The sequence below is a fragment of the Miscanthus floridulus genome, chromosome 17, assembly GCF_019320115.1.
Source record: "Miscanthus floridulus cultivar M001 chromosome 17, ASM1932011v1, whole genome shotgun sequence".
Lineage (NCBI taxonomy): Eukaryota > Viridiplantae > Streptophyta > Magnoliopsida > Poales > Poaceae > Miscanthus > Miscanthus floridulus.
Window position 1 is genome coordinate 60121544 of NC_089596.1, and position 144179 is coordinate 60265722.

At 44.7% G+C, this 144179-nt stretch overlaps 1 protein-coding gene, 1 non-coding gene and 2 pseudogenes across 3 annotated transcripts; 2 read left to right on the forward strand and 2 right to left on the reverse strand.

The window, feature by feature from the left end:
* Positions 1–22506: 22506 nt before the first annotated feature.
* On the forward strand, positions 22507–22643 carry LOC136519266 (small nucleolar RNA Z247). Its single transcript, XR_010774820.1, has one exon. It is a non-coding gene; the product is annotated as a small nucleolar RNA Z247 (small nucleolar RNA).
* A 21233-nt stretch (positions 22644–43876) lies between these two features.
* On the reverse strand, positions 43877–65222 carry LOC136519068 (sm-like protein LSM8). Of its 2 annotated transcripts, none has more exons than XM_066512736.1 (5): positions 65031–65222; positions 64907–64947; positions 64735–64809; positions 44639–44691; positions 43877–44202 (listed from the first exon to the last, which is right to left on the reverse strand). In XM_066512736.1, the coding sequence occupies exons 1-5, from the start codon at positions 65068–65070 to the stop codon at positions 44094–44096; spliced, it is 318 nt and encodes a 105-aa protein (XP_066368833.1). In that variant the 5' UTR covers positions 65071–65222; the 3' UTR covers positions 43877–44093. The 2 variants fall into 2 exon arrangements, with proteins under 2 accessions (XP_066368833.1, XP_066368832.1); XM_066512735.1 differs by having other exon boundaries at positions 43877–44205.
* A 46165-nt stretch (positions 65223–111387) lies between these two features.
* Positions 111388–114750, forward strand: LOC136516716 (uncharacterized; annotated as a pseudogene).
* A 403-nt stretch (positions 114751–115153) lies between these two features.
* LOC136516717 (probable protein phosphatase 2C 48) lies at positions 115154–118249 on the reverse strand (annotated as a pseudogene).
* Between the last annotated feature and the right edge of the window lie 25930 nt (positions 118250–144179).

Consider the following 144179-nt stretch of genomic DNA (forward strand, 5'->3'; position numbering starts at 1 on the left):
GTGTTTGCAACATTCAAATCATTTGTCAAAGGCATTCACAATGAGTTTGAAACAACCATCAAGAGAGTTAGAAGTGACAATGGCAGTGAGTTCAAGAACACTAGAATTGATGAGTTATGTGATGAATTTGGAATTAGACATCAATTCTCAGCCAAGTACACACCTCAATCAAATGGACTTGTTGAGAGGAAGAATAGAACACTCATTGATATGGCAAGGTCTATGCTTAGTAAGTACAATGTAAGTCAATCATTTTGGGCCAAAGCTATCAACATGGCTTGCTATTGTAGCAACCGCCTCTATTGTCACCGATTGAAAGAAAAGACACCATATGAGCTCTTGAATGGTAGAAAGCCCAACATTGCATATTTTCGGGTCTTTGGTTGCAAATGCTATATCTTGAAGAAAGGCACAAGATTGGGCAAGTTTGACAAGAAATGTGATGAAGGATTCCTACTTGGCTACTCCACCACAAGCAAAGCATATAGAGTTTGGAATTTGGATAATGGTACTCTTGAGGAAGTTCATGATGTTGAATTTGATGAAACCAAGGGTTCTCAAGTAGAGGATGAAAACTTGGAAGATGTTAGAGGCATTCAACTTTCAAATGCCATGAAGAACATGGATGTTGGTGAATTGAGGCCTAGGCAAATGAATGATGATGAAGATGATCAAGTGCAAGTGCTCTCCAACTCAAATGTGCAAGATGATACAAATCAAGTTAGTGCAAGTGGATCTCATGACAATGAACAAGATCAAGTGGCTAGTACATCATCTCAACCCAATGATCAAGCAAGTGCAAGCAATCAAGTACCAATCCTCCAACCAACCAATGTTGCAAGAGATCATCCATTGGACACTATCATTGGTGATATTTCAAGAGGTGTACAAACAAGATCAAGATTGGCATCATTTTGTGAACACTTCTCATTTGTGTCATCCATTGAACCAAAGAAGATAGATGAAGCTTTGAAGGATGTTGATTGGGTGAATGCTATGCATGAAGAATTGAATAACTTCACAAGAAATCAAGTATGGGAGTTGGTAGAAAGACCAAAGGGACACAATGTGATTGGAACCAAATGGGTCTTTAGAAACAAGCAAGATCAAGATGGGATAGTTGTAAGGAACAAAGCAAGATTGGTAGCACAAGGCTATACACAAGTTGAAGGTCTTGACTTTGGAGAAACATATGCCCCGGTTGCTAGATTAGAAGCAATAAGAATCTTGCTAGCCTATGCTTGTGCTCACAACATCAAGCTCTATCAAATGGATGTCAAGAGTGCATTTCTCAATGGTTATATCAATGAAGAAGTATATGTTGAGCAACCTCCCGGTTTTGAAGATGATAAGAAACCCAACCATGTGTACAAGTTGAAGAAGGCATTGTATGGCTTGAAGCAAGCACCTAGAGCATGGTATGAGAGATTGAGGGACTTCCTCCTCTCTAAAGGGTTCACAATGGGTAAGGTTGACACCACTCTATTCATCAAGAAGATTGGAAAAGATCTATTTGTTTTGCAAATCTATGTTGATGACATCATATTTGGATCAACAAATCAAGAATTTTGTGATGAGTTTGGAAAGATGATGGCTAATGAGTTTGAGATGTCCATGATTGGAGAGTTGAGTTACTTCCTTGGTCTTCAAATCAAGCAATTAAAGAATGGTACATTTGTGAGTCAAGGCAAGTACATCAAGGACATGATAAAGAAGTTTGGCATGATTGATAGCAAAGTCATTAGCACACCAATGGGAACCAATGGCAACTTGGATAGTGATGCAAGTAGAAATATGGTGGATCAAAAGTTGTATCGGTCTATGATTGGAAGCCTACTCTATGTGACCGCATCAAGGCCAGATGTCATGTTTAGTGTATGCATGTGTGCAAGATTTCAAGCCTCACCAAGAGAAAGTCATTTGAAGGCTACAAAGAGGATATTGAGGTACTTGAAGCATACACCAAATGTTGGTTTGTGGTATCCCAAAGGAGCAAAGTTTGAGCTAGTTGGTTACTCCAACTCGGATTATGCGGGATGCAAGGTTGAAAGGAAGAGCACCTCGGGCACATGTCAATTGTTGGGAAGATCACTTGTTTCATGGTCATCAAAGAAGCAAAATAGTGTTGCATTATCAACCGCCGAAGCCGAATACATATCCGCCAGTAGTTGTTGTGCACAAGTACTTTGGATGAAGGCCACTTTGAGTGATTTTGGAATCAAGTTCAAGAAAGTGCCATTGCTATGTGACAATGAGAGTGCAATCAAGTTGACAAACAATCTGGTTCAACATACAAGAACAAAGCACATTGATGTCCGCCACCATTTCATAAGAGATCACCAACAAAAAGGGGACATTTGCATTGAGAGTGTAGGCACCGAAGATCAACTTGCCGATATATTCACCAAGCCATTGGATGAGAAAAGGTTTTGCAAGCTAAGGAATGAGTTGAACATATTGGATTTCTCAAATATGTGTTGATGCACCCCCACTCATATGACATGCCTCTCCTTCGAGCAATCCAAGGTAAAAGTTGATTGGCATGGCATACATCCTTGCTAAGGACATGTTTTAGTGCATCTAGTCATTTTTAATCTTATTAGGACCTTTCAAGTGGTTCTATTTTATTAGGCTCATTCATGAAAATCAAATGATTTTGATGTCTATATGGTATCACTATTGCTTCTATGCTTGACTTAATCTAGTGATGGCATATGACATGTTTATGGGCTTGTAAACCTAGTGTTTAATCTAGAATATGAACTATAAGTGTTTAACTCAACATGGTACAAGATAACCCTTATTTGGAGGTGTGAAGAAGCTTGTCCTTGGATCAAACCGAGTTAAATATCTTTGGGAAATAATCTAGATTGGACCAAATTTGGTAAAATGATCCTCACCCCATTGATTGACATTGATAATCTCGACCCTACAAGTAATACTATCTATATTTAGAACCTTTGTGGTCATTGATGACAAAGGGGGAGAGAAACAAAGATAAGGGAAAGAAACATATGATATCTTGATATATGACATAGGGGGAGAGATATGACAAGATATATGACATAGGGGGAGAGATATGACAAAGGAAAGGGATCAACTAAAATTTTGAGAACACAAGTAGGGGGAGCAAGCTCATGAACTTGTATGGTGCATTTGAATGTGCATTTCATATGTTTGCTTGCATGGCACAAGTATTAAATTTACACATCGATGCTTGTGTGATGTATGATTAGTTGTAAGATTGAATGATAAAATGAAATCACTAGATAACCTTCATTTCAAGTATTGTTTCCAAGTGGTATTGAGCTAACCATGGTGCTAAGGATGGTATATTGGTGCACTCCGATTGGTATCACGCTTCAAAGGTCCATCTCTTATACCTTAGCATCATATGGTAGACATTGACTCCTACATTTCCTATCTAAGCATATGTGCAAGCTACAATCCAAACTCTTAGCACATATGTAGAGGGAGCAATTGCTACCATTTGGGGTTCATGAAACTTGTCCATATCCTTTTACACATGGTAAATATGCTTGGGCAAGCAACATGGATTCAATTGAATTTCAATTCACATCTTTATATAAGGGTTGTCATCAATTACCAAAAAGGGGGAGATTGAAAGCTCCAGTTTGGTTTTGGTGAATTGATGAAACCCTAAGTGCTAACCTAGTTTATCAAGTGATCATGAGATAGGTAGCACACTCCAAGTGGTGAAGCAAATGAAGATCATAACATGATGATGATATCATAATGATGATCAAGTGCTTGTACTTGGAAAGAAGAAAGAGAAAAACAAAAGGCTCAAGGCAAAGGTATAATCCATAGGAGCTATTTTGTTTTGGTGATCAAGACACTTAGAGAGTGTGATCACATTTAGGTTTGATAGCCATACTATTAAGAGGGGTGAAACTCGTATCAGAATGCGGTTATCAAAGTGCCACTAGATGCTCTAACTCATTGCATATGCATTTAGGATCTAGTGGAGTGCTAACACCCTTGAAAATGTTTGTGAAAATATGCTAACACATGTGCACAAGGTGATACACTTGGTGGTTGGCACATTTGAGCAAGGGTGAAGAAGTTAGAGGTGAAATGGAGTTGGTCGCAATGACGCTGGCGTCGGTCAACTGACCGAACGCTGGGTCACTCTACGACCGGACGCTGAAGGGCTGCGTCCGGTCATGTTGTCGGTCGGCACAGTGCTTAGGGTTAAGCACCAGACACTGGGCTGTGTCCGGTCAAGCTTGACCGGACGCGTCCGGTCGGCAAAATCATGTTTTGGACCCTTACTGTAAACGACCGGACGCTAAGGGTCCAGCGTCCGGTCAGCTCTGTCGGAGCATTCGGTCAACTTGTCGACCGTTGAGATCAAACGTCCACTGTTGAATGCAGGAGACACGTGGACACCATCGGGCGACCGGACGCTGAGGAGCAGCGTCCGGTCAGTTGGACCGGAGCGTCCGGTCGGCCCGAGTTATGCCTAGTGAAGGGGTATAACAGCTCTATTCTGTGGGGGCTTCTATTTAAGCCCCATGGCCGGCTGTAGCTCACCATCTTTGGCCATTTTCATTGACATAGCAACCTTGTGAGCTAAGCCAAAGTCCTCCCACTCATCTACATCATTGATTCATCATCATAGTGAGATTGGGAGTGAATCCAAGTGCATTGCTTGAGTGTTTGCATCTAGAGGCACTTGGTGTTCGTGTTTCGCTGTGGATTTCGCTTGTTACTCTTGGTGGTTGCCGCCACCTAGACGGCTTGGAGCAGCGAGGATCGTTGAGCGGAGGGTGGTGATTGTCTCCGGCTCCGATCGTGGTGATTGTGAGGGGTTCTTGACCTTTTCCCGGCGGAGAGCCAAAAGGTACTCTAGTGGATTGCTCGTGGCTTGTGTGATCCTCATCTTGTGTTGGTTGTGCGGCACCCTATTGAGGGTTTGGCGTGTGAAGCCAATTAGCGCGTGAACCTCCAAGTGAGTGAATCGCCACAACGAGGACTAGCTTGCCGGCAAGCAAGTGAACCTCGGTAAAAATCATTGTGTTCATCATTGATTCCGAGGTGATTGGTCTTCATTGTTATTCATCCACGTGATTGATTGGATCATTCATCTACACGGCAGTATAATCTTCTTGATCACTCTCTTTACATTATCGCAAACTAGTTGATAAGCTCTTTAGTGTAACTAGTTGTGAGAGCTTGCTTGCTTGGTTGGTGTGGCTCTTTAGTTAGCCTTTGAGAGCACAGTAACATAGAGTTGTGTCATACCTCTTGAGTGAATTGACACTATCTAACTAGAATTGTGGTAGGTGGCTTGCATTTTGAATAGGCTAGCGCAACACTTGCTTCGCCTCATAATTGTCTAACCATTTTGTTAAGTGTTGTTGTAGAAATTTTATTAGGCTATTCACCCCCCTCTATCCATTAGGACCTTTCAACGCTGAGGTCTGACGTTCGGTTGATTCGACCGGTGCGTCCGGTCACCCCGAGTTTTGTCCAGTGAAGGGGTAATGGCTAGTTTAGCCCATGGGACTATAAATAGAAGGTGGTCTCGGCCATGGCTGGTGTTGAGCACCTCGGGGGACTTTGTGTCCATGCTTAAGAGTGCTTGGGAGCCCTCCATCTCACATATGCTTGATAGTGATCATTCGATTGTATGAGAGAGTGATTCTAGTGCGATTGCATCGTGAGATTGCATCGAGTGGCACTAGGTGATTGAGTTGCAAGCCGGTGGTCCTTGTTACTCTTGGAGGTTGCCACCTCCTAGATGGCTTGGTGGTGGTCTTTGTGGAAGCCCGCAAGAAGCTTGTGCAGGTGCTCCGGAGAAGAGCTTTGTGAGGGGTATTGTGCTCGCCCCACCGGAGCCGCAAAGAGCAACTCTAGTAAAGCGTGTCATTGAGCTACCCTCACTTTTGGGGTAGGTTCTTGCGGTGCCCGACGTGTGGGCTTGGAGGGTGATGCCAATTAGCCGCCGAACCACCAAGTGAGCGGACAACACAACGAGGACTAGCGTGTTGGCAAGCACGTGAACCTCAGAAGAAAAATCACCGTGTCAACTTTATTCTTCCCTGTTGGTTTGCATCCTCGTTACATAAGCTTGTAATTACTTTTATATACATTGTGCTTGTGTAGTTGCTCTTGTAATTAGTTTGCTTGTATAGCTCACTAGTTAGCTTCTTGCTTGTGTAGCATAGAAGTAGCTCCCTTGCGTAACTAATTTGGTTTGTGTAACCTTGTTAGTCACTTTGCTTAGTTTATGTAGCTAAGTATTTACGCTCTCTAATTTGGCATTGGTTGCCTTGTTATTGAGCATTGCTAGTGAGCTTAGTTGGCTTTGTGCTTTTGCTTACTAGCATGTGTAGGAGCTCCCTGTTGGTTAAAGTACTAGTGGCATAGGTTTGTATGACCTTGCTTCTAGAATTGGTTAGGTGAGCTCTAGCTAGCCCTGACACCTTTGTTGCTTAATTAGGATCTTTGCAAGGTGCTAGAAAACATAGATAGAGGGGTATAGTCTTGGCTTAGACCGATAATTTTAATTCCGCACTTATTTTGGTTAGCCGACGCGATTAAGTTTTAGAAACAACTATTCACCCCCCTCTAGTCCACCATCTCAACCCTACACCCCTGCGATCCCCGCCCGCTCCCCCTCTCTTGCTCACTCATTGGCCGCACGGAAGGAAAGGGAAAATATCATCACGCGACGATCCCGGTTGGGTTCGGTTTGCGTGCGTACGTATTTATCTCAATTCATACGTGTTAAAGTGGATTTAACTGGAATTACATTAAATTCTATTCCACTCCAACACACGTGAACACATGCATCCAAATGAGGCCTTACACTATTCCCACACCCTCGTCTTTTTTTCTTTATCGGATCGGAAATGAGACTTTTACCTATGTGCTATTATAAAAGTTAGTAATTACCTATAAGTCACTAAAAAGTTTGAGTGGTTACAGGTAACACCGGTCTAAATTTTCCCCTCCACACTATTCCATCCATCTTCTGTTGTGTTCTCGTCGTTTATCAGCTCTGACATATGGGCCCGGTCAGTGAAGATGTTCAAAATACCCCTCTCCTACTTCTTCAGCCTGTCCTTCCTGCTTCCTCGAACGCGATGCGTGCACAAGGCCTCGTCGGCTCCATTCAGCAAATCTAAACCGATGTACTTGGTGGGCGTTGTTGCCACGCCTGTGCCCATGCCAGTTAGGGCCACGCCCGTGCACGCACATGCTGGTTGGGGCCACGCCTGCCCACGCCCTAGCCGCCTAGCCGGCCGCCATTGCGCTCGTTCCCACTCCCACTTTGACCCGGCCGCTCTGGGATTCATATGTTAGCGGCATGGCTCGTCTGGGGGCTCCAGCGAGGACAACGGCGTGGTTGCTCGACGTCGCACCGGAGCCAGCCAAGCCATGTGCTCTTTTGTGCCACCTCCATGGCCGTCGGCTTCTTCTTCTCCCGCCTCATCATCTACCTCCTCTTCCTGCCCACCCCACCCCTCACCCCACCACGTAGCACATCTCGCTCGTGTTCCCCACCCCAACGAGCTCCTCAAGGCGCACCGCATCCTCGACATTGTCCAGAACACGCAGTGCAGCACCAAGCGTGGCACAGGGACCCTGCAAGGCCCGTCATTGCTATCACCACGATCACCACCTCCGCTGCTCCAGGTGCCATCACTGATGTCTCTGGCCCACACCCTCCACCTCATCGACGTCGTGGGCTGTTCGATGGAGTGTCAGCCGAAACTCTCTCCGGCGGTCAGAATTCTTCTGATGAACTCGCTTACGAATGCTAAGATGCAAATAAGACTCAGAGTTTTTGGTGCTGCACAAACCGTGATAGCTTTTCTCAATACATTAGCCAACTATTTATATACAACGCTGATGCTAATTCTGGAAAGTAAAAGAAAGGAAAGGAGTGGCCAAGCTAATCTTGCCTGTCCGCTATGTAGCATGATGCCATGCATGACCCTATTAACATGTGCCATCCCACATGTAAGATCAACAAGCCTTGATACAACGACACGCTCGGGAGGAACTTTCCAAGCCGAGCTTAACGCTATCCTATCAGAAAGGAAATAAGCAGGAACTCAGGATTACATGCCTTGCTTACATTTCACCCCCTAAGCCTAAAGTTCCTCGTGATCTTGACAACGCCCAACTTTATACGTAGTTCACAGAAACGATCTCGTGGGAGCAGCTTTGTCAGAATGTCGGCGATCTGCTCCTCAGTGCGGACGTGCTTAATGTCCATCTTCCCATCTCCAACACACCCCCGAATGAAATGAAATCTCACATCTATGTGTTTATTTCAGTCGTCGAAAACATGATTCTTACTGAGGGCTATAGCCGATTGGCTATCCATCTTTAGCAGGAAAGCTGTGCACTGCTCACTCTTTAGCTCTGCAAGCAACTACGCCAGCCATATACCTTGATAGGCCGCCGTCGTCCCTGCAATGTACTCTGCTTCGCAGGACGGTAATGCGACAACCTTTTGCTTCTAGGACTGCCAAGTCATGGGGCAGGAGCTAAGAAAGAACAGCACGCCAGTGGTGCTCTTCCTTATATCAATGTCGCTGTCCATGTTGTCATTGCTGTACCCGTGCAGCTTCAGCTCCTTACCGCCATGCTTGTAGTAATAGCCGTAGTCAATCGTGCCCGAGATGTAGCGTAGAATCCGCTTCACCGTGTTGAGGTGCTCGGTGGTGGGATTATCCATAAACCTGCTGACGTAGCTAACGGCGAAAGCAATGTCCGGCCTAGTATGCACCAAGTACCAGAGGCAACCGACAAGACCTCGGTACTCAGTGGCATCAATTGGCGCAGCTGTACTATCCTTTGATAGCTTTAGGGTGGGCTCCATAGGAGTATGGCATGGATTGCAGCTCACCATGCCCGCACACTCTAGGATCTTGCGCGCGTACGCCGCCTGAGACAGCTTGATGCCGTCGCCACCCTGACGCACCTCAATGCCAAGATAAAAACAGAGTAAGCCTAGATCACTCATCTTGAACCTAGCGCTCATCTCTCGCTTGAACTTCATGATCTCGCTGGCATCGTTCCCGGTGATGATGAGGTCATCGACATAGACCCCCACCAGCAGACGAGAAGCGTCTTTGCCACGAGCATAGACAGCATGCTCCGACACGCTGCATGGCTGAAGCCGAGCACCACCACTGTCTCATCGAGCTTTATATTCCATGCACGTGGTGCCTGACAAAGTCTGTAGAGCGCCTTGTCCTAGGTGCAACACCTTGTCCTCATGGCCATCGATGATGAAGCCAGGAGGCAGCCTGACATAGACCTCCTCGACTAGCTCGCCGTTGAGGAACGCGGACTTGACGTCCATGTGGTGCACCGGCCACCCCTCCTGGGCGGCGAGTGCCAGTAGCAGCCGCACTGATTCGATGCGAGCTATGGGCACGAAGACCTCATCGAAGTCCACGCCTGGCTGCTGGACGTACCCCTTCATGACAAGCCATGCCTTGTGCTTGATCACCTCACCGGCGGCGTTCTTCTTCACCTTGTACACCCACTTCAACCCGATCAGCCGGTGACCGGGTGGAAGGAGCACCAGACGCCATGTCTGGTTGCTCTCGATGGGTCCCATCTCCTCGATCATGGCATGACGCCAGGACTCATGCTTCTCAGCCTCAGTGAAGGTGTCTGTCTCCTCCTCGATCTGCAGATGGAGCTCAGCAGCTACCTGACATGCAATGAGGCCAGGCGGTGATGCTGCTCCAAGGATGTTGTCGATGGTGCGGTACCTCGGCTCGATGTCATCATCGTTATCAGCTGTCCAAGTACTCCTCCATGTTTGGAGGTGGCGAACGAAACTCAGGCTAGGGCAGCCAAGTTGTTGCTAGTGCTGGAGTCACGGGAGGAGGAGTCGGTGCAGTGGGCGACATCACCGGTGTGCCTGCCACGGGTGTGCCAGGGATCGCTGTAGGGGCTGGTGTCGCCTAGGGGCTCTGGTGCGCCTGCAGTGGTGTCGACATCGACGCAGCCCAATACCCTAGCTCCATCGCGTGGTACTCCACGATGAGGTCTGCAGCGACCTCCAAGTCAACCGCGTCCTGGACACGATGGCACGATGCGTCGCTGGGTCATAGAAGCGCCACGCCTTGGCGCCTGGCTCGTAGCCGATGAAGACAACTGGAGTGCCATGGTCGTCGAGCTTCTTCATGTGTGGCTTTGTCGCCTTGACGTACGCCACGCACCCGAATGTGCGCAGAAAGCTGACACCTGGCCTGCGACCATGCCAAGCCTCATACGGCGTCATGCCGTCGATGGCCTTGGTGGGCGCCCGGTTTAGTAGGAAGACGGCGGTGGCTACCGCCTCGCCCCAGAACATCGCTGGCATGTTCCGGCTCTTCAATAGACTGCGCGCCATGGTGATGATAGTCTGGTTCCTCCGATCGACGACGCTGTTATGCTGCGGCGTGTATGGCGCCATGTGCTGCCGCTCGACGCCATGCTCGGCGCAGTACTCCTCGAACGCAACAAAGGTGAACTCACCCCGTTGTCAGTGCACAGAACACGCAAACGCCGACCTATCTCCACCTCCACCTTTGCCTGGAATTTCTTGACGGTGGCGAGGGTGTCGCTCTTGGCAGCGAGCAGCGCCACCCACATGTACCTGTTCTTGTCATCAACCAGGAGAAGAAAATATTGCTTACCACCGAGTGTGGCCAGCGTGATTAGGCCGCACAGGTCGCCATGGACCAGGTCCAGCAACCCCTCTGCCCGCCGCTTCGCCTGTGACGGGAATGGTCTCCTCTTCAGCTTGGTGGTAATGCAATCAGCGCAAAGCTGGTGGACGTGCTCAATGTGGGGCAGCCCATGCACCATGCCCCGCTGCTCGAGCTTGCGTAGGGCGTCGAAGTGTAAATGACCGTAGCACTCATGCCACAGCCACGCGCTATCGCTAGCATGTGCAGCCAGGCAGAGTGGTCGCCCAATCTTGTAGCATAGTAGGTACAGCCGATTCGCCGAGCGCTGGACTCGCACGATCAACCGACCCTTGTCATCGTGGATCCAAAGGACACCGTCCTTGGTGTGGATGTCGCAGCCGCCTTCGTCGAGCTAGCCAAGGCTGATGATGTTGGTGGTCAGCCTCGGGATGAAGTACACCCCCGTGAGCGGGAGGTATTCGCCAGTCTTGCCCTCGAACAACACAGTGCCGGATCCCTCGATCGTGACCTCTGAGCCGTCGCCGAACTTGATGGTGCCGCTGGATCACCATGTCCACCAAGATGAAGAGGAGACTGTTCCCAGTCAGGCGAAGCGGCGGGCGGAGAGAGTTCCGGCTGACACGGAGCAGTTCGACGAGACACAGATTATGACCACCAGTGGGCTGCCGTGCCCGGCATCCTTGGCGAGGAAGACATCACCAGCGAGTCCTTCCTCTTATATGAAGCTTGTCTAGGAGGAGCGCTCTGCACTCAGTCAGAAACTGGAGGTTGCTGAAACTGATTCAGGCAAGAAATGGAGGCCAGGCTATGAAATGAAATGTTTGTGAATAAATTATGTCAGTAAAGCTAAGCGATTTGGTTATGGATATTCTAATCACGATTCAAAATAGAAGCTAAGCGAAGAGGATGAGGTTTCAGTAGCAACAACAATCTACAGAACATGATCTTTCGAAAACAATCTACAGAACATCAGTCAAAACTGAGTGTGTACTATCTATATTGGTGAATAACTGAAACTGCAGTTCTGAAATTGCAGCCCTCGTAGCCAATCGAATGGCCGAGACTGAAACTGAATGTACCAGGTGACTTGTGTTGGAGGGCTTTGTCAGCATAGCCAGGGGAGCGGAACCTGATCCAGCCACCAGCCAAGCGGACAACGTTGCACCTGAACGCGTCGCGGTCTCCTCCAACCAGAGCGTACCAGAACTAAGGAGGAGCGACCGAGCCCTGGCACGCCAACTGTGCAATTCGGTGGACACGAGTGGACGTGAATCCTAGGCATGACACAAGCTGCGCCTGTGTGATTCACGCCGATGGCCAAGGCCTTGTATAAATACCGAGAGAGAGATAGAGGAAAGAGGGGACAGACATTTTAGAACCAAATCAATACTAAGATTCCTCCTCCAGCTATCTGTCGTGTTTCCCCCTCTTGCTCCCTTTCTTCTTCCCCAATCCTTCCCCCTCCATCTCTGATGCTAACATTTGATATCCAGAGCTTTTCGATTCTCTTCCGCGTTTCCTATCCCCTACTCTGATTCGTAATTTGCCGTGGTTGGTTGATCTCAATGTGCCACAGTGAGTTGCTGTAGCGCAATTGAGTTCCTGAAATTCCCCAAATCCACGAGTCGAGCCGAGAATAGGCGTCCTGGATCGCTCACCACTGCCACCACCACCAAAGCCTCCGATCCGATTCCACTACACTCGCCGAGCCCCGCAGAGTGAAATAATGAACCCCGACACGCAACTTTTGCTGAAGGAGATCGAGAAGCTCTCCGTCGAGCAGGCCACCATCCAGAAGCAACTCTCCGACCAGAAGGACCTTCTCGAGCGCTGGTTCATTGAGGTTGATGAGAGCTTGGACAAGCGCTTCAAGGACGCCGACGCTGTGGTGGAACAGAGGATCATCGACTCCGAGCTTCACCACGACGCACGCCTCAGCACCATCGAGATGGCCGCATCTGACCTCAACTCATGGCGCCAAGAGCATGAAGGCATCATCGACAACCTCTATCTTCGCATCGGCAAGCTCGACAAGTACTGGAACTGGTTGATGATTGAGTCCGCCACCGCTCACATCGAGCCGGCCATCTTCACCGAGCCACCGGTCAAGTCAGAGCAGCACGCCGCATCTGCATCTGCTGGCTACAAGGCTGCTCAGCCCAACGAGCACGGCGTCGATCCTCACCACCGGGAGAATGAGTTTGGGGTTGTCACGACCTATACTCATTCCCCGGTCACGGGTATGGACTATTCCTCTACAAATTCCCGTGCATATGACTTAGTGTTATCCCGTAACCGCCCACTCGAGCACCACCATAACCCCACCGGCAAGCTCCCAAAACTGACCTTCCCAACCTTTGATGGCACCGATCTTAAACTTTGGATTACATGCGCTGAGGATTACTTTGAGATGTACTCGGTTGATCCTTCTGTTTGGATCCAATGCTCTCGTATGCAGTTCCTTGGCCCTGCAAAGCGCTGGATTCAGTCTGTGACTGAACAGCTGAAGACCATGAAATGGTCTGATTTCTATCAAGCATTGCATACCCGCTTTGATAGCGATCAGCATGAGTTTCTTCTTCGCAAAATGAACCGCATCCGCCAAACATCTTCTGTCCAGGATTATGTTGATCATTTCTCTGAGCTAGTTGACCACCTCAAAGCATATGATGCCAATACCAATGCTCTGCGTTACATCACTCGTTTCCTAGATGGCTTACATTCTGAAATTCGTTGTCATTCTTGTTCAACGCCTCGATTCTCTGGATACTGCGTATACTTTGGCGTTGTTGCAGGAAGAGGCTGTAGAGTCATCAAGGAAACATGACTTCAACCCGTGGAATTAGAAAGCTGGCTATCCCCTTCCTCCCAAACAAGATCGTGTGCAAGCTGGGACGGCGGACAAGTCTGCTTTCAATCAGAGACTGCTGGACAAAAAGCTGGCTGATCTCAAGGCTTACCGGCGTGCCCGTGGCTTGTGTGATCACTATGAAGAGAAGTGGAATCGTGACCACAAGTGTGCACAACAAGTGGGACTCCATGTACTGGACGAGCTCTATGCTCTTTTCTCTGACAACACGGTAGACTATCAGACAACAGATGGCGATGATGGGCCAGAGCCAGAAGAAACTTGTTGGTGTCTATCCATTGACACTGTAGCCCAATCTGGGGTAAAGACATTGCAATTCCAAGGCATGTTTCAGCAGCAGCCGGTCTTGATCCTACTGGACTCAGGTAGCTCCACATCATTCATCAGTCAGTAGTTACTGTCTCAACTGTCAGTCAACCCAGTTCAGTGCCCTTCACTAGCTGTTAAAGTAGCCAACGGTGAGCTTATGTAGTGTTCTGCTCAATTGTCCGCAGCAGTATGGAGTATTCAGCATTATTAGTTTACTCATGATTTGAAGGTTTTGCCCATCAAACACTATGACATAATCCTTGGCATGGATTGGTTGCAACTTTTTAGTCCAACGAAGGTGGATTGGTTGCATCGCTGGTTGGTCATCCCTTACAAGGGTACAACTGTTAGGTTACAGGGCAATCTACCATTGGGAGTTACTATGGATGATGAATTGTTAGTTCAGATTTTCAGTGTCACTCAGCAAGCCACTATTGCCAAGGTTCAGTTACCTCAGGCCATCAGTACTTTACTGGACGAGTTTCCTTTAATGGTTTGTCCACCTGACCGAACTGCCGCCTAAGAGGGATTGTGACCATGCGATACCATTGATTGAAGGTGCTAGGCCTAGTCATAGTGCGACCATACCGTTACCACTAGCCCTCAAGGATGAGATTGAATCTCAGGTTGAATCTATGCTGCAACAGGGAATCATCCAACCTAGCACTTCGCCATTCAACTCGCTTGTGTTGCTGGTACATAAAAAGGATGGCTCCATGGAGATTTTGTGTGGACTATCGCTACCTCAATGCCCTCACTGTCAAGACTACATTCCCTATTCCAATGTTTGAACAACTGATGGATGAGCTAGCGGGTGCTCGGTATTTCTCCACTCTGGACCTCCTGTCAGGCTATCACCATATACGGTTACGAAAAGGTGAAGAGCATAAGACTGTGTTCTCCACTCATGTGGGTCATTATGAATTCAAGGTCATTGCCTTTGGACTTTTTGGTGTGCCCGGCACTTTCCAAGGCGCCATGAACAATACTCTAAAACCTTGCCTTCCGTCGGATGTGCTATTGTCTTCTTTGATGTTATACTCATTTATAGCAAGTCCTTTGAGGATCATATCGACCATCTGCGTTTGGTATTTTCTTTGCTAGCCAAAGACCAGTGGTGCATCAAATTATCCAAGTGCAAGTTCGCGCAAACTGAGATCTCTTATTTGGGTCATGTCATCAGTGCCAAAGATGTGGCTATAGATCCAGCTAAAATTGAGGACATGGTATCCTGGCCAACACTGACTATAGTCAAGGAACTTCGTAGCTTTCTCAGGCTTTGCAGGACTTCTACCACCGTTTTATTCGCCATTATGCTGTAATCTCAAAGCCACTAACATCATTGTTGAAGAAACACTCTCTGTTCGTTTGGTCTACTGAACATGAGACGACATTCCAAACCCTGAAGAAGTGTTTGTGCTCAGCTCCCATTCTAGCACTGCCTGATTTCAAGCACCAGTTCTACATTGAGACTAATGCTTCTCACTATGGGGTTGGTGCTGTGCTCCTTCAGGAGGGGCATCCACTCGCTTTCCTTAGTCGAGCTCTTGGCCCCAAGAATCAAGGTTTGTCAGCCTACGAGAAAGAGTACATGGCTAATCATCATTGCTGTTGATCAGTGGTGCTCATACTTAGCTTGGTGAGTTTATCATCTTTACCGATCACAAGAGCCTCATCCATTTGAGTGATCAGTGCCTTCACACTGCATGGCAACAAAAAGTTTTCACTAAACTATTGGGGTTGCAATACCGCATCGTCTATAAACCGGGCACTGACAATCGAGTTGCAGATGCACTATCTCGCCTTGGCCACCCAGAGGAGCTGTCCGTGGTGTCAGCTCCTAGTGCCTTCCTGGCTCGACGCCATCATCCATAGTTATACCTCTGATGCTTGGGCTCAGGAACTATTGACTAAGTTAGCTGTTTCTGAAAACTCTGAACCTCACTTCTCTATGCATCAAGGGCTACTTCAGTACAAGGGACGCATTTGGGTTGGGACTGATGTGATTCTCCAACACACGATTATTGAGGCTTTCCATTCTTCGCCAGTGGGTGGCCACTCGGGATTTCCTGCAACCTACCGTCGTATCAAGCCACTCTTTGCCTGGACGGGTCTGAAATCCTCAGTTCACCAGTTTGTTGCTGCATGTCCTACTTGTCAGTAGGCCAAGCCCGATCGCGCCAGGTACCCGGGTCTCCTTCAGCCTTTACCGGTTCTCACTATGGCCGTAGGCAAAGCATTTCGATGGACTTTGTGGATGGACTTCCACCATCTGGGGGCAAGAATTGCATTCTGGTGATTGTGGACCGCTTTTCCATGTACGCACACTTCATCCCAATGGCTTACCCATTTACTGCTCTTACAATGGCTAAGACATTTATCGCCAATGTGTACCGCCTCCATGGCCTGCCATTGTCCATTGTTTCTAACCGAGACAAGGTGTTCACGAGTCAGCTATGGCAAGAGCTCTTCCGTTTGGCTGGTGCCACTCTCAAGATGTCTTCAGCTTACCATCCACAAATGGACAGGCAAACGGAGCGCGTGAATCAATGCATGGAAACATTCTTGCGTTGCTTTGTCAGTGCCTGTCCAGCTAAGTGGCTCCATTGGATTTATCTAGCCGAGTATTGGTACAATACTACATGGCATTCTTCGCTGAGCTATTCACCATTCTATGTTCTCTATGGTCATCATCCTCATCATTTCGGGATCTCTAAAGACAGTGCAGTTAACTTTGTTCCTCTCGATGATTGGATGAAGGAAAAGTCCCTGATGAACACGCTCATTCAGCAACACATCGCTCGGGCTCAGAAGCGAATGAAGACACAAGCTGACAAATCTCGCTCTGAACGCCAATTCATAGTCGGCGACTAGGTGTACCTCAAGTTGCAGCCATACGTCCAAACTTCCTTAGCTCCGCGCGCTAATCAAAGGCTAGCATTCAAATTCTTTTGCCCGTTTCAGGTCATACGCCGTGTGGGCGACGTCGCGTACACGCTCAAGCTTCCGGAGGATTCAACTATCCACCCCAGTCTTCCATGTGTCCCAGCTCAAGACGGCGGTGCCTACATCTCACTCGGTGGCTGATCTCCCCAACACTCTTGATGGGCTACAGATTCCAGTGAAGGTCCTTGCAAGCTGCGCGTCCACGCCACTGACTACGACGTCGTACAACAGGTGCTCGTGCAATGGTCAAATCTCCCCGCATTCACTAGCCACCTGGGAAGACACTGAAGCTCTACAACAGCGGTTTCCACGCACCCCTGCTTGGGGACAAGCAGGTCTTCGTCGGGGAGGGGATGTCAGCATCGCCAGGGGAGCGGAACCTGATCCAGCCACCAGCCAAGCGAACAACGTTGCACCTGAACGCGTCGCGGTCTCCTCCAACCAGAGCGTACCAGAACTAAGGATGAGCGACAGAGCCCGACGCGCCAACGTGCGATTCGGTGGACACGAGTGGGCGTGAATCCTAGGCAAGACACAACTGCGCCTGTGTGATTCACGCCAAGGCCAAGGCCTTCTATAAATACCGAGAGAGAGGAAAAAGGGGACAGACATTTCAGAACCAAATCAATACTAAGATTCCTCCTCCAGCTATCTGTGGTGTTTCCCCTCTTGCTCCCTTTCTTCTTCCCCAATCCTTCCCCTCCGATCTATGATGCTAAGGCCCCATTCGCGTGCCCTTAAACCCGGCTTGATCCGCTTCTTTTTTCATCCAGAACAGTGTTTTCCTCTCACAAATTCCTCCAGATTCATCCGGATTCCTTCAAATTCCTCCAAGCGAACGGGGCCTAGCAGGCTTCAAGAACTTGTGATTGCGGAAGGCTCCTGTGATCGCGGTGTTTGGTACCCACCATACTCATGAAGTCATGCTCGGCTCATCAGCTGCCTGAGGGCGTGAGACCGAATGACCAACGGCCTACGAGCCGAGTTTTGAGCCATAGATGTTGAGAGCAATATGTCATATGCTTGATGTACCAGCCAAGCCAGCTCTTTTTTTCTCCGTTCCCTTATCCTTAGCGCTAAAGTAAAAATAAAATGCAAGAGAGTTTGTATTTGCAAATGAAAATGAATATGGATCTAAAAAAAATTATATAATCAATCAATAAATAATAATTTGAATAATATAAAAAATATCCTTCGCCTCTTATGGTATTCGTTTATAATCTTGTTGACCCTACTCGCTTACTCCTATTTTCCTGCTTTCTTTTTCGACAGAATGAATTCTATTCTAACTTTCTTGAAAGAATGGGGTTCTCTCTGGGGGGGCTCCGAGCAGACGAGCAAGTGCCCATGGTTTTTCGGTGAGAACTCCCAACACCGAGCGGCAGCGACGAGGTGTCAAGGTGTCAGGGTTAGTGGCACCAGAAGGGCCCACCAGAAGAACGACAAATTTTTGCATGGCGTCCAGGCCTGGGGCTATTTTAGACTTTTTCCATTCCATTTGGACACTGATAGAGATAAAAGCGGACGGGTTAGTGTGGAGGGAAAAAAAAGTTCGGATCAGTGTCATTTACGACCACTCAAACTTTTTAATAGCTTGTATATAATTACGAACTTTTATAATGACACCCAGCTAAAACCCTCGTCGGAAATCTGCATGATCCTAAATTACCGCTGATACCTCCCCTTTGCGATTGTCTCTTGACTTCCATCGATCATGTTGATTTCCTTTACCTCCCCTTTCCGATTACTATCTCTTTTCTTCCATCGATCACGGGAGTACGGGACAGTCCTCGACCTCACCCATCGCACTCTCTCTCGCGTCGTGGTCGCCCATCGACCTCCGCACCGCCCTGAGCCAGATGGAAGAGGAGGACGCCGCAACGCCACGTGACCCGGCGCAGCCTGACCGGGTCGAAGCGTGCGACACCGCGAGGCACGAGCGCGAGTCTGCCGTCCGCGACAACGAGCGGAGCTTGAAGACGGGCGGCAGCGAGGGGCGACGTGCGCTTCTGTGCCTTGGCGGCTTGGCCCTTAGGGCAACGGACCAGGGGCAGTGGGTACAAGCATCGGCACACGCCGCACGGGCGCTTGGCGTGTTGCTCTACCGCTCTCGGCTCTTCAATCCAAGACGGGCAGCCGGCCATGAGGGCGCGGCCGTGCGGGTTGCCGGTCGCCGGCGCAGCGTCGCGGCGGCTCCCATCCCTCGCGCTCCCAGTGGCCATGAGGCTGGTGGTGAGTCATGGGGAGCGGTTGGAGTTGCTGGACAACGGGACCAGGGATGGAGGTCCACTGACGTCAAGCAAAGCCATATGCGGGTGGCCGTGTACGGGCAATGGCCGGCGCCATCAATCCCCAAGACGATAAAAAGGAAAAAAAAAAAAACTGTACAAGAAGTTACAAGAGAGCAGTCATGCGAAAGCTTGCCTGACCTCTCCACCCCCGAGCAACTAACGACAGAGAAAACACTGAACTAGACACCGAGTACATTAAAAACAAAAAACTACCACCCGACTGGGAAAGCCTAGAACTAGGCACCACAACAACTGAGGGAAATCTACTTAAGGACCATAGATCTTCAATTAGCTTGAGGCCCTTGAGGCATCGGTGCCATTGCCAGACAATACTGTGTGATGTCATCTTTGCAAATAGAAGCCACTTGTCTTGGGCTGAGAGATTTCTGTTGGAAGATCCTTCTATTTCTCTCTTTCCATATATTCTACCAGAAGTATATTAAAATTCCGTCCACCTCCCTTCTCTGAGTTTTGTCAAATTTCCGACGACATTTCCACCAATAACTATATATTGACCCTGTAGTGCTAACTGAATCCAAAACCGACAAGTTGAACCACTGCTTTAAAATGCTCAAAGCCTCCTTTGTGAGTGGACAATCCTTGAATAGATGAACTGGCGTTTCCTGATCATTATCACAAAGCTTGCAATCCGTATCGTCGGTCCATTCACGTTTGAACAGGTTATTCGCTGTTAGTACTTTCTTATGCATCAACGTCCATGCAAAAAAAACGACATTTTTGCTCCGCTTTAGCCTTCCAAATCGGAGTTATTTTGATCCTACTGAAGACTCCGACAAACTTCACCTGATAAGCACTTCGTGTGGTATATACACCATTTGCTGCTCATCTCCAAGTGATATCATCGTTGGCTGTATCATTCAGGTGAACTCAATCCCCGAGTCTATACTGATGTTTGTTCAGGTATGAACTATGTGATTAGTGTAACCAATGTCTTAATAAGAGTCAAGTTAAGCTGATCCTTGATTTGGCCACAGCAGGAACGAGGCCGCTGGCCGCCGCCAACTAGCAGCTATATGTAGTGATGGGCGAGGTCGAGGAGTGGCATCAGGTGACTAGCAGTCACGGTGATTTTTGAAGCACTCAAACTTTTTCCGGTGATCAGGTAATTTCACCGTGCACTGTTTCATTTTCAAACTCAGTTTGATTTTAGGCTGGAAGGTTTTTGTTTCATTTTGGCTTAGCTGTATTAAATTTTCTTTCTCAATACTTTTAGGCTTTCAGGTTAGGAAGAAATAAAATGCTCACATCTTTATAGGCTTTTGTGATTGACACTGAGAAACTATCATCTCGAATGTTCATGAAATTCGAAAATAGTGGATGATCTCTTTGTTTTTATAAGTACAGATTGGATGCCGTCTTTGTAATTTGGCATTAACCATTGGATGCCCACTCTTCTACCAGAATGCAACAAGTGAAACAATCTCTAAGAATGTTCAAATCAGTGGTAAATTCTTAGGACACAAATGTGCAATGTATTTATTTTCAAGTTTTTTTTTTTGGCTGTGGGTTTTTAATTAAGTGCCTCTGTCTTGTAGGATGGTGTGAATTCAAGTGTCAATTACCAAAGGTTTGTTCTGAGTATCTCATAGGTCTATTTTATTATCTTCAATTGTGGGTTTTCCATGTTCAGAGATGAGAGAACCATTTACACAGAGTGCAGTGATGCCATCTCATATTTTCATGCCATGCAACATGTGTCCTTTGTTGGCTGCAGGGGAGGAAAATAAGAAAAACTGATGGAAGGAAGAGGATAACGGATGAATCAGCATCTTCTAGACATAAACACGTTGCATCAAGTACATTGTAGCGCATAATTTTGGAGGTGAAGAAGGAACTAAGCCAGGAGATTGAGAGATTCCAACAACCACTGAATGGAATAGGTAGCCAAGTTTCCCTTCTGCATTTTTCTTTTGCTATATGGATTGCTCTGAATTAAATTAATTTGTGAGCTACCGTAAAGGGAAAAGGATGAGATGCCTGCTGCGTGTCCAACACTAACGTCAGCGTTTCGGTGTCTCGACTGAATCAAGGTAATGCAGATCTGATGGCAAGGGAAATTCAGTCCCTCAGTACATCTCAGATATCGTAGATAATGAAGCTGATAAACAAATTCTCAGTTCGTTTCCTACTTGCTTCCCTTCTCGATCAAGTCTGTTCATTTGTTACTTTACTTCTTAATTTGAGTTAAATACACTGACGGGCCTTAAACTTATAGTGTTGTGCCACTTAGGTCCACAAACTCTCAAAATCGAAATTCATCCCCCTGAACTCGTTAAATGGTGCACCACATGTCCATACCCCTACGGGAGGAGGTCCATACCCCTTCGGGAGGCGCTGACTAGGCTATTTTTTTTTTAAAAAACACCCCATTATAGTCATGTTCTACCCGCACCATCCATCTCATAGGTCGCGCTCGCCGTTCGTGGCTGCCATGCGCGTAGTTTGATCGTTTCGTTGCGCCTCCGCTGGTAGGTCGCGCTCGCCATTCGCAGTCGCACCGGAGACCGCTCTACTGCCCCCTTCTAGACGCAGAGACTACGCCGCGCATGTTTAGGCATGCACACCACGACTTCCGGCAAGGCGGTCGCTGCGTCCAATGACGACGTCAACATGTGGTACCACCGGGAGCCACCCTTGCGATTGCGAGTGTTAAGAATATCCAATAGGATCACATGACCGCAATATCTGGTTGATTGATATCTCCTGATTAATGTAATCTTGTGATGTAATCTAGAGTTACCAAAGTAGTTAGCTTCTTCTTGTTGTACAAGTTGTACCGCCACGCCAGGGGCTCTTCCTGGCTATATTAACACGAAGCCGTGAGCCTGAGAGGACATCACGTTCCAACCATTTTCCCATGGTATCAGAGCTAGGTTAGTCCACAATATTCTCGATGGCTTCCTCTTCCGCGCTTCAACAATCGTTCTCTCTGATCGGTTGTCCCGTCACTGAGAAGCTGGGCAAAGGGAATTTTCCCCTATGGAGCGCCCAAGTGCTGTCTGCTCTTCGTGGTGCGCTGATAGCGCACTATCTCGAGCCCGACATTGTGGTGCCGGCGAAGCAGATCCCCAAGGCGGCCGATAAGCCGACTGAGCTCATCCCCAACCCTGAGTATGAAACTTGGGTTGTGAAGGACTAGCAGATCGTTAACTATCTGCTCTCCAATATCTCCAAGGAGATCCAGGTGCAAGTCTCCAATTGCGCCACATTGGCCGAGATCTAGAAAGTGATCTCAGAGATGATGGCTTCCCAGTCTCGGGGCCATATCATCAACACGCGCATGGCGTTGGCCACAGCGCAGAAGGGCTCGTCTACAATCATCGACTACTTCAACAAGATGAAATCTCTTGCTGACGACATGGCGGCCGTCGGCAAACGTCTTGAAGATGAAGAGATCATCTCCTATGTACTAGCCAGACTTGACATGGATTTTAATCCGATTGTCTCGGTTGTCGCGGCGCGCATGGAGTCGCTATCTTTGGGCGAGCTCTACACCCAGCTAGTGAGCTGGGAACAACGGATGGATCTCCTGCACGGTGGATCCGGTTCATCTGCTAACACGACTACATGTGGAGGCCGTGGCGGTTTCAACCGCGGCGGTGGTGGCCGAGGACGCAGGCGCGGCCGCAACCGTGGCAACAACAACAACAGCAGGCGCCCCCGGCAGAACTACAACGGCGATAAACCCATCTGCCAGCTCTACGGCAAGGAGGACCACACCGGACTCCGCTGCTTCAAGTGTTTTGACGCTTCCTTCACCGGCCCACTAGAGCAATCCCGATCTGCCTCCTCTACGTCATATGGGATCGACACCAACTGGTACACCGACACTGGTGCTACCGACCACATCACGGGAGAGCTGGAGAAGCTCACCGTGAGGGACAAGTACTATGGAAACGACAAGGTTCATGCTGCTAATGGCGCAGGTATGAGAATCAATCAAATTGGTCGAAGTTTTGTTCGTACCCCAAATCAAAATCTCATCCTAAACAATGTTCTTTATGTTCCTGAAGCTAACAAAAGCCTTGCATCTGTTCATCGTCTTACATCCGATAACCATGCTTTTATTGAATATCATCCCAACTATTTTTTGATTAAGGACCAAGCGATGAAAAAACCATCCTTAGAGGGGAATGTGAAGGCGGCCTCTACCCGTTGAAGTCTAGGCCGTCATCGAATAACGGGCGTTTGGTGCTATCAAGTCTCCTTTGTCTAGGTGGCATAGTCGTCTCGGCCACCCTTCTTTTTGCAGTCGTTCAGTAAGTCCTTAGCAAAAATAGTATTCCCTTTGTTGCCGATTTGAATAAAGAAACTATTTGCGATGCTTGCCAAAAGGGCAAAAGTCATCAGCTACCCTATCCTAATCCACGAGTATCTCATTGAGTCCCTTAGAACTTATGTTTTCTGATGTATGGGGTCCTGCGCCCACTTCTGTTGGCAAAAACAGTTATTACGTTAGCTTCATTGATGATTTCAGCAAGTTTACATGGATTTATTTGCTTCGTCATAAATCTGAAGTTTTTCAAAAATTTCATGAATTCCAAGCTATGGTTGAACGCCAAATTGATAGAAAAATTCTCGCTATGCAAACTGACTGGGGAGGGGAATATCAAAAGCTGAATGCCTTCTTTCAGCGCATTGGCATCTTGCATCATGTCTCATGCCCTTATGCACATCAACAAAATGGCTCCGCTGAACGCTAACATCGTCATATTGTTGAAGTAGGTCTCTCGCTTTTAGCCCATGCTTCTATGCCCTTAAAATTTTGGGATGAAGCTTTCATCACTGTCATCTATCTTATTAATCGTCTCCCTAGTAAAATTATCAATAACCAAACTCCTCTTGAACGCCTGTTTCATCAAACACCAGACTACTCCTCTCTTCGTACTTTTGGCTGTGCATGCTGGCCGAATCTACGGCCTTATAACGCTCGCAAGTTGCAATTTCGCTCCAAACGCTGTGTCTTCCTATGATACAGTAACATACACAAGGGGTTCAAGTGTCTGGATGTCAATGAAGGGCGTGTCTATATTTTCCGAGACGTGGTCTTCGATGAACACGTCTTCCCCTTCGCCAAACTCCACCCAAACGCCGGTGCTCGATTACGATATGAAATTCTCCTCCTTCCTCCAACTTTGACAAATCCTTCACATGATTTTGGGGACGACAATTCTTCAGATCATTTTGATAATGATTCCCTGCATACTAACCCTATGTCTAAGCGTGCAGCACATGAAAAAAATTCGGTGTCAAACGAACTAAATCTGGCTGGAAACGGGCGCCATTTCATGCTCCCCGAGCAATTTCCCGTTTTGGCAGGAACAAGCGGTGATCCCTAGGCTGATTCACCTGCACCTTCCACTGCGGAGCCGACAAGATCGGTCTTGGATCCAGCGGCGTCAGCTCCTGCGCTCGTGACGAACGCGTCTGCTCCACCGGCATCCTCTCTGCGTGCGCCACCTGTCTCTAACTCGTCTCGCCTGGCTCCACGGATGGGGGGACATGATATTTCGACCGGTGGTGGAGAATCTCCCTTGGGTCCGCCGCTCGTCGGATCTTCTGCGCTAGCCACAGATGAACCCACTGGATCTTCGCTCATCGGATCTTCTGCGCCAGCCATAGATCAACCAACCGGATCTTCTACATCGCTTACAGCACCGGCTCTCCAGCGACCCACCACACGTCTACAACAAGGTATACGCAAACCAAAAATTTACACTGATGGAACTTTTCGATATGGTCAGTTAGCAGCCACCACTGAAGGTCCTATTGATTTGCAACATGCCTTAGTCGATAATAATTGGAAGCATGCTATGGATGTTGAATTTTATGCATTGATCAGGAATAAAACTTAGCATCTAGTTCCACCTCAAAAAGGTAAAAATGTGATAGATTGCAAGTGGGTCTATAAAATCAAAAGAAGATCAGATGGGAAAATTGACAGATATAAGGCACGCCTAGTAGCAAAGGGATTCAAACAATGATATGGCATTGATTATGAGGATACTTTTAGTCCTGTTGTGAAAGCAGCCACAATTCGTCTTGTGCTCTCTCTAGCTATGTCTAAGGATTGGTATTTGAGGCAACTCGATGTTCAGAACGCTTTCTTGTATGGTTTACTTGAAGAAGATGTTTACATGAAACGACCGCCAGGTTATGAAGATAAGACCAAACCACATCATTTATGCAAACTTGACAGATCCCTGTATGGTTTAAAACAAGCACCATGGGCCTGTTATTCTAGATTATGTGGTAAACTTCAGAGTCTAGGCTTTGTTCCCTCCAAAGCTGACACATCATTATTCTTTTATCGGAAAGGAAATCATGTCATCTTTATGCTTGTATATGTTGATGATATAATTGTGGCCAGTTCATCATAGGAAGCAGTGGATGCTCTTCTCCGAGATTTAGAGAAGGACTTTGCAATCAAAGATCTCGGGAACCTTCACTATTTTTTGGCATACAGGTTCAAAGAAAGAAAAGTGAATTGCTTTTGACATAGGAACAATATGCTTCTAATATCCTCAAGGGAGTTAATATGCAGCTGTGTAAACTCGTCAAAACACCCCTTAATACTACCGAAAAGCTTTCAGTCACTAGTGGCACTCGGTTAGGAGTGGAGGACTCAACCAGATACAGGAGCATTGTTGGAGCTCTCCAGTATCTCACCCTCACACGACCAGATCTGTCTTTTTCAGTTAACAAAGTTTGTCAATTCCTTCACTCGCCGACGACCGTTCATTGGGAAGTCGTGAAGAGAATATTGAGATATGTACAAGGAACAATCGGCCTAGAGTTAAAAATTAGAAAATCTAACTCTATGCTTGTAAGTGCTTTTTCAGATGCTGATTGGGCTGGTTGCCCTGATGACAGACGATCTACAGGCGGCTTTGCTGTATTTCTAGGTTGCAACCTAGTGTCATGGTGCGCAAGAAAACAGCCTATGGTTTCAAGATCAAGTACAGAAGCTGAATATAAGTCTTTGGCCAACGCTACTGCAGAGGTAATGTGGGTACAAAAATTACTTGATGAGTTAGGTATTCCACATCCTTTGGTAGCATGTTTATGGTGTGATAATCTTGGCGCAAAGTACCTATCGGCTAACCCTGTATTTCATGCACGCACCAAGCATATAGAGATCGATTTTCATTTTATACGCGAACAAGTTGCAGCAAAGCGCCTGGACATCAGATTCATCAACACTATGGATCAGATCGCCGATGGCTTCACTAAGCCTCTTCCAGAGAAGCAAATGGTCATGTTCAGAGACAATCTCAACCTCGTTGATAAGTTATGATTGAGGGGGGATGTTAAGAATATCCAATAGGATCACATGACCGCAATATCTGGTTGATTGATATCTCCTGAAGATTGGTTGTGCGCTCAGGCTTGGATTGCGGGTGAAGGCAAGTATCACGGCTTCGGTTAGATAGGATAGGTATCTCCTGATTGATGTAATCTTGTGATCTAATCTAGAGTTACCAAAGTAGTTAGCTTCTTCTTGTTGTACAAGTTGTACCGCCATGTCAGGGGCTCTTCCTGGCTATATTAACACAAAGCCGTGAGCCTGAGAGGGCATCACGTTCCAACCATTTTCACAGCGAGGTGTAGCTGCGCTGCCTACCGCGGCACGTAGCTTGGCCACGCGCCGTGTGCGGCACGACGGTCTGCTCACTGCTTCATGCCTGTATGTGTGCAAAACATCTAAAGATAATATAGTCGATCAACAGAATGGGAGTTGCCGTTGTTGCCTATCCACACGATCAGAAAGGTACATTGGCGCCTGGCGTAGAGAAGAACGTCGCCGCCACCATGCACTTCGTCGCTGAGGCCATGGGCGGCGCCTTCTCCTTCGTCGGGAACCAGGCGGCGATCCAGGACACAGTGCAGGAGGCACGCGTCGCCGTCGCGTGCCTACACTGGGACGTCCGTGCTGAGTCCAAAGAAGTCAAGTCCGGTGCCTATGGCAGCCACTGGGCGCCGATGGCCGTGCCACCCTCCGTCGATGTCGGCGAGCTCTACGTCGGCGACGAAAGGCTGTCTCGAGCCTGTCGTGCTCGTTCCCGTTGGCCGCGCTCGTCCTCAACCTGTTTTGCACCCCGCTGGTCGACGTGGTCCGCGAGCTCGCTGTGCCGGCGTACGTGTAATTCACCTACAACGCTGCAGTGCTCTCGTTCTTCCTGCGCCTGTCGAGTAGGGTGGACGGCCATTTTTGGAGATGGACGGCACGCGAGCTCCGTGGGCACGCGAGCGCCGGGAGCGTGCTGCTGTACCAGGGTGTCTGTAACCTTCGGGACGGCGTCGTGTCCACATAGGCGTGGCTGGCCGGACACCCCGGCAGGGCCAGTCCGATCCCGTTTTCTCGCACTGCCGTGAGGAAAGCGCGCCGGGGACCGCGCTGGTGGAAGGCTGGCCGCGAGGGAAGCGCAGCGGGGACCGCACTGGTGGACGGCCGACCACGAGGGAAGCAACTACGAGGAAGCCTCGCGGGTGGACGGCCAACCGCCGACATCGCGCACGAGGGAGACGACAGCTGCGGACGTCGCCGCACGCGAGTGGGACTGAGGTAAGACGTGACTATAGCAGGGTGCTTTCTGTAAAAAAATTTAGCCTAGTCAGCGTCTCCCGAAGGGTTATGAACTTCTAGTGCACCACTTAACAAGTTTAGGGGGGTCGAATTTCGATTTTGAGAGTTCGTAGACCTAAGTGGCACAACGCCACAAGTTTAATGGCCGCCAGTGTATTTAACTCTTTTAATTTTGTTTGACAATTGTAGTTCCTATCTTATCCAACTACATGTTTCAGTTTGGTGATAAACTGAAATTAACTGAATGACAGCCATTGATCTTGTGATGCTCAGTTGCTCACTGCTTGTAAGTTGTAACTCTCCATTTGTTAAAAAAATTTCTCATGTTCTGTGAATTGCAGATTGTGCCTATTCCTACATGGCGGAGCAAGTCTCCTTATCATTGCTAAACTGGCGTGCTAACAAGTGTCAAATGATGGGACTGTATATATTGGATTCCCGTACTGAATCACTTAGGGACCAAAATCATTAACTCTCCATTTGTATACCCCTCACTCCGATATGTAACTTATTCTTGGCGACTCTCCATTTGTACAGAAGGAATCTCAACTAGGAGCCTAGACTTTGCACATGAAAAAAAAGTTGATTGAGCCATTCAGCAATCAGTGCCAATTTATCGGTTCCTCCATAGTTAAATATCTCAGGTGGTGTTGCAAGTTCATTCTATTCTACAAAACAAAATATTGTCAAATCATGGACTAATTAGACTTATAAAATTCATCTCGTAAATTAGTCGTAATTTATGTAATTAGTTATTTTTAGTCTATATTTAATAATCTATTTATGTGTTTAAACATTCAATGAGATAGGAACTAAACTTCAAGAGAGAAACTAAACAAGGCCTAAATCATCTGATCAATGCTCCACGAAGGAGACCAGGTACAGCAGCGCCTGCGATGAGGACGTCGTTCGATCGCTCAGTGCGCGCCCGCCCTGAGCTTTTCTTTTTACCTCCCGCGATGGGTTGGAGCACTGATTTGGTTTCGGCGTTGCAGGCTAGCCGATGTAGGTCGGTCATGGAGCTCGAGGGGACGCGATGATCTTGCCGATGATGGTGATCAACAATGTGCAATATCGAGGTATGGACGTACGACCCCTCCAATTTTATCACAAGATGAGATCATGCTGTGTTGTTTTTCTCTGAAGAATTCGTCATTCCAGGCATTGGAAAGCACTGCGGTTCTCAAAGCGATCTGTGCTGGGTTCAAGTATTCCACTGAACCTCATGTCTGCCTGACACAACATTATACTTGAGCAATTCCTTCCTTCAGTTCAGTACTCGTCTCCGATCGCTAAGCTGACCTCTGCAATTTTTTCAGACATGGAAACTGACGAGTGCCTTGACAACAACGACGGCTGCTGGCAAGGAACTGCGAAGGAGTGCAAAAGCATGGGGCCATAAAGCTTAAGCACACGGTCGGACGGTGACCTACGCACGGACGAGCGGCCCGCGGCGACTAGCCCGTACAAAACGGGAGAGAGGGAAGGGAGGAAGGAAGAAGATGGGGGCAATTTGATCTAGAAATTGTGATAAATGCATCCAAGTTGTAAGTAGAGATATATTTTGGAACATAAATGACATATTTTCCAGTTGCAACGCACATGGCCACTTCAATAAAATTTTACACATATTCCACATATTTTTTAGAATACAGAGGGATATATGCTCAAAGCAAAATAGCAATGCCCTGTTTTGCTTAGGACCTCTTGCTAGGTGGACACTATTTCTTCTTGATAACCTAACCTTAATGTGCCAAAAATATATATGTTCTTACATGTTCAAAATTGTTTGGTCAATAAGTTAATGATAGACGTAGTACGAGGTTGCTGTTCCTACTTCAGGACAGGGAAGTGTCACACGAAAAAAAACAATCCCCGTTCGCTGGTCTGAAACTTGGCTGAAACTAGTTGAAAAATACTATCCGGCTGAATTGTTGTGAGAGAAAAACACGATTCCGGCTGAAAAAAGAAGCTGAACAAGCCGAATATGGGATAAGTCGAAGATGGATGTTATCTGTTCTATTTTTCTGGCTGCATGATCGTCGGCAATGCATTTAAAAACTCACTTCAAATTTGACTGGAATGGGGGAGAGTCCCTGGAGGTGCTATACCAACCTTACCTAGAGCACCCTGATATGTTTTGAAGTTTACTCCAGAAAATTTTATCTGAATTTTAGAGTTCTTAATACAGTTGGTGTAAATTTTCGATGATATCCTTTTTGTCAATTTACCTATATACCCGAACATGTGTACATGATGTTATGAGAGGTGGTGGAACTTATTCATGGATTTATTGGCACACGAAGAAAATAGATATTAGAGATTTCTTTCTGCCAATATAAAACATTATCTTAGCCGCATCATGGAAAATGTCTATACAGTAGAGTTTGTGAGCCTGCGACGCCGCACTCTCCGTACTGCGTTCATTTCACAAACTTTGCTTTTTAGATTAAATGTCACTTTAACATCGGTATTTAATTTCATAGTATTGTTATCTTATCTTGCGATCCGTGTGCTTTCAGTACAAAAGTTTAGCTGTCCCGTAGCAATGTACGGGCACACTACTTAGTAGTTAAAAAAAGAGTAAAATGCACAATTCGGGCCCGTTTGACAAAGCTTCTTCACCGGCTTCAGGAGCTATTTGGAGCTGTTTCTGTTTTGTGACAAATGAGATAAAACAAAACGGCTTTATCTAGAAAGCCCCTTAAATCGTGCTCTCACAGAGGTTTGAAGTGGGATAGAGCCAAAAATAGTAGCTTCACTCGGCTTCACCACCTCATCCTGCATGGCGTTACGTGAGAGCATGTTTTAATGAACTCTATATGTGAAGCTATTTTGTTATCAAAACGGCTCCAACTCCACCGATGGAGCTATTCATGGAGCTAAATACCAAAAAAATGGTTTCACTAGTGAAGTGGAGTTGTGTCAAACGGGGCCTTAGTATATAAACTTGGCATGTAGGTGCGCTTAGGTACATCATCTCTTAAATGTACATATGAATTTAATAACTTGACGGGTGTCTGCACCACTGCTCACGAACATGCATGAGAGGCGTGGGAGGCTATGGTAATTATCAAATAGCCCCTTAGTCCTTAATTTCATCATTATTTAATCCTGGTTGAATCTGCGTGAGTTTTTAGAGTTGCCTGTGAACACAATTGTTGAAAAAATAGAAGCTATACAAGAATTTGCTTAGCATAAATATCTAGCTAAATGTAACGTTGTTGGCTAGCCTCTGGTGACTAATCTCATCAGGAACTTCACCAACTCATCCCCTTGATCCTCCACTTCCTCTGCCACCTCTTCCTCTTGCGTTGCCTTCCCTCTGCCTACATTGGAAGGAAAGCCTGATTCATGGTTCTCTCGACCAGGCATTCTACCGCCTTTTCTCCCTCTGCTGCCTCTAGTTGTGGCCCTTCCAACTCTAGTTGCAGTTGTATGCATCATGGGAGGTGGTATGTCCTCTCTATGGGCAGCAACAAATGCGGATTCATCTGGTAATGACACATTTTCCACCTCTTCCAAATTCACTTTCTTGCCTTTATATTGCACCATGCCGTCCTCCACATCAGAGTCAACATTGTCCTCAAATAAGTCATCATCATCTTGCCCAAACTCATTGTCACCGTCCACAAAATTTCTATCACTGAAGCATTATCATAAGAATCAAACCCATTGCAATCTGCATTATTAGTCAAACTCTTTAGCACATCGTCATAAAATTTGGTTAAATTATTATCTTCATTATTATCAATGGATACTACATTCTTGGAGCTGATAAGTGGGAGAGGATGATCACTCATGCCATAAACATCGACATCATCCATTTGCTGCCTTTGCTTCGCAATAAAGTTTGAGTGATCAATATAAATTCTCAAATTTTTCTCCCACTGAGTCCTCAAAAAAATTTCTCAACGGCTACTTTCTCAGTGGGGCTTATAAATACAACCCCCAACTGGCCATTTGTGAAGGTGTGGAGCTGAGGAAACATACCAAGGGTGTTGATACACCATTTTAGTGATCTCCACTTGCATAGTGCTTAGTGATTCATCAGGTGATTAGCGTAGGTGCTTTGCGAAGTGCTTAGGTTGATTAGACCACCGCTTATGCGCTTGCTCTAGGTTTAGGCCTAGTGTTTAGTGAGGTTTGCATACCTCTTACCACTCGGTGCTTGCGAGCACCATCGTTGTACATCGGAGGGGTTTGAAGTCTTGCGAGATCACACCAACCGCGTTTGTGGTGTGGCCGCCACCGTGTACCGGAGGGAACAAGGCCCGAGGCGTTTTGGCCGGAAACTTGATAGTGAAGACGACGGGGAGCATCCGGGAGAGGCTTGCCGAAAGGCACGTCGGAGACCCACTTGCGCGTGGGGAAGGCCCGAGGCTATCCACGGAGTTACCTGACCGGGAGCTTGGCCCTTGCGAGGGATTCCTTGCGAGGGGCTCCAACGAGGACTAGGGGGAAGCTTGCGCGCTTCTCGATACCTCGGTAAAAATACCAGAGTCGTCGACGGGAGTTTGCATATCTCTACCTTGCTCTTTATCTTCCGCATTTACATTGATTACTTTACTAAGTTTGTGGTAGAGATAGCAACACACTAGCAAAACTATAGTTGCACATCTAGATAGTTTATCAGTTGCATAGGTTTTGCTGGGGTTAGAAAAAGAGGCCATAGTTTTAGAAGTTAGAATTATAAGTTGCCTAATTCACCCCCCCTCTTAGGCGTCACGGTCCCTTCAATTGGTATCAGAGCCAGGTTGGCTCATATTTGGACCTTTGGCTTAACCGCCATTGAGCCGACGCTATTGTAGAGTGGTTGGGATGGATACCGCTAGGCCTCCACAATTTGATGGCACTAACTTCCTCTACTATAAAGCTAGAATGGCTTGCCACCTTGAGGCGGTTGATTTAGGTGTATGGAGAGTCACTCATGACGGGATGAAACCCATTAAGAATCCCGAAAAGCCCACAAAGAGTGACGAAAAAGAAATACATTTTAATGCTAGAGCTAAGAATTGCTTATTTGAATCATTTAGCATGGATGTGTTTAACCAAGTGTTCACCTTAAATACGGCACATGAAATTTGGTTAAAACTCCAAGAGCTCCATGACGGCACAAGTAATGTCCGTGAGCAAAAACATTATCTAGCTAAGCAAAATTATGATTCCTTTGCTATGAATGATGATGAGCTTGTTCGTGATATGTATTCTCGATTGAATCTAATTATCAATGAGCTCCATTCAATAGGATTATTAAAGCTAGATGATGCGGACATCGTGAGGAAGATCATCTCCGTTCTACCACAAAAGAAATATGCAAGCATCATCACCATCCTTCACAACATGGAGAACTTAAGCACCATGACCCCGGACATTGTCATTGGCAAGCTAGTGGCATTTGAAATGTCACAAAAGATGGGTCAAGGAGAATCATCTTCATCAAGCAAAGGCAAAGCTCTTGCTTGTAGCGAGAAGAAAAAGATGAAGGGCAAGAAAGTTGAGTCAAGCTCAAGCTCAAGCTCCTCAAGTGAAGAAGAAGAAGATGATGATGATGATGATGATGAACAAGAATCAAGTGATGATGATCAATCTTCATCCTCCACCTCCAACCTTGATGAAGAATCAATCAAACTTATCAAAATGGTGGAGAAGATGATCATAAGGCTCAGTGTCAAGGGTGCGCCCATCCAAATTCAAGACCTCGTTTTCACTAATCAAAGAAACGAGCAAAGAAAGAGAGGATGCTATGGATGCGGCGAGTTGGGGCACTTTGTGGAAGTTTGTCCAAACAAGCCCACACCCAAGACAAAGAAGAAGGCATGCAAGAACCAAGCCCTCACATCAATAAGATCATGGGATGATTCTTCAAGTGAAGAAGAACCCCATCACAAGAGGCGAGGCCACAAGCACTCATCATCAAGCTCTTCTCGTGTGTGCCTTATGGCACGAGGTTACGAAAGCTCTTCCTCTAGTGAGAGTGATAGTGATGATGATATGCCTTCTTATCATGAACTTGTGCAAGAAAATCTTAATTATGCTAAAGCTTGCACTAGTCAACACAAGAAGCTCAAAAGTTTAAAAGAAAAGCTAGATAGTTCACAAAAAGCATACAAAACCTTGCTTGAACAATATGAGAACTTTGCTAATCTCAATGTTGAACTATCTACTAAAATTGAGAAACTTGAGACTAGTGCAACAACAAATGCATGCACAATCAATGATGAGCAACTCTTAAAGAAAAATAAAAAATTAAAAGAAAAGTTAGCTAGCTCACAAGAAGCATATAATAGTTTGCTTGCTAAAATGGAAACCATGTGCTAACATTGTGATGAGCTAACTAATAAAGTTGCTAATCTTGAAGCCGTTAGCACAACCCCCACCAAGGCATCTAAAAAGAAAAGCTCTATCTTTAACATGTCTAAAAAGGATGCCTCTATTTCTTGTAATGATTTATGTTTAGACTCACCTTTGTGCAACCAAGTTTGTGTTGAGAAAGTTGTTGTAGATACATGCACACAAGAGGTTTCAAAGGAGAATGAGCAACTCAAGCAAGAAGTAGCTCGCCTCACCAAGAACTTGACTCAAGTGAAAGGCAAGGCGAAGCAAACCCAACTTCATCAAGATAACACCGTCAAGGGAGTGAAGAAGCTTGATGAAGGACAAACCGTGGTTTGTTACGTGTGCCACAAGGAAGGTCACAAGTCCTATGAGTGCAAGGTGAAGAATGGGGGAGGAGCAAAGAAGAAAGAGAAAAAGCAAACAAGCAAGCTCTCCAACACCTACACCAACAAGGTGGACAAGAAGGCCTCCACACCTTATCTCTTGAAGAAGAAGAAAAATGACAAGGTGGTGGCCATCAAGGTGAACAAGCAAGCCAACAATGGGGTCAAACGCTTTTGGGTGCCAAAGGAAATCATTTCAAACATGAAGAGCACCAAGAAGGTTTGGATCCCTAAAGGGAAGTGAGAAGTCCGTCGGACTTCGGGGAATTTGGAGACTTGGCAAAGTTTGGGTGCATTTCATGGGGTGCATCATGATGGACAAAGTTATTGCCAAGTAGGTTAGTGAATACTATGGACCCAAATTCCCCTTCCCATGTTAGGTAACTAGATGTCATTACTTTCAATTAGTATTCATTTCAATTGGTATTTTTTAATTGATATACTCTTAAAGCATCTAGTTATCTTTCATGCCTATGTTTGCTTTTACATGCTTAAATCTTTTGTCATGTATTCAATAGGTATATCATATGGTAGGCTTGCTCGGTTTCATTATCAACCCTTGGAGCAAACCTACATGGTTTAAAATTGTTTAGGAGCACGGCACATAACTTGTTTTACATTTATTTATCTAATATGTGCCAAAGTCCAAATTGTAGATAATCTCTCCCAAATATCATCTTTCAAGTGGTATTTTGATACATAAAACAATGTGCACAAATTTTACAAGTATTCAACACTTGTGTGCACAAATTTAGGGGGAGCTTAATCTACAAGTTGGATGCTTTGAGACTAACACCTTTTCAAGCTTATCTTGTGTGTAGTAGTCTCATTGCAAGGAAAATGGAGTTCCCAGAGGAAAGCATTATACTTCAATTGGTAGAAATCAAATTGATTTTCACATGTGGTATTTCTAAACCGATATCACCATGTTGATCTCACTTTGATATTTATTTGCTTTCTCCATGCATTATATAGATTAACCTCTCTTGTGCAATAAATTGCTAATTATGCATATGCTTTGCTATTTATCATATGTATGCATAGATTTAGGGGGAGCTTAGTCTATATAATGTGATAGTCAAGTTTTGTGACCTATTCCTTGCTAATCAAATCCTTCTTTTGGTTCACAAAGTTTGACCCTCCCTTGTGCTACTAATGTATTCCTTTTTGGGTGTTTGATGCCAAAAAGGGGGAGAATTTGAAGGACCAAAGACAAGCATTTAGTTACAAGTAGTAATGGTCCGAGAAAGGGAGGAAAGTGAATTATGGGTTAGTCTAAGTAATGGGAGAATTTTTTTTAGAAAGCTAGGCTTTAATCCATAATAGCACATGGGGACATTTGCAAGGGCAAGACAAGCTTTTAAGTAAAGTTTTAATTGGTATCTGTCAATTAGTATCATATAACCTTGCCCTTTGCATTGCATCCTAGCAAGTAGGCAGTTTTTAACTTCCAAATTCTTATTATTTGCTTGCTTTGGTCGTGTTGGCATCAATCACCAAAAAGGGGGAGATTGTAAGGAAAATGGACCCTTGGCCCATTTACTTTGGATTTTGGTGTTTGATGACCAACACAACCAAATTAGACTAATGAATTTGCAAGTGTTTGTTTTGTAAGTTCAATAGGGTGCAAGACGTAACTTAGACGAAGGCGATGTGATGATCCGATGATCAACACCTCATGAAAGACCTTAGAAGCACAAGAGAAGACCCAAGATATCAAGCAAAGTCCAAGCATGAAGATTGGAACTAAGCCGTATGCAAGATCATGAAGAAACGAGGCCACTGAGGTGACCGGACGCTGGACAAGTGACCGGACGCTGGGCAGAGGACTCGACAGACAGGCGACCGGACACTGGACCAGACGCTGGTGGCAACCGACCGGACGCAGGACAACAGCGTCCGATCGAGTACAGTAAGGTTCCAGAACGGCAAATCTGTGACCGAACGCTGGCCAGCGTCCGATCAGTATATTGCCGGCTCAACGGTCGGGACGACCGGACATGACCAGTCAGGACGATTCAGCGTCCGGTCAGTAGCAGTTTTGCGGGAATTCGACCCCAACGGCTACTTTATTAGTGGGGCTTATAAATACAACCCCCAACCGGCCATTTATGAAGGTGTGGAGCTGAGGAAACATACCAAGGGTGTTGATACACCATTTTAGTGATCTCCACTTGCATAGTGCTTAGTGATTCATCAGGTTATTAGTGTAGGTGCTTTGCGAAGTGCTTAGGTTGATTAGACCACCGCTTATGCGCTTGCTCTAGGTTTAGGCCTAGTGTTTAGTGAGGTTTGCATACCTCTTACCACTCGGTGCTTGCGAGCACCATCGTTGTACATCAGAGGGGTTTGAAGTCTTGCGAGATCACACCAATCACGTTTGTGGTGTGGCCACCACCATGTACCGGAGGGAACAAGGCCCACGGCGTTTTGGCCAGAAGCTTGATAGTGAAGACGGCGGGGAGCATCCGGGAGAGGCTTGCCGGAAGGCACGTCGAAGACCCACTTGCGCGTGGGGAAGGCCCGAGGCTATCCACGGAGTTACCCGACCGGGAGCTTGGCCCTTGCGAGAGATTCCTTGCGAGGGGCTCCAACGAGGACTAGGGGGAAGCTTGCGCGCTTCTCGATACCTCGGTAAAAATACCGGAGTCGTCAACGGGAGTTTGCATATCTCTACCTTGCTCTTTAGCTTCCGTATTTACATTGATTACTTTACTAAGTTTGTAGTAGAGATAGCAACACACTAGCAAAACCATAGTTGCACATCTAGATAGTTTATCAGTTGCATAGGTTTTGCTAGGGTTAGAAAAAGAGGCCATAGTTTTAGAAGTTAGAATTATAAGTTGCCTAATTCGCCCCCCCTCTTAGGCATCACGGTCCCTTCAGGATGGTAGCCAACGGATGTGTTTGGATTACCGTTCACTTAATGAGGTTACTATCAAGAATAAATACCCTTTGTCTAGAATTGATGATTTATTTGATCAGTTGAGAGGAGCCTATGTGTTCTCCAAGATTGATCTCCGCTCAGGTTATCATCAGCTTAAGATTCAAAACTCAAGCATACCCAAGACAACATTCATTACACGGTATGGCTTGTATGAGTATACCGTTATATCTTTTGGATTGACCAATGCACCTGCATACTTTATGTATCTGATGAATAAGGTGTTTATTGAGTTTCTTGATAAATTTGTGGTGGTATTCATTGATGACATACTGATATTCTCCAAGACCGAAGAAGAACATGCTGAGCATATAAGGTTGGTCTTGCAAAAGCTTAGAGAACATAAGTTGTACGCTAAGCGGAGCAAGTGTGAGTTTTGGTTGAAGGAGGTCTCTTTTCTAGGTCATGTTGTCTCCAATGGTGGAATAGAAGTGGATCCAGGCAAAGTACAAGATGTGTTGAATTGGAAACCACCAATCAATGTAAGTGAGATTCATAGCTTTTTGGGATTGGCTGGATACTACAGGAGATTCATTGAAGGTTTTTCCAAGCTTGCTAAGCCTATGACAGCTCTGTTGGAAAAGAATGCTAAATTTATATGGTCTGATAAATGCGAGGCAAACTTTGATGAGCTAAAGAAGAGATTGACTACAGCTCCAGTGTTGATTTTGCTAGATTTAAGAAAGAACTTCTCCATATATTGTGATGCATCTCATTTGGGCCTTGGATGTGTTCTTATGCAAGAAGGAAGAGTGGTGGCATATGCATCTAGACAATTGAGGAAGCATGAGTTGAATTACCCTACTCATGACTTGGAATTGGCAGCTGTGGTACATGCTTTGAAAATCTAGAGACATTACCTAATTGGGCATAAGAGTGATATCTATACAGATCACAAGAGTTTGAAGTATATCTTTACCTAGTCAGATCTGAATCTGAGACAACGTCATTGGTTAGAATTGATCAAAGACTATGATTTGGAAGTGCATTATCATCCGGGAAAGGCAAATGTTGTGGCTGATGCACTTAGCAGGAAGAGTTATGCCAATGGACTTGGGATGACATTGATGCCAGCAGAGTTGTGTGCTGAAATGGAGCATCTCAACTTGAGTTTTGTCACTAATGCAATGGAATTAGTGATAGAGCCTACATTGGAGCAAGAGATATGCAAAGGTCAATTGGAGGATGAAAAACTAAAAGAGATAGCGGAGAATGTAGTGCTTGGAAAGGCACCAGGATTCAGGATAGATGAGAATGGTACTCTTTGGTTCGGAAAAAGGATATGTGTACCTGAAGTGAAGGCTATCCGTGATGCAATTCTGCAAGAGGCCCATGAGTCTGCTTATTCTATACATCCTAGAAGTACGAAGATGTATTTGGATCTCAAAGAGAAGTATTGGTGGTATGGTTTGAAGAGAGATGTGGCAGAGTATGTGGCTTTGTGTGACACTTGTCAAAGAGTGAAAGCTGAGCATTAAAGACCTGCAGGGTTGCTACAACCAATGAAGATTCCTGAATGAAAATGGGAAGAAGTTGGTATGGATTTTATCATAGGTTTGCCCCGCACTCAAAGAGGTTATGATTCAATATGGGTAATAGTGGATCGACTCACCAAGGTTGCTCACTTTCTACCAGTTAAGACTACCTATACAGGTGCAAGGCTAGCAGAGTTGTACATGGAAAGGATAGTGTGCTTACATGGTGTTCCCAAGAAAATTGTGTCTGATAGAGGCACTCAGTTTACATCGCAATTCTGGCAGAAAGTACATAGATCTTTGGGGACAAAGTTGAATTTCAGTTCTACTTACCACCCACAAACTGATGGACAGACTGAAAGGATCAACCAGATTTTGGAAGATATGTTGAGAGCTTGTGCACTGCAGTATGGTACTAGTTGGGATACGAGTCTACCATATGCGGATTTCTCGTACAACAACAGTTACCAGAAGAGTCTCAAGATGACACCTTTTGAGGCGCTGTATGGACATAAATGTAGAACGCCTTTGTTCTGGAATCAGACTGGTGAAACTCAAGTGTTTTGGACCCGATGTCCTTAGAGACGCAGAAGAACAAGTGAGAATGATTAGAGACAACTTGAGAGTGGCTCAGTCCCAATAGAAGAGTTACGCTGATACTCGCAGAAGAGAGCTGACCTTCGAAGTTGGAGATTATGTGTACCTAAAGGTGTCACCAATGAGAAGTGTGAAAAGATTCAATATGAAGGGAAAGTTGGCACCGAGGTATATTGGACCTTTCAAGATCCTAGAGAGACGTGGAGAAGTAGCCTATCAGTTGGAACTGTCTGAGAGTTTGTCAGGTGTGCACGATGTGTTTCATGTTTCTCAATTAAAGAAGTGTTTGCGAGTACCAGGAGAGCAAATTCCTTTAGAAGAACTTACTATTAAGGAAGATCTCACATATGAAGAGTATCCGATAAAGATCTTACAGACGGCAGAAAGAGTTACAAGGAGCCAAGTTATAAAAATGTGCAAGGTACAGTGGAATCGGTATACAGAGGATGAGGCTACTTGGGAAAGAGAAGAGGAATTGCGAAAGTCTTATCCACAACTGTTTGAGTAAGCAATCATCTGAATCTCGAGGACAAGATTCATCTTAAGGGGGGTAGAATTGTAACATCCAAAAATTTGCATTATTTCCAAAATAGTTAAATTTGCTTTATTTGTGCAATTATGTGAGCATTCAAATGTAGGAAATAATATTTTTGGTGAAATTAAAATCAATAATAAGGAATAGATACAAGTTGATGCATACATGTTGCTGCACATTTGTTTTTGTAATGATTAGTTTTGACTAAAATTTGAATTGAATTCAAATTCAACTTGAAAATGAGTTTGGAAAATTTATTTGGAAAAAAGGAAAAGGAATTTCTTTCTTTTCTCTCTCCCTTCCTCACTTTTGGCCCACAGGCCCTTTCTCCCACCGGCCCGCGCGCCTCCCTCCTTTCCTCTCCTCCTGCCTTCCTTCTTGGGCCGGCCCAGCCGAGCCGCGCTGCATTTCTTAACCGTAGCCCGTGCCTCAGCCACTGACGACCCGGCCCCGCACGTCAGCGCCTTCCCCCACCTCCCGCAACCACAGCGCCGGTCAAGGTCGTAACCGCCGCCGTGCCCATGCGCATCGTGGGAGCATCTCCCCGCGCCTGGCCTCTACAAAAGGAAGCTCAAACCCTTCGCCGTGCTCCCTCTGTTGCCCCCGCTCCTTTTTCGCATTCGCCGAGCACAGCGGAAGCCGAAAACCGCCGCACTGATGAGCCGAGGTCTGCCGTCCGCCCCTCCACGCGAACAGCCGTCCTCGAGCCGCCGTCGACTCCGTTTTTCCCCGCTGTGAGAACCCCCTTGCTCCCCTCTTTCTTTCCGTACTGCTATTTGCGAGTTTCATGGCCCGTAGACCCCAATCCACGAGCACCGACGTGCTTCACGCTGCCGGCCATGGCCGCCCCCGCGCCAACCGCGTCCTCTAGCCCCGTTCTTGGCCTAGCCGAGGTCGCGTGAAACCCCTCCATCCCCCGGTGGTCTCGGATGCACAAACCGAGGCCTCTAGGCCTTGTTTCCCGTGCGCCGGCGAGGTTCTTGTCGTCGGCCATGGTGCCCCGCCGGCGGAGCCACTATTCCGGCCACCACTGCCTTCTCTCTCTCCCTCTCATTTCTAATCTGAGCCGATCGTTCTTGATCCAACGGCATAGATCACCCCGTACCCCTTCGCGTGGTAGTTTTGCTAAGGAGTCCCTAAGCTTTTCTAAATCCTAACCCGCAGTCCAAAACACATTTCCTGAGTACATTTTCTCCTTTTGAAAACGTAAAATATACTGTCTTAGTCCAAAATACGTTTTCAGTATTTACAGAAATGCCACTGGATTTGTTTTGCTCATAAAACTTTGTTTTAGCTCCGAATCGACCCGTTCAAATTGCGTTAGATTCATAATAAAGTTCTCTACATGTTAGTACCACTGTTAACCATGTTTGCAACTTTTAAATTTCATGGTTAGGTTTAATTAAATAAGTTGCTATAGGAAACCCCATTTAATTCATAACTTTCACGTTTTAGCTCCGATTTTCGTGAACTTCGCGTTGACGTGATCGTAGCGAGATATAGATTCTTTTCATAAACATTTTATCTTGTTTTCTATACTACTGGTGTACTGGTCTAATTAAAGAATTCTTTGCTTTGCATGAATACCTTTGGAATGTTGTATGTTGTCGTGTTGGTCACGTTCAGACGGTGAGGAGAATGTTGGTGACCAAGAGTTCTTTGATGACCAGTAGGACTAGCAGGAGTTTGCTAACCAAGGCAAGTATAGCATGGGACCTATCTTGATGTCCTATTCACCACTTATTAATTACTCATTTGCATGTGTCTAATTTTGATACCCGTAAGGACATCCTAGTGTTTGATTATCCTGTTCCTTGTTCTCCTATGGGTTATATGCATATGGGTAGTTTGCTAGCACTCAATATAACTATACATGAGTTACATAATGAACAGTGATTCTATGGAAAGAAAAGGTAAAAGTTGCTTTTAAACAACTGAATTATAGGGCGAAGGAGCAAATGACTTTTGATCATGATGCTCTCGGCCCTCCATAAGGACTTATCTATCGGCAAAAGCTGGGACTGACAGTGCAACCGTGAGGGTCACATGGCTCTGACTTTAGCTCAGTAATAGGACCTTTTCTATCTTGTTAGAGGTTACCTTTATGGTGCAAAAGGGGCTTGCCACGTTGGGTATAGGGCTGCCTCTGTTCCTATGTGTATAGCCACGATGGATATGTGCCATAGGAAAAGGGGTTCCTACATCTGCCTGCCGAGGAAACCTAGCAGCCCTAACTTGTTAGAGAAACCTACGAAATGGCTTCATAGTGTACCCTGCCCGCTCACCTTGGCAGTGATATGGGAGTAATTAACCCGGGCATATGGGAATCACGACTCGCGGTGAATGTGCACAACCTCTGCAGAGGGTTACAAACTGTTATAACAGCCGTGCTCACGGTCACGAACGGCCTGAAAAACTCACAGAATAACTGGTTAATTATTGTGCTCATTTATGATGTTCTATGATGATAATATGATACAATTGATTCTGATATATGATCACGTGGGTTTAATTGGGCTTAAGCATAACTTGATAATAACTGATGATAAAATCTTGACTTACTAAAAGTGCTAACTGCAGTAAACCAGAGTCAACCTTTTTGAGCTTTCATAACCCCATGTTATCTTGTTAAGTATGGGAAGTACTTACGCTTGTTTACTTTCTATAATTGTATAAAAATCCCAGATGGATAACAGATGTCAACGAGTATGAGAAGTTTCCTGAGGACTATTAAGCTTGTGGTCAACCAGTTGACCATCCCTGTGATGGAGCTACCACGAGAGGGTTATCTTTTATTTTCCGCTGTGTTGTATAAGACTATGTGATGGTATTAATCGTGATGTAAGAAACGCCGTGACGATACTTTATGTAATTTGTCGACTTATGTGTGTGACTGATCCCTGGGCACACATGAGCTTTATGCATTCAATTTTATCCTTAAAATTGGGTGTGACATATATTTTCTGAAGGATGCGCGCGTATTTATCCGTGAATTGGATTGCTTTTCCCAAGTGCGGAAAGATTGGGAGTTAAGATAGGGAGTTGTTGCAGAGCAGTTCTTTTCAATCTTGCCAGAAAATCTAGATTGGGAGTGGGTTTTGAAAACTCTTGGAGATGCTCTTACCTCCGGCATGAGCGACTTCGTCCTTTTATACTCATGCCACATGCCGGCACAATAGCGAGATAGGTCAAGCCAGTTACATGGCCTCTATGCCGAACGTAGTACTGATGGGTCCTAGATATTGTGTTCGTGACATCTGTAACACCCCTGGTGTAAGTAAAGTCCATTAACACTAAATAAACCAACAATTGGTTAAGCTTAGTAGTATAATAAGAAAGAACTAAAAAATACGCAGGAACAAAAACACAATTGTTAAACAATAAATGCGTGTTAGGTCAACTCTATCTTAAGTGCCACATTTTAAAACCCTAAGTGAAATAAGAGAAACCTGATGATAAACCTAGAGCCATATTACATACACCTTGAAAGACAAACATATAATAGTCATGAATATAAAAATGACACACATGAAATGAAGTACTTTCAATCTACTTAGGTTAAAGGAAATAATTCGTTCTACAAATGAGTCTTATGTTAACCTCTAGTTGAACATTATAATTGACTTAAGTCAACATAAGATAACATTCTAACAACCTACTAGGCTGTAGCGCGCTAATGCTTGCTTGTAAGAAGTGTTTGTGAATTCTAGTCGTATGTGACCTTTAATCCTAATAGTATAAAATCAACACAAGTTAACTTACCACTTAGGTTAATGCTTTCTATATCGTAGACAAACCTTAGACAACCTATTCCCACGGGATCCGAACTCCAAGCAATTGCAATCTTTTTTTTAATGAAAAAAGAAATAAAAATAGGCAACTGCAATCTTACAGAATGTGTAGGCAAGCAACCCAACAGCCGACATATATTCATTGATTCACAATACGCAAGATACATGTTCACAATACTCATCAGTCCCCTCTTCATGGTGATGATGCTACATCCTGCATTCAACAATAACTCATCTTCATGGTGATGATGCTACATCCTGCATTCAACAATAACTCATCCAATCCACAGAGTACCCAAGACACGAGTGCATCTAATCTCGCCGCAGCGGACCTAAGTGGATAACAGGCTTCAGTGGGTGCGCCCTTAGCTTCGACATATCCAATCTTGAATCCAGCTCTTCGTCGACCTCGCCCACAACGCTTCTGCACATATCGAATGAGGTCAAGAGAAAAAGAATGGGACAAACGACTGTAAGTTCTGCTTCAGTTTGGTAGAATACTAATAATTCTGAAAACAAGTGCACGCAGTACTAAGGCCCCGTTTAGATCCAAAAATTTTTGGATTTTGGCTCACTGTAGCATTTCGTTTGTATTTGGTAATTAGTGTCTAATTATAGACTAATTAGGTTTAAAAGTTTCGTCTCGCGATTTCTCGACCAACTGTGTAATTAGTTTTTTTTTTCGTCTACATTTAGTACTCCATGCATGTGCCGCAAGATTCGATGTGACGGTTACTGCGCAAAAATTTTTGGATTCTAAACCGGCCCTAACTGAAAACGAGTGCATTATTGACCCCCCACAAAAAAAAACTTCACAAGTAACAAAAGCCTCAAATGACAAGGAGGAAATATCTTACATGTTGTCACCCCTGATAATGTACAGACCAAGTACAAGTTGTTGGACTCCCTCCTGCAAGTGCAATCATGTTTCTCATAAGGCTCAAGAATCCAAATTTACTGCTAAATTCTCATGCGCAGCAGAAATTAGAGAATATAATGAGAGACACACATGCAGTATGCAAGTGCACGAGAGGAATTGTGCAACCAAGGTGTTTCATTTCAACACAGTTGTGCAATCGATCAATAATAAAAGATAACTGGCTCACAGCACTATGACAACCTAAGACAGAACCGTCACATATCAACAGAGATTGATATGCCATGATTATGCACGGCTGAACAGAGAGGCATCTACAAAACATTCTTCTAAAAACAAATGACAGGAGAGGCTTCATTAGAAGGGGGAAGAAAGGTTGTGCCATGGAAAATGTTCTGAACCAACCATTTCTACGAGAGCAATTCGTCAGAATCGCCCCCTGTCGACGAAATATGGTCGGCAATCTACGTAGGGGTATGCCCAAGGTAGTAGATTATCGGCAGACAGGTGCGCAAGCTACGAACGAGATGATGACGCAAGACAGACACGAGGTTTTATCCAGGTTCGGCCGCCGTGAAGGCGTAATACCTAAGTCCTGCGTCTGATTGTATTGCTGTATGTAAATAAGATGATTTTTGAGAGGGGTCCCCTGCCCGCCTTATATAGTCTGGGGGCAGGGTTACAGATCTGGAAACTAATCATAACCAGTTACAATTGCCATAGGTGGCCAGATAAGGATTCCTATTCTAACTGACCAGGATCTTGCTTGATCTCCAAGTCTACATTGATTCCTTGCGCGGGACTCCAAGCAGATCGGCTGGGCCGCGCGTCGTCTTCTAGTGGGCCGGAGCCCCTGGTCCGGGCCGGCCCAAACCTAGCCGTAAGGGTATAGGGGTTAATACCCCCACAGCTAGTTCTTGAGCACCATGTATTATGTTGCGACACGCCGTTTGATCTTCTTCGGCTAATGTGGTCTGTCTTCATGTCATCTCCAACTGGTTAAAACATTGACCAAGCAAATATGCCAGTATTCTGGTCAGCACAGAGAGCAGTAGACCACGATTATAGCCGAAGATTCCGGTTGTCCGAAGAATGCATGGTGCTCTAAAGAAAAAAGAAAAAGATTTCTTTCCTGATCAAGTGTGCCCACTTGTATTTCTGATAAGAAATGAAAGTGACCCTTGTACAGTAGTAGTTATGGCCAACAGTCAGAGCGTAGGGGTCAATAAAATAAGCACATTCACCGCAAGGTGAAGTGTGCCCACTTAGTCCCCGAGCCTGGTAGTAGGTGACATAGGCACGTGGTGCCAGGGTCTAAAAAGAATTCCCAGTTAAGTTGAGAATCCAATCGTCGTACAAGCGATACGAGCTGCACCGGCAGGTGCATCGTACCGATGTAGTCCCCGAGCTTGCTGGAAGGCGAGGTATCAGCCTTGTAGCAAGGTCTAAGTGAGAAAAAATAAATGCCTCTCAACTGTATGTGAGTACAAATCACATGTAGCCGAGGAGAGCGGTCCCCGAGCAATGGTCGGAGAGTGGTCGGGGCAGTCCCCGAGCGCAGCATGGGGAAAACGACGAATCCCTGAGAATAACCGTAGTCGGGACAATCCCCGAACACAAAGGTAATCGGGACAGTCCCCGAGCACGAGGGAGGTCGAGACAGTCCCGAGCACGAGAGTGGTTGGAACAGTCCCCGAGCACGATGGTGGTCGGGATAGTCCTCGAGCACGAGGGTGGTCGCGACAGTCCCCAAGCACAAAAAGTGTGGCAAAAAATCATATGCCACTTTTACTATTATTTTATGTATTTATTTATTTATTTGTTCTGACAAGTCCGGTCTTACACGTCTAGTCAAAAAAGTAGATGGGTATAGCACGTCATACTGTCTTTTTGTCTTGTCAAGCAAACAGTTGCGTGGCACCTGTCAGTAGGTGCGTCAGCGTGGGCCCTTCCACACTGGCAACAAAGAGGCGCATATATTGGCGTAGATCTCGACGCTGAGTAATACTGCAAACGTGAAAACAACAGTCTGCGGCGCGTGCGCACGTCCCCCAAGAATCCCAGGCAGACAAAACGGCATAACTCTTGGGTTAAATACGGTATATGATAGGTCAGTTACTATTTATTGAACCCCATTGCCATTCGCCACCATAGCTTTCGACTTCCTCTCGCCAACCAACCCTAACACATCCAAAATCGCCACCAATCAATCCGCCGCCGCTTCAACTGCCGCCTCTGCTAATTCCCCGCTGCTGTTGAAGATCAGAACACTCCCCGTTCACCAGCAAGGCCGGAGTCAGAGGCAGAAAACAAAAGGAAATGGCAAAAAGTGATGCGCAGAAGAAAACATGGGTCATGGCGAAGGAATGGTGGAAGTTGAAAAGCAACGAGCAGGCCATTGAAGACCTCATCACCATGGGGGTACTCCACAACAAGGAGCTCGTAGGATGGTGTGCGCCGGAGGGCGAGAGGTACCCCGGTCCACAACCAGGTGAGATCATGGTGTTCGAGGATTTCTTTAAACAGGGATTTGGAGTTTCGGTGCATCCGTTTCTTTAGGGGCTCTGTCTTTACTACAAGATTGGGATTTGCAATCTGCATCCCAACTCGATCCTCCTTGTCGCCACTTTTATTCATCTGTGCGAAGTGTATGGCGGCTTCCAGCCCCATTTCGATTTTTTCTGCCATCTTTTCTGTCTACGGAAGAAAGGAAGCGGTGGTTCGAAGATAGCCAGGGGTGTATACCTCAACCTCCATGACGGCATGAAAGCCCAGTACCTGCACTGCCCATGGAACACGTCACTCGACGACTGGTACAAAAAATGGTTCTACATCCGCGAAGAGCCGAACACGATCACGCTGTGCGACGCAGGCTACATTCCAGAGAAGAAGACGAGCTGGCCGGAGAAGCCCGAGCATCTAGGACAGATCCCAGAAATATTTGGAATGATCCCGTGGAAAAAACTGGATGGTCCGAGCGTAGTCAGGAGTTTCATCAGCCGACGGGTCTAGCCCTACCAGAGGAGGGTACATCCTGGCTATGAGTATCAAGGGAGCGCAGACCCGACGAGGACGAGGCAGAGGGCGCTTGACAAAATCGAAGTCAAAGCTAGAATTGGCGAGCTATTTAACTTAGCCGATCCAAATTATGCCAGATTGAGCGACATCGAGCATGCTTTCAAGCTTGCCCGACCTCCCCCAAAGGTAACTCGTCTTACCGTGTACCTATGGTCTTATATTGTGGTAGGGTAAGTGGAAACTTACTGTGTTCACTCCCTTTTGTTACCCAGGTTAATGGTCGGGATAGAGCGACAGTGTTTGTGTCGCCACCCCCTGGAGTAGAGTGGCCACAAGGAGCTGATCCCACCACCCAGACCAGTGTCGAGATCGAGGACGAGGACGTCGACTGGGCGGAGCTCGGAGCTAGAGTGGAGGCAGCGGCCAAAGCTGCTGGTAAGCGGCCGGCTACCCCCAAACAGTCGAAGAAGAGATTAGTAACCACCCTGCTCACCGGGGGAGCGCTAAATATCAATGAGCCCAAGGAGGACCCGGAGGAGAACCCGGCCAGCAATCGTCGGCAGGCGGTTTTTGCTTGACCGGACGATGACGTAGAGAAGGGAGAAGATGCAGACACCTTTCAACTTGTCCATCGAAAAAGGAGGAAGCAACTAGAGTCAATGGAGCAAGGTGGGTCCTCCGCGCCTATGGGACCCACATCGCCGACGGTGGTGAAGGATGTAGCCGGGTCAACCTCGAGAGTACCTGGGCAAGGAACGCGACCGGTGATGGGAGCGACAACTCAACCGAGCACGCCACCGACCACTGCAACGCGAAGGACAAGTGGCAGAGGGGTCGAGCACCAAGGCCCAGCGATAGTGCTGGATGTAGAGGGAGACCAAGAGTTATCCGCACAGCACGTGGAGCAAGTACGGCCGAAGAGACGTGCCTTCTCCACATCATTCTGTGCTTCCAACATGTAAGTATTTGTAACCTTGATATAAGTTAGCAATTTGTATTTAATATGATTGCTTTCTGAACTTATCCCGGATGTACTAGCTCGGCGTCCATAGAGAGTCCAGACCAGCTAGCCGGAAGTGGCGTGGCGCCGCCAATAAGTATAGAGCAGACTGCCCAGCAGCCGACCACCGAGGAAGCCATAGTAGAAGATCCGTCGAGGCCTCAGCAAGCGAGCAGTCAGACAACAGTCCCCGAGCAGGTGGTCGAGGGACCAGCCGAGCCAGGCACGAGTGCTCCGAGCGCTAAACCTACTGAGGGCAACACCTCAGTGTCGAGGGTAACAGAGCAGACCGAGGAGCAGCGGCCAGAGGTGAGAGCATAGATCACATTTACCAACGCTGTAGCTCATGGGAAGGCTGTGGTGATCACAGATGCTGCTGACGCCGAGCTAGCACCAGGACCCAAAGAAGAGCCCGAAGAGGACGAGGTGGAGGAGGTCCTGGGCCATCCGCAAGACAAGCGACAACATGTTTATGTGTCGCGTTGGTGGAACGACCAATGGGTTATCCATGACGAAATCCCAGAGGTCGAAGAAACCAAGAAAGTTGAACGGGCGGCGAAGCGGCTTGTTATGGAAGTGCAGGTAAGTTTCGCTTCACCCCCTGGTCTTGCAGTCTAGTCGTAGTTGTCTTACTTAGCTATCTGCACACAGGACTTAATGAAGACCGCAAGGTACCGCAAGAAATGCTTCGACCATATCGAGGGGATCGTTGCAAACAACAAGGAGCTGACGGCGGAGGTGGACCGCTTGCGCCAGTGACTTGAAGCCGCTGATCATGAAAAGACGGTGCAAGATTCCTAGAACCAGAACCTGGTCATCCAACTTAGTAAGAAAGATCAGGAAAGAACAAGTAAGTAGCCATTTTATCATACCGACTACTGACAAGTGCTGTTGCGTTGTTGGTAGTAACAACTGTAGTGCAGGCTTAGAAGCTGAAGTGATCCGTCTCTGAGAGGAGAACAGTCGTGTGGTCGGAGAGCGTGATCACCTAAACGAGGACAACAGAAAACTGGCGCAAGACCAGTCGCAGCTCCGGGACCACACGACCAAGATGACAGAGGAGCTGAAAGGTAAGTTGTCCAACCACCTTTGCTCATTTTTGTAGCCTATTGTAGTTTGGCGCGGTTTAACGTCTTAACAGCATGTGCGGTTTGCAGTTATAAAAATCAATGCAAAGAATCATCTGGAGGCCATGATGAAAGACCATGACGGCTAGAAGGCGCAATGCCAAGAGATCACCAAGGACCGTGACACCTAGAAAAGCTGGTGCCAGGAGGTGGCAAAGGGCATTTTGTCGGTCCTTAACCTCATCGATCCGGCGCTAGCAGAAGATGTGCCAAGGACGCCGTAGCTAGGATTGATCGAGAGATGCCAAAGGGCATGGGGATGGTTCCAGGGGTTCGCAAAGGAGGCAGGAGAGTACGTAGGCGCACATGTGCTAAGCATGGTACGTGCACACTACCCCCTGATCGATCTCAAGCGCCTGGAGGCTGGATACCCGAAGGAGGTAGATCTAGACAAGGCCGAGGAGCTACGAATGACCCAGCTGGACTTGTCCGCGAAAATAATTGGCGATATTAACCTGTGTGGAGGTGCGACACCACCCATACAAGGAATGCCGTCAACAAGTCAGCTGGGAGCGCCGTCATCTTCAAGCCAACCGGCGAAGCCTGCGGTCTCGACCAGCCAGGCATTAGTGGGGCCATCTTCTTTAGCTCGATTAATGCCAGAGTCCCTGAGACCCGAGCACGATGTCAGGCCCAGCGAGCAGCAGGCGCCGCGTGCCTCGACCAGCCAATAGTGTAGGCTATAGCTGTAGAAGAAGATGTAGTTGGGTTATTGTAAACTTGGACCTTTTCAGGCAAGCTTGTAATAACGTACTTGTATATCAACATAAGATTGTTTGTTTTGTAGAAAACATGTTTAAGCTCGGATATCGTGTTGATGTAACTAAGTTAGAATGTGTTGGCATTCTGTTTAGTTGTACCAGTTTAGTCGACACGTCATCCTGAAAGGTTTGTATGGCCCTGGTTTGTCTTGCGGTCGGAGTGTGAGGTGCGTAGCTTGTGCACACGTAGAAACACACAAGTCAAACCAGAGAGCACCTGCCGATCACCTGTAGCGTAGAGAGCGGATCCCATGCACACGTTGGGAGGAACCGGAGACAGGGCTTGCTCCGAGAACCCGAGAAGGAATGGTGGTCGGTTTTAACTGGTAGAGTTAGAATAACAATAGACTTTGAAGTGACACATTAGAGTGGTCGGAGAAATCATAATAGCTTTATTGAAATAAATCAAAAGTACAAGAGGGGTGCATATCTTAGTAGCTAAGCATAGAAACGCCTAAGCTTGTCGATGTGCCAGGAATTGGGTACGTCTGTGCCGTCTAGGCGAGCTAACCTGTAAGATGTAGGGCATGTAACCTCCTTGATCATGAAGGGTCCTTCCCATGGGGTTGCGAGTTTGTGGACACCAGCCTGATTCGTCTTCCACTTCAGGACCAGGTCCCCGACCACGAAGAACCGCTCCTTGACCTTCTTGTTGTAGTACCTCCGCAAAACAACAAGGTATTTGGTTGTATGTACACAAGAATCGAGCCGCTTCTCTTCTACACTATTCACTTCTAGCTCCCGTACTTCATTGGCCTTGTCTTTGTCAAAGTTCTCTACCCGTGCTGATCTGAAGGCTATATCTGCTTGGAGCACTGCCTCAGCGCCATAAACCATAAAGTATGGTGATACGCCAGTATTGCGACTGGGCTGGGTTCTGAGACCCCAGACCACGGCCGGTAACTCTTTGAGCCATCTTTCAGGAGCTTTGTCATTCTCTCTATACATCCTCTTCTTAAGTGCGTCTAGGATCATACCATTTGCCCGCTCAACCTGTCCATTAGCTCTAGGGTGTGCCATCGAGACGTATTTTACTACTATGCTCCTTTCATCGCAGAAGTCCCAAAAAGCGTTCCTGGTGAACTGAGCACCTAGATCAATGATGATGCTATTGGGTATGCCAAAGCGGTGGATGACCTGGTCGAGGAACGCGATAGCCTTTTCTGAAGATGCCTTGACCAGGGGCATGTACTCTATCCACTTGGAGAATTTGTCGATCAGCACAAAGACGCGTGTAAATTTTCCAGGGGCCGGTTTGAAAGGCACGATCATATCTAGTCCCCAGCATGTGAAGGGCCAAGAGGCTAGTATAGTCTAAATCTCATGTGCTGGTATGCGGATTCTCTTGGCGAAAAACTAACAAGCTTCATAATGGCGGACTAGCTTCTCTGCATCGGCTACGGCTGACGGCCAATAGAACCCAGCTCGGAAAGCCTTGCCGACTAGCGTTCTCGAGGCCGTGTGGTTGCCGCAGGAGCCAGAGTGGATTTTGTCTAGGAGATGTTCACCATCCTCCTAGGTTATACACTTCATCAAGATTTCCTCCTTCGCGTTCTTGCGCCACAATTTGCCATCGACGAGCAGATACTGCTTACTGCGACGCATCAGGCATTCGTTTTCTGTCTGATCGGTGTAACCGCTACCATCTGTTAGGTACTTGATGAAAGGTACTCTCCAGTCGGGCTTCTTAGTGGTCGGAGGTTGTTTGGTGGTGTTTGATGCCAGAACCATAGCCACCAATGGCTGGTCTAGAGGCTTGTCGACCACGGGATCTTCTTGTTTGATGGAGGGCGTGAACAGGTCTTGAACAAATACGCCATGTGGGACTTTGGCTCGGGATGATCCTAACTTTGACAGCGCATCTGCTGCTTAATTTTGTCCCGGACCACATGTGTGTACTCGATGCCATAGAACTTGCCTTCCAACTTTCTGATCGCTTTGCAGTATGCGTCCATCTTTTCGCTGGTCATATCCTAGTTCTGGTTGAGTTAGTTGATGACCAGAGCCGAGTCTCCGTAGACATAGAGACGCTTGACACCAAGCTCGACCGCAATGCATAGACCGTGTAGGCATGCTTCGTACTCGGCGGCGTTATTAGACGCCGGGAAATAAATCCCGAGGACATATCGGAGCTGCTCCTTGGATGGTGATACGAAAGGACTCCTGCTCCTACGCCGTCGATGTTGAGAGAGCCATTGAAGTACATCTTCCAATACTCAGCGGGCCCCTGAGAGGCAGGTGTGCTTAAGTCTGTCCACTCGATGATGAAATCGACAAGTGCTTGAGACTTGATTGTAGTACGGCTTGCAAATTCCAAGGAGAAAGGGCATAGCTCCATTGCCCATTTGATGATGCGACCATTTGCATCCTTGTTGCTAATGATGTCTCCTAGAGGGTACTCGGTCATGACCACCACACGATATCCATCGAAGTAGTGTTTCAACTTTCGGGATGTAATTAGTATGGCATAGATTAGTTTCTTAATCTATGGGTACCTGGTCTTGGATTCACTGAGCACCTCACTGATGAAATAAATTGGTCACTGTACCTTGTAGACGTGGTCAGGCTTGTTGCGCTCGACCACCATGGCAGTGGAGACCACTTGATTAGTTTCCGCAATGTAAAGCAGGAGGGTTTCGTCTTCTCTGGGAGCAGTGAGGACCGGAGGTGATGTAAGGAATTGTTTCAGCTGTGTAAAGGTAGCGTCTACTTCCTCCGACCACTCAAACTTCTCGGATGCTTTGAGCAGCTGGAAAAATGGTAGTCCTTTTTCGCCTAATCTAGATATGAAACGACTGAGGGCAGCCATGCATCCGGTAAGCTTCTGAACATCCTTCACCTTTTTGGGCGACTTCATGTCCAAGACAGCTTTTACTTTTCTAGGTTAGGGCGTATGCCGTCGTGACTGATGACGTTGCCGAGCAGTATACCAGATGGAACACCAAAGATGCACTTCTTTGAGTTTAATTTCCATTGGAATGTGTTAAGGGCTGCAAAGGTACGTTCTAGGTTGTCGACAAGGGTGTATGCTTCCTTGGTTTTAACAACTACATCGTCAACATAAGCCTCGATGAGGTCGTCTTTTATCTTGTCTTTAAGGCATGCCTGTATGGCGCGTTGGTAGGTAGCTCCAGCGTTCTTCAGCCCAAATGACATGGTCGTGTAGCAGTAGGCACCGAAGGGCGTGATGAAGGATGCCTTGATCTGGTCGTCCTTTTTGAGAGCGATCTGGTAATAACCAGAGTAGCAATCAAGAAAGGAAAGCAGCTCGCAACTGGCAGTTGAATCTACGACCTCGTCAATGCGAGGTAAGCCGAAGAGGTCTTTAGGGCAGTGTTTGTTGAGATCAGTGTAATCAACGCACATTCTCCATTCCTTATTCTTTTTGCGTACAAGAATCGGGTTGGCTAACCACTCTGGATGATACACTTCTTTGATAAATCCGGCTGCTAAAAGCCATGTAACTTCTACCCTAATAGCCTCCTTTTTGTCGTGAGCAAACCGTCGTAGCTTCTACTTGATGGGTTTGGCCTTGCCATCGACATTTAAGGAGTGCTCGATCAAGTTCCGAGGTACACCGAGCATGTTAGCGGGTTTCCATGCGAACACACTCACGTTGCTCCTCAAGAACCTAACGAGCGCGTCTTCCTATTTAGGATCCAGGTTGGCCCTAATAAGGGCCATTTTGCTAGGATCACCGTCGACCAGCTAGATCTCTTTGTGCTCTTTGGACTTGATGTTCTTGCATGGGGCCTCGAGCTCTAGGATCTCTAGGTGGTCGGCTGGGGTCTGCTTGGCGTCGAGCATGGTGTCGGCCATGCGAATAGAGAGGTCGTGAGCCTCTACTATTTTGAAGCTGTCATCCTCGCAGGTGTAAGCTACGTATATGTTGCCCCTGAGAGTTAGGACCCCCTTCTCAGTAGGCATCTTGAGCACCAAATACCTGTAGTGAGGTATGGCCATGAACTTGGTGAGCGCTGGTCGGCCAAGGATAGCATGGTAGGTGCCTTTGAAGTCAGCGACCATGAAGTTGACGTAGTCGGTGCGGAAGTGGTCTGGGGTACCAAATTGCACAGGTAGCGTGATCTGCCCGAGAGGTGTGGAGCTCTGTCTGGGGAGAACACCCCAGAAATGTGCCTCGTATGGCTTGAGATCAGCCTGGGTTATCTTCAGGGCTGGCAAACTGTTCTTGAACAGTATATCGATGGAACTGCCGCCATCAATCAGCACTCTATCGAACTGAACCTTGTTGATACAAGGATCAAGAACCAGAGGAAAATGCCCTGGCTTGGGTATTGTAGCCCATTAGTCCTTTCTGCTGAAGGAGATCTCGCGGTGAGACCAAGGAGGGAGCCACGGATCGGCGATGAGGTTGTCGGCATTGGCCACGTTCAAGCAAGCACGGGCGAGCAGCTTGCGCTCTCGTTTGGTCTCGATAGACACTCTGCCCCCAATGATGGTGTGGACGCGGTCGGTTGGCTTGACGTACTTGTGACGGGGATCTGTGTCTTCATCGTCGTTGTCCTCGTTACGCTGCTCCCCTGCATCGTTAGGCTTGTCGGATTTATCTGGAGCCTGTTGGCACGTGTAGATGGATTTGAGAACACAGCAATTCTCCATGGTATGGTTTAACTTGGGATGGAGCTGGCAGGGTCCTTTCAATGCTTTGGCGTAGTCTTCTTCGTAGTTGTGACGTCCGCCACCTTTTTAACGATGTTGACTTTGCCGTCATCTTCCCAAGCATGCTTGCCCCTGTAATCATCACGGTGATTACACCGCTGATTACGCTGGTCGTGGTGGTCGCGAAAATCGTTGCGCTGGTTGCGGCGATCAAAATTGTCGTTCCGACCACGGTTGCCGCGGTGGTCGTCGCGGTGTGGGGGGTGGTCGGAGCGTGGAACCCTTGCTGCTTCTTCGATGATTATCTTTTTAGCATCATCGGCGTCCACATATTTTTTAGCAGTAGCTAGGAGCGCTGTGACCGATTCAGGTCTTTTGCGGAGGAGCTTGTCCCTTAGGGCATCATGGAAGCGGAGACCAGTGATGAAAGCTTCGATTGCCTCATTATCGGAGATTGATGGAACCTTGATGCGCATCTCCGAGAAGCGTCGGACGTACTCGCACAGTGGCTCATCTTTGCGATCTCGAATCCGCTGCAGATGATATTTGTTGCCGGGTTGTTCGCAAGTAGCAATGAAGTTGTCGATGAATGCTTGCTTGAGCTCTTGCCAAGAATCAAAGTAGTTTGCCAGCAAGCTGACCAGCCATTGGTGGCCTGCATGGCCGACGGCGACTGGGAAGTAATTAGACATGACGTGCTCGTCAGCCATGGCTGATCTGCATGCGGTTTCGTAGAGCATGACCCATAACTCGGGGTTCTCCTTGCCGTCGTACTTCTAGAGTTTTTCGAGCTTGAAGTTTTTTGGCCATACGACTTGGCGAAGGTGAGGAGTAAACTGCTTCAAACCCGGAGGGCCGTGGGTAGTATCATATTCCATACGGCGATAGCTTTCGTGGGATGCACGATCATTGGCTCTTTGGTTAATGCGATCACGCAGATTGCGTTCTCCAAGGGAATGGCGGAGATCATTATTGCCATCACGGCGATCCCGATTGCCACCCTGGTTGACCCCGCGACCGCGGTTATCACGACGATTGTCGTGGTTGTCTCATCGATTATCGTCCCGGTTGTTGTGGCGGTTGTTGTCCCGACCACCATCATGACCACCGTTTCTGCCTTGACGGTTGTCTGGTGGGTCGTTGTTACACGAGCCACGTTGGTTGGGTGGCTGTGAGCGACTTGAGTACTGGCGAATGCGGCTTGATTTGACTGAGACGGACGAAGCCCAGGCTTGGTTTGCAATCTCTGTGGTCTGGGCTATAGCAGCCGTCATGTAGGCTTGTACATCATCACGAATTGCCTGGATTTCCGGGGTATTGGGTAGTCATTGCATTGTCGCCATAGCAACAGCTACGTTGGCGCTTGGAGTCCTGAAGACCTGCTTTTCCCCTACCCTATCAAAGGCATTGTTGAGATCGCGTGGCTGGAACCTTATGCGTCGTGCCTCCTCTTCTGCCTCGGCTTTGGCTTGTCTGCAATTAAACCGGTCAATATTGCGTGCTTCGCGTGCTAGCCTTTCTTGTTCTGTTTCGCCAACTGCCGGTGGTTCGTCATTACTGATGACATTGATCAAGTCTCCTCACCTTGGTGGGAAAGATGGGAATCGTGGGAACCCCGGGGAGTGGTCTGGGATATCCAGATCGTCTTCAACTTCTTCATTGTCCCGATGCTGAAACTCAGTGTGGACGGAGCCAATAGATGCGATGCCAGCCGGGGAGCTTGAGCCGCCCTCTTGAACTGTGTGGACCGATCCTTCTTGATACTCCTCAATCCGAACCATGTTGACGAAGTTGCGTGGCTTTGGCCGAGGTCGATGTATAAAACACAGATCCGAGCAGCGTTGTATATTGTACGCGTAGTTGGAAGCAGTGTTTCGCAGGCCGTAGGGCTGAGCCTCATAATTCTCCATCAAGGCTTCGCACTCGGAGAGCCGGAGACCCGTTGCGGGGGCTGGTCGGTGACGAACGGAGCGCCCTTCAGGAGTAGACGTGACCACGAGATCCGTACCGAGTCGTGCAGGACGACTGGCCCGAGCTGGTCGGGTAGATCTGTTATGGGTAGTGGTTACCTGCTCGGTAGGTTGATTTTGAATCGAATCTACTAGAGCTAGGGTTTTAGCAAGCTTGGTGCCGACCTGATCGATGGAGTCGAGCAGGTCGGTGTTGTCGATCTGCCTCCCGTTGTAGCGAGGAAGCGAACGACGGGTTGTCGGCGTGGCTGAAGACGATGCTGGTGTGGCCGGAGCTAGATCCAACGTGGTCGGAGCCGTAGCTGATGCTGGTGAAGCAGTGGTCGACGCAGATTGGATCTACGCCTCCTCCGTGGTCATGGCGATGAAGTTGTCGGAGCCAGTGGTCCAGGTGATCTGGCCGATGGTGAACGTGAGGCCGTTCAGCGTAGCCATGAAACCAGGGATGATGACCATCTTGTTCGTCTGGGGAGTAGTACGCACACCCCCTACCTAGCGCGCCGACAATCCGTCGTTCGCTTCCTCGCTACAAAGGGAGGCAGATCGACAACACCGACCTGCTCGACTCCATCGATCAGGTCGGCACCAAGCTTGCTGAAACCCTAGCTCTGGTAGATTCGATTCAAAATCAACCTACCGAGCAGTCTACCTAGGGGTATGCCCAAGGTAGTAGATTATCGACAGACAGGTGCGCAAGCTACGAACGAGATGATGATGCAAGACAGACACGAGGTTTTATCCAGGTTCGGCCGCCGTGAAGGCATAATACCTATGTCCTGCGTCTGATTGTATTGCTGTATGTAAATGAGATGATTTTTGAGAGGGGTCCCCTGCCCGCCTTATATAGTCTGGGGGGCAGGGTTACAGATCTGAAAACTAATCCTAACCAGTTACAATTGCCATAGGTGGCCGGATAAGGATTCATATTCTAACCGACCAGGATCTTGCTTGATCTCCAAGTCTGCCTTAATTCCTTGCGCGGGACTCCAAGCAGATCGACTGGGCTGCGTGTCGTCTTCTAGTGGGCCGGAGCCCTTGGTCCGGGCCGGCCCAAACCTAGCCGTAAGGGTATAGGAGTTAATACCCCCACACCCCCAACCCTCCCACCCGCACACACAAAAAAAACAGTTTGATGAGAATAAGCTATAGAGATGTCAAAGGTAATTATTTGAATCATGATTCGTGAACCAGTGCCGCATATAATTTGTTAAATCATCAGTAGGTATAAAGAATCATTCTTAAGCACTTATGTTCAATCACAACAGTTTGATGAGAATACATCTTTAAACACACTTAAGTTCAATCACAACACATCAATTAATCCTTGAAACTAGGATGGCAGTACACGATATTCGTCAATATATCAAAGATCAAGTATTCAAACGCCGGACGGCACATGGCTCACTGTAAAGTGTAGACTCATTCTGCAGGAAATCAGTGTCCAACCTTAAGGTACCAAATATTTCTTGGCTTTTACATTTTTGGGAGCAAATTTCCAAGGATCATGAAATAAACCAGTTTACAGTACCACAAAAGAGAACGACAGGATTGACAAAGTGGGTACAAAAAGGAGACCAATGCAAAGCTTCACCCAATGGAAGAATTTCAAGACCAAGACAGACAAATTCTGTAACGAACAATATGTACTGAACGAGTCATACTTGTAAGCCCATCAATCCTGACAAAGGGTTCAATTCATACAGGAAACAGCAGAACAGAGCACTTGAAAGCAGAGCATCAGTGCCACTTAGAACACTAGGGGTAAATATGATTGAATACCTGATTGGGGTAAACTGGTACTCAGCGCGAACTTGAAAAGTTGCTCTAAATGGCTCACAGATAATCAGAATTATCGAAGGACAGATTGTAAAAAAATACTCACTCCATCCAAAATTATAAGTTATTTCAACTTTCCAGGAGAGTCAAAACATATATAATAAAATAATAATATTTATGATACCAAATAAGTATCATTAGATTCTTCATTAATTATATTTTCATAGTATACCTATTTGATGTCATAAATCTTTGTAATTCTCTCTATAGTTTTGGTCAAATTTGAGATGGTTTGACCCTCCAAGAAAGTTGGAATGACATAATTTTGAATGGAGGAAGTATATATGAGGCAATGATTAAATAACATCTAGGAGCTGTTGGATATATTATGGGCTTGGCCCGTATAATATTTAATAAATCAAATAAAACTCTATGGTACGTAACATTAAGTGTTGTATGGTTTAATACCGTATGGAATTTTGACCGAACGTTTACTTAGCTTATATGGTTGAAAATTATCCATCTTAATTGAGAAGCTGAGAAAAGGACAAAGGGGTGCCACACACGCGCATGCCGCCGCCGCCGGCCGGGCTGTGCCGAGGCAGGCAGGCGGGCGGGCGTGGCCAGTCTTTTGCCACTTAAATCCACATAATCACGGGAGTTTCTCTCCTTGATGGTGGAGGCGAATTGATTGCGCTAGTTATCGTCCCTTCCGCTTTCCGTCTCCTGGGATTCTCCGCTCCCTTTCTCTCTTCCCATCGCAGTCATATATCTGCAGTCCTCCGTTAGTCTTTTCTGGGTCCGCAACCGCATCTCAGCAGCCCTCTGGCTTCCCCGTCCCATACCTATGCGCGCACGGAGTAGTGGGAGAGCAGGTGCCTCCGGAATCCTCGTCCGCCTCAGAACCTTGCACGGGGTGAGCGGCGATTAGGTTTTTGGGCAGCGATCCACGACTGCTCGTCCACGTACGTCTTCTTCCTGGTGGTGATCGCTCTCGGAACCTGTCTTCTTCCCGGTGATTGCTTGCGGAACAGCAAGGCGTCTTCTTCCTAGTGACCTTTCGTGGGACTACACTGCGAACATCTTCCTGCATCGACTGCGGTCCACGATTTCAAGCAACGCACTATGTCGACTAGTGCGAATGGAGCCTCCGATGCCCTCGACATGGGACCATCCGCTGGGTACATTCTAATCTCTGTGATTACTGTACTTTGTACTTTTACTGTATCTATCTGTATGTCATGTATGCATGCTGTAGTGTTCATTAGAAATATACGCATACACATATATGCCGTCACGAACTTGCTGATGTTATATTTCTGGATTAAATTAATCATGAAAATGCCTAAATTTCTAACATTCCAAAAACCTAATATTAGGCAATTTTCTGTCAGTGGTTTTGCTGCTGCTTTGAAGCCAAATAATTTTGATAGCAAGAATTTTATGATATGGCGTGCCAAGATGGTATTGTGGTTGACTGTGATGAACTACTATCACACCACACAGGGGAAGCCTGAACAGTTTACTCCTAAGGAGGAGCAAGAGTTCTTGGCTGTCGATAACCTGTTTTGAGGCGTCGTGATTAGTGCACTTCATCCTAAGTATGAGAAAAACTACATATCTTGCACATCAGGCAAAGAGTTATGGGATGCTCTTGAGGCAAAGTTTAGAGTTTCTGATGCTGGTAGTGAGTTGTACCTTATAGAACAGCTGTATGACTATAAAATGGTTGAAAACCGTTCTATAGTCGAACAGGCTCATGAGATACAGGCGCTAGCAAAAGAACTAGAACATTTCCCATGTTTGTTGCCTGACAAGTTTGTGGCCGGCGGTATAATCGCTAAGCTGCCACCTTCTTGGAGGGATTTTGCTACTTCTCTAAAACATAAGAGACAAGAGTTTAGCGTGGCTGAACTTATTGGATCTCTTGATGTTGAGGAGAGGGTGAGAGCAAAGGACAACCGTGGAAAAGAAGTTGAGTCTTCCGCTGCCAATATGGTGTAGAAGAAAAACTCATTTACATCCCGTAATAAAAAGAAGAACATGCAAGAGAACAACAATACAAAGCCTAAGCAGACTGCTCAGTTTAAGAAGAAAAATAACAAGAAAGGTGGAGGTTGCTTTGTTTGCGGGAGTGATGAGCATTGGGTAAATGCGTGCCTAGACCACAAATATAAGCAAGAAACGAAATCAGCAAACGTGGTGATTAGCGAGACTGGAGGAGTAAAATCTGGGTATGGTAATTCTTTACCTTTTGTTCTTTTAGTTTGTCTTTCATCTGAGTGGTGGATGGACAGCGGTGCTAATATTCATGTGTGTGCTAATGTTTCTTTGTTTACTTCCTTTCAGGCCGGCAGAACTGGAGCCTTACTGATGGGAAATGGTTCACATGCGCGTGTTCTTGGTGCTGGTACGGTCGTTCTGAAGTTTACTTCGGGAAAGACGGTGCTATTAAAGAACGTGCAACATGTTCCCTCCATCAAGAAGAATCTTGTTAGCGGTTTTCAAATGTGTCGCGATGGCTTTAAAATTGTGCTTGAGTCCAATAAGTGTGTTGTGTCGAGACAAGGAACATTTATTGGAAAATGTTATGATTGCGGAGGCTTGTTCCGCTTATCTTTGCTTGATGATGTGTGTAATAAAGTGGTGAACAATGTTAATGTTTCGGATGAGTCGAATATATGGCATTCACGACTTTGTCACGTTAATTTTAGCTGTCTCACATGGCTTGCAAATCTGAATTTAATCTCGAAATTTAACTTAGTCAAAGATTCTAGGTGCCAGGTGTGTACAATCGAAGCAACTGCGCAAGCCTCACAAGGCTGCTGAGGCGAGGAACTTGGCACCATTAGAACTCGTTCATTCTGATTTATGCGAAATGAATGGCGAATTGACTAAAGGCGGTAGACGATACTTCATGACATTTATAGATGATTGTACTAGATTTTGCTACATGTATTTATTGAAAACTAAAGATGAAGCGTTGTATTATTTTAAAGTCTATAAAGCTGAGGTAGAAAATCAACTTGAGAAGAAAATCAAGCGTTTGTGGTTTGACCGCGGGGGAGAATATTTCTCAAATGAATTTTCTGAGTTTTGCGTGGTGCATGGAATTATTCAATGGAGGACGTCACCATACTCACCACAGTCCAATGGGATGGCAGAGAGAAAGAACCGCACTCTAACTGATTTGGTTAATGCCACGTTAGAGACTATGGGACTATCTAAGGAATGGTGGGGTGAGGCTATATTGACAACGTGGCATGTCCTGAATAGAGTGCCCACAAAGAACAAAGAAATTACACCATTCGAGGAATAGGAGAAGAAGAGATTAAATCTCTCTGACCTACGAACTTGAGGTTGTTTGGCTAAGGTGAATATGCCAATAAATAAAAAGCAAAAGCTTGGACCAAAGACTGTTGATTATGTTTTTCTTGGTTATGCTATTCACAGCGTGGGTTATAGATTTTGAATTATAAATTCTAGTGTTCCTGAGATGGCTATTGATACAATCATGTAATCTAGAGACGCTACATTTTTTGAGAAAGAGTTTCCCATAAAAAATGCACCTAACACGACTGGTCATGAATTTATAATTCCCCATGAGAATAAAAATTTTACTCCGATAGAACAAATTGAGGAACCCTATATGCAAAATCCTGAGGAGGATGACACTATAGTCACTAGAAAAAGTAAGAGACAGATGACTGCAAAGTCTTTTGGTGATGACTATATTGTATACCTTGTGGATGACACACCAACGACCATTGAAGATGCATATTCCTCTCCTGATGCTGACTTATGGAAGGAAGCAGTACAGAGTGAGATGGATTCTATTATGTCTAATATAATTTGGGAAATTGTTGATCGTCCCTATGGGTGTAAGCCTATAGGGTGCAAATGGGTGTTCAAGAAAAAGCTTAGGCCTAATGGTACTATCGAAAGGTACAAGGCAAGGCTTGTGGCCAAGGGTCATACTCAAAAATAATGTGAGGATTTCTTTGATACTTATTCATCGGTTGCCCGATTGACTATAATTCGAGTTTTGCTTTCCCTGGCAGCCTCTTATGGTCTTATTGTTCATCTAATGGATGTTAAGACAGCTTTCCTAAACTGAGAGTTAGAGGAGGAGATCTATATGGATCAGTCGGATGGGTTTGTAGCAAATGGTCAAGAAGGCAAGTTGTGTAAATTATTAAAGTCTTTATATGACCTAAAACAAGCTCCTAAGTAGTGGCATGAGAAGTTCAACAGAACTTTAACATCTACTGGTTTTGTTGTGAATGAAGCTGACAAATGTGTGTACTATCGGTATAATGGGGGTGAAGGAGTTATTCTGTGCTTATATGTTGATGACATACTGATCTTTGGATCCAGCCTCAAAGTGATTGAGGAGGTGAAGGAATTTTTATCTAATAATTTTGAGATAAAAGATTTGGGAGAGGCTAATGTTATTCTTAATATCAAGCTTCTGAGAGAAGGTGATGGTGGGGTAACTCTGTTACAATCCCACTATGTGGAAAAGGTGTTGAGTAGCTTTGGGTTTAGTGACTATGCACCCGCTCCTACACCTTATGACCCGAGTGTGCTATTGAGAAAAAATCGGAGAATAGCAAGGGATCAGTTGAGATATTCCCAGATCATTGGTTCGCTCATGTATCTTGCTAGTGCAACAAGGCCTGACATCTCATTTGTTGTGTGCAAGCTGAGCCAGGTCGTGGTCGCAGGCCGGGCCTGGCTGGCCGTGGCGAGGAGAGGCGAGGCGAGGCAGGCAGGCGGCGGGCGGTGAGCGAGCGGGCCGGCGTGGCCAGTCTTTTGCCACTTAAATTCATGTAATCATGGGAGTTTCTCACCTTGATGGTGGAGACGAATTGATTGCGCCAGTTACCATTCCTTCCGCTTTTCGTCTCCTGGGATTCTCCGTTGCCTTTCTCCCTTTCCGTCGCAGCCATATATCCGTAGTCCTCCGTCAGTCTTTTCCGGGTCCGCAACCGCTCCCGAGAGAAACCACATCTCAGTAGCCCTCTGGCTTCTTCGTCCCGTACCTCTGCGCGCACGGAGTAGCGGGAGAGCAGGTGCCTCCGGAACCCTCGTCCGCCTAAAAACCTTGCACGGGGTGAGTGGCGATTAGGTTTTTGGGGAGCGATCTGCGACTGCTCATCCACGTATGTCTTCTTCCTGGTGGTGATCGCTCTTGGAACCTGTCTTCTTCCCGGTGATTGCTTGTAGAACAGAAATGCGTCTTCTTTCTGGTGACCGTTCGTGGGACTGCACCGCGAACATCTTCCTGCATCGACTGCGGTCCACAACTTCGAGCAACGCACTATGTCGAGTAGTGCGAATAGAGCCTCCGATGCCCTCGACATGGGACCCTCCGCTGGGTACATTCTAATCTCTGTGATTACTGTACTTTATAGTTTTACTGTATCCATCTGTATGTCATGTATGAATGCTATAGTGTTCATTAGAGATATACACATGCACATATATGCCGTCACAAGACTGCTGATGTTATATTTCTAGATTAAATTAATCATGAAAATGCCTAAATTTCTAACCAGAGCACAACATAACTTGTCAGACTATTCAACGATAGGAATAGGGATTTGTGGCATCGTACATGAGCGCTAAAGGTGACTTTTGTGTTGAGATGGCATCCAATTAAACCAAGTATTCTGGTGGTTTGGTATTAGCTGTGCATTGCAGGGCATTGGGTTTCAATTTTACACGGAAACAACTGATTTGGTATATTGTGAATGAAAATAAAAGGTCAAAATCGATTGGGGAAGCAAGCCAAAACTAACCTTTCTAGAGTAGACCCTCTCGTGGGACTCATCGCGGATAATGTTGGTGGCCTGATCGAATCCCCTGAGTGTACCCTGCAGCAACAAGATGAATTAACTAGTCACAGGCACCATATGGCATGGCAGCAAGAGACTGAGATAATTAACTCGTCGTAGGATAATGCTTGCTTACCACGATGTTGCGGCCATCGTTGGTGATGACGGAGATGACCTCTGCAGAAGCAGGAGGAGAGCATCAGACAGAAGAAGATCGGAAAGTGAAGAAATCTTATGGCTGGTCGATTTAGGGTACTCACGGTCGACGAGCGGCTCGAGTGCCAGACCGCCGGACGCCATCTGTGCCCTGCCGAGAGAGGGAGAGACCGCCGAAGGCGCAGGCGCCGCCTACTAGCCCCCAATCTTGGCTCTGGCGCTGCCTACCGGCCATTGATAGAGGATCCCGCAGCTGCCATGGAAGTTCTGGCTTGGCTCTCTCGATCTCTCACTCCTTGCCTTGGCTCCTTGGTGCACTAGCTAGTGGAGAGAGGGATGGCAAGGGAAGGCGGCGAGCGATGGTGTGGGAGACGGAACCGCTGCGTCGTGGCACCAGCGGAGAACGCGACAGCGGGGAGACCGCAACTCTCCGAGCGCGTGCGGGTGCGGGCGTGCGGCGGCTGGGGTCGGGATTCGGGAACGAGAAAAAATGAGGGAAGGGATTGAGGAGCTTCTGGACTACTCCCTCCGTCCCTCGATAGAGGACGTTCTGGGATCGAACTCAGAGCCCAAGGAAAAAAGGCAAAAGACCACAGCATCCGTACAAGTAATCATTACTTATGCTGACATATTGAAACACATGCACCACTTTTGCATTAAAAAATAATACAGACAAAGCTAAAGCCTTGCACGGGCATTTTTTTAACCCGACACAAAACGCACTGCACAGCCGGCTAACACACTTAGGCCCGTTCACGTGCCCTTAAATCCGACTTGATCCGCTTCTTTTTTCATCCGAAAACAGTGTTTTTCTCTCACAAATTCCTCCAGATTCCTCCAGAATTTCTCCAAGCGAATGGAGCCTTAGCGCCATAAATACAATTCATACTTTTTTACATAGACATGCGAAAACAAAAAATTAAAGCACGCGCCATTTTTATACATCTTCCTCCATGCCAATAAAGCCAGCTAGCTTATCTTTCTTTTTCATTTCAAACATTTCATCAGGCGTTCACGTGGCCAAGCTCCTAGTGGATTTGAACGCACCACCAGAGTACGGAGGAGAGACGTTGCCCGATCTCAACAGCGATCCTGCTGAAGCTCAAGATGATGATGATCCGTTCCAAGATGTAGTGGGTCAAACCGGTGAACAAGCATTTCATGGAGGTTAGCACATACATCTCTCTCTCTCTATCTATCTAATCTATCTCTCTCCCTCCCTCTCCCTGTCTCTCCCTCTCTCTCTCCCCCCCTTCTCCCTCTCTCTCCCCCATTTCATATCTCTCTCCTAAGATCAGTTTGTACTCGTTCAATTTTTCCTAGAATAAGTGTGTACTTTCTCCTAAAACTTGTTATTGTAGCAGGTCAACACGTTGGGCATCCATTTGATCTGAGTGATCATAAACATGAGAGAACAAGGAAACCTGCTGACAGATGAGTATTTCTAGTAGTACCACAAAAATCTGCATGACAAAAGTGTCATCATCTATGTACTAACAATACATACAAACATTACAAATTTTGGCACAGGCAATGACAGAGCTTCACAAGATGAACAAGATGCCTTACCTGCCCTCTTTGATGATGCAGCGGTTCACAATGTTTGCCATCCCTTTGATTTGAATCATCCTCAACAGGATAGTGAACAAGAAAACCCTGTGATTATTTCCAATCAGTGACTCAAGCATAGACGTATGTCTGCTGAAAAAGCAGATTTAATGCATTTGTGCACATCCTAGGCAAAATTATTTTTTGTCAATCAACTTGAGCAATGAAAGTAGAACTACCAGCAGAGATTGCCAACATTACAAAATAATTAATTGTGTGCATATCTGCAGCATGTGTGAGCCCAAAAAAATATTCAGTAGTGCAGCACATTTATTAGCTCCAAGTCCAAAACAATTTGTATTGATCGGTTATATTTTTCTGTAGATGATGGCATAGCCTTGCATGTAGAACAAGATGCCTTGGAGGATCTCATAGAGGAGTTTGGCATGTACACTGAAAATGTTGACATCGCCTTTGATGAAGAGGAGTTGCCGGACTCAGATGGTGAAGACGATCAGCAAACACATGATGAGGAAGAGAATGACCAAGCACGTACATGACGATGAAGAGGATGAGCAAGCACATGATGATGTAGATGATGACCAAGCACATCATGATCAGGCCTGACTTAGGAAGAAGGATATAACAGATAGACAAAGACGAGACATATTTGAAGATTTGCTTCGGAGCAGTAAGAATGGAAAATTAAAAAGAAACAGTACAACTATTATTGCAGCGAAGTACAATGTCCGTATACGTACCATACGACGTGTATGGTCTATGGAAGAGAGCAAAAAAAATTTGGGCACAGGGCATACCAGTAAATGTCAATGGTTTAAAACCTAAGAACTGTGACCGTAAAAAAATCAAGTGGACCTCTCTACAGTTCTAGATATTCCCCTAAACAGAAGGGGACTATAAGGTCACTTGCAAATGCTCTAGGTGTCAATAAAAGCACTCTGCATAAGTCGTTCAAACAAGGATTGCTACGATGACACTCCAACTCACTGAAGCCCTATTTGAAGGAAGCAAATAAAAAGTCTAGGCTACAGTGGTGTGTCTCTATGCTAGAACCAAGTACACTGCCAAATAATCCCAAGTTCAAAGAAATCAAAAATATTATCCACACAGATGAGAAGTGGTTCAATGGGACAAGAAAGAATAACACTCTATACATGCATCCAGACGAAGAAGACCCACATAGGACAATGCAAAACAAGAATGCCATTCACAAAGTCATGTTTTATTCTAGAGTTACATAGCCTATGTTTGATGTTGAAGGTAGATGTTATTTTGATGGCAAATTAGGCGTATGACCTTTTGTCCATGAGGTAGCAATCTTGGTCATGTTTATTCTTGTTTCACTACATAAGAATCACTATTATGTTATTTCTCATAAGAATCTTTCTACTTTTAGGAACCAACACAAAGAAGAAGTGGCAATAGGCCTAGGGGCACACCTATCATGAAGACAATGAAGGTTGACAGACAAACAATGAGATCTTATATGATCACAAAAGTTCTTGAAGCTATACGCATTCGTTGGCCTCGAGAAGATGCCCACGAGACAATTTGGATAAAGCAGGACAATGCTCCATCACATGTATGCGCCGATGATCCAGAGTTTGCTGCAACAGTTGCCCAAACTGGCCTTGATATACGCATAATGAATCAACCTGCTAATTCACCTGATATGAATTGCCTAGACCTTGGTTTCTTTGCTTCTCTTCAGTCGTTGATGGATAGAACGACATCTAGAAACATGGATGAACTCATCGCGAATATGATCAATGAATATGAAAACTACAACCCCGTTCTTTTGAATAGGGTATTCCTCACGCTACAAGGATGCATGATTGAAGTTATGAAAGATAATGGAGGGAATATGTACAAGATCCCCCACATGAATAAGGAGCGGCTCTAGGCATAAGGCATGCTTCCCAAATCTCTTAGTTGTGATAGGGAGATAGTTCAGAAGGTAATTGAGTTGTTGAGCAACTAATGGAATTGTTTCTCTCGCTTTTGAGTTGTTCGGCAACTAGGGTGTTGGTTGTCTAGCTTTTGACTTGTGCAACAACTAAGGGTGTTGGTTGTGTAGCTTTTGGCTTGTGCAACAACTAAGGGTGTTGTTGTCTAGCAGTTGATTATATGTTTATCTAGCAGTTGTATATATGTTTATCCAGCAGTTGTACATATAAACAACGCTTATGGCATGGAAATCAAAAGTACTTTGTGCTACATATTTATTAAAGTACTACCATGTTCCCATTTATACTTACTGAAACAGCAGTACCATTTCATGAAACACTAGTCAGAACTACTACATTATCCACAACTACAGCATGTACCTACCCCATACATAGAACTACTACATTATCCACAACTACAACATGCACCTATTCCATACATATACAAGGAAGGGCATGATCAAAAGAAGTGAGCCCAACCATTCAACATATAAGCAACAAAAGCAGGTCTACTACCATGTTCGTCCATGGTCTTAGTTCTCCTTACCTCTATAACACCCTTGGTGTTACACCCTAAATCATTTCCTAAAACATGTTATGATCATCATGCTTATGTGTTAGTGCATGTGATAAAGTGTGTAGATCGATTTCTTGTAACCTAAAATGACTAATAAAAATGTTAAACGAAAGTTGATCCAATAGTTCATGTATATCAAGTAGGGTTTAAAACTATTTTTTATTGAATAAAAATGTTATAGAACATATATGTGGAGCTTAAATAAAGTTTGGAATTTGAACTTTGTAGATGACAGTGAAATACTTGCTGTTGAAAAACGATATTACTAACTAATATTTCTACTAGCCTAGAAATTGCAAATTGAAATCAAGTTCAGCTCAAAAACGTAAAAAAATTCTATGTTTGTCAATAGCTAGACATTGCTATGTTTAGCAAATTATTTTGAGAGATTGAGTTAAGGGGTGTGTAGTGTTATAGCTCGATTTGGTAGTCTCATATGCCATCTTGAGCATAGTTAAGATGGTTTAGGTCCAGAAGCAACTGTTTAGTTTTAATAGGTGCTTTAAAATTCGTGCACAACATGGTCTCGAGCTGGTTGGCCGCGTGGGTGCGGTCACCATGCTCGGGCACTCAGCGTCGCCATGCTGGTTACCCTACACACACGTGCACTGCCGCGCATGGCCGGCCACGGCTGCTCTGGCCTGGCCACCGCTGGCTCCTGGCGCACGAAGCCACTGCTGCTGCTTGCACAGCCGAGCGGTGCTGCCGCACTACCGACTGCCCCGCGCCGTGATGCAGCCGGTGCTGTCGCCTCACCGTCATGTTCATACCTTCCTCTACATCTCTGTGCCACTATCGGCCTAGTGCAATGTCACCTCTACCGCGCGCATGTGGTCGGGCTCGCCGTCGCCTTGTCATCAATGGCACTGCGGCGTGCGGGCAACGCCGGTTGTGAATGCGTACGCCTATCTGCCAGTGCCTACGTGTGGGCCTCCACGATCACGTTGACTGCATCTCGCCAAGGTGAGGACAAGCCGAGCCCACCTGCCATGCCCTGTCTCTCTCTTTTTCTCTCTTTCTCCCTCTGCTGCCGTCGTCGAGCCACGCCATCAAATTACCCTGCGAACGATCACCTCCATTCAATTCAGCGCAACCACGGCTTCACCATCACGTCCTCTCGCTGTATGATCCACTCAACTTCGAAGCAAGCACGGTCAAGCTCCAATTTTGGAGTTTCCCCACCGCTGTGCCGATAAGGCCGTGTCCGGCCGTGGATGTGGGCAATCCTCCTACCGTCTATCCTGAACCAATTCACCTGCACCACTAGCATCACCTTGACTCCCTCTTCATCTTGCGTGCCTTAGCCAAACCGCTACTGCCTCCCTGTCATCGCTGACGCGACTGTGCTGCCCTGGTGCGCCGCCGCACGGCTTGATCGCACATGGCCAGCGCTTCTCCATCATCCTCCGCCCCAACCGTCACCTCGGCCTGGTCTATGGTAGTGTCCTGATGCTCACGCACTAACCAATTAGGCTTGTAGCTACCCTAGTCCACCAGAACAGTGGTGCCGCCATCGTGGATGGCTGCACGCCACTGTAGCCTTCCCCTGCCCATCGTGTCACCCTGCACCGCCGCTTAGCGTAGCCGCTTGGGTTAAAGATGGTGGTTGACCCATTAGGTGGGCCCGCATAGGTCCCAGGTGGTCGGCGTAGGGGCCTAGTGCCGTCGCTCGCCGCGCCGCCGTGCACTGAGTTGTCGGGGGTACACATGGGGGAATTCCAGGAAAGCCAAGGGGTTAAGTGAGAAGGTTTGAGAGAGGGGCAAATAGCGTTAGGACTTAGTTGTGATTCGAGAGAAGTGCGAGGCCTATTTTTCAAAAACGCTAGCATGCGTCGGATTTTCCCCGCCGTGGGCCGTCTTGCGCTGCAGACTGGCCTCGCGTGGGCCGCACCGCGGGCTGCCGCGCGCTCGTGCACGCATGCTGCGTCCCGTGGGCCATGCGGGTGAATTCATTTTTCTTTTTCATAAGAAATTAGAAATAGTTTTCTAATTTAATTTTTGAGCTGATCTTTGGTAAATTATATAAAATTATGTAGGTGTCCAAAAATTATGAAACAAATTTTGTTAGGTTTCTAAAATTGTGCTCTATCTGTTAGTGTATTTAGTTCATATATATACATGTTTATACTAGGAGCTATTAAATCATTTGAGAGTGCTCAATATTATTAGGTTAAATATTGTAGGAAAATTTTGTGGTAAATTGGTGATAGCATTAGTCCTGACATTTTTATGGTAGTTTCATTGTATTATTATGTGCTCACTGTAATTTTTGTAGCCTTAGAATATACTAAACATTAGGGCAGTTAAATGCTCTTTGTTTCAAATATACATTAAATCATTAGTAGAAATAAAAATATATCCTTAATTTGTAAAGCTAGGTGTTTGTTAGGTGAATCCAACACCTTGCTTGATGAAAATAACAGTTAGCTTAGTATCTTAGTCATTAGAGCTAGCTTAGTGGCTTAGTATGCGTATTCTTATTTTAAGAGTTGTTGTTGCATAAATACTAAGTACTGCATCATCATCGCATACATGTAGAGAACGAGTTGGTGGAGATAGTGACCACCGGCGATCGCGAGTTTGAGGAGATCATCGAGGAGTACAAGGAGGAGATTCTCGTGTAGGAGGAGGTCTTGAAGCCACCACTAACTAACTCAGCTGACATCGCGCCTGCCCAAGGCAAGCTCCGGTGCATAACCCCTTATTTTTTATAATAACTATTTATATATGTTATGTGCATTTACGTTACAGGAATTTTATGGAAGCCACATGCATAAATATATCTGTCCTAAGAGTCTTACTAGTGCAGGATCGATTAGCTCCTATGCTTAGGTTTTCGGTAGCATGAGTAACATGTCGTTACTCACAATAGATGATTATTATAATTACTCTCATGATAAAATGATGAAAAGAAAAATGGAGACATGGTAGGGATATGGTATGGGTATTGGTGGGTGTAACAGGTTGTTGTCCTACGGTCAATGAGGCTTAGCTTGGTTACACTGTTTTCCCTGTTCATGTCGATTAAGGACTATCCGTTGCTATGGATATTAGTCAGGTCACAGACTTATTATCCTGAGCACATACTTGCTTATGGAAGCGAGAAGGCTCATTATGCTCTTGTCGTGGGTTCTAGCTCTTTCCGGACTGACTGACTAGAGGTGGGGAAATGTGGAGGTCTGAGCACCATACTGAGACTAGGTCCCATGTGTGGGGGCTTGAAGTCCAAGTTTAGACGGGGACCTAGACCCTGTGACAGGTGTGGAATGGGTTGGCCTTGTTTGTGCCTATGGTACAAATGGGACGTGTGTTTCGGGGTACCCAGCTAGGATACATTGGTTCTCAAATCGATGTTTTTGTGAGACGGTATGACTTGGCTATGGTCTAGCACCATAGTAAGAACTGGAAGATAAAAGATGGTGAAATGGTTCTGATTGCTTAACCCTTGCTTGAAAGTAGAACAGGTGCTTACCTAGAATGGTTAGCTAATGAAGTAATCATGACTGTTAATAAAACTTAATTGTAAGGATGAACTATTAGTAATGCTTTTCACAAACAAAAAGAAGACAACAAACCCATATTGCCTATCATACTCCTTGGAGTCAGAAAACTATTCACACTAGTCGGGTAAGTCTTGCGAGTACATTGTGTACTCAGGGTTTATTTTACCCCTATTGTAGGTGCAGATTGAGGAGTAGCTCTTGTGTGGAGGATTCTTCTAGTGGGTATAGATGGATCCTTATATCATTTCTGCTAGATGTTTATTTTCATTCCTCTGTTTAATTATCGCACTCTGAACTCTGGTATTGTAATAAATAATTTTCAAGAATTCTTGATGTATGAAATGGACTAAGTATTGTAAGCTCATACTCATTATTGGATTTTGGATGTAAAACGTGGATTGTTTCGAGTTCTCCCTTGAGGTGTGCTCAACGGAACTGTCCGATGTAGCTCACTTTCGAGGTGCTTAGTGTCTAGTGGAAGACAAGTGCCTCTGAAAGCATGTTATTTTGGGCGGTTCTACCACAACCTCTTGCCTCGAACACACTGATTGGGGTAGCTTCATCATCTGTGTATACATCAGAGAAGCTGGCCTTATGCTCCTTATCCTCCTTGTCATGATCCTTTTCCTCGCTGCATCCAATGTGCTTTGTGCTTGTGTTTTCCTCGCTGGTTCCAATATGCGTTGTGCAATCCTGATCACTCGCCAAAATCTGGAGCCATTCATGTAACATGGTACTACATAGGAGGTATATTCAAATGATCAAGTTACAATGGTAATCCCAAAGTAGTAATGCTAGCGCTTAGATGCCTTACACTTACCCTAAACGACCATGAGTTTTAGTGACACCCTGCTTGCCAATGTGCTTTACCTTAGGAACATCTTGTGGTTCTGTTTTAGGCACAAACTCATCGTCCTCGGCAATTAAGGATGAAACATGATGGGGGCCTTCGTCATCCGAATCAGGGATCAACTCGAATCGATCTGCACCCCCTTCCTAAGTGTCCTGAGCAAAATCCTAATCTTCTATGGTGACACGGTTTAGCTTCTTGTCCCACCAAGTTCTGTGGCGACGATCCTAGCCTCGCATCCGTTTGACAGAACGCAACGCACCGGTCGATTTGAAACCCAAGGTGCGCTGCATCCGCAATCATTGGAGGGACCAACTAGTCCGTTGTGGCCCCATACCACTACTGCCTACCATGGACGAAGCGCCTTGAAACCCTATTCCAAAATCGGATAAGTATATGAACTCAAATTGTCTGAATACCCAGTTAGCCAATTAATTCTAGCTTGTGAACATTAGCAGAGAAATGAACTAAATGCAAAAATACATGAAAAGTGAACATATCAGAATGGATAAACCTCACCTTAGGCCTAGGCCCCTATCATGCACCATGGCATGGGAAGCAGCAGCAGGAAGCCTTGACCGTCGTCTGCCTGTCCAGCAATCCAGTGCCAGCCTTGGCGCGGACACGGTGCAGCCCACTAGTGATCGATCGAGCAGATGGGGCGACCTTGAGGCCTGGCCGCCGCGCCTTCATGCAATCCCAGTCCTCCTCGGCTCTAGTCGGCGCCTTTGCCTATGCGCTGGCGGATGTTGCGATCTGGGGTGGGTGATGGGTGTCATATAGAGGGGGCCACCGCAGCAACTGCCCGCTGCTACCTAGTGCCACACCTAGGCTCTGGCCCGCTTTGCCCCGTGCGCTAGTGAAGGCTGCGAGGTGGAATCGCCAGTCGTCGATGGCCCCGCCTCCGAGCCTAGCTGTCTGAAAGCTTTAGTTTGGTTTTGGTGAATTGATGAAACCCTAAGTGCTAACCTAGTTTATCAAAAGTGATTATGAGATGGGTAGCACTAGTCCAAGTGGTGGAGCAAATGAAGATCATGACATGATGATGGTGATGCCATGGTAATGATCAAGTGCTTGGACTTGAAAAGAAGAAAGAGAAAAACAAAAGGCTCAAGGCAAAGGTATAAATGGTAGGAGCCATTTTGTTTCGGTGATCAAGACACTTAGTGAGTGTGATCACATTTAGGTTCGATAGCCATACTATTAAGAGGGGTGAAACTCGTATCGAAATGCGGTTATCAAAGTGCCACTAGATGCTCTAATTCATTGCATATGCATTTAGGATCTAGTAGAGTGCTAACACCCTTGAAAATGTTTGTGAAATTATGCTAACACACATGTGCACAAGGTGATACACTTGGTGGTTGGCATATTTGAGCAAGGGTTAGAAACTTCACTGGTGGAGTGTCCGCCCATAGAGTGTGGACAGTCCGATGGTGCCACCGACGCCCTATATAGAAAAGACGGAGGTCACTATAAGTGACCGGACGCTGGTCTCGGTTGGACCAGCATGTCCGGTCAGTGGCAGCAGAGGGCGCGCTGTTTCGGTCTCATCACCGGACGCTAGTGCAAAAACTGACCGGACGCTCAGGGCCTGAGTCTAGTCAGTCTGATGTATGATGACGTTGAGTGACCAGACGCTGGGTGTGTCCGGTCGAGCATGACCGAACAGGTCCAGTCATGATTTCTCGCTTCTGGATGCTTACTGGAAACGACCGGACACTGAGGTCCAGCATCCGATCACTTTGAAGCAGCGTGTCTGGTCATTACTTAACCGTTGGGATTGGGTGCTCAGTATTTAAAGAGAAGGGACATGTGGCGTGCATCGCACGATCGGACGCTAGGGTCCTGCGTCCGGTCGATATGACCGGAGTGTCTGGTCGCCCCGTGTTCAGTGCAGTGAGTAGCCTAACGGCTCTATTTTGTGGGGGCTTCTATTTAAGCCCCATGGCCGGCTCAAGCTCACTCTCTTGGCCATTTGCATTGACATAGCAACCTTGAGCTTAACCAAAGCCCTCCCACTCATCTTCATCATCGATTCATCATCTTTGTGAGATTAGGAGAGAATCCAAGTGCATTGCTTGAGTGATTGCATCTAGAGGCACTTGGTGTTCGTGTTTTTGCTACAGGATTCGCTTGTTGCTCTTGGTGGTTGCCACCACCTAGATGGCTTGGAGCAGCAGAGGAGGATTGGCATGAGTTGGTGATTGTTCATGGCCATCTCTGGTGATTGTGAGGGGATTTGTATCTTCCCTGATGGAGTGCCGAAAGGTAACTCTAGTGGATTGTTCATGTCATTGAGTTACCTCACTTGTGGGTAGGTTCTTGCGGTGTCCAATTGTGTGGATGAGGTTCGTGCAACACTTCTTAGCCGCCGAACCACCAAGTGTTGGTCGACACAACAGGAATGTAGCGTGTTGGCAAGCACGTGAACCTCAGGAGAAAATTGGTTGTCTCTTGCCCTTTGGTATTCTCCCGGTGATTGATAAAGTATTCATCTCGTGATTGGTTCACTCCTCTACGCGGCGGTATTATCACCTCACTTACTCATTTACATTCCCTCAAACTAGCTATATCAAGCTCTTTAGTGTAACAATTGTGAGAGCTCTTAGTGTGTAGTGACCTAGTGGATTATGTGCCTAGTGATCATAACAACTAGAATTATTGGATAGGTGGCTTGCAACCCTTGTAGAGCTAGAGCAAGTTTGCATTTCGCTATTTGTTATACTAATCAAATTGCTCTAGTTGATTTGTAGATTTTAAATAGGCTATTCACCCCCTCTAGCCATATTAGGACCTTTCAAGTGGTATCAGAGCCATGGTCACCATTTGATTAAAGGCTTAACAACCTCGGTGTCAAATTATGGCTCAAGTTGTGTTCAACCATGTGGGGGGCAAACCACCATTCTTTGATGGCACATGATATGATTATTGGAAGAGAAAGATGAGGATGTATCTTGGTTCAATCAATGATCAAGTATGGGAGGCGACCAAGAATGACTATGCTATCATTGATCCCGACAATCCCACCAACCAAGACAAGACCAACAAGCAATGCAATACAATGGCTCTTAACACCATATACAATGCCATTGATTCCAAGGTGTTTGAGCAAATCAAGGATTGTGAAAGAGCTAATGAGGTGTGGAGGAGATTGGAGGAAACATATGAGGGCACATCGGCGGTGAAAAGTGCCAAGTTGTACATCCTCGAGGATAAGTTGACAAGCTTCAAGATGAAGGATGATGAGAGCATTCTGGAAATGTTCCATTGGTTGCAAGTGATTGTAAATGACTTGAAGGCTTTGGGAGAGAAGATCAAGGATGATGATGTATCTCATCGGTTCTTGATGTGCCTACCTCCAAGATTTGAGATGTTGAGATTGCTTATCATAAGAGGAGGATTGAAGGAGATTACCCCTAACCAAGTACTAGGTGATGTCATGACACAAGAGACATACCATGTGGAAACAGATGGGGTTGACAAGGATGACAAGAAGGAAGAAGGAAGAAGAAGACAAGAAGAAGAAGAGTGTAGCATTCAAGGCTAGCTCATCATCCAAGAACAAGGGCAAGTCCAAGAAAGTATCAAGTGATGATGAGGATCTTAGTGACATTGATGATGAGGCCAGGGCTCTATTTGTGCGCAAGATGGGCAAATTCATAAAGAAGAAGGGGTATGGTGCAAGAAAGAGAAGAGATCACACCAAAAGCAAAGAATATGTGAGAAGATGCTATAATTGCAAGAGCCCGATCATGTTGTAGCAGATTATCCCTACAATAGTGACAATGATGAGGATGAGAAGAAGAAGCACAAGAAGGACAAGAAAGAAAAGAAGGAGAAGAAGGAGAAAAAGATGACCTTCTAAAAGAAGAAGGGTGGATGCTATGTGGTCACTTGGGATAGTGATGGCTCTTCGGATAGTGATGACTCTAGTGATGATGGCAAGAAATCTATCAAGAAAGTACTAGCAAGCATCGCCATCAACAACAAGCCCTCCATCTTCGACACTTCATCAACATGCCTCATGGCAAAAGCCTACCAAGGTAAAATATGATGTGAGTGATGATGATGAATGTGAAAGTGATGCTTGTAGGACTGATGATGATGAAGAAGAGTACTCCAAGGAGGAGCTCATGGACATGTGTGAGCAAGTGCACACTTGCTTTGAGATGAAGAGAAAGGAGTGCAAAGAATTGAACAAGAAAGTCAAATTTCTTGAGCAATCTCTTGATGAGCTCAATGCCACTCATGAGAGGCTAATGGAAGCCCATGAGAAGCTTGGCAAAGCTCACTCTAAGCTTGAAAAAGCTCACTCCTCTCTCATCGAGCAAGTCAAGAAGGAGGAGGCCAAGAAGGAGCAAGCGATCATGTCTTGTGATGTAGGACTAACATGTGATCTTATTGATGAAACTTTTTATAAGCTCATTGTAGTTGCTCCCACTAACACTTCTTGTAGCACTACTACTTCTACTTCACCTTTGAGTGATGGTCTCACTTGTGATGCCTCACTAATGGTGGAAAATGAGACTCTCAAGAAGGAGGTGAATGAGCTCACTCGTGCCTTAGGCAATGCCTATGGTGGAGATGCCTGCTTGCTAAAGTGCTTGGGTAGCCAAAGGTTTTCTCTCAACAAAGAGGGATTAGGCTATACCCCCAAGAAAGGCAAGGTGACCTTTGTCACTTCCAAAGTTAGCTTTGTAAAGGACAATGGCCGGTTTTGCAATAGATGCAAGCAAGTTGAGCATATAGAGCAATATTGCAAGACTAACAAGAACAAGCTACCTAATATATCCTCAATTAAATTTGATTCTTGTTACATGCTTGTTAAGGGTGCTAATGGTGTAAAGGCTAAATTCATTGGTACACCAATTGTGGGCCCAAAGAAGAAGGTCATTTGGGTACCAAAGACTTTGGTAACTAACCTTCAAGGACCCAAGCAAGTTTGGATACCTAAAAAGAATTGATCTTCTTTTGTAGATCAATTATAAAGCTGGAGAAAGGCATTGGGTGCTTGATAGTGGGTGCACACAACACATGACCGGTGATCCAAGAATGTTCAATTCAATCAATGAAAACAAGAGCAATGGGATTGATAGTATCACATGTGGTGACAATGGCAAAGGCAAGGTCAAAGGGCTTATTAAGATTGGAATATCCAATGACTTGAGTATCTCCAATGTGTTACTAGTAGAGAGCTTGAACTTCAATCTATTATCGGTAGCTCAATTGTGTGATCTTGGTTTCAAGTGCATATTTGGTGTGGATGATGTAGAGATCATAAGTGTAGATGGCTCTAACATGATTTTCAAAGGATTTAGATATGAGAATCTATACTTGGTTGATTTCAATGCTAGAGAAGCTCAATTGACAACTTGTTTGATCAGTAAGTCTAGCATGGGATGGTTATGGCATAGAAGGCTTGGTCATGTTGGAATGAAACAATTGAACAAGTTGATTAAGCATGACTTAGTTAGAGGCTTGAAAGATGTCACATTTAAGAAGGATAAGCTATGTAGTGCATGTCAAGCCGGAAAGCAAGTTGGTAACACACATCCTAAGAAGAGTACGATGAGCACATCCAAAGCATTTGAGTTGATACACATGGACTTGTTTGGACCAACCACATACACTAGCATTGGTGGAAACAAATATGGATTTGTGATTGTGGATGATTTCACTAGATACACATGGGTGTTCTTTCTTGTTGACAAGAGTGATGTGTTTGCAACATTCAAATCATTTGTCAAGAGCATTCACAATGAGTTTGAAACAACTATCAAGAAAGTTAGAAGTGACAATGGTAGTGAATTCAAGAACACTAGAATTGATGAGTTGTGTGATGAATTTAGAACTAGACATCAATTCTCGGCCAAGTACACTCCACAATCAAATGGCTTAGTTGAAAGAAAGAATAGAACTTTGATTGATATGGCAAGATCAATGTTGAGTGAGTACAATGTGAGTCATTCATTTTGGGCCAAAGCAATCAACATGGCTTGCTATTATAGCAACCGACTCTATTGTCACCCCATGATGGAGAAGACACCTTATGAGCTATTGAATGGAAGAAAGCCCAACATAGCATACTTTTGGGTTTTCGGTTGTAAATGCTACATATTGAAGAAAGGCACTAGATTGAGCAAGTTTGAAAAGAAATGTGATGAAGGCTTCTTGCTTGGTTACTCCACTACTAGCGAGGCATATAGAGTTTGGAATTTGGCTAGTGGTACTTTTGAGGAGGTTCATGATGTGGAATTTGATGAAACAAATGGTTCCCAAGAGGAAGATGAGAATCTAGATGATGTAAGAGGCACTCAATTGGTCAATGCAATGAAGAACATGGACATTGGTGATATAAGGCCTAGAGAGGTGATTGATGTTGAAGATGACAAGAATCAAGTGCTCTCTAACTCAAATGTGCAAGCTAGTGGTTCTCATGATCAAGTTCAAGCAAGAACAAGTGATGACAAAGTGCAAGATCAACAAGTGGCTAGTTCATCATCTCAACCAAGTGATCAATCAAATGCAAGCAATCAAGTGCAAGTGCTTCAACCAACCAATGTTGCAAGAGATCATCCATTGGACACTATAATTTATGATATTTCAAGAGGTGTGCAAACTAGATCAAGATTGGCTTCATTTTGTGAGCACTTTTCATTTGTGTTATCCATTAAACCTAAGAAGATAGATGAAGCTTTGAAGGATATTGATTGGGTCAATGCTATGCATGAAGAGCTAAACAACTTCACAAGAAACCAAGTATGGGAGTTAGTTGAGAGGCCTAAGGATCATAATGTGATTGGAACCAAGTGGGTCTTTCGGAACAAGCAAGATCAAGATGGGATAGTAATAAGGAACAAAGCAAGATTAGTGGCTCAAGGTTACACTCAAGTTGAAGGTCTTGACTTTGGAGAAAGATATGCCCCGGTTGCAAGATTGGAAGCAATTAGGATCTTGTTAGCCTATGCGTGTGCCCACAACATCAAGTTGTACCAAATGGATGTGAAGAGTGCATTTCTCATTGGGTACATCAATGAGCTTGTGTATGTTGAGCAACCTCCTGGTTTTGAAGATGAAAAGAAACCCAACCATGTTTACAAGTTGAGAAAGGCTTTGTATGGATTGAAACAAGCTCCAAGAGCATGGTATGAGAGATTGAGGGTTTTCCTACTCTCTAAGGGATTCAAAATGGGAAAGATTGACACAACTCTTTTCACCAAGAATCTTGGAAATGACTTGTTTGTAATGCAAATATATGTTGATGATATCATATTTGGGTCAACAAATCAAGATTTTTGTGAAGAGTTTTGCAAGATGATGTCAAGTGAGTTTGAGATATCCATGATTGGAGAGCTTAGTTACTTCCTTGGTCTTCAAATCAAGCAAATGAAGAATAGCACATTTGTGAGTCAAGGCAAGTACATCAAGGACATGCTCAAGAAGTTTGAAATGGATGATGCTAAAGCTATTAGTACACCAATGGGAACAAGTGGAAGCATGGATAGTGATGCTAGTGGCAACATGGTGGATCAAAAGATGTATCGGTCTATGATTGGAAGCCTACTCTATGTGACCGCATCAAGGCTGGATGTGATGTTTAGTGTATGTATGTGTGCTAGATTTCAAGCCTCACCAAGAGAAAGTCATTTGAAGGCAACAAAGAGAATATTGAGGTACTTAAAACATACACAAAATGTTGGATTGTGGTATCCCAAAGGAGCAAGACTTGAGTTGATTGGATATTCGGACTCCGATTATACGGGATGCAAAGTTCAGAGAAAGAGCACATCGGGCACATGTCAACTATTGGGAAGATCACTTGTGTCTTGGTCATCAAAGAAGCAAAATAGTGTAACACTTTCAATCGCCAAAGCAGAGTACATTTTGGCCGGTAGTTGTTATGCTCAATTACTTTGGATAAAAGCTACTTTGAGTGATTTTGGAATCAAATTCAAGCAAGTGCCATTGCTATGTGACAATGAAAGTGTTGTAAAGCTCACCAACAACCCGGTTCAACATTCAAGAACAAAGCATATTGATGTCCGCCATCATTTCATAAGAGATCATCAACAAAAGGGGATATTTGCATTGAGAGTGTGGGCACCGAAGATCAACTTGCCGATATCTTCACCAAGCCACTTGATGAGAAGAGGTTTTGCAAGCTAAGGAATGAATTGAACATACTTGATTTCTCAAATATGTGTTGATGCACCACCATTATATGACATGCCTCTCCTTCGAGCAAAGCAAGGTAAAGTTGATTGACATATCATCCATCTATTGCTAAGGACTTGTTTAGTGCATCTAGTCATTCCTATCATGTCCTAGGCTCATTCATAAAAATCAAATGAATTTGATGCTTGTATGGTACCACTATTGCTTGTATGTTTTAAATGATCTAGTGGTAGCATATGACATGTTTGTGGGCTTGTAAACCTAGTGTTTGATCTAGAAAATAAGCTATAAGTGTTTAACTCAACATGGTACAAGATAACCCTTATTTAGAGGTGTGAAGAAGCTTGTCCTTGGATCAAACCGAGTTAAATATCTTTTGCAAGTGATCTAGATTGAACCAAATTAGGAAAATGATCCTCATTTCACATGATTTCACCCCAACCTATCTATAATTTGAGCTCACCTTTTGTGCTAATTGTTGACAAAGGGGGAGAGAAATTCACAAAGATAGTAAGATAGGAGGAGCAAACAAATGAAAACAAATAAAATGACATTGTAAGGGGATCAATAAAAAATGCACACAAGTAGGGGGAGCAAGCTCATAGACTTGTATGTTGTATTTGAATGTGCATTTCATATATTTGCTTGCATGGCACAAGTTTTAAATTTCAATATCCATGCTTGTGTGGTGTATGCTAGTTATAGGCTTGAATGATGAAATAAGAAACTAGCATGCATAGGCTAGAGTGACTAGACTTATGTTCATTCTATGGAAACTAGACCCTTGCTTGTAATGTTGATCTCATGGGGTATTCTAGTTTTTATGTATGTCTAGTTACCAATAGTGCTAAGGATGGTATATTGGTGCACTTCGATTGGTATCACGCTTCAAAGGTCCATCTCTTATACCTTAGCATCATTTGGTAGACATTGTCTCCTATATTTCCCATCTAAGCATATGTGCAAGCTTCAATCCAAACTCTTAGCACATATGTAGGGGGAGCAATCGCTACCATATGGGATTCATAAAACTTGTCCATATTCTTTTACACATGGTAAATATGTTTGGACAAGCAACATGGATTCAATTGAATTTCAATTCATATCTTTGTGAAAGGGTTGTCATCAATTACCAAAAAGGGGGAGATTGAAAGCTCTAGTTTGGTTTTGGTGAATTGATGAAACCCTAAGTGCTAACCTAGTTTATCAAAAGTGATTATGAGATAGGTAGCACTAGTCCAAGTGGTGGAGCAAATGAAGATCATGACATGATGATGGTGATGCCATGGTAATGATCAAGTGCTTGGACTTGAAAAGAAGAAAGAGAAAAACAAAAGGCTCAAGGCAAAGGTATAAATGGTAGGAGCCATTTTGTTTCGGTGATCAAGACACTTAGTGAGTGTGATCACATTTAGGTTCGATAGCCGTACTATTAAGAGGGGTGAAACTCATATCGAAATGTGGTTATCAAAGTGCCACTAGATGCTCTAATTCATTGCATATGCATTTAGGATCTAGTGGAGTGCTAACACCCTTGGAAATGTCTATGAAATTATGCTAACACACATGTGCACAAGGTGATACACTTGGTGGTTGGCACATTTGAGCAAGGGTTAGAAACTTCACCGGCGTAGTGTCTGCCCATAGAGTGCGAACAGTCCGATGGTGCCACCAGCGCCCTATATAGAAAAGACGGAGGTCACTATAAGTGACCGGACGCTGGTCTCAGTTGGATCGGCGTGTCCAGTCAGTGGCAGCAGAGGGCGCTGAAAGCATCTAGGCCCCTAGTTGGGTTTCGGTGATTAATGACAATACATGATTACTATGACTAACATGTGTTTTGCAGAGGCAATTAAGTTAGGTCATGGTAATGGAGATCGATTGGGCTATCATGGTAGTCATGCCCCTACGATGGAAATCATTTTGATTTTCAAAGGATGGATGACAAGGTTAAGGATGGACTAGTTCTAAGTGTCATTTGGAGTTGAAGAGACACTTAGAGTAGTTTAGGACTTTGTTTTTCCTTTGGCCATACTATTAAGGGGGTATGGACGGGTAGCTTGACCTAGGTGAGTCTAGTGAGTTAGGTGTGGTGCACACTTGCTAAATCTAGCACTAGGTAGCTCCAAAATAGCCCTTAGATCCAATGGAGCAAACTTTATTCACGTAAGTTCGAAAGTTGGAAGTGAATGAAGGGTCAAATACTGACCGAATGCTGGCTCCAGTGTGATCGGACACTGGCTCAGGGTTTGGTCAGTTCATTTGACCAAGGTGTTTTTGTCTGGTGCGATCGGACGCTGAGAGGTCAAGTGTCCGGACGCTGAGGGCCAGTGTCCGATCGACTCCAGTAAGGTTCCAGAGAGGGAAAATCACGACCAGACGTGTCTGGTAAGTGCTGACCGGACGCTGGCCAGCGTCTGGTCACACTGTAACACTGGAGTTCAGGGTGAACTGACCGACGCGTCTGGTCAACATGACCAGAGCATCCGGTCACCCCGCAGAGGCACATAATGGTTCGTTTTTCAGCCCATGTTATAAATACTTCCTCCATTCATGTGTGGGGGTACTTTTGCTCATTCCAACAACTGAGAAACACCTTTGAGAGTGCCAAGAAGAGCAAGGTCCTAGTGAGGTGATTGAGATTTGAGAATCCCAAAGAGAGCCCTCAATTGTGAGATCAAGAGTAGCAAAGTGTGGATCCACCCTTCTCATTAGGCTTGTCGTGGTCAAGTGAGAGTTCGTGCTTGTTACTCTTGGTGATCACCATCACCTAGATGGCTTGGTGGTGATTGGGAGATTGGTGATCATCCGACGGTGCTTGTGGATGCCCCAACTCAAGTTGTGAGCGGTTGTGGGTGATTCACCGCGACGGAGTGTCGAAGAATCAACCTATAGAGAGCACTTGATCCTTGCGTAGATCAAGGGGGAGCTACACCCTTGCGTGGGTGCTCCAACGAGGACTAGTGGGGAGTGGCGACTCTCCGATACCTCGGCAAAACATCACCGCGTTCCTCCTTCTCTCTTTACTTTGAGCATTTACTTTGAGCAATTCAATTCTTGTCATTTACATTCCTAGAATTGCAATGCTAGAGTTGGATAGGAACTTAGGTTGCTAAACTTTTGTGCGTTAGATCAATAGAAACACTTTCTAGGCACAAGGGGCTAATTGGGCTAACCGTAGAGTTTAATTATTGCAAAGAAATTTAGAATTAGCCCAATTCACCCCCCTCTTAGGCATCTTAATCCTTTCAATTGGTATCAGAGCCTCATTCTCAAGTATTTAGGCTTAACCACCTAGAGAAATATGTCTCACAGGGATGGACATCCTCCTATCTTTGAGGGGCATGATTTTTCATATTGGAAAATTTGCATGGAGGTGTACTTAGAAGCTCTAGATGTTGGAATACTTAGAGCCGCCTCACAAGGCTTCCCAAAACCTTGGGATGCTACTAACCTATAAGGCGATGAGGTGAATTACGAGAAATGGAATGCAAAGGCTCGAAACACCATCTTTAGAGGTCTTTGCAAAGATGTGTTCAACCGAGTGAGGAACCACAAAGACGCCCATGCACTATGGTCGGACGTTTGTGCGCTCCATGAGGGAACAAAGAGTGAGCGTGAGGAACGCTATCATCTTGTCATGAAAAAGCTTAACTCTTTTGAGATGCTTCCTAAAGAATGTGCTAATGAAATGTATTCACGTTTGAATGTTCTTGTAGAGGAAGTCAATGGGCTTGGACTCACTCAAATGCAACCATCCGATGTTGTAAGAAAGATCTTGAGTGTCCTCTCCATTGGCAAATATGGGCATATTGTGACCGTGCTACATCAAGGTGATCTTTCCACCACTACACCAACACAAATCTTGGGAAAGATTAATGCTCATGAGATGTACATGCACATCACACCTCAAGATGGCTCATCCTCTAACAAGAAGAAAGAAAAGGACTTAGCATTCAAAGCTAGTCAAGAGAAGGGCAAAGCAAGGCTTGAGTATGAGAGCTCAAGTGATGATGAAGTTGATGATGCAAGCCTTGCTCTCATGGTGAGAAAAAACCGCCAAGATGCTAAAGAAGCTCAACAAGAGTGGCATCAAGTTTGATGGCAAAAAGAAGAAGTTCTTCACTAGCTCTAGAAGGATGCCAATCTCCGAGATGGATTGCTACAATTGTGGAGAACTTGGTCATCTAGCTCACCAATGCACAAAGCCCAAGAAAGACAAGTTCAAGAATAAGAACAAGGGCAAGAAAGATGACTCAAGTGATGAAGATGATAAGAAGAAAGACAAGCCATATAAGAAGAGAGATGGCAAGAAGGACTTCCACAAGAAGAAGAAGAGTGGAAAGGCATACATCGTTGGTGATTGGCTCACGGACATTGATTTATCTAGTGGCTCATCCGATGATGATAGTGACAACGAGAAGGTGGCCGCCATTGTTATTGACTCTTCATCATCTTCACCGCCACCATCGCCATCATCCTCTACACACCTATGCCTTATGGCCAAGGGTGAACACAAGGTATCAAATGATGATGAGAGTAGTGGTGATGAACATGCCAGTAATGATGATAGCGATAGTGATGATGATGAATATGAATCACCTTCTTATGATGATCTTGTTAAATTGCTAAATAAATACTCCAAGATCATTATAAAGACTAGAGCTAAGAATGACAAGCTAGAAGCTAAAAATGATTCTCTTTTAGCTAAATGTGATATAGCCGAAAAGGCTAGTGTTGAGCTTAGAGAAGGAAATGAAGCTATGTCATCCAAACTCAAAGAGCTCAAATCTTCTAAGAAAGAGCTTAAAGATAAACATGATAAACTTGAGAGGATGCATAAAGAGCTCATCACTAGCCATAATATGCTAAAAGATGAATATACTACTCTTAAGATTAATCATGATAATCTAGTTATTGCTTAAGAATATTTATTCAATGAGCCACATGATGCTACTAACAATGGTGTTAAGATTGATATAGCTACATCATGTGATGATTTGATCATTGAGAGCATTGAGCAAAGTTCTAGTAGCAAGGGCAAGCAAGTGGTTGAGGCCGATGATTATGATGAGTTTGTCAAGCTCAAGAATGACAATGAAAAGCTCAAGAAAGATCTTGAAGAACTCAAAACCACCAAGTCTGTTGTGCTAGGAACTCTTGATCATGATGGTGAGTTGATGCTTGAGAATGAGAAGCTCAAAGAAGAAAATAAGAAGCTCAAGGAAGAGAAAAACAATGATGCTCTTAAGGAAGAAAACAAGAAGCTCAAGTTGGAGAAAGAGCATCTCAAGATTGGATTGAGCAAGTTCACTAGAGGCAAGTACCTTCAAAGTGAGCTACTAATGAACACCATCATGAAGATGGATAGAAGTTGCATTGGGTACATGCCAAACAAAGAGAAGAAGGCTCAAGCTCAACAACAATAAAAGCCAAAGCCAAAGAAGTGTTTTGAGTGTGGACAAGAAGGCCACTTTGCTCATGAGTGCCAAACTCCACCACCACAACCCTTTCCCAAGCATGCTAGACCTTTTGCCTTCAATGCTCACTACATGCTTAGAAAGGACTCTAGTGGAAAGATGAAAGTCATGTTCTTAGGAACTCCCAATAAGAATAGGCCTAAGAAAATTTGGGTTGCTAAGTCACTTGTTGAGAAGATGAAGGGCCCTCAACAAGTTTGGGTTCCTAAAGCTTGATCTCTTGTGTGTAGGTGAACTACAAGACCGGTGGAAGTCATTGGGTTATTAATAGTGGTTGCACACAACATATGACCGGTGATCCTCGTATGTTCACCTCACTAGATGAAGAAGTAGATGGACAAGAAAGAATCACATTTGGAGATAACTCAAAGGGCAAGGTTAAAAGATTGGGCAAAGTGGCAATATCAAATGATCATTCAATCTCAAATGTGCTATATGTTGCTTCATTGAGCTTCAACTTGCTATCCGTTGGACAATTGTGTGATCTAGGCTTCCAATGCTTGTTCACCGAGAAGGAAGTTGTTGTATCTAAGAAGGATGATGATCAAGTGATATTCAAAGGATTTAGATACAACAACCTATATCTAGTGGATTTCACCTCCGAAGATGCAAATTTGAAAACTTGCCTGATGACAACATGACACCCATGCATATGACCATGTTTGGCACATGGTATGGAGGGTTAGGAGGCCAGCAAGGGTGTCCAAGTCAAGAAGGAGGCCCGAGGCTAATTCGGTTCGAGTCTCTGAAGTGGAGGCCCAAAGCAACTAAAGTTCGAGCCCGTCTCGGAGTCCAGGAGCAGCACGTACTAAAAATGATGCCCAGGTCATATACAGTGTCCGTTTTGGGCGTTCTTTATATGGATGGAAAGATAATTTCATGGAGCTTCCAATGGCACCAGTCCCACCATAAAATTCGATCGGAGTCAACGGTAATCATAGAAACAAGTGGACGTCCAGAATCTGTCAAGGTGTTGCTCCACCGTCGACGACAACTTAATTTAGAGGTGAGCTCGTTCTTAAGTGATCATTTTTATACTTTTGAGAATAGATTGCTACCTAAAAATGTTATATTAATTAGGAACATTGGAGAGTGTCATGAGGGACTTAGAGGAAGAGGTGGAGGTGATGATGACCAGCAAGGACGTCCAACAAAAATCGGAGGCCCGGTCCAACATGATTTCGAGTCTGCCTCGGCCTCCAGGACCAGTCTGCCTTAAACTGGTCACCCAGGACGCATCCGGACTCCGTTTTCGACGATCCACATATGGTTGGAAAGATAATTTGATAAGGAAGCCAATCCATGTGGTCTCATGTCAAAAGCCCTTGAGAATCAATGGTAATCATCGAAACAAGTCAGCATCTAGAATCTGCCAGGGTGCTGCGACACCGTCTTTTGGTCCGTTGGACCGTGTATCGTGTTTGGGCCCATTAGGGGGCACGTCCAGGGTAGGCGATGACCCTAAGATCTTTATAATCATACGCCACCACCATCATTAGGTTTTGGGTTTTGCTTAGATTAATCTGTCAAGAACAGTTTCGCCGTTCATCGGTTTGTGAGACCCAACTTCGTGAGATTAATCATTCATCTGCAATTTGGTTGCTTTCTTTCTTGTTCTTGCTTGTGTTCTTCATTGCGTAGGCAGGGATTAGCCTTCTTAGCGAGGTCAACCGGATCCATGTCTTGGTTGATAACCAGAGGAGTTGTGGTGCTAAGATTGCAGGGTTCGATCTTTCGATCTGAAGCCGGATCGGTGTGTCATTCTCCGCCACAACGATAGTTACCTCTACCTGACGGAAGATCGGGATCCCCGTTTCCATGAAGTGGTAATCAGAGCTTCAGGTATTACCGTTAGGTTTATCATTACCCTAGTTTTGTTTTGTCTTTGTCCTATAAATCCTGAAAATTGCCCCACAAAAATATTTGTGTTAATCTTTGTTTTCTCCTTATCCTATCACCCGTTGTGCCGTTGCAATATTTTAATTTCAGTTTGCTTTATTGAATGGTCGTCCCTTGCGTGTCATCGTTTCGCCGTGTTTAGGTCTCGTTCATATTTGGTTCCTGGTTCACGCTTTGAGTTTGCTGGTCAGCGTATTTTTTTTGCAAAAGAAGTTTACTTGGTTAGAGAGTTCTATAATATTTTTGACTCTACGTTGTAGTTTCCAATCTACTAATGCACTAATTAAAAACAAGGAGGCATTTTTAGAAAAAGCATAGCAGGGAGCCTGCCTCATGTTTGCCAGTAACTCTACATTCAATGCTGGAAGCTTTGGACTGCCTATAACCTTGTGTTTGAGCAGCGTAGTTCAACCTGTCCTGTTGCATAAAATCTTCTAGTTGTTCCTCGCCTGTAGAGTGCAGTTTGTTGTCAGGTTGAGTTGTAATATATTGCTGCAGTTTGGGTTCTCTGGTTGAAAAAAAAAGAATAAAAGGCAAAGGTGCAAAAAAAGCCGCACCCTAAAAAAAGAGGAAAAAAAGAGCAAGAAAAAAAAGAAAGTGAAAAAAAAACAATTTAGAAGTGCTTGCATCCTTTGAGTTTTTGTGCCAAGCTCTACTGTTGCTTTCTTGAACTAGGTCCTGGACGAGTTTAGGCCGACAACATAGACTAGCTTGGGACTACTTTTCAATCTTGCAATTTCTGAATTAAATTATTGCTATTCTTTGCTACCATATTTTAAGCCTCCCAAGCTCCACATATATACTTCAGATCAGTACAGATAAAGGCCCTTGCAATCTTGGTACCACTGCCTCACAGGTATCACGAACCAGCCACCGGTTGTACCGTCCGCTGCTTGCGTTGGTAAGAACTTTGTAAGAGCTTGGTAAGACGCTTCCACTTGCTGTGAAAAGTTACACCACTGCAACCACATAGTCATTTGATAGGGATAATACTTTTGTGTTGTCTTTTGTTGTCTTCTAACAATGACAGGTTGTTCGTATCCACCGACTTATGATGGTATAGGTGTTGATGAGTACATGGAATGGGAAATTGCCATAGATAACATATTTGCTACTCGCTTTATGTGTCCAAGGAGGTAGGTAAAAAATGCAGCTAGTGTTTTGCGACATTATGCTTTATCTTGGTGGGAGTCTTTAGATCCTTCTAATAAACCTCAAACATGAAATGATATGAAACTCCTTATGCGAGAAACCTTTGTTAATCCACCTCCTATTTTGACTTCATATGATGAGGTGCACCATTTAGAGGAAGAGTCTGTTGTTATTCCTCTTGCTATGACTAACCTTCTGCAGGATAATGTACATAAGCGAGAGGATGACATGGAGGAAAATGAGGGTCTCACAACCTCATATGCAAATTTAGAACCATCACTTCACAATGCACCTATTACTCCTACTGAGAACACAGGTAATGCCCATGGTGCTACACTCACAAAAGGTGAAAATTGTCTTAATGTACTAATTTTTTTCACAAACCATGCTATCATAGAGCAATTGTTAGTGGAATCCTCTCTTGATTTCTCTTTATCCCATGATAATTTGCTTGATGTTCCTTCTGATAAAGATGAATTGGTTGATGATACTTTAGTTTTACATGTTTTGGAACCAGTCACTTGTGCTAAAAATAAACATGTTATTCATATTTCTACTAAAACTGATGAGCTCAAACTGTTGTTTTCTTTACATACTTTGGGTTACATTGAATTTGATGTTCTGTGTAACCTAGATTGTTTGGAGGAGAGCCTTTTTAAATATGCTAATTTGCCTTGGGATTCTAAACACACATATCATGTTATTGGCAAATATAACATCAAGGGACAATATTTGATACATCGAGTATACATTCGTAGTAATATGAATTTTCCTTTTGTTGTACAAGATTATGAACGTTTAGAGGGCAGCCATAATAATACAAACATTTTCTCATGTTCCTCAAAGAAACAAGTTCACTTCCAAGAAGGAGAGCATTGTTGGTTGCTACCTATGTCTACTAGACCATCTATTCCTGCATTGTCTTTGGTTAGTTCTAATCTTTTGCAGGATAGTGTTGACATACATCGTGTGCATTCGGATCATGGAGTCTACATGCTTGCTGAAATTTTTATGCGAGATGACATGCTAGAAACTTGGAAACATGGTCACGTTCCTTCTCACAATTATTTCAGTTCCCTTTGTCTTCGCAACCCCGTTCTCCTTTATGTTCTGCAGGATCAGTTTCACGCACAATCGACGCCGAGGATGGCTTTTCGTCAAGAAGGGGAGGATGATGAGGACATGACAACCATGCATATGACCATGTTTGGCACATGGTATGGAGCGTTAGGAGGCCTGCAAGGGTGTCCAAGTCAAGAAGGAGGCCTGAGGCTAATTCGGTTCGAGTCTCCGAAGTGAAGGCCCAAAGCAACTAAAGTTCGAGCCCGTCTCGGAGTCCAGGAGCAGCACATACTAAAAACGATGCCCAGGTCGCATACAGTGTCAGTTTTGGGCGTTCTTTATATGGATGGAAAGATAATTTCATGGAGCTTCCAATGGCACCAGTCCCACCTTAAAATTCGATCGGAGTCAACGGGAATCGTAGAAACAAGTGGACGTCCAGAATCTGTCAGGGTGTTGCTCCACCGTCGGCGATAACTTAATTTAGAGGTGAGCCCGTTCTTAAGTGATCCTTTTTATACTTTTGAGAATAGATTGCTACCTAAAGATGTTATATTAATTAGGAACATTGGAGAGTGTCATGAGGGACTTAGAGGAAGAGGTGGAGGCGATGATGACCAGCAAGGACGTCCAACAAAAACCAAAGGCCCGGTCCAACATGATTTCAAGTCTGCCTCGGCCTCCAGGACCAGTCTACCTTAAACTGGTCACCCAAGAAGCATCCAGACTCCGTTTTCGACGATCCACATATTGTTGGAGAGCTAATTTGATAAGGAAGCCAATCCAAGTGGTCTCATGTCAAAAGCACTTGAGAATCCCTAATGGGCCCTTGAGAATCAAATCCAAGTGGTCGTCGCCTACCCTGGACGCGCCCCCTAATGGGCCCAAACACGATACACGGTCCAACGGACCAAAAGACGGTGTCGTAGCATCCTGGTAGATTCTGGACACTGACTTGTTTTGACGATTACCATTGATTCTCATGGGCTTTTGACATGAGACCACTTGGATTGGCTTCCTTATCAAATTAGATTTCCAACCATATGTGGATCGTCGAAAACGGAGTTCGGATGTGTCCTAGGTGACCAGTTTAAGGCAGACTAGTCCTAGAGGCTGAGGCAGACTCGAAATCATGTTGGACCAGGCCTCCGGTTTTTGTTGGACGTCCTTGCATGTCATCATCGCCTCCACCTCTTCCTCTAAGTACCTCATGACACTCTCCAATGTTCCTAATTAATATAACATCTTTAGGTAGCAATCTATTCTCAAAAGTATAAAAAGGATCACTTAAGAATGAGCTCACCTCTAAATTAGGTTGTCACCGACGGTGGAGCAACACCCTGATAGATTCTGGATGTCCACTTGTTTCTATGATTCCTATTGACTCTGATCAAATTTTAAGGTGGGACTGGTGCCATTGAAAGCTCCATGAAATTATCTTTCCATCCATATAAAGAACGCCCAAAACAGACACTGTATGCGACCTAGGCATCATTTTTAGTACGTGCTGCTCCTAGACTCCGAGACGGGCTCGAACTTTAGTTGCTTTGGGCCTCCACTTCGGAGACTCGAACCGAATTAGCCTCGGGCCTCCTTCTTGACTTGGACACCCTTGCTGGCCTCCTAACCCTCCATACCATGTGCCAAACATGGTCATATGCATGGGTGTCATGTCCTCATCATTGCCTATTCACCAAAACAACACTTGGGTGGCTATGGCATAGAAGACATGTTAGGATGAGCTCACTCAAGAAGCTAATGAAGAATGATTTGGTGAGAGGGTTGAAGGACATGAAGTTTGAGAAGAACAAGCTTTGTAGTGCATGTCAAGCTGGCAAGCAAGTTGCAAATACTCATCTAACCAAAGCTTTCATGTCAACCACAAGAGTGCTAGAACTTCTTCACATGGATTTATTTGGACCAACAACATACAAGAGTTTGGGAGGAAATCTTTATTGTCTTATGATTGTTGATGACTATTCAAGATATACATGGGTATTCTTTCTTCATGACAAATCCGAAGTTGCATCATGCTTGAAGAAGTTTGCCAAGAGAGCACAAAATGAATTTGAAGTGAAGCTCAAGAAGATAAGAAGTGACAATGGGAAGGAATTTGACAACACAAACATAGAAGCCTATTGTGATGAAGTTGGAATCAAACATGAGGTCTCCGCAACATATACTCCTCAACAAAATGGTGTAGTTGAGAGGAAGAACCGGACGTTGATCACTCTTGCAAGAACAATGCTTGATGAGTACAATACCCCCAAAGCTCTATGGGCGGAAGCTATCAACACCGCATGCTATGCATCCAACCTCCTATGCCTTCAAAAGTTCCTTGGCAAGACACCTTATGAGTTGCTCAATGGGAAGAAGCCGGACGTCTCCTTCTTTAGGGTGTTTGGTTGCAAATGCTACATCTACAAGAAGCGGCAACACCTAGGGAAGTTTCAAAGACGTTGTGATATTAGTTTTCTTGTTGGTTACTCATCAAAGTCCAAAGCATATAGAGTATTTAATCATGCCACCAGCTTGGTTGAAGAAACATATGATGTGGAATTTGATGAATCTAATGGCTCCCAAGGAGCACATGAGAACCTTGATGATGTAGGTGATGAACCATTGAGGGAGGCTATGAAAAACATTCCGGTTGGAGACATCAAGCCTAAAGATGATGAAGATGATGTACAAGTGATTGATCCACCTTCTTCATCAAGTGTGCCACAAGATGATGATAAAGATGAGAGAGTAGAAAATGAAGACACCCATGTCTCCCATGATCAAATGGTGGTACAAGCACAAGATGTTGATGCTCCACAACCTCCTCCTCAAGTGGTCAATAGAAGAAATACACCTCTACTACAAGATCATCCACAAGATCTCATCATAGGGAGTCCATCAAAGGGTGTAATGCCTCGCTCATAAAAACTTGCTTCATTTATTGCTCATCACTCTTTTATCTCTTGCTATGAGCCTACCAAGGTAGAAGAAGCTCTTCAATATCCGGATTGGATAAATGCCATGCATGAAGAGTTGAACAATTTCACCCGCAATGAAGTTTGGACTCTTGAAGAGCGACCAAAAGGAGCAAGAGTCATTGGAACAAAGTGGGTGTTCCACAACAAGCAAGATGATCAAGGCGTAGTTGTGAGGAATAAGGCAAGACTAGTTGCAAAGGGGTTCTCTCAAGTTGAAGGATTGGAATTTGGAGAGACCTTTGCACCAGTTGCAAGACTAGAAGCCATTTGTATCCTCGTTGCATATGCATCACATCATGAAATGAAACTATATCAAATGGATATGAAAAGTGCATTTTTAAATGGCTTTATTAATTAACTAGTCTATGTTGATCAACCTCCTAGGTTTGAAGACCCTAGATATCCTAATCATGTTTATAGGTTGTCCAAGGCATTATATGGGCTTAAGCAAGCCCCAAAAGCTTGGTATGAGCGCCTTTGGGACTTCCTCATTGAGAAGGGCTTCACCATCGGGAAGGTCGACACCATACTATTCACCAAGAAGCTTGATGGGCACATCTTCATTTGTCAAGTGTATGTTGATGATATCATCTTTGGATCATCAAATGAAGATTCTTGCAAAAAGTTTGGTGATTTGATGTCAAAGGAGTTCGAGATGTTAATGATTGGAGAGCTTACATTCTTTCTTGGTTTTCAAGTCAAACAAATGAGAGAAGGGATCTTCATCTCTTAAGAGAAATATACAAATAATCTTCTCAAGAGATTCAAGATGGATGAATGTAAGCCAATCAAAACACCAATGCCAACTAATGGACATCTCGACCTAGATGAGGGAGGTAACATGGTTGATCAAACTATCTACCGCTCTATGATTGGTAGCTTATTATATTTAACCGCATCTAGGCCCGACATCATGTTTAGTGTGTGTATGTGTGCAAGATTTCAAGCTAATCCTAAGGAAACTCATTTAATTGCCGTAAAAAGAATCCTTAGGTATCTTAAGCACACACCAAGCATTGGCCTTTGGTATCCCAAAGGAGCTATATTTGAGTTAGTTGGCTATTCCGATTCGGATTATGCCGGTTGCAAAGTTGATAGAAAAAGCACATCCGGAGGGTGCCATTTGCTTGGTAGATCACTTGTGTCTTGGTCCTCCAAGAAGCAAAATAGTGTGGCTTTGTCCACCGCCGAAGCGGAATACATTACCGTGGGTGCTTGTTGTGCACAAATACTTTACATGAAACAAACTTTGCTAGACTATGGTGTAGTTCTAGATAAAGTACCTCTTTCGTGCGACAATGAAAGTGTGGTAAAACTTGCAAATAATCTGGTTCAACACTCTCGCACCAAGCACATAGATATCCGCCATCACTTTCTTAGAGATCATGTTGCTAAAAATGATATATCATTAGAAGGTGTAAGGACCGAGGATCAATTGGCGGATATCTTCACTAAACCGCTAGATGAGGCAACATTTTGTAGATTGCGGAATGAGCTCAATGTTCTTGATTTTAGCAACTTTACTAAAAGATGAGCTTGTGTTGTCCCTTGCATTGCATTGTAATATACAACATGTTTAATTTTTGATAATGCATATAGGGCTTAACTAACATGGTTAAGATAACCGCCATAAAGCGTGTGAAGAAGCTTAACCTTGGATCAAACTTGACAAGCAACTAGATTTACTTTCAAGTATTGCATTGCATATGCATGAATGTTGTTTTATCGTTTATCTTCAATTACCCTCTTATTGCCTATTTTCTTAAAAAGAATTATAGCCTAAGGCAAAATATTTTCAAAAAAATTGAGGGTTTGAGAGAGGTCACTCACATTAGTCCCAATTTGTGTTTATTTGGATCTTATTGGAGTTGGGACTTGATTGGAAACAGGCAGCACGAAGGACTTTGAAGATTCGCTGGAAAAGGAGTGACCAGAAGCAGCACCGGACTCTGGAGTCCAGCGTCCGGTCAGTTCACAGGAGGTGAACTGCTGCTGAGAAGGAGTGATCGGACGCTGAAACAGTGTTCTCCCAGCGTTCGGTCAGATGGTGATCCTGCGTCCAGTCGATCGAAGACGATGATGGCTGCTTGCACCGAACTCTGGCTGCGTCCGGTCGGTGTCCACCGGACGTGTCCGGTCGTGATTTCAGGGGTTTTGGACCTTACTAGAATCGACCGGACGCTGGGTGGCAGCGTCCGGTCGCTGCCACCAGAGCGTTTGGTCAATAGGAATCGTGTGTGATTCAATTTCTTACCTGTTTCCTTTTCTACCACGGTTGGGGACCCATATAACTATGCCGCGTAACCTGCCCCACATCCATCGTCGCTCTGCTCCTGTGCCCTAGCCTTCGCAGCACCACCGCGACCTCCAGAGCTCGAGCGCCGCCGCATGCCCCACACGCCGGACTTCTTCCGTGCCACCGTGCTCGCCTCCGCCTCCGCTGTCCTGTGTAGTCGCGCCTCTGCGCCTCCGTGCCGCCGCTCGCCACCGCGCGCTGCCACCCATGCTAGGTCGCACCCACATGTTCAGCCGCCCCAGCGCTGCCGCTGTGCCATGCCAGCACCGCTGCACAGTCGCAGAGCCGCCCGCGCGTCCGCAGGTCTCTAGCGCCACTGAGCAAGCCCTATGGCCTTGCACCGCCAAGTCCCTACCCTAACGCCGTCGGTGCCCTAGCCACTGCTCACTGCGCCTCTTCATCGTAGTGCATCGTCAATCCTCGCCACTGCAAAATCCTAGCCGTTCCGGTGGTTCCCCGATTCATTCCTTGTTCGTCGTTCGTCAGGTAGCAAGCCCCCATTTCAATTTCGTACCTAATTGCTTGCTTTCATAGGGTTTCATATCTCTAGATGAATAATTAAGATTATCTATATATCCTCTATTCTATCGTGCAGTGAGTCGGTGCTGTTGAGGTCCTTTTGCAGTTGTCAGTCAACTTGGGGCCAAGCTCGCGAGTACGGATCGAGGCCAAGCCTCGGAAGTGACAGTTGACAGTTGTTTCTTGTCAGCAGTAGTTGCTCTTTTTAGATCAAACCGATGGTTCACATCAAGAATGTTGGAGGTGGTCCCGGTGATGAGGATCTAAGGCGTCCACCTCGCTTGCCTACAGATCCAAAAGGCAAGGCGATGAAGAAACTTGCAACAAAGAAGAGGAAGTATCTAGATGCAGACACAGCTAGAGCAGCCACAGTTGCAGAGGCCATAGAGCATGCCAAGAGAGGAGGTGCTCGCAGTGGTGTAGTTATTACAGATCAGCTCTCTCCATCTACGAGGGCAACACTAGAGCAGGTTGAGCGCCGTCATGGTGGTCCGGCTGGGACTGTCATGGTTGCAGGACAACGAGTTGTCTTGGATGAGAGTCAGCCGTAGGGGGAGTCACAGCAGGAGCCATAGGCAACAGAGCAGACTCAGGAGGGACAGCAGGCCTAGGAGACAGAGCAGGCACCTCAGCCACAACTTCACCGCTCTAGTCGTACCCATGTTCTAGTCACACCGAGGGTAGATACACAGCGGAGGGGTTCTTGTCCACTGCCTAGACCACAGGGTCCGCCTCGAGTGTCTCATCTAGATCTGAGGGCCGCCACGGCCAAGCAGGTGTAGCAGCTCAGATTTGTGAGTAGTGGTTTCTGCCGAGGCAAGATGAGCGTGCATCAGAGGGCTTCTACACACCACTGCAGGAGGACTTCTACAATGCATATCTAAACAGTGGAGCTATTTTCAAATCTCAGAGGGTGTGCAACATAGAGTCTATTGTTGCAGCAGCTGGAGAGCACATTCGCCCCTACCTTTCTTATCTGCCAGGGCTGACATATTTACTTGGACGGACAGGATTGTATGTTCCATCTTGGGTCTGTCAGTTCTATGCTTCTCTCTAGATTGACACGCAACACGGATTCATACACTTTGCATTCAGTGGCAGAGATTACAGGATGACGAGCACTAGGGTTAGAGAGATACTCAGGCTTTAGGAGCAGCCCGTCTGGCTACATGAGGTTTGCTATGGACAGATAATGCCCCCTAGACGTCCTCATGGCAGGATGGTGCCCCCTACTGATCTAGTCTGCCGCTGCTTCACAGAGCCATTCGGCGAGGGGTCTAGCAGGACACCCAGTGATCTTACTCCCACTGCTAGAGTGCTTGATGCCATTATGAGGAGGACACTGGTTCCGAGGATGGGGTATCGTGAGGGCTTGACTCACATATAGTTGTGGCTACAGAACTGTCTGATGCAGCAGACAGTGTTTGATATTTGGGATCTCCTTCTATCAGAGATGGAGGACACTATTGCTAAGGGGTTCAGAGGTCACCGACAGTTGCCCTATGCCCACTGGATCACATTTCTTATTCACAGGGCAGCTACAGTGAGGCCGCCTGAGATGCTAGCTGAGTACAGTGGTGCTACGACAGAGTTCCCTGCATATAACCTGACTTAGATGATCCACCATAGTACACCGACTGCACCTAGCCAGCCACGTCATCGTCTAGATGTGCCAGAGACAGCAACCTAGTAGGATGATACTATCAGGGGCATAGCAGCTATTGAGGAGGAGCAGTTAGATGCTCAGTAGGAGGGGGTGGTCGAGAGTGACCCCAATGATAGCTCAGATGAGGACTACCATGATATTCCTCATATGCCTCCACACCGACATGATCATGAGGCCGGTAGCTCTAGTTCAGCTCCATCTGCACCGCAGACTGACCCCGCTCCACTTGCCATACTTGAGCGGATGAGGCAGGATCAGGCTCGCTAGGCTCAGGAGACCGCCGCTACGTTTGCACAGTTCCAGGCTCGATACGATGAGTTTCAACGGCAGCAGTAGGCCATGCATCAGCAGCAGCTCCTCATGCAGTAGCAGCTCCTTGGATTTATGCAGCATGTAGTGATAGCTATTGGGGTTCCACCACCACAGCCTTCACCCTAGGTTGGTAAGCCTGCCACCATTTCTATGACTCCAGCGTTATAGCCTAGTGGGCTTCAGAGTCAGGGATAGCCACCAACACAGTTTGCTTCATCTATAGAGTAGGTGTTCTAGTGGTTTGCTTCACCCATGTTAGCCCCGCAGTTCACATCTCTCCAGATGGGCTTCACACCGGCTCAGACTTCCTTGATGCTAGTGCTAGAGACTACAGTGTCCAGGAGCCTTGGTGCATCCTTCAGTGAGTTGACAGGGCAGCCTATTGCACCATATTTGCATGTCCCAGGTCCTTCTATAGTTGCACCTATTACCAGGACTACAGAGATGCTCCCTTCCTCAGTGGCATCATCAGAGCTAGCTGCTCCAGTCATACCTACACAGTCTACAGTAGCTCCTATTGTTGATCTGACCCAGACCGCTTCAGCATCGCTTCCAGCTATAGAGGGTCAGACAGCTCAGAGCTCTGGTTCAGATGATGATGGCACTCGGTTCTAGCTTGCTCCTCGTACCTTAGCACTAGACTCGTCCACTGTAGCCCTGCTGACCGACCCTTAGGTTTTGGTGTTTGACGCCAAAGGGGGAGAGGGATCGAGTATGCTAGACTTAGGGGGAGCAACTTAGGGGGAGCTTAGTTTACTTAAACTATCTATTATATTTGGTTTTTATGTGTGATACACTATTATGCATTCGTCGTGTGTTAACTTTTATGCATTAAACTATTTATGTGATAGTGATATCTATGTGATCGTGATATATGACATGTGTGCTCTCTACTTTGAATTATTTATATGTCATATCACTTGTGCTATGCTCATTTGCTTTGCTTCCGCTCTTTACTCCGATGCAAATGAGCTTTATTACTTGTACTCATGCTTATTTCATATCTTTTGAGTACATCATGTTGGCTTGGGTCATATAAGCTTGCCTAACACTTTTGTTCTGATTGCCAAAAACTTATATGAACCAAGCATGTTAAAAACCTCATCTCTTTCACATACTCAAGGTGGTATTGTCATCAATCACCAAAAAGGGGGAGATTGACAGCATCTAGGCCCCTAGTTGGGTTTCGGTGATTAATGACAATACATGATTACGATGACTAACGTGTGTTTTGCAGAGGCAATTAAGTTAGGTCATGGTAATGGAGATCAATTGGGCTATCATGGTAGTCATGCCCCTACGATGGAAATCATTTTAGTTTTCAAAGGATGGACGACAAGGTTAAGGATGGACTAGTTCTAAGTGTCATTTGGAGTTAAAGAGACACTTAGAGTAGTTTAGGACTTTGTTTTTCCTTTGGCCATACTATTAAGGGGGGTATGGATGGGTAGCTTGACCTAGGTGAGTTAGGTGTGGTGCACACTTGCTAAATCTAGCACTAGATAGCTCCAAAATAGCCCTTAGATCCAATGGAGCAAACTTCATTCATGTACGTTTGAAAGATAAAAGTGAATGGAGGGTCAAATACTGACCGGACGCTGGCTCCGGTGTGACCGAATGCTGGCTCAGGGTCTGGTCAGTTCATTTGACCAAGGTGTTTTTGTCTGGTGCGACCAGATGCTGAGGGCCAGCGTCTGGTCGACTCCAGTAAGGTTCTAGAGAAGGAAAATCATGACCGGACGCTGGCCAGCGTTCGGTCACACTATAAACACTGGAGTTCAGGGTGAACTGACCGGTGCGTCCGGTCAACATGACCGGAGCATCCGGTCACCCCACAGAGGCACATAACGGTTCGTTTTTAGCCCATGTTATAAATACTTCCTCCATTCGTGTGTGGGGGTACTTTTGCTCATTCCAACAGCTGAGAAACACCTTTGAGTGTGCCAAGAAGAGCAAGGCCCTAGTGAGGTGATTGAGATTTGAGAATCCCAAAGAGAGCCCTCATTAGTGAGATTAAGAGTAGCAAAGTGTGCATCCACCCTTCTCATTAGGCTTGTCGTGGTCAAGTGAGAGTTCGTGTTTGTTACTCTTGGTGATCGCCATCACCTAGATGGCTTGGTGGTGATTAGGAGATTGGTGATTATCCGGCGGTGCTTGTGGATGACCCAACTCAAGTTGTGAGCGGTTGTGGGTGATTCACCATGATGGAGTGTTGAAGAATCAACCCATAGAGAGCACTTGATCCTTGCGTGGATCAAGGGAGAGCTACATCCTTGTGTGGGTGCTCCAACGAGGACTAGTGAGGAGTGACGACTCTCCGATACCTCGGCAAAACATCGCTGCGTTCCTCCTTCTCTCTTTACTTTGAGCAATTCAATTCTTGTCATTTACATTCCTAGAATTGCCATGCTAGAGTAGGATGGGAACTTAGGCTGCTAAACTTTTGTGCGTTAGATTAATAGAAACACTTTCTAGGCACAAGGGGTTAATTGGGCTAACCGTAGAGTTTAATTATTGCAAAGAAATTTAGAATTAGCCCAATTCACCCCCCCCTCTTAGGCATCTTGATCCTTTCCGGCACGCTGTTTCGGTCTCATGACCGGACGCTGGTGTGAAAACTGACCAAACGCTTAGGGCCTAAGTTCGGTCAGTCTAACGTATGATGACGTTGAGTGACTGGACGCTGGGTGTGTCTGGTCGAGCATGACCGGACGCGTCCAATCGTGATTTCTCGCTTCTGGATGCTTATTGGAAACGACCGAACGCTAAGGTCCAGCGTCCGGTCACTTTGCAGCAGTGCGTCCGGTCATTACTTAACCGTTGGGATTGGGTGCTCAGTATTTAAAGAGAATGGACACATGGCGTGCATCGCACGACCGGACATTAGGGTCCTGCGTCCGGTCGATATGACCGGAGCATCTGGTCGCCCCGTGTTCAGTGCAGTGAGTAGCCTAACGGCTCTATTTCGTGGGGGCTTCTATTTAAGCCCCATGGCCGGCTCAAGCTCACTCTCTTGGCTATTTGCATTGACATAGCAACCTTGAGCTTAACCAAAGCCCTCCCACTCATCTCCATCATCGATTCATCATCTTTGTGAGATTAGGAGAGAATCCAAGTGCATTGCTTGAGTGATTGCATCTAGAGGCACTTGGTGTTCGTATTTTTGCTACAGGATTCGCTTGTTGCACTTGGTGGTTGCCACCACCTAGACGGCTTGGAGCAGTGGAGGAGGATTGGCATGAGTTGGTGATTGTTCGTGGCCATCTTCGGTGATTGTGAGGGGATTTGTACCTTCCCCGACGGAGCACCGAAAGATAACTCTAGTGGATTGCTCGTGTCATTGAGTTACCTCACTTGTGGCTAGGTTCTTGCGGTGTCCAATTGTGTGGACGAGGTTCGTGCAACACCTCTTAGCCGTTGAACCACCAAGTATTGGTCGACACAACGGGGATGTAGCGTGTTGGTAAGCACGTGAACCTTGGGAGAAAATTGGTTGTCTCTTGCCCTTTGGTATTCTCCCGGTGATTGATAAAGTATTCATCTTGTGATTGGTTCACTCCTCTACGCGGCGGTATTATCACCTCACTTACTCATTTACATTCCTGCAAACTAGCTATATCAAGCTCTTTAGTGTAGCAATTGTGAGAGCTCTTAGTGAGTAGTGATCTAGTGGATTGTGTGCCTAGTGATCATAACAACTAGAATTATTGGATAGGTGGCTTGCAACCCTTGTAGAGCTAGAGCAAGTTTGCATTTCGCTATTTGTTATTCTAATCAAATTGCTCTAGTTGATTTGTAGATTTTAAATAGGTTATTCACCTCCCTCTAGCCATATTAGGACCTTTCACCGTCATGCTGGAGCTCCGCCCAGATCCACCCCACTCCGCTGTGGTTGCCCTCTTGGACTATGAGGTTTGTGGTGGGTGGTGCAGGACCGGTAGGAGGGACATGCCCGCCAGCGCCACCTGCTCTCGAAGGGGAGAACCTGCGCTGTGAGCACCACGCCAAGGACGAACGGATGAAAGGATAACTACCTAAAACATCCTTCTTTCCAGTATATTTTTTGAAACGCAAAATGTCCTCTATATATTGAGGGACAGAGGGAGAATCTTTGATCCCGGTACTAAATTTTGGTACCTGTCAGGATACATATATGTCAATTAGAAGAACTAAACATGAGATAATTATAAAATTAATTGCATAAGTTATGGCTTTCGCGAGACAAAGCTATTAAACATTTAAGCCTAATTAAACATTGATTAGTACATGTTTACTGTAGCATCATATGGGTTGATCATGGATTAATTAGACTTAACGGATTCATCTCGCAAATTAACCTCCATTTATAAAATTAGTTTCAATTAGCCTATGTTTAATACTCCTAATTGGTATGAAATATCCGGTGTGACAGGGACTAAAGTTTAGTCACCGAGATCCAAACACCTAATCATATATCTTATATTCCTACAACTAAAAAGAACAAAGCGTGGACATCTTTTGGTGCGACATTTGTTTTGGTTTGTCCGTCTACCCACCCCGTGCGATACCCCGCTCGATAGAAAAAGAAACTACCATCCCTACGATCCCCGCCTACTTTGAAGGAAACAAATCGATCACCTGAGGCCACATGCATGGACGGAAACAATAATCATACATGAAAGGAAACAATCATCCATGGAAGGAAACAATAATCATGAATGGAAGGAAACAATCATGCATGGAAGGAAACATTAATCATGCATGGAATGAAACAATAATCATGCATAGAAGAAAACAATCATGCATGGAAGGAAACAATAATCATTTACTCTTTTTTCAAATAGTGATCTTCATTTCAGAGCCCTTCATGCAGTTTAATAATGGCTGGAGAGCTAGGCTTGCGAGAACTTACTCTTAATTGGGTTACGAGCTAGGGATGTTGTAACAGAACCGACCAATTATACGAAATTAAGTAAGAAAATCATCCACCAGAGCAGACGATTTAGCCAACTTAAGCCCGTATAACCCGGTAGTCCGTGAAATCACGAAGGATTTCAAACCAACTCGTGTCCCAGCCATGATCGTAATAAGTTTAGCGGTCACCAATCACATATTACATAAAAGTTTGCATAACAGATACATCAGAGTTTAAACATAGTTATTACAAAACAAGTTCGAATAAAAAGTAGCGGAAGTCATTTGTTTAAAACCACACACACTCACACGGAGTTCAAATATAGTGCCAGTGAATGATCATCTCCAACAAAAGCATCAGATGAGACGTAAGGAATGACCATGCCCATGGTCCTAAGCATCACCCATCGCAGGATATAGGCAGTTGATACAGTAGCCATAGTACATCTGCCCATCTGCAACAAGTGGGAATAAAACCCTGAGTACGAGAAGGTACTCAGCCAGACTTACCCGACATAACCGAAAATAAATGACACCAAGGATTATGAAGGGCTTTATGGTAGGGTAGCTGACTCATTTGCAAAAAGAAGCATTTTTAGCATTTCAAGAACCTTTCTAAAAACATTATTGCCAAATTAATTATTATTAACCTGTCAACTAGATTTGCACCTATACTAGAGTAAACATGTGATTAAGCAGATAATGATAACCAATGATCATTACGCAACTTCCATACTGTCATATTCATTATAACTGTCCAAGTGTTCCATAACATTCACTACGATGAAGTAACTCAAGTCAAGTGCTCACTATCCAGGAGCGATGGCGATTCGAATCGATTCCTAACCAGCTGGTGATTTGTTCCTTACACAAATCTCACTCACCCGCTAAAGTGAGATATTGATCACCGAGTCAACTTTCTAGGAACCTCGAGTTTGCCAGGAACCACATGTACCCGGGGGCCGACCGACTGCACTTTGGCCTTATCATCCCGCCCCCGTGTCCTACCACACCTGCTTCGGCACAGTGCGCTGCGGGCAATTTACTCGGCCCGAAAAATCTCCCAGCTTCGCGGTCGGAAGGTACTTTATCCGGCCAGCTAAATGTAAGGCATGCGTTCAACATGACTCGAGGCCCAACAACGGCCGGTCCTTAATCGACACAGACGGAAAGCACTACAGTCCAAAACTCTGCAAGTCTCCGTCCGGTCTCAACTTCATTTAACACTTAGTTATACCATGACTTCATAGTCATCCAAGCAGATCCAGGTAACCACCTATAGCTCGCAGGTGATAGGAAATCACCCGACTTCTACCGGTCTAAGCCAGCTAAGCATTTACTTGACTGCGGATACCAGGGTAACAAGGATATAGTATAACAAAGGTAAGCAAGGTATAATGCAGCAACGGTTGCAAACAACTCCTGAACGTAATGCATCAATTAAAGTAAAGCATTTAATTAAATCATTGCAAACCGGGAGAAAAATGCTCCGGGGCTTGCCTCTCTCGAAGGAGCTCGGACGGTGATCGGGGCACTCCGGAAGTTCCTCAACGCCCTCCTCGTCGGCTTCTGGCACTTCCTGCGGCTGCACCTCGAACTGCTCCTCGGGCTCCTCGGGTATGACGACTGGGTTCTCGGTTTGCGATCCTGTATGATGCAATGCGCGTAAGTGATTATGCAAACGGTGCATCGAAGGAGATGAATGCGATGGATATGTTTAATGCAAGGTAGTCAACATCATCCAAGGAACTATACCATAAGCACATGTCATCTACTGCATTCTCTTCTACTACTAATATGTTAAGTTAACCTATCTTATGAAATGCTTCAAAGATACACCAAAGCTTTACTAATTTCTTAATCACACTTAAAGCAACACTTGCTTAAACCCTAATTAATAATGGTTTGAATAGCAACATATATTTCTGATGCTCCTAAAAATCTGAGAAAATTACAGTAGCATAATACTACTCTAAGTAGACTACCATAAAAATTTCATGGCATTTGGATAAGTAAACCATCCTACACAAAAATGACAAGCTATAGCATAAAAATGAGCATGAAATTACTTTGTACTATGAAAAGTGTCAAACAACAGAAGTAATATTTTTCCTGGGTTCTTCATAGCATATAATGACTGTACAAAAATTATCACATGCATGTTTTATACAAAGTTTGCTTTCTAGCAAAAATAACAAAAATCAGCCATTTAAGGTACTTGAACTACACTTCTAAAGTTTTCCACAGCACATGCATGAAATATATTTTTCCTAGGAAGTACATGACATAAGAAGATTAACAAACTTGGAATCAAATTTTTCTGAAGCCTATATATTTTTCTACATATTTTTCAAGTTATCAGCAATATTCATGATTAAATAAAGTTCTACAGAAAAGTATATAAAAAATGACATGCATTATTTTTCTCAAGTAGATCTGGTGATAAGGAACCTAGCAAATTTTGTTTCAACAAATTTGGAGCAAGTTTGACCATCCAAACATTTTTCAAACCATTTTTGATTTCAAATAACAAATAATAAATGGAAATCAATTCATTTCAGAAATGCTGGGCCGGCCCGAAAGGAACAGCTGGCCCATGGCCATCACCGGCCGGCGCGGCCCAAGCGCGAGAGGGGGAAAAACGGCCCATCAGGGCGGCAGCCCTCGGCCTGGCTCGGCCTGGCCAGCCGAGGCGAGGTGACACGCCGGGGCGCGCGCTGGCGCGACGGCGGGGCTCGGCCAGCGACCGGCGGCCGTCTCCGGCCACGGCAGCGCAAGCCAGCGAGCGCAATAGGTGTGCGAGGCCATGGCGAAAGCAAGCAGGTAGCTACGCATGGCTGGGAAGGGGAGGAAGAGGGCGCTCCACGGCGACCGTGCACGGCGGCGCCATGGATGCCGGTGGCGAGGCGCGGGGAGGCCCGACCTGTGCTCGGAAGGCGGAGCAAGTTCGAGCACGACTTCAAGGAAGGCGAGGCGGAGCTCGGGGCACGAGGAATTGGAGAATGGCGCGGTGGGGCGGGAGTTGGACGCCGGCGGAGCTCGAGCGCGGCGATGGCGGAGCTCGGGGCTCGCGGCTTCGGAGGAGAAGGAGAAGAAGTGCGGGCGTGAGTGAACGAGCGCGCGGGCATCAGCAGGTCAAGGCGGGCGCGTGGGCGCGATGTCAGGCCGCGGCTGCCGCGCGGCGGTTGACGCCGGCATGCGGTCGCCACGCGGCGGACGCCTTCTGCCGCGGTCGTGGCGTGGCGCGGCGAGCAGCAGGGGACGGCGCGGCTCGCGGAGGCAGGCCGGGCTGGCGCGGCGCTGGGCTGGGCCGAGCGAGGCGGGGCGGTTGAGCGGGCGGCGGGCGCTCGCTGGGCCGGCTTCGGCTGGCGGGCCAGAAGCGAGGCAGCGGCCCAGAAAAATAGAAATGAAATTTTTCAATTTATTTTCAAGAAATTTTTAAATGCCATCTTTCAAACATTATTTTGAGCAAGAAGATGACCTCTTTTGAAAATGTACCAAAAATGAAAGTTGCTTAGAATTTAATTCCCTACAACTTTGCTTTTATGACCAAAGTCCAATTCTATCTAGATTTTAAATTATAGAATCAAAGTTACATTTTAACTTAAAACCCTAATTTTTGGGAATTTACTTTGGAAGCAAAGTTTTGAATTAATTTAAATACAAACCTTGCTCCAAAAATTGTGCTAAACAATTCTAGATGATTTACAAGCCTAACCAACAATTTCTACTCAACTAGCAAGCAAGAATCAGAGCAAAACAACTATAATAAGTGTATGTACCATTTACGTTTCACAAACATGTTTCGTATGTTTCAAAATACTGTTTCAGTTGTTATATGCAAGATTATGCATGTATGATTTGGATGCTTGATGATGCATGATATGCGTGATTTGTAGTGCCAAAATGCAGGTATAACACCGGGGTGTTACAGATGTAGCACTTCAATGGGTGTCTTAGTTGAGTTCTACAATTGCCAAAAATTGATGGTGCTGATAAGATTGACAATCTTGTAACTCTACAGTACCTTTCTTTTTTTTTCAAAAAAAGGAGGGCAAATGCTACTTATGGTCGAATCCATGTTCTTTTTGTTGTTTTAATTTGATGTCCACAGCCCACAACCCACATGTTAACTTTCAGATGTGTTTGTAAAGAATCAAAAGGAGTTGGCCTAATGCTAATCTTTCTTGTCGTCTTTTTCATTCTTTATATTTATACTAGGTAGCGTGCCCGTGCGTTGCTACGGGATAACTAACAATTTATACTAAAACACACGGATCGTACGATAAGATAATAATACTATAAAAATTAAATATCAACGTTAAAGTGACATTTAATCCAAAAAGCAAAGTTTACGAATTTAACACCATCACGGAGTGCGCGGCGTCGTAGGCTCATAAACTCTACTTTATAGACCTTTCCATGATACGGCTAAGATAATGTTTTATATTGGTAGAAAGAAATCTCCGATATCCATTTCTTTCATTGTAATCCATTTATCTGGATAATGTTTGAGGTGAGAGCACGGTTACAGTTTTTAGTAGCTTTGCGATATTGTCCGAAGCTATGAAATGATTGATGTCTTGCAATGATCCTTTCATTAATTTAATTTTCTATCTATGTTTAATTGTTTATTCAGTCTATTTTATAGGTACGTCGGTAGATAATGGATAACAAAATTCAAGCATCCATAATTTATCTCTTTGACTTTGAGCATGAATTTTGTTTTTATTTTTTAATTGATATATTGTCCTTTTGTTTTTACCGTAACGTTACCATGGGCATGCATAAAAAATGAAGATGTCTTTACACTGCAGAAATCTTTCAAGAAGATTATGCATAGATTATTCTTGTATTGAATATTATATATATACAATCACCTAAATATTCTAATTAAACTACAAAATTTTGAATTAGGATACGAGGTAAGACATGCAAACAAATATTTCAAAACTACCTGTAGAGTCCAAAGAACTTAATAAATAAATCCTTCTAGAGGCAATGTAAATTCTCTATAGTCTTTCATTTGGTGTAGTTAGTGTTATCATAATACACGTATGTATTCATGGGAAATAAATCGTGGACAAAACGTGGACATTTTTTGGTGCAACATTTCAACATGGGTCAATCGTCCTGCCAATATCCTTGAGGCAGATCACATAAAGAATGAGAGTCCCTCTATGAGATTGCTCACAAAAGACTCAAACTTATATCTGAGCATGGTAATGTTGAATTGCTTTGCATCAAAAACATCGACAATGATAAACGGGGACATAGGTTTTAGTATGTATAGTGGAGGAAAACTCAACCTTGGCCTTCTCAGTAGCTTTTCTGAGCCTTTGCAGTGCTAAGTTGTCCTTACTCAGATAGTTAAGAGGTGCACCATAAAAGTATGCACCACTAAGAAAAATATCAGCATTGGTTGCCTTGACCTGAAAATGTGTCGAAATTAAGAATTACAACACCTAATTCAACATCTTGGAACAGCCACTCAAGTGGATACCTTATTATACAATATATGTCTACGTGGAATAGTCCTAAAGCCATATATATTTATACGATGAGTATAACATACTTTGTTTTAAAATTTTATGAGAGATTTTTTAAGACACGCAGTATTATCCATGTGACAGGCACTAATATTTACATATATATACTCAAACATGTGTGTACAGGATTATATGGAGATGCAGCAGAACTTATTCATGGATTTATTGGCGTATAAAAGAAATGGATATCGGAGAATTCTTTCTGCCGATATAAAATATTATCTTAGCCATATCACGAAAAAGTCTATACAGTAGAGTTTGTGAGCCTGCGACGCCGCGCTCTCCGTGACTGTGTTAATTCCACGAACTTTGCTTTTTGAATTAAATGTCACTTTAACATCGGTATTTAATTTAACAGTATTGTTATCTTATCGTGCGATCCGTGTGTTTTTAGTACAAAAGATTTAGTTGTCCCGTAGCAACGCACGGGCACGCTACCTAGTATCTTATAAAGAATAACCCTAATAGCTATTTATCTCAATATGCAAGCTGTCAAACTAGGCAATGCACTATCACATAAAATTAAAATTCACTAAGCAACACTTCACTAGTTATTTATCTCAACACACAAATTGTTCAACTAGACAATGTACTATCACATACAATTAAAATCCAGTAGCACATGCAATTGCAATATCCATGTCAGCAAGACACATAAGCATTTTGTTATCCATACTATGCAATCCACTAATCTGCAATTCCCACGGCAATGCACGGGATATTCTTCTAGTATATATGTTCAGAAGCTCTACAAATTTGGTACGCGTATATTAAGAAGATAAGCTTTGCTACCTACACGATTAATATACCCCTTAAATTTTATATTATTTTCTTTAGCATTAACATTCTCAAATGAGAAACTTTAAAACTAAAAACTTATAAATCTCATCGATCGATGGCTACGACTTTGATTTGAGATGGCTACAACTTTGATTTAAAAGACATTATTATTTGACACCTTTCAAGAAAAATAAAATTAACTTTATATTATTTTCTCGAGCATCTTTAACGACCTAAAATGTAAAAACTCAAAACTATAAAGTTGTAAATCTTATTGAGAGCTACAATTTTAATATAAAAAGTATCTTTATTTGACACCATATAAATATATATTATTTTTCTAATGCCACAAGCACTAGTAGACGGTTATTATGCTACTGAAATTTTATGTTTTTAGCATCTTAACGTCCTAAAAACTCAAAACTAGATCTCGACAATTATTATATAAAAATCATTTTTATCCGACGTTGTATCATAAAGTTATGATTTTTATAAGGTTGAGTCTTGTCACGTCACTCCCGATGACGTGACACAACAATACTATCACACCAACGAAAGTGGTGTAACAAGGTTTTTCACGTAGGAAACGTCGTCCAACGTGGCAGATCTTGTTCCGCCAACACATGTAGCACGATAACGTTATTTTGTCACGCCAGTTGAACTGACGTGACTAAAAAAGTTAGATCTATAATTTTTAGACACGGTTATTACTAAAATATTAAATAAAACATATTAAAATATAAAAATCCTAGATGGTTTTCCATGATCAATTATGGTGTGTTTGGTTTGAAAAATCAAATAATTTTAGATGAGGTGATATATCATGAGTCTATTTCTTTTTTTTTGCGAGCATGAGTCGATTTCTTAAATTTGATAAAATAACTTTATTCCTTATACTAATACTAATGTAAGAAATAAGGTTAATAAATCAATCCATTCAATTTTATAAACAAAAGACGATGGACTACTAACCTATGCTTCAAACAAACACCTTTCCTCTTCTAAAATTTACACCCTATCACATTCGATGTTTGACACATGCATAGAGTATTAAATATAGACTAAAAACGGATTATACAGATTGCGACTACTTTACGAGACGAATCTTTTATGCCTAACTAGTACATGATTTGACAATGTGGTGCTACAATAACATATGCTAATGACGGATTAATTAGGCTTAATAAATTCGTCTTGCAGATTACTGACGAATTCTGTAATTTATTTTTTATAGTATCTGACACCGCGGTAGGACACCCGATACGACATTTTGAATTTTGCTCCCTGAATTTAAACCTCTGACTCGACCTGTTTCTACAGAAAAACCGTTGGCTTTAGCTGAAGGGACGGCTCGACCGCTCGAGTCACATACATATGCTTGACTGGTGACTGCTGCTGCCTCACTGTCACTGGCCCAACAATGCGCGCCATCGCCTCCCCACACGCGCCTCCTCGCCCGGAGGCACCCTCAGCCGTCCGATCAAGACCCAACGCCCCCGAAAACTTTCCCACCAGCCCGTCACCGCCGCCCGTGTCCCTCGCCGCCGACCACCGGAGCCAGGGCCCTCACCGCCGACCACCCGATTGAGCCGCCCCATGCCTCCTCCCACTGCGACGGTCGCCCCCGCAGCCGGCGGTTCCTTCCCCGAGCTCACCTGCCCCGCGGACTTTGCCGCCGTCGCCGCCCCCGGCGGCCGCTTCTCCGTCGTCGGCTTCGGATCCCTCCTCTCCGGTGAGCGGAACGCAGATCGTTGTCACGGGTAGTGGATTCCTCGAGCCCTGAACCTGCTAGGCCTGACGCTTTCTAGCCTCCTGGTTGGTGCCTTGGTGGTAGAGCGGAGCGCGAGGAGCACGTTCCCGGAGCTGGAGGGCTTCCGGGTCGCCGCGCTGCGGGGGTTCCGCCGAGTCTTCGCCCACGCTGCCCCCATCTTCTTCGAGCGCGGCATCGCCATCGAGGCCACCAAGGTCCCCATGCCTAGTATTTCTCTACTCGTTTAATTAAGCAGCAGGTTTCTCCGTCTGTCTGTGATTCTACAAGGTTCATCGTTTAATTAAGCAGCAGGTTTCTCCGTCTGTCTGTGATTCTACAAGGTGGATAGGATTTTGATCAGGGCATGGATGACTCGGGATGTGTACTCGACTAATTTTGCATTTCTGATGGCAACTTTTGGCATGCCTGTGTGATTTCACTGATTCACTAACTCTTCCAAGTGTTAGTTTTTGTAGAGGGTTTCAGATAATCTATTTTAGCAGAGCAATACAATGTAATAGCACACCTGTTGCGTACACCTGAATGTGCAGACAATAAAGGCAAATATGCACTTAGTACTAGGGGTACTTGGATGATACTGCAAATTACCATCCTCCAGTTTATTTGTTTTTAGCCTGTGTTTTCTCGACATAATTAAAATTGCAATACTAGTTCCACAACACTGGACAGCTAAAAGGTTGGGATTTCAAATAACTAGCTGCATTGAACAATTTGTGCGTCTTGGTTCATGCACGAGGGCATGGATTTTAGTGCTCATTAAGGAGCTTCTCTGTAACATGAGCATCAGCATCACTGCTTTTGCTGTCTGTTATCCTGATCCATGGAGAATAATAAACTTTGATATGCTGTTGAGATCCAATGGTTTGACATTGGACTATGTTTGGCCAATGTAGAGCACCGTAATGTACTTCCCTGAGAAAGTCGCATTACTGGTTTCTTGTAGGTTTCATAATGTTCTCCTTTCTCATTCCAGTATTGGGTGACTTGTAGGAATTCTCAAGCTTGAGCGTGGAGCCATGCGACGGTGAACTGATAGTAGTCACTGTTTTCGAGATCAAGGAGGAAGAGGTCATGTGGTTTTCTCAGTGATATATCATAATAATCAGCCATGGGCAAACTGATGGACTGTTCCTGAATTCCTTTTTGGCGAGGACTGAAAGTTCATGATATTTGCAGGTGCCATCATTTATTGAGAGGGAACATGAGTTTAGATTTCTTGCGGTGGGTGACCAACTAATTCATTTCATGCTTGCCGATCTAGCTTAGTTTGTAAAGTGAATAAATTCTCTTGCCCATAATTTGTACTAGTTTTTGACAAATGTTGGCTGCTACTTTTGTTTGTGTTTTAATGTGTTTCAGGTTGTCCCTGAAGGATTGGATGGGGTACCTTTTACAAATCAAGCAGTAAGTACTCCTACTCTGCATTTGAAATCATAACTGTAGTTTGCTTTTGCTTTTGCTCTTGCTGCTGCTTCCTTCCTGCAATCAGAGTTATTTTTCTTCGTCTTGGTGGAATTTGGTGGTTAGGTTGTCTGCGCGCGCTACAGCGATGAAGAATATTTCCAAGGGAGATGCCAAGGTTTAATTTTATGTCTTCACTTCATTCCAACTATTTTCAAACTGTTCTGTGTCCATATCTGTGTGCTGTCAATCTATCACTCCAATTGTTGATCATCAGATTTGGTAGGAGATAGTTGTTTATACTTCAAAGGAAATGGTAATCTGTTCTTGAGTTCATCCAGGCCCCTTTAACACTAGATTGTAGTTAAGCTAGACATGTTTCGAATCCCGCTCAAATAAGTTTATGATGACTAACAAGGCTTTATGTTGAACATTTCTCTACCTTTTTTTTCTGGCAAATCAAAACATGTTTCTGTAGATGGAAGTTGTTCTTTTAAGGCAATGTAGACATAGGTTGCTAACTTCTAAAGAATTGCTTGAGATAAAACCAAATCATATTTGATTTCGTAGTCAATTACGTGTTGAAATTTTGAGTGGTTACTTCTGCAGGAAGCAAGGAAATATATTATCAGCGCTATGGACGGTACAACATTGACAAAATATGGAGAGATGACATTTTACCATGTCGCTTATACCTCAGACATTGGTGAGTATTTGATGTTCAAAGATATATAACGTTAAACATTATGTGGGGTTGCTTCTTTCATCTCATAGATAAGTTAGTAATTAACATTAGAGGGGTCTAACTTGGGATCAAATTGGAATAAGCCTACTGTGTAGTTACATGTGCACGCTCCAATAATTTAGGGTACAGTTTTTATTATCTGTTCTCTCTTGTATAGCACATCTATGACATTATGATATCTCAAAGCAATATTCATCTCTCATGGAAAAATGATATCATTGCTTTCTGACAACTGCAAGCAAGATGCATGTCTGAAGCAATAGGAAATCATTGCTTTTTGATCATTGCATTTATCCAAATCAACACATTTTCTCTACATAACGACTAAGTGTGTACAAGCATGATGTTATCAATATGCTTTTAGCAATATGATCTTATTTGATATTTTTGTGATTCTAATTGCTTTTTCAGCGTTCTTGCTGCGAAAAATCTTGGAGAACCAGCATACAGCAACTTCTTAGACCACACCTATCTTGGTGATCGGAAAACTACAATAAGGGAATACTTGGCCACTACCGGAGCTGGAATCATGGAAGAGGAGCCTCCCGAGTCGCTAAAAAGTCGCTACGGTGGCTGATTTGTTGACGACTCTCATATCCACCACAGGTTGAGCTCTCATATCATATTAACAGTTAGTGAATTAGGAGTAGTGTGTTCCAGGATGTTCGAAATAATGCATGGTGCTCCGTTGCAGAAGATCTAGGATTCTGGTTTGTTCGGCAGGTGGCGCCAAAACATGTGATTCGTGACCAAATTGCGATTGATGTGCATCTATAATTGCGACTGTTTTCTACCACAACAGAAATTCAGAGCCAGACACCCCCAAAAATAAGGACAAAATGCATCGTTTTCCCCTTTTTCTGATGGCTGGTGTTCGTTCTCGTACATTTTGACTGTCAAGGTGTGAAAGCCGGAGATTTTTTTTTTTGTTTGGTGATCCACCAGCTGCAGTTCTAATCGTGGAGTGTGCACGATCATGCGACAAACTGCACGTTCTGAATGGCTGGACGGCGGCAATGCACTCTCTAGTCTCTACTACGAATGCGACGGGCACAATAATCGTAGTCTTGAGATGTGCATTTTGTTGTCCTCTGCCTTGACGTGGACCGAGGCACGTTCGGGTTTCGTGTCTACGACGGCGGCGAGTGGAAGAAGAGGCAGATCGCCGAGCAGTCGTCGACAGCGATGCCGCGCCGCTTGCGCCTCCACGCGCGGACGGCGCACTCCACCAGCCGCTTGGCCGCCTTCTCCCGGTCCGGCGTCCCCGCCACGATCTGCACGGCCTCGTCGTTGGAGAGCACGTCCCACACCTGCCGGGAAAAGTTCCCGCTTGTCATCGTCAGTCATCAGGCACCGCACGCACCACCGTACGTATAGAAAAGGCGAGTGTGTGTGTCTTTGCGAAAGGGAGGCAGGCAGGCACGAAAGCTACCCCGTCGGTGGCGAGGATGACGAACTGGTCATTGCTGTGATCCTCCTCTGCGTGACCTCTGGCACCGAGATGACGCCGCAGTCCTTGACGCAGTAGTCGCCGAACGCGCGCGACATGGCGAGCCCCGGCGACTCCCGGTTGGGCTGCCAGACGCGGTGCACGCCGGGCTCGTCGGCGAGGCAGTACACTTGGCCGTTGCACCGCCGGATGCGCTCCTTCTCCTCTGCACATCGACATCGTGTTCCAGGACACAACGTCAGCAACGGCAGCCGTTCCAAGAATGCATGGCTGGTCAGGGGCTCATGGCGCGCGGACAGCAGCGACTTACGTGGCAGGTTGGGCTTGAAGTCGACGGTGAGCTGGACGGCCGCAACGGCGCCGTCGTCGGACGTGGTGCCCAGGACGGCCCGGGAGTCGCCGACGTTGGCGACGACCATGAGGTCCCCCTGCTTGACGATGGACAGCGCGGTGCAGCCGCTCTGGACGGCGTCGAAGCGGCGGCTGCGCCGGAGCTCGTCGTCGACGGCGGCGCACGCGGCCACGTAGGACTGCTTCCAGAGGTCGAACTGGCAGTCGCCGAGCCTCTTCTCGCCGTCGATGAGCGACGCCAGCGCGAGCGCCTCCTGCCAGTGGCACAGCAGCGACGGCGGCAGCGAGTCGCGCACGGCCTTGGCGACGTAGTGGCCCCACGGGCCGTGCCCGTCGAAGATGCCGCACAAGATGGTGTCCTCCTGGCACCCGAAACCCTGAAGACATGACAGAAAAGCCATGTCAACAAGTTTTCTTCACAACATAAGCAGGAATTCTGTACAGAGTAGTAGTAGAAGTATTTTTTTTTCATGAATGAAACTATGAAAGAATGGTGCCGTGTGAAATGAAATTCTTAAGGTTTTCTCAGGTTCCAAAACATTCTTTAACTGTGCCGAATTGAGTGGGTAAAAGTTGAAGCCAAAACGCTGCGAGTTCTTCTCTTCACACATGGACATGGGGTTTGTTTGACAGCAGCTGGCGTGATGATTCTTTATGGTGGGTAAGTAATGTGTGTTCTGCCTGTCTGGTATTATATATGTGTGTCGTTGAGCTTCAAGGGGATTGTTAATCTTATGCTGCACAATCATTGCATGATAAGCGACAATTTATGATTCCACTGTGACATCACACACAACCAACTGAACCAACCTTCATCCATCCATTTGAGGTACTACACCTAGCAGTATGTCATTCTTGTCCTCATTCTATTGGATGGTTTGGTTTGCAGAATTAACAAGCCAGATTAGTTAGACAACACGAAAAAAAAAATACAATATCCAGAAAATAAAATAAAAATAAAAGACAGCAAGTATGGCGTCCATGAAGAACTCTCAAGAATGTGTTGTGGGGACTGGGGAGTAATCTTCTATGTGATGATGTGGCTAACTTTCCATCTTAGGCAGTGAGGTTAACTATAACTACTCCAAAGCTGCTGCTATCTTGGGTTCAGATACCAAGAGCTGAAAAGATGTCATATCATCAACAGTAACAATTAAAAACATCTTCCTCCTAGAGCAGCAAATCAGGACACGTATGACCCCTCTCTATTGTGAGAAAGAGAGAGCCCTAGAAAGCCAAGAGGAAACACCAGACTCGTGCTCCAATACCTATGCCTCCCTAATTGGCCTTATTATCCCTGGAACACGCTTTCTGAAACAAAAAGGTGCTTACTACTGGTTAATTTTTTTTTCATATCTCTCAGAAACACAAAACGAACTGAAACACCAATCTGATGCTGAAAAATAAAAATATAAACTGCTGATTAGGTGAGCAACGGAAAGAAAAGTCAAGGTTCACTGTTTGTTCAGCATACTGAACGCATGAGCCCGACGAGAATTTTCCAGATTCTGTAAAATTCCACGGAAATATCACGTGCAGTGACAACTTTATGATGCCACCGAAAATTCCAATAGAAAAAAGATGAACGAAATTAAAGGAAGCAAGAAACAGAGCATACAGCAGGAGCCGAGTTGCAGAGAGAAAGAAAGAGAGAGAGAGGTGTAACTGACCTCCCAGACGATGGAGCAATCCTGGTTGATGCCCTTCTCGCCGCGCCGCGAGCAGACGGTGGCGAACGTCTCCGAGCCCTTGCCCCACAGGGTGCCGGACGTCCGCAGCACCGCCGGCATAGCGGTCTTGCCGTCGCCGTCGCCTGCGCCGCCGTCCCCTTTCCTGTCCCTCCCCACCGAGAGCGACCGGGCCAGGCCCTGCAGCAGCGACGAGATCTGCCGCATTCTCTTGTACTCTTGGGTGCGCGACGCGACTGATCGAGAGTTCAGGTGCTACTGAGAAACAGATAAGGATGATGATTGGTTTGTTAGGCCGATGGTACGGCCTCGTCCCTTTGGGATGAAGCCAAGGAGCTTAGATTGGATTGGACGGACAGGACCGGATCAAACAGAAGCGAAAGGAAGACGCTTCCAAACTCTCACGCAAGCTCAAGGCACAGGACGATCGAACAGCAAGTTCTTGGACAGCTAGGAGATAGCTAGAGGGCCAGGAGAGAGAAAGAAAAGGTGAACCAAGGAAGGAAGAGGATCGGATCGGAGGGGCCTGTGAATTGTGGTCTGCAGTGAGGTGAAAGCTTGGACGGAGCTTTTAAAGGAGGAGGAAGAAGATGAGGTGGGAGGAAGAGCCGTGGGGGCAGGGGAAGGCCGGGCGAGTCAGCAACATTCCTTGGGCTGGGGATTGGGGCAAGGACTGGACGGACGGGGCGCACGCGGCTTCTCTCCCTCTGCCTCTCCCTCGTGTGGACGGTTAGGGCCTCTTTGTAGGGCTCCGGCGGCTCCGGCTCCTGTAGGCACCTGTCGGTCGCTGGGCGGTCGACACCCTGCTACAGTGCAGGAGCCGAAGCCCTGCCAAAGAGGCCCCTCAGGCATATCCATTCCTCGGCTTTTCGGTGACGACGTGGATAAAGGTCGGTCCTGCTGGGGGCAGGGCAGTCATGTTCTTTTTTTTCTCTCCACAAGATTTACACATCTTTATATTAAAATTAAGAAATAGTGAAAGTTACAACGATACGCCACGAATAGCACACTAAGGGAGAATAGTATTATACAATCAGCTTTACCCTCCCAGAAGGATATCAAAGCCTATTACTCATTAATCATGCTACCTAGCCATCACCGGCGATCATACGAGCTGGCTTGTGCGACGCCTTGGCCGCTCTCCCTGTAGGTCCGAGAAGAGCTGTCTCATTGCCTCAGCATGCGAGGGGTTAAGCTAGGTAGTCCCGTTCTGAAATGTGCCTTTTGTTGTAGGGCGTTTAGCCACTGCAGGACGGAAAAGGAATGCTCTTCATCCTTGGAAAAAAGTAGACATCTCGCTTATTAATTTTAATTTTAAATTTAACTAGGATTATAAAAGTTTTATCAACATTTTTATTTCAAAATAGATTTACTATAAAAATATTCTTTTTGAACCTTTCACTAGGCCATGTTAGAAATATTAAATTTTTATTTTTTTCTTGCAAGAATGGTTCTTATGTTTCATATTTGTTGCAATTTTTTTTTTGAGATTTTTTGACTATTGAGTATACCCTTTTTTTTCTTTTTCTTTTGCTTATGCTCAACCTTCATGACTAGATGGTGAGGATAGAATTACCGATGACTTAATAAAGAACATGGTTCTAAGGAGCAACACGTGGATTTTTTTTCTTTTTTTTTCTTTTAAATAAAGGCACATACACAAGACTTGTAGCATCATTGTCCATGCTGAGAAACGCCTAAAATCCGGAGTCAAGGTGAAAATTGACTAGGCTGAGGATATTTTTTTAGGTCAGTATTAGGAGAGTTTTATGTTTTAGTTTTAAGACTCTTATGTATTAAAAATAGTGTACATAAGTTTTATTCTGATGATGAAACTTATTTATTTCCATAGAACTTTTATCTATGATATGTCAGCTTATTCAATTTATATGAAACTTTCGTGAAATTCTTATTGAGACTAGTCTTATAGGTGTGAACTCTGATATATTTTTAAACTTTTCCATTCATTCGTAGACATATAGTTCAGTCATGCACGACTATGATATTCTACTATCATATATATTGTTTCCGTCTCTTAGTTTTTCTTTTCAAGGAAAATACAATCGTACGGCACCGAGAATTCCAACATGCAAGGCACATAAAATGACTGAAAAAACCCACGATATGGGTTGCAATTCAGCAATTGTAAAACCTATCCACGGAAGCGTTGATATGCTTGTTTATCCATCCTGCCCTGTCCGGCTATCCCTGTGCCAACTTATCGGAAGGAGATGATAACATTATCTAAAGGCGGCAAGAATATTCAAATAGTGTCACCAGTGAGGCTATGAGCCACAAGAATACATATATTGTGCAAGAATATTCATAGGATATACGAACGAAACCCTGCAATTTTCACCCGGCTCCATTTTTTACTTGCGAACCTCTGTGAAATTATAATCACCAGATTTTAGTTAATATATACTAAGTAAACTCACTCATCGGAGGGTAGGCGCGTCATTTCCCGGTCACGTGTGTGCGAACGCGGGAGAGAAAGCAGGCAGCGGGCTGACATGGGCATGCCGCCGTCCCGCTGGCACGGCCACGAATTGTGGCTCCGCGCTGCGTGGCCTCCTGTGCGGGGCCCCCGGCTGAGGACCGGCCCTCACGACGCGTCGACGCGTGGCACGAGGGAGATACAGATATTTGTGTCACCCGCGGTGGGGCTGGATCCCAGACGAAGCAGAGATTCTCTGTGCCGGCTCGGCGACCCGCCCCGACCGCTGTGTTGCTGTTGCGTCAACACCACTATTACCATTCTACCTCTGCCACCACTACGAGCGGTGGTGTTTAATTAGGCGGCCACCGCAAGTGATTTTATCCGCTAATGATGCGGCTCGACTGCGCTGCCTGAGATCACCGGCCGGCACCGGCACCGGCAGCCGCGCCCGCTCTGATTCGCTCATCCGATTGCATCTGCACGGGTGATTGCTCGCCTCGCCGCGTGTTGCGCGCCACCCGATTCGGATACGAGATGCTGGGAGAATCAGCTCTACTTTTCTACGTATTAAATAATATTTTTCTCTCATAGTAAATCAATCTTACAGATCGGTCGAAGCAACAATAAGTCCTGTCGAAAATATGCACGCAGACGCAGATGCAGTTAGCCCTGCCTGCCTAGCTTCGTGTTGCGCGTGTCATCTCATCTGCTGTACCTGTACGTGTACGCAGCCATCGCTCGTCAAAAGATGCACATTACACTACTAGTTTCGTGTGTTTCTTAGTTTGTGCTCACTAGACACGCTTGGTTGGCTATGCTAAAAGTAGGAAGGGAGACAGGGAGGTGTTGTTGGCAGAAATGTGAGGCCGACGTCCAGTCCTCAGATGTTTTGTTTCACCCTTTTCCAACTTTAGTGAACATATATACTCTACAACTAGCTCTTTTTCTTATTAGATTATTTATTTAAGGACAAGTTATTATCCATGGCTCAGTCAAGAGCAAAGTTTGGGATTATTGAAGACTTGATACTATTTCCTAGCATATTTTCAAATTATTATATATGAACATATACCATTTGTAAACGGAATTACATCTTATATTGTATAAATTCACAAATTGTTGCGACATATCCTAAGTAAAAATCCAAATCCTAGGTCTAGAACCCAGAAGCTAAAAAAAATTAAAAGCTAAAAAAACATGTTCAGGAAGCTTTTCCAGATTTTGTTTTGCTAAGAAGCTAAAATATTATTACAAAAGACAATAACAAAAAATCAACAGCCAAAAGCCAAAAACCAAAAGCAGCTTTTAAGTCAAAAACCTAAAAACAAACAAACAAACAAACCCTCAAAAGAGTATATATGTTAGCATATTAGAGGGGTGTTTTTAATAGCTCATCTCAACCCTTTTCTTATAATGGTTAGTACGTTATCACAAGATATGTTTTTCTGTTCGTCCTCCCCACTACCTCTTCCCATCCCATCGACTAATAATGAAAACAAGAAGGAAAGTTGAAGACTAGCTCACTGACATGCCAACCGATAGAGGCATTTTGATTAACAAATTATCATGGTAGTCTATTCACTCTTAAGAGCGTCCGCAGTGCGGAGAAGCGGGGTCGCTCCTATCCTAGGTCCCACAAATGACATGACTTGTTCTGGTGTTCAGCTCGCAGTGTATCGAACCGGACTCGGCTCCATATCCTGATATTTAGCACCGCGGTGATCTATTTTTTTTATTGAAAAGGGGCGGGGTCGATAACTCGAAGCTAATCCTCCATCGAAACCACTCCACAATGTTACGTACCTGGTGCTATAGTTGCATTTAATGCATCGAACCGCCTACGAAACCCACACTGCAGACGCTCTAAGAAGCTTTATTGAAATGTTTGACTGTACTATAACAGCGACTTGCTTCGCATGTGGATGCATATATTTGATTGGAATAAGGTGTAGTTTTGCTCATATCGATCTGGAGCCTGAAAACCTTGTCTCAGAAGATTGTTAGAGATCCACATGAGAAAGGACGGGGCGTCCATCTATCGTTACTTTTTTTTTCTTGAATTCCTCATTACTTTCTGGGTCCCTGATTGAAGATATTTATTGTAATGTATATCTCAGTCTTTTCACCAGATATTGAAAGGTTCATCAATTGTACTGTTATTCGCACAATTGTTTAAGAAATGATTAATTAATCTGCTTAGCCACTAACTGAGGCGGATCCAGCTACCAAGCTGGTGCTAGTGGTTGAGATTAGGGTTCTTATTCCCCAGCTTAATTGATTATAACGAAGGTCCGTCCACACAGTCTCACAAATAATAATAGTAGTAACAACTATTGCGATCGGGCAAACTGATTAATCATCAAGGAAGATATTATTCCAATTTCGTTCCAAATCGACAATCTTTATATATAATTAATAAGCATCAGTTATGATTATAAATAATTTCTGCAAATGAAGAAGCATGACTTCGGCAACGGTCGTAGTATGGTACATATATAGATCTGGTAAACCAAACAATTTTGTATATATTCCCCACGGATCCTCATGCATTATATTCTGCGAGATTGTCTGGGTGTGGTGTGTGTGTGATACATATTTTTCATGCTCATCGAATCAACTGTGCATCATGCCATCATGCATGGGGGCTAATGATTCTTTAGATCTAGCTAGCTAGGCCCTGAAGTCAGAACAAACGATCGAAACACGCTGAAACAGATGATTTGACACATATATTTATGTGTGAAACACGACGGTATGGATATAAATTAATTGTTCTTTTTTTAACATTGATCTGCTCTTAGTACTATACTAGTGTGTGTGTAACACACACACACACACACATACCTGTCATGACAGCATATCATTGATTAGAGAGATCAAATTTGATATTAAAGCAGTAAAATGTGCAAGGGATGATGGGTGGACTTAACAAATGTGTTGACGCGATCATTCGTAGTATTAGCAAATCAAACTAGTTAGGGCATATTTGATCAGGCTACTCCGTTTGATCAATGCAAAACAAGTTGTGTGTGTGTGAGGTGTGCGTGTGTGTGATGGTGTGTGTCTGTATCTGAACAGATACTACAGCTGTACCTAGAGGAGAGGCTCAAAAAAAAAAAATGCAAAACAAGTTTGCACGTCCCACATCAGGTTTGTAAAGGTATGAGCTGGAACTAGAAATGGTCGATGCTAACTAGAATAATTAAGCAAGAAGAAATGGATCATGTTTTCGTATGTAAAAGGAACATGGCATGCGTACGGTTTTATATTAATCCAAATGTTATGTCATTTTGTTTATTTAATGATCTTGATATGATCATGTAGCATCCTCACCCTTTGCAAGTCGATTTCTATAGACGAAGATTCGAACCGCAGCCTCAAGCCGCGTTAATCAGTCTATCCTAAAGTCACTTGTGACAAAAAGGTAGATACATCAGCCTGATCAGCTGCCATTGCTGTTGGCTGTAGCTGTAGAAACTTTCTCTCACGAGTTACTGTAGAAACAGCTGCGGCAGCAGCGCAGCAAGCACAGCTTTGATTTTTGTCGTTTCTCTATGAAGTCGTTTGAAAGTTTGAATTTTAAAATGTGAGAAATTTAAACAAAAATTTTCTTGGATAAATGGTTTCAAATAAAAAAGTTGTCCACTATAAAGCTGTATTGCTCTTCAAGGTCTACAACTTAGTTTTTGTCGTTTCTCCATTCAAGGTCGTTTGGATTTTTTGAATTTCAAAATCCGAGGACTTGAAACTGAATTTTAGGACCATAGATTATATCAAATGAAAAAGTTATCTACTGCAATATTTTAGATCTTCTCGAGATTCATAACTTTGGTTTTGGTCACTTATCCATTTGAGGTTGTTTCAAAAATTCAAAAAAATTGAATTTCAACATGAGAACTTTAAATAGAATTTACGGGATCTAAAAGATTTTAAATGAAAAAGTCATCAACTAGATAAAGTTTGTCTCATCTGACTTTATTTGAAAAAGTTATGAATTTCACTATATTGCACATATTTTTAGAGACTGCTCTAGATCCAGGCGCCTCTAAAATGAATTTCTAGAGACAACTTTAAATCTAGCCGCCTCTAAAAATTAGATTGTTTTTAGAGGTGGCTTAAAATAGCACCGCATCTAAAAATGGATTTCTAGAGACGGTAGTTTCGGAAACAATTTTTAGAGACGGTTTTAGATAGAGCCGCATCTACTAAAAAATGGAGACGCTTCTAAAAATCAATTACGTAGTAGGGACTACTACATAAATGATACTCCCTCCGTCCTGAAATATAAGGAATCAAGTTTTGTCATAAGTCAAACTATAGTAACTTTGACCAAGTTTGACATTGGACTTTAAATTAGCTTAATTAGATATTTTATGGAATATACTTTTGTATTAACCTCTTTGATGTGGTAGATGTTAATATTCTTTTCTATAAATTTGGTCAAAGTTACTATAGTCTGACTTAGGATAAAAATAGATTTCTTATATTTTAGGACAAAAGAGTAGGAGATAACCTTTAATTTACCGGGACGCCTTTAGAAATAGTTATTTATACTAAATTCAATTATTTCATATAAAGTTAGATGAAGATAAACTTTATATCAAAACTATAGAGCTCAACGCAACCTACAACTCTGTAGTTGATAAGTTTTTTATTTGAAACTTTTTAGTGTCCTATTTTTTTTAAGTTATCAAATTTTGAAATTTTAATTTTAAAAATTTCAAACAACCTTGGACGTTGACATGACTTATACCAAAGTTGTAGTTCCCAATCTAATCTATATATTTATAGTTGATTTTTTTTTAATTTGAAATCATTAGAGTTCAAAATGTTCAGTTTTATTTCTTAGATTTTGAGAATTACAAATTTAGAATTCTCAAACCACCTCGGCTGTTGACATGGTATATACTAAAATTGTAGTGCCCAATGCCTATACATCTTATAGTTGATAAGGTTTTTATTTCAAATCGTTTGGAGTCCCAAATATTCATTTTTTTAAAATTATTAGATTTTGAAATTTCCAAATGATCTTGAATGGAGACATGTCCTAATGAAAATTGTAGTGATTGATGAGATCTAAAAATCTGTAGTCAAAATAATTTTCATTTGAGGTCGTTTAAAGGCTGAAATATTCAATGCATGATTCTAAAAGTTAATACAAAAGGATAACATCAACAAATGAGTGTACCTACACCGGGGTGGAGGGTGGCTATCATGTGATTTAGAAAATGTTTTGCTATAATTTTTTTGGCCTTTTTGGTTTGAAAATCATTAGCAAAGGTGGGTTGATTAAGATGGCATTCTTTATTTACAGAGGGGCCGGGGTACCTTAAAAAGTTAGTCTCTATCTATCAATTAATTTACAGAACTTTGCAAATAGCCAATTAACAGAGACTATGTAATAGAGATGTTCAGTCAACCCGCCTCTGTATATCGAAATTTGTTAGCTCGATGGATGATGACTCATTACTCATTAGTCCCTATTGCTGGCGTCTGTTCAGCGGCCGGCCGATGAATGGCTACCACACCAGGCAGCTGGCTATATCACGCAGAGAAGCTTGTGATGGGCTTCAGGGTTTCAGCTTTCCGGCACACTGTTTGTCGGCAAGGCTGCTGTCGGATGATCAAAACAGTAGGTTGCTTGCAGCTTAGGGCCACAAATCGAAAAACAGGCAGGTTACACAGTGCATGAAAACAACGGTAGCTTCTCTATGGTCTCTCTCATGAATCTAGACGTAACCAGACATATATATATAATAACAACACAGTTCGTGACAGGAACGTCCCTAATAACAATGAATAATCTCGTCCACAAGCTTAAAATGTTGAATCAATAATGCCACCTGCTTCCGAAATTAAGAAAGTGCTCAATCGAGTTCATAAGAGTGACCTTAATCAATCAATAATGAGCAGCTAACCGCCTAGCTAATCACCCTTGGCCTAGCTTATTGGTTTATACCTAATTGATAGGTCAAAGGCCATGTCCTTTTTTTTGACTAGTATGCCAATTACTGATTCTTGCAATTCAGCATGTCCCTTTCACAGGAAGTGGTTAAAGAAAGATGACCAGTTTCTGAACAAACTGGATGGGAATTGACAGCCCATCCCCACATCAAACAGTATGCAATATATAATACATGTGTACACATTTTTATTTTCCAAAAAGATCTTGTGTATGCATGAACCACCAAATCTAGCTGGAAATCATGTTTGTGGCTAGCAGTGCACGGACGGTTATATATTATGCAAGCTCATAGAGCACTACCTTCAAGAGCTGAATTAACATCAAGTTTGTGTCGCTTTCTTATCAGATTGATCATTTAGCTAATCTAGTACCACACCTATGGCTACCGATCACATATTCACTATGTAAAAAACGGTTTGTAGCAACGTGATAAATTTTTTTAGGGGCAGCTGGTGATGGAGCCGCCCCTAAAGTGGCGTGCTTGGGATCCATGAGACTAGCCACCCCTACAAATGAAACAGTAGGGGCGGCTGGTGATACGAGCCGCCCTTACAAATGTGTAAGATTTGTAGGGGTGGCTCACTCACCAGCCGCCCCCGGTGTTGCTATTTGTAGGGGCGGTTGGTGATTGAGCCGTCCCTACAAATGCCCCACGTATAAATATCTGGGATTTGTAGGGGCGGCTCAATCACCAGCCGCCCCTACAAATGTCCGATGTATAAATGGCTACAACCCCCTTCTTCTTCCTCGGGTCTCTCACTCCAACCCATGAAAGAAAGGTGGGGAGGCCTTGGGCACCTCCCAAAAATTGCTCTACTAAGGGGGGAAGGTTTTGGTCTCAAATCCTTTGGTGAAGAGGTTGTAGAAGGTAAGAAAATGTTATTCCACATTTTTTTAAAGTTTTAATGGTTGGTTAGTGAGTAATTAGTGTTTTATTTTTCTCTCTTCTATGCTGCTTGAGCTACTTATAAAGCAAATTAGATCCAACTTTTGAATGTACTAGGGTAAATTAGGTAAGGGAACAAAATCATACCCTTATTTGGTCCATGTTTCTTGATTTTAGTAAACAATTAGTTAATTTTATGGATGTTTCATGTGCATGTAGATCTAGATTTAGGGTTTGGTTTTTTTATTAATTTTGTTTTTGTAAATTTATGTTTGATGAAATTGGACTAGGGTTTGCATGAAAGATATTGGGTAAAATATAATTGTTGCTAATTGTTGTCTTTGAAATTGTTTATTGTAATAAACAAATATGTATTTTAATTATTTATGGATAAATGAGCCATTAATTAATTTTTCTCTACCATGGTGTGTTTGTATGCTTCATATAATTATATTTGATTTATATTCATATATATCTGAAGTATATACAATTATTCTCAAGTAATTATTAATTTGATTCATTTTTATTTATATCTGAATAAGTAGTCCTTTAATGTTTGTTTTGCTGTTGTTGTAAAAGATGGAGGACATGAACTCTTGGATGTATGGTTCGTTAAGGTTCAAGGCAGGTTTTCGTAAAGAGGTGGATAAATTTATTGAAGCCGCAAAGAAGCATGCAACGACGTTGACAGAGAATAAGGATACAATTATTTGTCCCTATAAAGATTGCAAGAACCGTATGACATGGACAAATGTGACTATCATCAGATCACATTTGATTATATGAGGATTTGTTGAGGACTACACAGTGTGGATTCATCATGGTGAAATAGTTATTGTTAACGACGAGGATGAGGAGGAATACGACGATGAAACCCTAGAATCCCTGTCCCAATATTCAGTAGAGCTTGATGCACGAATGGATTCTGAGTTTGGCAATGAACAAGGTGGTAATGCTGGTGGTTGGGATGGTAACGACGAATGTGGTGCCAATAATGATGGTGGAGCACGTGTCAGGGATAAAGATGATTTGGAACACATGATTCGAGCCCTTGAACCAGAGATTTTACTAAAGAGCCCGAAAGGTCTAGAAAATTTGGAAAGGGTGACAAAAGCATTGAAGGAGACTGTGTATGGTGTTGAAAAGGGTTGTCCGACACATTGGACATTGCTACGTTTTATGCTTGAGCTACTCATCCTAAAGGCTAAGTACGGCTGGTTAGACTGTAGTTTCAATGATCTATTGTGTCTCCTATCATGGGTGCTGCCACAACCAAACTCAGTTCCCGCCAACACATACCAAGCGAAGAAGGTCATAAGTCCATTGACAATTGGGGTTGAAAAAAATTCATGCATGCCCCAACCACTGTATACGTTTTTGTGGTGAAATGTTCAAGTCACTGGATAAATGTCCCCGGTGTGGGGCCAGCTGGTACAAGAACAATGACCTTTACGGTGGGGACGAAGCCTGCATAGGGAAAAAGAGGAATAAGAAGGGTACAAAAAAGGTGGTACAAGAATCTCAGCCCCCAGAGGACACTCCATTAGACAACGATGCAAAGCAGAGAAGAATTCCTGCCTTGGTAATGTGGTACCTGCCAGTGACCGACCGCTTGAGACGTATCTTCCTAAACCCTAAAGAAGCCGCACTCATGACATGGTGGGATGATGAGCGCAAGGTGGATGATGATAAGATTGCACACCCGGCTGATTGTAGTCAGTGGCAAAGGATCGATGAGAAGCACAAAGAATTCAGCGATGACCTAAGGAATGTACGGTTTGCCTTGAGCACCGATAGAATGAATCCCTTCAATGAGAGGATGAGTGACCACAACACTTGGCCAGTGATCTTGACCATGTACAACATCCCAACGTGGTTGTGTCAGAAGAGAAAGTGCCTTCTCCTCACTATTCTTATTTCTGGCCCTAAACAACCAGGCATTGATATAGACGTGTTCCTCAAGCCTTTGATGCAAGAAATGGAGAGGCTATGGAGGCATGGGGAGCTGATGTACGATGCATTCTGAAAGGAGGACTTCATATGTAGAGCAATAATATTTGTTACTACCAATGATTATCCCACGCTGTTTGCTTTGTCTAGACAAATCAAAGGGAAGATGGGATGCATGGTTTGCTTGGATGGTACTACATGGGTGTTCCTAGATGCATCCAAGAAGATAGTTTACCTAAGGAACCGACGCTTCTTAAAGACAAGTCACAAGTACCGCAGCAAATTATTATTTAGATTTTATGACAACACCCCGGAGATTGAACCCCCTTCAGAGAGACGTCATAACAGAGAACACGTGTACAGAATGGTGAAAAACATACACGTCGTCTATGGAAAGAAGAATCCAGATGAAATGAACAGAGATAGAAGCATACCTCTTGTTGAAGGCCTACCTTTAAAGAAACAATCAATCTTCTTTTAGCTTTTGCCTTATTGGCCAGACTTAGAGGTCCCCCATGCCATTGATGCTATGCACATATAGAAGAATGTCTTTGAGAGTCTCATTGCTACCTTGATGGACACAGGCAAGTCAAAGGATGGTCTGAAAGCACAAAAAGACATGGTGCAGCTAAACGTGATGCCACAACTTCACCCGGTACCTGAGGCTAATGGAAAATACACCCTGCCCACAGCGTGCTTCAACCTAACACCAGAAGAGAAGAGAGCTATATACACCAGAAGAGAAGAGAGCTATATACACTTTCCTAAGGGGGTTCAAAGTCCCAACTGGGTTTTCAGCGAATGTGAAGAAGCTAGTGTCGATGAAGGACTTGTCAATAACACACTATAAGGCTCACGATTGTTATGTGATGCTGATAGTGTTTCTACCTATTGCAATCAGGGCTATAAAGCCAGAGTTCTTAAAAATGGCCATCACCCGCATGTGCTACTTCTTTTCAAAGATCTCACAGAAGACGATTGACAAGCAAGAGCTAAGTGACCTACATGAATTTGTGATGGAGACACAAAACCAACTAGAGATGTGTTTACCTCCTGCTTTTTTTGATATAATGCCACATCTCATGATTAACATGGTTCATCAGATACAAGCGCTGGGCCCTTGCTACTTGCATAAAATATGGTCCTATGAGCGGTTCATGTTAGTTCTAATTCAATACGTGCATAATCGAGCATACCCAGAGGGCTCCATGATAGAGGGTTACAGTACTGAAGAAGTCATCGAGTGCTGTCAAGAATACCTAAAAGTATAGAAAGGGATTGGTAAACCTGATTCTCGTCACAAGGGTAGGCTGGCTGGGAAGGGCATGAGTGGTAGAAAAGTGTTCATCGACCATGATTACAAAGAGGTGAGTCGGACGCATTACAGTGTCTTGCAGAGTACACAACTGATGCAATCATACATTGATGAACACTTGGCTATCATTATGGCGGAGATAAATGGTTGTTCAGATGATTGGGTCATGAAACAGCACAAGCAACGACTAACTACATGGTTGAAGAACCAAAACATACCACCTAGAGAAACCATACACTCTATTACCGCCAGTAGGTTGGCAGAGGGGCCATCAAGACAAGTGACATCTTAGAATGCTTATGACATCAATGAGTATACGTACTATACCCACGCAAAGGATAGTAAATATGTGAACCAAAATAGCAGCGTTCGAATAGAAGCTCTCGATGGAGTGGGGCAAAAGATCCAATACTTTGGCATCATTGAAGAGATATGTGAATTTGACTATGGAAGGGATATAACGGTGGCCCTATTTCGATGCCGCTGGATCAAACAACACCAACTAAATGAGATCGGATTGAGAGTCCTGGACCTCAAGAATCTAGGCTACCAAGATGACCCTTGGGTGCTCACTTCACGTGTCGCACAAGTTTTCTATATGGTTGACCCACAAAGTAACCTTCCCTCAAAGAAGAAGACAAAGCACGTGGTTGCCTCCGGGAAACAGCACATTATCGGAGTTGATGGCGTGGACGATGTTGAAGCTTACAATAACTACAATGAGATGCTGCTATTCACAGACTTTCCTAAGAAGATCAGTGTTGTGGAAAAGAACCTGCCCAAAGACATATTGCCATAGGAATGAAAAGGTGTCAAGGGAAAAGTCGTTACAATGGGCTAGCTAGTTGTTAAACGTGGAGCGTTTGTGTAAGTGTGTGTGTTTGTAAGACTTCATTTATGCATGTGTGTGAGACTATATATTTATGTATGTGTGTGAGACTATAGATTTATGTAAGTGTGTGAGACTACATTTATGCATGTGTGTGAGACTACCCTTTGAAACATGTCTCTCGTATAGTTCATGAAACTATGAGTCATATGTGAATTTGTGAACAATGTTTACTAATACTTTGTCACATGAAGAAGTGACAAAAATAAAAGTTGTAGATAGTGATGAGTTCAACAACTTTTATGTTCACGACCTTTATAGTTGAAATCATTTAAGGTTTCAAAATTTTGTTTAAAGTTACCATTTATTGAAATTCAAAATTTTAACTGTTCAAATTTGGTCAAATGAAAAGATGACCAAAATAAAAGTTGTAGATAGTGATATGTTCAACAACTTCAATGTTCATGACTTTCTTATTGGAAACCATTTAAGGTTTCAAAATCTTATTTGAAGTTGACATTTATTGAAATTCAAAATTTGAACTGTTCAAATTTGGTCAAATGAAAAGATGACCAAAATATAAGTTGGAGATCTTGATGAGTTATACAACTTTGGTATTCATCACCTTTACAGCTGAAATCATTTAATGGTTGAAAATTCGGTTTGAAGTTGTCATTTTCTGAAATTAAAAATTTGAATTGTCCAAAATTAATGACAAAGATAGATGACCAGACAAAAACGATAGAGCATGATTTTAGAAAATTTTAGAAAAAAACCATCACATTTGGAGTTAGTATGAGGGGGAAATACTAGTTATAAGTTTCAACCATGGATTAAAAAGAGAAATCACACTTGTTCATCATTGATCATCATGAACAGTTGTGATTTGTCTTTTTAATCTCTGGGTAAAATTTATAACTAGTCTTTCTCCCTCATACTAACTCCAAATATGATGATTTTTTTCTAAAATTTTCTAAAATCATTCTGTATCAAGTTACTATATTGATTTGGTCATTATTTTTATTTGATAAAGTTTGAGCAATTCAAATTTTCAAAATTTAAAAATAACAAGTTCTAATGAGATTTTCAACCATTAAATGATTTCAGATGAAAAAGTGATGAATACCAAAGTTGTATAACTCATGAAGATCTACAACTTTTATTTTAGTCATTTCTTCATCTGACAAAGTGATAGTAAACATTGTTCACAAATCTACATGTCTCTCGTATAGTTTATGAAACTATAAGTCATATGTGAATTTGTGAACAATGTTTACTAATACTTTATCACATGAAGAAGTGAACAAAATAAAAGTTGTAGATAGTGATGAGTTCAACAACTTTTATATTCATGACTTTTATAGTTGAAATCATTTAAGGTTTCAAAATATTGTTTGAAGTTGTCATTTATTGAAATTCAAAATTTCAACTGTCCAATTTGGTCAAATGAAAAGATGACCAAAATAAAAGTTGTAGATAGTGATGTGTTCAACAACTTCTATGTTAATGAATTTCTTATTTGAAACCATTTAAGGTTTCAAAATTTTATTTGAAGTTGGCATTTATTGAAATTCAAAATTTGAACTGTTCAAATTTGGTCAAATGAAAAAAATAACCAAAATATAAGTTGTACATCTTGATGAGTTCTACAACTTTGATGTTTACAAAATTTTCATTTGAGGTCATTTAGCATCCTAAAATTCTATTAGTTGTTTTGAAATACAAATTTTAAAATTTTAAAATATTATTTTTGTAAAGAAGAAAATATAAAAAAAATATATATATATAATAAAATTGTTTATATATACATATATTTATATATATAGAATAATAAACAAGCTAATATATAAATTTACATGTTCTTTATATGTGAATGAATTACAGAATTAGTGATTAAATAAATTGAAAAATATTTGTAGGGGCGGCTAACTCAGAAACCGCCCCTACAAATCGATTTGTAGGGGCGGCTAACTCAGGAGCCGCCCCTACAAATGAACTCCGATATATAAACCAGAGCCCGTGGGTAGGCAACAATTTTCTACTATCTGTTGAGGTTTGTTGCTGTCTATGTTTCTTAAGCTCCAAGTTCAAGGTCAAATGAAAAGACAATTAAATATGAAGCAAATCGATTGAACTAACCCTCATCTTATCAACATCTTATACTTGCTTTCATCGATCTACATCTATCTATCTATCTATCTATCTATCTATCTATCTATCTATCTATCTATCTATCTATCTATCTATCTATCTATCTATCTTCGATCCATCCATCTAGCACTGGGTCCTCCTTCATCATGAACTACCACTGCTCATGTTTGCAATGATATGAGATGGATGCTACTGCTCTGCATCATCATGTTCATATATGCTCTTCATTCCCTGCTAACTAGCTCTTTTGCTGCTGGTACACCTGTCCATCATATTATTCCTTCCACATATATATCATGGGCCATGGCTGCTGCCTGCTACATGCAGATGCAGCTAGCCTACAGGCTAGCCCTTGCATTGAGAGATATTTCAACTGTCTGTGCTAATCTTGTGTTTAGTAGATGTTAGCTATCTTTTGCTAAACACTGACCCCTCTTATACCATGTCATTTGCAGCTAAAATAGATGTTAGCTGTCTTTTGCTAAATACTGACCCCTCTTATACCATGTCATTTGCTTGCTTGTCTGCTTGCCTGCTTGTTGCTTCACCTGCAAGCACCTACTGTGTTTGCTTGCCTGCTTGTTGCTTCATTCATACACACTGCAATCCATAGCAGCTAGCTTCTACGACTTCTGAACATGAGTACTAGTTGTGTCAAATTTTAACTTTGATGATCTTTGTGAGACGTCATTTGCTCTAAAGCAACCCCGGGCTGCAGTTTCTTGGTATATGACTGATTCTTTAGTTTAGTAGGCAGTAGCTTTATGTGTCTATTTTTCTATACTTGGCAGTATACATGATATTATTTGCACTCCTATATCTCACCTTAGACTACTATATTTTGTTTAAGTATAAGTACCTTCGATAGTAACTCCAGACCTCACTAAATTGGGAATAGAACCTTGAGAATTCTTCAAGGTTGGAACTTGTGGGTTTTTGTTCCACACCAAAACTAGGATTAACATAAATTTGCTCCACCCTGTATACTTTTTTGCAACTTGATGGGGGCACCACTAGAAGCCAGTCCTTCAGGAAAATTTGGAATTGAGCAATGAGAATGGATTTGATGTTTTTGGTCTTGTCCATTGTCCTCCCAGAAGGAACCTTCTGGGTGAGTCCCGAGAAAAAGGCGCACCACCATGTATCAGTGGCACCTGAGCAGTACCACCTTGTAGTATATGTGGTTGCTCATGCTCAATTCCCATGGAAGGTTGACTTTGTCTACCAGCCTTACCAACCTATTTCCCCTTTCTGGTATTCTGTCCAGTGGACATAGCATCTGAATTTAAGTTGTCTTTAGAATGCAAATCCCCAGCTATTAAGTGAAATGATTGCTTGCCTCTCTTGGTAGCTATTAAGTGACCTTTTTCTAGTCCCTGGCATTTTGCATCTAAATTCTAGTCATGTTGCTTGCCATCCTTATTTCTAGGACAAGGCTGCTCTTTTCTAGTCCTGCTGCTCTTTTCCACTTGTTTTACCAACCTTGGTATAGATAATATGATATAAAACTACAAACTACTGTAAAAAAGATACCTGAGACAACTCCAATTACTAGGAATGGCTTCTTTACATTTATTCCATAGATGACAAGATCCCCTGATCTAGGAGCTACCTAGGTGAATAATTATTTTTGGAGTGCATATTTGGTTGGCAAGGATAATTGAGTCACTGTCTTGGTTTTTTGGTTGGCCAAACAACATGTGAGACACATGCTCATGCTAAGAAGTATTTGGTATTTTCCTGCTAGGAGAGCTGAGTTTCTATCTTGTTTTTATTTGTCATGGTAAACATTGATATTGGTGCTACATAGACAGTAGTACCATTATTTTGATATTTGTTATTTTCCTGCTAGCTAAGACAGTTGAGTCACTGTCATGTTTCTAGGACAAGGCTGCTCTTTTCTAGTCCTATTGTGCAACATAACCAAAATTGGCATGATGATCGAATGCCCCCCTACTTATAAGCAGCTATTGTTTTTTTGCCACCTTTCCTATCCTCTATGTTTGGGAAGCAGCTGCTGCTTTTTTACACCTTTTTCTCTCTATGTTTGCTAAGCAGCTGTTGCTTTTTTTTTGCCAAATCTCCCCTCTCCTCTCCTCTCCTTTATTTTGCCGATGATGAAATTGTCCAAGTCCATACATTATATAGAATATGAGCTGATGATCAAGAACTTGTGAGGAACTTGACATCATTAGCAGCCGCTCCTACATTACCTTCTCCTCTCTTCTCTGTTATGATGCCTTGATGCTTCAAGTTCATGATCAAATGATGATTGACTTGTTTCTGAGGCCTTTACTACTGCTACTACTCATTTTTTTGATATATTATTGTTTTATAGGACTACTTTGGTTTATAGACCTTTTTGATTTCTTATACCTTCTCACATACCTAAAGCACACTTTCTTGCATCTATTAGAACAAAGCATGAAATAATGTCGCGGACACCAGACAGTGCAGCCCGATGCCCCGAGCATGATAAGCAACCAACCTATGAGGAGCAAGCACTATAGGACCAGCTTACTCAGGAGCAGTTAGATAACGAGTTAGAAAAGGATCTAGAAGTGATGCTTACTCAGGAGTAGTGTGACGAGGAGGAAGGGGAGCAGAAGGAAGAGCAGGAGAGCCTGCTGAAGGCGAAGAAGAAGATGATGATGAGGAGGAGGACTCAAAAGAGGGATATGTAAGTCCCGAGGATCCTTTCCTACGTGAAGCCAGAAGGAGGCCAACGGAGGAAGATTTGGACAAGGGTTTTGACCTGAACAAGGAGGTAGGGAAAAAGCCTTAGCTTGTAAATTTTGCTAAAGCTTTAGCTGTGTTACCTCTGCTAACACTTTAACTTGTCGTATATACAGGTCCCTCCTAAAACTCAGAAAAGATGATGTCGACGTCCGCGACATCTTGCCAGACCAAATGGAGTAGAGGAAAGGAGGGCAGAGGCAATAGCCATAGAGACGGACATTGAGGCCTCTGCTCCACAACCTCAAGACACAACCACGACTACCAAGCCTAAGAGGTAACAAGGGGATAAAAAAGCAAATCAATATCCAGATAAGGCATGCTATGTGATAACGGAGGTCGGGCCAGTAGGGGAGATCCTTGAACCGAAGGAATTAAGAGGACAATTCCGTAATGCGATCGGGGCCCTAGTAAGAGATAAATTGAACCCAGCAATCCCTAACTAGAAAGAGGTACTAGAGAAGGAAAAAGATGAACTATGGGATAGGCAGCTGAAGCTTAATTTTAGATTTCCAGAGTAAGCATGAACTGGTAAAAAAATGCTTTTAGGATCATGGGAGAGTCATTCCGACGTTGGAGGTCGGAGCTCAACAAGAAGTATATCCAAAAGGGGTTAACTCCCTTCAGCGAGTTCGACAACATAACTCCTAGTCAATGGGAGGAGCTCGTGGCTTAGAAGACTTCACCGGAGGCATTGGAGCTCAGTGCCCATAACACCGAGCAGGTGAAGAGGAACAAACACCACCATCATCTAGGCCCCGGTGGCTACTATGCCAAGGAAGAGTAGTTTAGGAAGATAGACAAAGAGGTCGTAGCTGCTGGGAATATCGATGTGACGAATTTGAAGGTACGCTCAAGAAATTGGATATGTGCGAGGAGTAAGAATCATCCGGCAGTAATCTTAAGTTTAATAAGCTAGAGACCCAAGAGGCAGTATCAAGGATACTAAAATATGCTGAAGACAAGAAGAATGGCTCATTTAATCCTTCTAGAGAGAGGGACGAGCTTAGCCTTGGCTTAGGAAACAAGGAGCACACAGGCCGCACCAGGGGGCTAGGGAAAAGGACGACCTGGAAGCACAGATTCGAAGAGGATAGGCACATGTACAAGAAATATGGTAGAGATCGGGAGACTAATCTTGAGCTCCAAGTGAAGGCTCTAGTTGTGAAGGTGCTGGAGGAGCAAGGACTGTCTATGGAGCCACGGATATTAATGCCACCACCGCGAGAACTGGCATTAGTTGGCGGCCCTCCAAAAGTTCCTAGTAGCCAAGGTTCCACTACAGCCACAACCCTCGTCGATCGCATACGAGAACCAACTAGTTGCATCTTGGTGTTTCTTAGCCACCGACAAAACATTGTGATGGAGGTGGCAACGGGTGTGGCACATCCTCCTAGTGTCTTACACCACAATAATAAGATACCGCCGGACTACACTAGGGTCAAGGTGCATACCGTGAAGCCTAATGTAGTGGAGGATAGACTACGCAACTCCCAAGGGGCTGGTGTTACTCGGAGATGTAATGGGGCAGTTCATCCTCTAGCACAAACGAGACATTATATTGACTGCTTCTTTGCCGCATCCCCCTCTCCCAAATTTGGACGGAGTTGTTGAGGTCGGGGAGATATTTTTACCGTCTCGTGACCACCACATTCCTGAGATGCCACATTCTTCCCCACCTCCTAGCAAGCATGTGCCTGATAAGCCACAACCTTCTCCAGCTCATACCGAGCAAGTGCATAATGAGATCCCACCGTCTTCTCAACAAGCACAACCGATACATGAACAATGAGTGCCTCCTAAAGAAGGTGATGCACAAGAAGATGAGGACATGCCTGAATGGGAACTTCGAAAGAAGCATCCAATCACCATAAGACCAATTTATGTTCCGATGAAAGACGTCTCATCGGTGCACAAGTGGTATTCCCATGACTAGTTCAATCCTAAGAACCAAGTTAAAAAAGTCCCATCATGGGCTTCTGAGGAGGCCATCACTAGCAAACTCCACCAAACAACAAAGTAGTATCCAAATGTTGATGCCATCAAATGTCAAAGGATTGCCCAAAAACATATGAAAGAGGCAAGCCCTTCCTACCAAATCGGGACATCCAGCGCCTACCACTTGGAACGAGAAGGTTCCATGATTGGTACTTGCGTGTTCTCCCAACGAGCATAGACCTCGTACAAGCATGCTTCCCCACCGGCACATTTAGAAGCCCAGCCAGGAAAATTGTCTTTGACTTCAATGACATGCAGACATGCATTCACCTTGAAGCAATGGAGATGAATCTAATTCGCACGTGGTGCATGTAAGTCCTTATCCTCCCGATATGATATGAATGTAATCTTTGAATTTTGTTGTAACTAACCCACGCAGTGATTTGTAGAATGCAAGTGCACATTGTAAAACAAATGCCAAGTGTGAAAGCTGGGTATATAGACCCTCAAGCTATAGCACAAACAAATTTTAATTACCCTAAATAGTGGAAACTGGATGACAAAGAGCTAGCTGTTGGAAAGACCCTTTGGGAGAAAGAGCACATCCGTACGAAGAAACTAAGGGAAGAGTCCCTTAAGGTTTCGGCATACATTGCCCTGGCTTTTAAAATTCTCCAATAGCACTCTACTATATGGCTACCATACAGCTTTGTGTGAGTTCAACTCTATACTTAAAGCTTTGTTTGATATATTTTATTCGATGCAAAAGAGCTTATCTAGTTCTATGATTAAATCCATGCAACAACCACTAGATTTATATAGGCGTCGATATCGGGAGGAGCATGACATGGGTCTTTGATTCAATAGATAGGGACCCAGTGACTATGGGGGTATTAACCCCTATACCCTTATGACTAGGCTTGGGCCGGCCTGGATCAGGAGGTCCGGTCCACTAGAAGACGATGCGTGGCCCGGCCAACCTGTTCGGAGTCCCGTGCAAGGAGTCAAGATAGATTTGGAGATCAAGCAAGATCCTGGTCGGTTAGAATAGGAATCCTTATCCGGCCACCTATGACAATTGTAACTGGCTAGGATTAGTTTCCAGATCTGTAACCCTGCCCCCGGACTATATAAGGCGGGCAGGGGACCCCTCTAAAAAACATCTCTCATTGACATACAGCAATACAATCAGACACATGACATAGGTATTACGCCTTCTTGGTGGCCGAACCTGGATAAAACCTCGTGTCTGTCTTACGTCACCATCTTGTTTGTGGCTTGCGCATTTGTCTGCCGACAATCTACTACCTTGGGCATACCCGTAGGTAGACTGCCGACCATATTTCGTCGATAGTGGCGCGCCAGGTAGGGGGTGTGCGTACTGCTCTCCAAGTGAACAAGATGGTCATCACCTCTGGCTCCATGGCTATGTCGAACGACCTCACATTCACTGTAGGCCAGATCACCTGGACCACTGGCTCCAACGACTTCATCGCCATGACCACAGAAGAGGCGCGGATTCAATCTGCGTTGACCACTACTTCACCTGCATCGGCTACGGCTCCGACCATGGTGGACATGGCTCTGACCATGGTGCATCTGGCTCCAACCATGGTACATCTGGCTCTGACCACGCCCACATCATCTTCAGCCACGCCAACAACCCATCATTCGCTTCCTCGCTACAAAGGGAAGCAGATCGACAACACCGACCTGCTCGACTCCATCGATCGGGTCGGCACCAAACTAGCTAAAACCCTAGCTCTAGTAAGTTCAATTCAAAGTCAACCTAATGAGCAGGTAACCGCTACCCACAACAGATCTACCCGACCAGCTTGGGCCAGTCGTCCTGCACGACTTGGTACAGATCTCGTGGTCACATCTACTCTTGAAAGGCGTTCCGCTCGTCGCCGGCTAGCCCCCACGACAGGCCTCCGGCTCTCCAAGTACGAAGCCTCGACGGAGAACTACCTGGCCCAGCCCTACGGCCTGCGAAACGCTGCCTCCAACTACGCATATAATATACAACGCCGCTCAGATCTGTGTTTTATACATCGACCTCGGCCGAAGCCGCGCAACTTCGTCAACATGATCCGGATTGAGGATTATCAAGAAGGATCCGTCCACATAGTCCAAGAGGGTGACTCCAGCTCCTCATCTGGCATCGCATCTAATGCCTCTGTCCACACTGAGCTTCAGCATCACGAAGATAAAGGCATCAAATATGATCTGGATATCCCAGACCACGCCCCAGGATTCCCACAATTCCTGCCTTTCCCACCAAGGCGAGGGGATTTGATCAATGTTGTCAGTAATGACGAACCACCAGCAGTTGGTGAAATAGAACAAGAAAGGATTGCATGCGAAGCACGCAATATTGACTGGTTTAATCGCCGACAAATCGAAGCCGAAGCAGAAGAGGAGGCACAACGCATAAGAGTCCAGCCACGCGACCTCAACAATGCTTTCGACAGGGTGGGGGACAAACAGGTCTTCTGGACTCCAAGCGCCAACGTAGCTGTCGCCATGGCAACAATGCAACGGCTACCCAACACCCCAGAAACCCAAGCAGTTCGCGATGATATACAAGCTTATCTGACGGCTGCTATGGCTTAGACCGTAGAGATTGTAAATCAAGCCCGGGCTCCATTCGTCTCAGTCGAATCAAGCCACAGCCACCAGTACTCAAGTCGCTCACAGCCACCCAACCAACGTGGCTCGTGCAACAATGACCCATCAGACAACTGTCAAGGCAGAAACGGTGGCCATGATGGTGGTCGGGACGACAACCGCCGTTGGGAGGACAACCGCCGTGACATTCAGGACGACAATCGCCGAGATAACCGCGATAATCACTGTGGTAACCACGGTCGCAGGGTTAATCAGGATGGCAACCGGGATCGCCGTGATGGCAATAACGATCTCCGCCGTTACCTCGAAGAACACGATCTGCGCGATCGCATCAACCAGAGAGCCCATGATCGTGCATCCCACGAAAGTCATCGCCGTATGGAGTACGATACTACCCATGGCCCTTCGGGCTTGAAGCAGTTTACTTCTCACCTTCGCCAAGTTATATGGCCCAAGAACTTCAAGCTTGAGAAGCTTCAAAAGTACGACGGCAAGGAGAACCCCGAATTATGGGTTATGCTCTACGAAACCGCATGTAGATCGGCCATGGCTGACGAGCACGTCATGTCCAATTACTTTCCAGTCGCCGTCGGCCATGCAAGCCACCAATGGCTGGTCAGTTTGCTAGTGAACTACTTTGATTCTTGGCAGGAGCTCAAGCAGGCTTTCATTGACAACTTCATTCCAACTTGCGAGCAACCAGGAAACAAATACGATCTGCAACGGATTCGAGATCGAAAAGATGAGCCACTGCGCGAGTACGTCCGGCGTTTCTCGGAGATGCGCATCAAGGTCCCGTCAATCTCCGACAACGAGGCAATCGAGGCTTTCATCACTAGCCTCCGCTTCCACAATGCCCTAAGGGACAAGCTCCTCTGCAAGAGACCCGAATCGGTCACAGCGCTCCTGGCCACCGCTAAGAAATATGCGGACGCCGACGACGCTAAAAAGATAATTATCGAGGAAGCAGCAAGGGTTCCACGCTCCGACCACCCCCCACACTGCGACGACTACCGCAGCAACCGTGGTCAGAACAACAATTTTGACCGCCACAACTAGTGCAACGACTCCCGCGACCACCACGACCAATGTAATCAGCGACGTAACCATCGTGACGATTACAGGGGCAAGCGTGCTCGGGAAGACGACGGTGAGGTCAACACCGTTAAAAAAGGTGGCGGACGTCGTAACTACGAAGACGACTACGCCAAAGCATTGAAAGGGCCCTACTAGCTCCATCCCAAGTCAAACCATACCATGGAGAATTGCCGCGTTCTCAAGTCTATCTACACGTGTCAACAGGCTCCGGATACATCCGACAAGCCTAACGACATAGGGGAATAGCACAACGAGGACAACGACGATGAAGACGCAGATCCTCGTCACAAGTATGTCAAGCCAACCGATCGTGTGCACACCATCATCGGAGGCAAAGTGTCCATCGAGACCAAACGAGAACGCAAGCTGCTCGCCCACGCTTGCTTGAACGTGGCCAACACCGACAACCTCCTCACCGATCCGCAGCTCCCTCCTTGGTCTCACCGTGAGATCTCCTTCAGCAGAAAGGACCAATGGGCCACAATACCTGAGCCAGGACATTTTCCTCTGGTCCTCGATCCTTGTATCAACATGGTTCAGTTCGACAGAGTGCTGATCGACGGCGGCAGCTCCATCGATATTCTGTTCAAGAATAATCTACCCACCCTGAAGATAACCCAGGCGGATCTCAAGCCATACGAGGCATAGTTCTAGGGTGTTCTCCCCGGATAGAGCTCTACACCTCTCGGGCAGATCACGCTATCTGTGCAATTTAAGACCCCAGACCACTTCCGCAGTGACTACGTCAACTTCGTGGTCGCTGACTTCGATGGCACCTACCATGCTATTCTTGGTCGACCATCGCTCACCAAGTTCATGGCCATACCTCATTACATGTATCTGGTGCTCAAGATGCCTACTGAGAAAGGAGTTCTAACCCTCAGGGGCAACGTATACGTAGCTTATACCTACGAGGACGACAGCTTCAAAATAGCAGAGGCTCACGACCTCTCTATTCGCATGGCCGAGACCATGCTCGACGCTAAGAAGACCTCAGCCGACCACCTAGAGATCCCAGAGTTCGAGGCTCCATGCAAGAACATCAAGTCCAAGGAGCACAAGGTGATCCAGCTGGTCGACGGCGATCCTAGCAAAACAGCCCTTATCGGGGCCAACCTGGATCCCAAATAGGAAGACGCGCTCGTCAGGTTCTTGAGGAGCAACGTGGATGTGTTTGCATGGAAACCTGCCAACATGCCCGATGTACCTCGGAACTTGATCGAGCACTCCTTGAATGTCAATAGCAAGGCCAAACCTATCAAGCAGAAGCTATGATGGTTCGCTCACGACAAGAAGGAGGCGATTAGGGTAGAAGTTACATGGCTTTTGGCAGCCGGATTTATCAAAGAAGTGTATCATCCGGAGTGGTTAGCCAACCCGGTTCTTGTACGCAAAAAGAATAATAAATGGAGAATGTGCGTTGATTACATTGATCTCAACAAACACTGCCCTAAGGACCCCTTCGGCTTACCTCGCATAGACGAGGTCATAGATTCAACCATCGGTTGCGAGCTGCTTTCCTTTCTCGATTGCTACTCTGGTTATCACCAGATCGCTCTCAAAAAGGACGATCAGATCAAGACATCTTTCATCACGCCTTTCGGCGCCTACTGCTACACGACTATGTCGTTCGGGCTCAAGAACGCCGGGGCTACCTACCAACGCGCCATACAGGCCTGCCTCATAGACGAGATAAAAGACGACCTTGTAGAGGCTTATGTTGATGATGTAGTTGTCAAAACCAAGGAAGCACATACCCTTGTTGACAACCTGGAACACACCTTCACAGCCCTCAATACATTCCAATGGAAATTAAACCCAAAGAAGTGCATCTTTGGTGTTCCTTCTGGTATACTGCTTGGCAACGTCGTCAGTTACGACGGCATATGCCCTAACCCGGAGAAAGTCAAAGCTGTCTTAGACATGAAGCCCCCCAAAATGGTGAAGGATGTCCAGAAGCTTACCGGATGCATGGCTGCTCTCAGTCATTTCATATCAAGATTAGGAGAAAAAGGACTACCGTTTTTCAAACTGCTCAAAGCATCCGAGAAGTTTGAGTGGTCGGAGGAAGCAGATGCTGCCTTCACACAGCTAAAACAATACCTTACATCACCTCCGGTCCTCACCTGCTCCCAGAGAAGATGAAACTCTCCTACTTTACATTGCGGCAACTAATCGGGTGGTCTCCACTACCATGGTGGTCGAGCACGATGAGCCTGGCCATGCCTACAAGGTACAGCGACCAATTTATTTCATTAGTGAGGTACTCAATGAATCCAAGACCAGGTACCCACAGATTCAGAAACTGCTCTACGCCATACTGATAACATCCCGAAAGTTGAGACATTACTTCGATGGATATCGTGTGGTGGTCATGACCGAGTACCCTCTAGGAGACATCATTCGCAACTAAGGATGCAAATGGGCGCATCAGTCAAATGGGCAATGGAGCTATGTCCCTTTCTCCTTGGAATTTGCAAAGCCGTACTACAATCAAGTCTCAGGCACTTGTCGATTTTATCGTCGAGTGGACAGACTTAAGCACGCCTGCCTCTCAGGGGCCCGATGAGTATTGGAAGATGTACTTCGATGGCTCTCTCAACATCGACGGTGCAGGAGCAGGAGTTCTTTTCGTGTCACCATCCAAGGAGCAGCTCCGGTACGTCCTCAGGATTTATTTCCCAGCATCTAATAACGCC

Coding starts and splice junctions, on each gene's coding strand:
- LOC136519068 (XM_066512735.1), bottom strand. CDS start 65,070: ATGGCGTCCGGCGGTCTGGCACTCGAGCCGCTCGTCGACC. Junction 64,810..64,906: donor ACGATGGCCGCAACATCGTG/GTAAGCAAGCAT, acceptor TTGTTGCTGCAG/GGTACACTCAGGGGATTCGA. Junction 44,692..64,734: donor AGAGGGTCTACTCTAGAAAG/GTTAGTTTTGGC, acceptor TTGCACTTGCAG/GAGGGAGTCCAACAACTTGT.